Here is a 144,179-nt window from a genome sequence, read left to right as displayed (position 1 = left end):
TCCCCTTGAGCTCACGGGAGACATGTCGCATCTCCTCCTCCCCTATCAGCGCTCCTTTCCACGTCAACTGGTTTATGTCAACCAGTCATGTCCCCCATAGAGCTTCCTGCTCTTAACTGGTCCCCAGATACCTAGAGTATCATTCCTTTTTCCCTACCAGCTTCGCCGGCGGGTGTCTTGCACCACACCTGACCTTTCCACCTTTGCCCCCCACCCCCCCTCCATTCCCACCATACCTATTCCACCTGGGTCGTAACGTTTTCCTATCTCCTCAGATTGTAAGCTCCATGCCATTCTGCTCATGTCTCTCTCACTTTATCCACCACCTCTAGCTTTCCCATGACTCTCCGCCTTATGTCCTTTAATGTAAAGGGACTTAACTCCCCCCAGAAGCGAGGCAAACTCTATACATTCTTGCAGGCTCTCAAAGGAGACTTATTATTCCTTCAGGAAACTCACTTTGCCAAGCATCTGCATCCAGAACACAGGTCCAAGCGATTCCCTCTCACTTTCCATGCATGCGACTTTGCTCAGCAGAGGCGCGGGGTGGCTTTCCTCTTTGCGCGCCATCTCGTTTTCGAATTACAAGATACACATAGCGACAGGGAGGGTAGATTCCTCATCCTGATTGGTAACTTGAATAATCTACCCTGCACCTTGGTCAATATCTACGCCCCAGGACCAACATAAATTCTTTAAGGGCCTGGGAATCTTGTTATCTCGAGTCCGTAGGGGGGAACTGATAGTCGCAGGCGACTTTAATACGGTCCTCACTCCTTCCTTGGATAGGTCCACTGCCCAGACTGCCCTTCTCGACAGGAGAGACAGGATGAACTCTAAGGCCTTACAGGATTTCCTGAAACTTCATAATCTCTATGACTCGTGGCGTATTTCGGACCCCCTTGCCCGAGACTACTCTTACTATTCCCCTGTGCACAACACTTACTCCAGAATTGACATGATCCTGCTCAGCCATGATCTCACCCTTAAACTCCTTAATTCCCACATTCACCCAATCACATGTTCAGATCATGCCTCAATTTCCTCTGACCTTTCCTCGCTGGCTTTGTGTCCCTCCTCCTTTGCATGGAGGATTAATGAATCCCTGCTTCACTATAGTAACACAGTGACTCATCTCAACTCTCTTTTATCTGAATATTTTGAAACCAACGACTTCCCAGATATTGCACCCACAACCCTATGGAATGCCCATAAGGCTGTCATTAGAGGATATCTTTTGGCCCTGGCTTCCACTGCCAGAAAAGCGAGACTGGCTAAAACAATTCACCTCACTGCCTCTCTATAACAGTTAGAAGGGCAGCATAAGGCTAACCCAGACCCTAGTGTCCTCCAACAGATTATTAAAGTATGGGACGAGCTTAACCTCCTACTTTCACATCGAGTGGCCAATAGGCTAAAATGGTTAAATCAACGGTATTACGAAAAGGCAGACAAGGCCGACAAACTTTTGGCCACCCGACTTCGTACCAAAATTTCAGCCTGTATCCTCCTGGCCATTATAGACTCCTTGTGGTGCTGGTGTACGACCCAAAAATGATTCAGTCCTCTTTCCAAAAGTATCATCTAAAGCTATATAACCTCCCACAACCGTCTAACGCTGCTGCCCACCAGAAGCAAGAAGAGTGCATAGAGGAATTTTTGTCTAACACTCATCTCCCTAAATTATCCCATCAGGCAGCTACCTGTCTTAGTGAATGCATTACCTCAGTCGATGTTGAGCAGGTTGTTAAAGCATAGAAGGTTGGAAGGCGCCCGGACCTGATGGGTTCTCGGCGGCTTACTATAAGAAGTTTGCGGTCCAGTTGATCCCCCGTCTCTGCACCCTTTTTAATTCCATTCTTAAAGGTGCCCCTTGGCCCCGGGAGTCCCTGGAGGCCAGGATTACCCTGATCTATAAAGAAGAAAAAATTGCTCATAATTGCGCTAGCTGTCGCCCAATATCTCTTCTCAATAATGATGTTAAGCTTTACGCCAAGATTCTTGCCAACCGACTTAACGCTGCACTCCCCTCCATAATTCACTGCGATCAGGTGGGTTTTATCACCGGTAGGCAAGCCAGGGACAATACGAGGAGAGCAGTTGACCTTAGCCATTGTCACGGCTCAGAATAATTTGTGGATCCCCTGCCTCTATTTTAGATGGTATCAGTAGAGGAAGGTGGAGATAGAGCACGAAGGTATGTAAATGGTGGTAATCACAGAAGTAAGTTCATAAGCATCACAGATAACAATAACACAGGAGATGATGGTACTGTTGCAACGTAGTATATTAATTGATGATACAACAGGAATTAAAATATAAATATATATACATCTCAGCCACACGGCAGTTCATCAGATCCCAAGAATAATCACAGGTATACTTCACAGTTGGTAACCATTGGCAACAGCATAACGCAGAGATGATGAATAGAACACTTGGATCCAAAAGGCAACACACAGCAGATGAACGTGAATCACTGATACAGCTAAAGTCCAATTAGAATAGTATGAAGACCTTGGCTGATCCGGAATGATAATATGATTCAACTAGCAAGTGGTTATGGGTATCACTATAGTTCTTATCTAGCGGAACAGTAAATGTTATACGACATCCAATCACTTGGGTGTAGATAGAGACATGCAATGAGATGTTGCCTAGAAGTAACAGCGAGGTGAAGAGTATCTGAACCATGCGTGAAACTACAGGTCACAGGTGATCCGGTTCTCAGGTGCAAGGTGAGTTCACCACAATATGCAGCAGCTGAACAGGAGCACACAACTTGAACTGAAGAAATGGCTACAGGCTTGACAAACAGTTCATAGCAAAAAGTCCAGCAACAAGTAAACAGCAGATTAATAGTAAGCCGTGCCAGACATAGAACTACAGATGACAAACAACTTGATTGTAGTTCAATAGCGTAGTGCAGCAATATAGTCAGCCAGATAGAATTGTACTTGAGCCAATAGATATAAGCACAGGTGTAGTAGACAACTCACGAAACAGTTCAGTGTGCAAACGAACAGCAGAAAGTAACTTCGGCTTGTAGATGAACCGCAGAGAGGAATACAGCTGAGCCGATCAAGAGTAACGATAAAAGGTAATTTCGGCAGTAGGTAATATCCAGAAAACAGCCAATGAACAACGGAAAGTCCAGGTATACAGCCAGAACCCACTGCAGCGTAAGTAACACGAAGAACGGGCAATGAGTCCATTATCACAGGAGGTTAAAATAATACTCTAGAACCAATAAGCTTCAGGAGGAGGTCCCAGTCAAGGCAGCAAGGAACACCTGCGAAAAAGTAATGTCTCTGAAGCAAAAGCAAGCACACTCATAGTTCTTAAAAGGAAAGTCACAATGCCGGCACCTAGCTATGGGACCGGCGTGTGACAGCCATATTCTCAATACTAGGAAGACCCCCTCGATTATCTTGGCACTGGAAACCATAAAGGCCTTTGACAGGATTTCCTGGCAGTTCATGATTCATACATTGAAGCATTTTCGTCTGACTGGTGACTTCTGGTTGGAGTCCAAGCCTTATATTCTGTCCCATCTGCAAAGGTTATTATCAATGGCTCTCTTTCAGATTCTATATCGATTAGCAATAGCACATGGCATGGTTGCCCCCTTTCCCCCCTTATTTTTGCCCTTGTTATTGAACCCTTGGTGGCTACTATTCGAGCATCCCTGGATGTAAGAGGTGTGCAGACGGGGGACCTGGAGAGCAAGATTTCTCTTTTTGCCAACAACGTGCTTTTGACCCTGCAGCAACTGAGGATATCTCTGCCCAACCTATTTATTATCATGTCCCATTATGGGGATCTCTCCGGTTATAAAATTAACATTACTAAATCTGAGGCACTGCTCCTTAACCTCCCTCCCTGCTATTGCCTAGATATCACCTCCCAATTCCACTTTAGATGGCAAAAGAAAAAGATAAAGTATTTGGGGATTTATATTACCACTACCTACGAGTGCCTCTACCAGGAGAACTTTCCGGCTCTTTTCCTCAAACTTAGATCTGATATTGGAGGCCCCTAGTTATCTCATGGCTGGGCAGGATCATCGCCATTAAAATGTCTATTCTCCCTCCGTCACTTTACCCATTTCAAACACTTCCCGTTAGGGTCCCTATCTCTGAATTGAATAATATGCAGCGACATTTAGCTAAATTTGTTTGGTGAGGCAGGTCTCCCAGGGTCGACTAGCTCAGTTGAAGAAACCCACAAATTGCTGAGGTAGGGGATTTCCTGACCTGAAGGCCTATTACTGGGTGGCCCATCTCAGTTCTGTTGTCACCTCTTATGCTCCTCTGGCCTCCCATGCTTGGCAGATATAGAAGCGGCCTACCTAACTCTACCAGACCTCTCTAGTATGTGGGGCCTACCTAAGCAATCTAGGTTGGCACTGATCAAGCGATTCCCTTCCTTACTATTTGCCGCGCAGAACTGGGAGACCTGTAAAAGTTTTCTCTCCGTCCCCCCAACTTCTCTAAGTATCTTTCCCCTATGGCATAACCCTGCCTTTCCACCCGAGGGGTTCCTGACTTTCTCTCTAGCATGGATCGCCTCAGGAGTCCGATTTGCTGGCGACCTTCTGGACCGAGAAGGACTTATGACTTATGATGCTCTCTGCTCCAAATACCCCAAACTAAACCCGCCATTCTATCAATACCTACAAATTAGGTATTTTGTCCTCTCTCTCCTGTTTGGCGGTCCACCTCCACTGATTTCTCCCTTTGAGACCCTCTGTCTCTCCTCACCACTTCAAAAAGGCATGATCTCTTCAATCTATAACTTGCTTCTACACAAGATGTTGGCCCCTGGGAGTCAACACGAGAGGGAGTGGGAAAGAGACTTGGGTCCCCCCCCTGAGGAGGACTGCTCGGAGACCACCAGATCGAATGTAGCCTCTAGCTCCATCTCCACATTAATTAAGGAAAATGCATAAAAGATTTTCTATAGATGGTATCTTACGCCTGATAGACTAGCTAAAATATATCCAACTGCCTCCCCTGCCTGTTGGCAGGAATGCAGCCATAGAGATACCTTCTTTCACATCTGGTGGTCTTGTCCTGTCATCTCCTCCTTTTGGGATAAAGTAGCTACCCTCCTTTCCTCCCTTCTTCAATACCCTATTCAGAAGGATCCTTGGTCCTTTCTCCTCTGCTACCCTATACAAGATGCTGATGTCCACTCTGCAAAACTGGCATCGCATGTTTTGGCAGCCGCCAGGTGCTCGATAGCCAAATCCTGGAAAAGTGCGACACCCCCCCGCATCTCTTCTTTAAGGTCCTATGTTTGGTTTATTGCTAGCATAGAAAAAATCAACTTCCACCTACGAGATTTACCAAATCTGGGCCTCCTGGTTACATCAGTAGAGCCTCATACACTACCCCTCCTATAGATTGCCTCTTCCGTAAGAGATACTTCTGCTTATAATATCCCTGCAGGCAAAGTTATTTCCTATGACTTCAGAGATCCCCCTTGGTCTTGTCTCACTATGGCAGACGACCCCACCCCCCCCTCCCACCACTTCCACCCCTTCCCACCCATTACCCTTCTAATAACAGGAATATTGCTTGTGTCAATACAATTTTCCACTTATGTATTATCTTTTGCTATGCATAGCAATTACTAACATGCTTTTTTTTTTTTACTTACTTGTCATTCTCTGCATATGTCCTGTTACCCATGTGGATTTAATAAAATTTGAGTTATCAAATAAAAAAGTGTAGGAATTTTAGGTGTCATATTGTTAGCACTAATGTTTTTAACTATGTCGGGTTTTAAAAGTGTCACTTTTTTTGTTGTCTGTGTGCCATGTATGCCGTTTTTTTGTGTGTCGCGATTACTTACTAGAATAAAATACATATTGTCCACTTATTATTTGTCAGTATTTAATTTGTGTCTATTTTTTTGCTTTTGTTATTTTCGTGTCGGGATATGTTGTATCGGAACGTTCAGTGTCGGAAATATGACTATCATCGACCTACATAATCTCACTAATAACCTGTGGGTCACTTTAGATCAAATTACTGTACTGGAGCAATGATGTACTCACAAGATACACAACAAAAGATGTAGCAAAGTCTCCTTCAACTCTATGCACCAAACCTACAACGCTGGCAAGATACTGCTCCTATTGCAGTCAATCTTCTGATGCACTCTCCAACTTGCTTTACTGGTGCGGTTTGGAGGCTATTAGTTTTACAACACCATCAACATCTGATTCTGGCAACAATTAATCTGTGTAAGTTCAGATACAATTGCTCTCAGCTATTTCACACAAAATGAATACCACGCACTAGCATTGAACAACACTCGTTTCCCTGTTCTATTGTGTTCTATGGTCCCTAAAATGTTGACATCTATTTTGAGAGATTTCATGGAACCTTTGTTCTCCTGACATTTCCCAAAATGCATAGAGCTGTTATTTGCATTATCTGCTAGTCCCCTAACCCTTTCAGTGCTGAAGCAGAAGGCTGTGTGTCAGAGTAAGTAAAAATAACAATTCTGTTCTCACTGTCTGTGAAGGCAGCTTTTGGTATGTACTGAACTAGAAGTTGCTCAATCAATTTATAGGTTCACAGCAGGTGCTTGAAAGAGTGGGGTTATGCAGAAAGATAAAAAAAGAAAAACAAAAACAAATGCCCCAGCAACACTGCTGTGAACCAGTAAAAGAGCTGATATTCAACTTGTGCATAAAAATGAAGAATTATTTTTATCAATATCAGATTTGCCAAGTGCCACCGTGCTTCACAACGCTGTATAAAAGGAAAAACAGTACATACATAAAACAGGGACATACAAAGTAGACAAAATAAATGCAGACATGGAAACAAAGGGTATGGTGGGTCCTGCTCATTAGGGAGCTTACATTCTAAGTAGAAGAGGGCACAGCTGAAACAAGAGGGGAAAATGTGGTTCAGAGTGGAGATTGGGACAGTTTGTGAGGGTGTCTTAGTGTGAATAGTGTTATCGAGGATAAAATCACCTCTAAAAAAAGAGATGGGTATTTGAAAGAGCATCTAAAGATTTGAAGGCTGTGGAAAAGTCTGATTAAGTGTGACAGGGAATTCCATAAGTGGGGAGCAGCACAGAAGAAGTCTTGTAGACGGGAGGGAGAGGTGGCTACCAGAGACAAGAAAAGGTGCAGGTCAGAAATAGATCTAAGAGTGCAGGAGAGAGAGTATTTTTATATGAGATTTGAGATGTATGCAGTGGTAGTGTTGTTGAGGGCTTTGTAGGTAAGGGTAATTTGAATTTGATTCTGGAGTACAAAGGTAGCCAATGTAGGGATTTACAAAGTGGTGCTGCAGATGTAGAGTGGTGAGAGAGGAAGATCTTTCTTTTAGCAGCATTTAGGATGGATTGAAGTGTGGATATATAGGTGGCAGGAACTTCAGATAGCAGGAGGTTGCAGTAGTCAAGACAGAAGATGATGAGAGAATGAATAAGAGTTGGGCATGCAGTGGAAGAGAGGGACCTGAGAAGTTGGGAGGAAATAGGGTCGAGGGGACAGGTTGTAGGGTGAGATGATGAGATGAATGTAGAGATTTCATCTTCAGTTACTGGAGAGAATGAATTAAGGGTGGATTGGGGAGTGTAGGTGAAGGTGAGTAGAGTTGGTGAAGTGTGTGAAATTTGGCAACAGGAAAAATCTTGTCGAATGGTGTCGATTTTGTCTTTGAAGTAGGTGGATAAATCATTGGCTACAAGGGAGGAAGGAGGAGGAGGCTCAGGTGGGCAGAGAAGTGAGTTAAAGTTGGCAAACAGGCTACTTGGGTTAGGAGACTCGGTGGATATTAGAGATTTAAAGAATATTTGTTTAGCAATTGCAAGGGCAGTGCTGTAGGATAAACTTATAAATTTATAGTGGAGGAAATCAGGATAGAAATGAGATTTCCTCCAGTGGTGCTCTGCAGTGCGGGAGCAGTTTTGCAGGTAGCGGGTCAGTGTGGTGTGCCATGGTTGGGGTTTGGATTGTCGTAGACTGTATGTGATAGCTGGATCTGCATTGTCTAGGGCTGAAGTAAATTTTTTTTGTAGAAAGAGACAGCCTGATTAGGGCAGGACAATGCAGACATAGGAATTCTCAGTTACACACATTTGCAAACATATGGTAAGCCACTACCCTGTCAAGGTGCTTCTTCTTATAGGGTGGTCCTAACTCTAAACAAAACAAAAAACAATGAGAATCCCATATACTGGGTGTCAGGCGACGTCCCTTAGCATCCACCTGCTGCTTGTCCCACTGCTTCTAGTTGCAGAGCAATCAGACGCGATTCAGAACCCGGCGGTAATTAGCTACTAATACTCTCTATTTAAGGTGTTCTCTGGCATCCTTAGGGTGCCAGAGTATTTCATCCTTACCAGTGCTAAAGCATTCCAGTGTGGTAACCCTCATTGTCTTTGCTTCCTGATTTCGGCTATTCTTCTGACTATTCTTTGGATTCTCCCTGGCTTTATTACTCTTGTGGAACTTAACTTTTGGGCTTGTCCTGACACTCCCCTCGGATTCTGAATCAGTACTGTTTCTGCCAGCTTGGTTCTGATCCGGATTGCCTGACCACTCTTCATCTGCTTCACTGGTGGCTGTTCTGGAGAACCGCGACCTGCGCGTCCCTCGCAGCTAAATCAGAACTTCTTTGTGGGAGTCCTTGGTGAAGACGAGGGGCGCGTTAGACTCCATGCCTCCAGTTTCAGCAGTGCAAATACCAGCAGGTAGTCATCACCTTACACCAAGTGTGTCACTGGGTCATACATTCATGTGTTTTTAAATCGAGAGCTAACTTACCAAGAGAAACCCCAGGAGCTTCCAAATGGCACTACACAACCAGCACTTCCCATTAGATACTGATGCCAAACATGTCTCACAAACAATAACACTGAAATGAAAGTTTCTCAATCAATTTATAGATTCATAACAGGTGTTTGAAAGGTTGGGGTTATCCAGAAAGGATAAAAAAAACTTCCCCCAGGAACACTATTGTCAACCAGTTAAAGAGCTGCTATTGTACTTGTGCATAAAAATGCACAATTCTCAGTTACACATAATTGCAAATGCATGGTAAGTCACCCGCCCCATCAAGACGCTTCTGCTAATAGGGTGGTCCTAACTCTAAACAAAGTGATGAAAGTCCCTATGTCCGGGATCATACATTTATGTGTTCTTAAACTGAGAGCTAAGTTACCAAGAGGTACCACAGGAGCCTCCAAATGGCAATAGAGGATCAGCTACTGATACCAAACATGCCTCACAAGCTTTTGGCAAAAGGCAGATTCATCACCTTGTGTAGATCGTTGTCAATGCAAGAAATCAATCAGGTCAGAAAGACGATACATACTCCTAATATATATATTAGTTTTCTCTTAAGTCTGGTCTACCTTGCAAAATTGTAGGACACGTGGACATGCAGAAATACATCTGTAAGGGGTCTATTTATGCCCTCACGTTAATTACCATTTCTTATCGCAATTAATGTGGCAATTTATTCAAATTGATTAGCGTGTCAGATAGGAGCCTGTCCTGGCGAGTAATCTATAGTAAGGTGATCCCAATTACGATCACTTTGCTAACAGGTTCTTATGGCCTGGCTGAATTTGTGAATGGGGGGTGCACGAAACTGCCAGGGAGGAATTCGAAGATCCCTCCCCATAGGATATAATGGCTAACGCCATCTTCAGATAAAGGGGTTATCTGCCGCGATCCTCTATTAATGAATAGCCTGGAAACTTGAAAACTTGCCAATCCCCCGAACACTGCAGTTTGTGCTGGATTTAAACTCTTTAGAGATACATAAATAGGCCCCTAAATCTTGTGAAACTTCCTTAAATGTACTGGCAAGTGCAAAAAGGTAACATTTTACTTACTATGAACGTTTCCTATTGGTTTACATTTGTACAGTGGAGTAAATTATGTGTTTTGCTAGGATTTATTCACTTTACCATATAACTTTAATAAATACTCAAAATGCAAACATATAAATCAGCAAAACCAAGTGAAAGTAGAAAAACAGGAATACATTTCCCCAAAGTTAAACGTGAATATAATTAAACTGAACATATTGCACAGCATTATCTCGGAGACATTCACTCAGCGTATCTCGGCTACTATAGGCAATCAGAACCCTGGTGCATGCTGGGGATTGTAGTTTTTAGACTCACTTCTTCGCTATGGCTTTGTACAGTAAGGTAACATGCAGTCATAGTGCATGCCGATTCTTCATGGTTTCACAGTGCTCACAACCAGTGCAGCTAAGAGGAGTTCAGGGCCCCTATACAACAACCTCATGGGGTCCCCCTTATAGTTGAGAATGGAAAAAAATTTGCGCTGCCGCAGTGCTAGTTGTGTTCATACAATTGGGTGGCGTGGCTATGCATCATTGGGCATGACTACCATGTGAGAAGCGCTAGGCCACCCTCCTACAGAAAAAAAGCCTGCATTGTTGTGTATACCATTGAACAGTCACCAAAAATTAGGATTGGCCCACTAGAATCATAACATTTCACAGACTCTCCTGCTCTCTCCTACCTGTTCTGTCACTTTCACCACCTGTGGCTGCAGGTTTCTTTAGTTGCAGCTTGTCTGGGTCTTGTAATGTTGGGGGCCCTATTTGGGAAAAAAAATGGGTACATTTAGAAAATTACAACCAGTCCCGGCGTTAAATCAGTAGCACCCACGATTATTCAAATTTATTAAATAAACCTATTTTCCTCCCTTCAAATAGCCCAAGAAATAAATTAATAAATTTCAGAAATATACCTATTTCCTGCAACCATCACTGCCATTAAATAATTCATAGTCACATTTAATAAAGAGAACTCATTCTCCCCAAGCTTACACCCATATTCAATAACCCCCAAACCACCCCATTTTAAATTAATAGTCCCCACTAATAAATTGCCCCATCACCCCACAAAACAAAATTGCACCCATTAATTATCCACCACCTATCTCACACTACATTGCTACAAGCCCCCTGTGCCATCACACTCACATTACTGTGCCCCTTCATCACCTCGTTGTGTCCCCTTGTGATCATGCTGCGCACTCCATGCTGCTTCTCCCCCTTCACCTGGCCCCCCTTCATCACATTGTGCCATGCTGCTCCCCTTCTCCTTCATCACATTGTGCCATGCTGCTCCCCCTCTCCTTCATCACATTGTGCCTTGCTGCTCCCCCCTACTTCATCACACTGTGCCAGACTGATCCCCCCCTTCATTACTGTGAATATTGCTTGTGTCAATACAATTTTCCACTTATGTATTATCTTTTGCTATGCATAGCAATTACTAACATGCTTTGGGACAGTGCTTGTTCTTGTTTTTTTCTACTTACTTGTCATTCTCTGCATATGTCCTGCCACCCATGTGGATTTAAAACATTTTGAGTTATAAAAAAAAAAAAAGTGTAGGAATTTTAGGTGTCATATTGTTAGCAGTAATGTTTTTAACTATGTCGGGTTTTAAAAGTGTCACTTTTTTTGTTGTCTGTGTGCCATGTGTGCCGTTTTTTTGTGTGTCGCGATTACTTACTAGAATAAAATACATATTGTCCACTTATTATTTGTCAGTATTTAATTTGTGTCTAATTTTTTGCTTTTGTTATTTTCGTGTCGGGATATGTTGTAACGTTCAGTGTCGGAAATATGACTATCATCGACCTACATAATCTCACTAATAACCTGTGGGTCACTTTAGATCAAATCACTGTACTGGAGCAATGATGTACTCACAAGATACACAACAAAAGATGTAGCAAAGTCTCCTTCAACTCTATGGACCAAACCTACAACGCTGGCAAAGTAATGTTCCTATTGCAGTAATGGGTATCAATAGTCAATCTTCTGATGCACTCTCCAACTTGCTTTACTGGTGCGGTTTGGAGGCTATTAGTTTTACAACACATTCAACATCTGATTCTGGCAACAATTAATCTGAGTAAATTCAGACACAATTGCTCTCAGTTATTTTACACAAAATGAATACCACACACTAGCATTCAACAACACTCGTTTCTCTGTTCTATTGTGTTCTATGGTCCCTAAAATGTTGACATCTATTTGGAGAGATTTCATGGAACCTCTGTTCTCCTGACATTTCCCAAAATGCATATAGTTGTTATTTGTGTTATCTGCTAGTTCCCTAACCCTTTCAGTGCTGAAGCAGAAGGCTGTGTGTCAGAGTAAGTAAAAATAACAATTCTGTTCTCACTGTCTGTGAAGGCAGCTTTTGGTATGTACTGAACTAGAAGTTGCTCAATCAATTTATAGGTTCACAGCAGGTGCTTGAAAGAGTGGGGTTATGCAGAAAGGAACAAAAGAAAAACAAAGAAAAATCCCCAGGCAACACTGTTGTGAACCAGTAAAAGAGCTGATATTTAACTTGTGCATAAAAATGAAGAATTATTTTTATCATTATCAGATTTGCCAAGTGCCACCGTGCTTCACAACGCTGTATAAAAGGAAAAACAGTACATACATAAAACAGGGACATTCAAGGTAGACAAAATAAATGCAGACATGGAAACAAAGGGTATGGTGGGTCCTGCTCATTAGGGAGCTTACATTCTAAGTAGAAGAGGGCACAGCTGAAACAAGAGGAGCAAATGTGGTTCAGAGTGGAGATTGGGACAGTTGTGAGGGTGCATTAGTGTGAATAATATTATCAGGGATAAAGTCACCTCTAAAAAAGAGATGGGTTGTTGAAAGAGCATCTAAATATTTGAAGGCTGTGGGAAAGTCTGATTGAGCGTGGTAGGGAATTCCATAAGTGGGGAGCAATAAGGAGGAAGTCTTGTAGGTAGAAGGGAGAGGTGGTTACCAGAGACAAGCAAAGGTGCAGGTCAGGAGAGAGAGTATTTTGATATGAGATTTGAGTATGCAGGAGTAGTGTTGTTGAGGGCTTTGTAGGTAAGGGTAATTTGTATTTGATTCTGGAGGACACAGGGAGCCAATGTAGGGATTTACAAAGTGGTGCTGCAGATGTAGAGTGGTGAGAGAGGAAGATCTTTCTTTTAGCAGCATTTAGGATGGATTGAAGTGTGGATATATGGGTGGCAGGAATTTCAGATAGCAGGAGGTTGCAGTAGTCAAGACGGAAGATGATGAGAGAATGAATAAGAGTTGAGCATGCAGTGGAAGAGAGGGAGTTGAGAAGTTGGGAGGAAATAGGGTCGAGGGGACAGGTTGTAGGGTGAGATGATGAGATGAATGTAGAGATTTCGTCTTCAGTTACTGGAGAGCATGAATTAAGGGTGGATTGGGGAGTGTAGGTGAAGGTGAGTAGAGTTGGTGAAGTGTGTGGAATTTGGCAGGAGGATATATCTTGTCGAATGGTGTCGATTTTGTCTTTGAAGTAGGTTAGGCTAAATCATGGGCTACAAGGGAGGAAGGAGGAGGAGGTTCAGATTGGCAGAGAAGTGAGTTGAAGTTGGCAAACAGGCTAAGTGGGTTAGAAGACTCGGTGGATATTAGAGATTTAAAGAATATTTGTTTAGCAATTGCAAGGGCAGTGCTGTAAGATTAAAGGATAACTTTATAGTGGAGGAAATCAGGATAGGAAAGAGATTTCCTCCAGTGGCACTCTGCAGTGCGGGAGCACTTTTGCAGGTAGCGGGTCAGTGTGGTGTGCCATGGTTAGGGTTTGAATTGTCATAGACTGTATGTGATGGCTGGATCTGCATTGTCTAGGGCTGAAGTAAATGTTTTGTTGTAGAAAGAGGCAGCCTGATTAGAGCAGGACAATGCAGACATTGGATTTCTCAGTTACACACATTTGCAAACATATGGTAAGCCACTAACCCTGTCAAGGTGCTTCTTCTTATATTGTGGTCCTAACTCTAAACAAAACAAAAAGCAATGAGAATCCCTATATACTGGGTGTCAGGCGCCGTCCCTCCCCGTCCACCTGCTGCTTGTCCCACTGCTTCTGGTTGCAGAGCAACCAGACGCGATTCAGAACCCGGCGGTAATTAGCAACTAATACTCTCTATTTAAAGTGTTCTCTGGTATCCTTAGGGTGCCAGAGTATTTCGGCCCTACCAGTGCTCCAGCGTTCCAGTGTGCTAACCCTCATTGTCTTTGCTTCCTGATTTCGGCTATTCTCCTGACTATTCTTTGGATTCTCCCTGGCTTTATATCTCTCGTGGAACTTGACATTTGGGCTTGTCGTGACACCCTGCTCGGATTCTGAATCAGTACTGTTGCTGCCAGCTTGGTTCTGATCCGAATTGCCTGACCATTCTTCATCTGCTTCGCAGGTGGCTGTTCTGGAGAACCACGACCTGCGTGTCCCTCGCAGCTAAATCCAAACTTATTTGGGGGATTCCTTTGGGAAGATGAGGGGCGCGTTAGACTCCGCGCCTCCAATTTTAGCAGTGCAAATACCAGCAGGTAGCCATCACCTTACACCAAGTGTGACACTGGGTCATACATTCATGTGTTTTTAACTTGAGAGCTAACTTACCAAGAGAAACCCCAGGAGCTTCCAAATGGCAATACACAACCAGCACTTCCCATTAGATACTGATGCCAAACATGTATCACAAACAACACACAGATATGGAAGTTTCTCAATCAATCTATAGGTTCACAGCAGGTGTTTGAAAGGTTGGGATTATCCAGAAAGGTTAAAAAAATCTTCCCCCAGGAAAAATTCACCAGCAACACTGTTATGAACAAGTTAAAGAGCTGCTATTCTACTTGTGCATAAAAATGCACAATTCTCAGATACACATAATTTCAAATGCATGGTAAGCCACCCGCCACATCAAGATGCTTCTGCTAATAGGGTGGTCCTAACTCTAAACAAAGCAATGAAAATCCCTATGTCCGGGGTTATACATTCATGTGTTCTTAAACTGAGAGCTAATTTACCAAGAGGTACCACAGGAGCCTCCAAATGGCAATAGAGGATCAGCTACTGATACCAAACATGCCTCACAAGCTTTGGGCAAAAGGCAGATTCATCACCTTGTGTAGATCGCTGTCAATGCTAGAAATCAATCAGGTCAGAAAGATGACACATACTCCTTATATATACACATTAGATTTCTCTTAAGTCTGGTCTACCTTGCAACCTTTCAGAACACGTGTACATACAGAAATACAGCTATATGAGGTCTATGTATGACCTCATGTTAATTACCATTTCTTATCGCAATTAATGTGGCAATTTATTAAAATTGATTAGCGTGGCGAGTAATCAATAGTAAGGTGATCCCAATTGCGATCACTTTGCTAACAGGCTCTTATGGCCTGACTGAATTTGTGAAGGGGGGGGTGCACGAAGCCTGCCAGGGAGGAATTTGAGGATCCCTCCCCATAGGATATAATGGCTAACGCCATCTTCAGATAAAAAGGATATCTGCTGTGATCCTCTAATAATGAATAGTCTGGAAACTTGAAAACTTGGCAATCCCCGGAACACTGCAGTTTGTGCTGGATTTAAACGTCTTCAGAGATACATAAATAGGCCCCTAAATCTTGTGAAACTTCCTTAAATGTACTGGCAAGAGCAAAAGGGTAACATTATACTTACTACGAACGTTTCCTACTGATTTACATGTGTACAGTGGAGTAAACGATGTGTTTTGCTAGGATTTATTCACTTTACCATATAACTTTAATAAATACTCAAAATGCAAACATATAAATCTGCAAAACCAAGTGAAAGTAGAAAAACAGGAATACATTCCCCCAAAGTTAAACGTGAATATAATTAAACTGAACATATTGCACAGCATTATCTCGAAGACATTCAATCAGCATATCTCGGCTATTGTAGGCAATCAGAACCCTGGTGCATGCTGGGGATTGTAGTTTTTAGACTCATTTCCTGGCTATGGCTTCGTAGAGTAAGGTAACGTGCAGTCATAATGCATGCTGATTCTTCATGGTTTCACAGTGCTCACAACCAGGGCTGCCAAGAGGAATTCAGGGCTCCGGTACAACAACTTCATGGGGGCCCCCCTTATAGTTGAGAATGGAAAAAAATTTGCGCCGCCGCAGTGCTAGTGGGTGTGTTCATACAATTGGGTGGTGTGGCCATGCATCATTGGGCATGGCTACCAGGGGAGAAGCGCTAGGCCACCCTCCTACAGAAAAAAGACCTGCATTGTCGTGTATACCATTGAACAGTCACCAAAAATTGGGATTGGCCAACTAGAATCATAACATTTCACATACTTTCCTGCTCTCTCCTACCTGTTCTTGTCACTTTCACCACCTGTGGCTGCAGGTTTCTTTAGTTGCGGCTTGTCTGGATACTGGAATGATGGGGGCCCTATTTGGAAAAAAAATGGGTACATTTAGAAAATTACAACCAGCCCTGGTGTTAAATCAATAGCAACGATGATCAATAATTAGGCCTTCCTCCAGCCCCAACATTAAAATAATAGTATTCACATATAACAAATATATGCTATAGTATTTACATTTCAGAAATATACCAATTTCCCATAACCATCACTGCCATTAAATAATTCATAGTCACATTTAATAAAGAGACCTCATTCTCCCCAAGCTTACCCCCACATTCAATAGCCCCCAAACCACCCCATATTAAATTAATAGTCCCCACTATTAATTTGCCCCATCACCCCACAAACAAAATTGCACCCATTAATTAGCCACACCCTATCTCACACTACATTGCTACAAGCCCCCTGTGCCATCACACACACATTACTGTGCCCCTTCATCACTATGTTGTGCCCCCTTCATCACACTGTGCCATGCTGCTCCCCCCTCTCTTTCATCACTGTGCCATGCATCTCCTCCCGACTTCATCACACTGTGCCATCCTGCCCCCCTCCTTCATCAGTGTGCCATCCTGCCCCCCTCTCCATCACTGTGCCATGCTGCTTCCCCTCTTCATAACTGTGCCATGCTGCTCCCCCCCTTGATCACTGTGCCATGCTGCTCCCCCCCATTTATTACTGTGCCATCCTGCCCCCTCCTCTCCTTCATCACTGTGCCATACTTCCCCCCACTCCTTCATCACTGAGCCATGCTGCTCCCACCCTCTCCATCACTGTGCCATGCTGCCCCCCCCTCTCCTTCTTCAGTCGGTGCTTTTCTGCTGCCCCCTTTTTCCTCACTCTGTGCCCTTCTCCCCCCCTCTTTTCATCATACTGTGCCTCTCTCACCCCACTTTTTCCTCACACTGTGCTTTTCTACTTTCCTCCCTTTGCCTCCGTTCTTTTACATACCTTTGTATTAGCTTCTTCCATCTCTTTTCTTTTCTTTTCTTTTCTGTCTTCTCTCTTCTTGCTTCTGTCTGGGACCTCTCTGCGCCGCTCCTCACTGAATGTCGGGCGTGACTTGATGACGTCACGCTCGACATTCAGTGTGAACGGAGTAGGGAGGAGGGAAGAGGTACGCCAGTGCCGCAATCACGTGAGTGTATTTTCTTCAAATTTTTTTTAACTACCCTGCTCCCCCCACCAACGAAGGGGCGGAGCCCACCGTGCAATAAAAAAAGAAAAAGACAAAAAATTAGGTTTAAAAAATACAAAAAAAAAACCCGTGGGCAGTGAGTACCCGGGTCGGGCCCCCTGGAATATCCGTGCCCGGGTAATTAATAAATGCCGACCCCCCCTCTCGGCGGCCCTGCTCACACCAATTAGTTTATTGGTCATAAAGCATGCCCTGTAATGTTAGGTGTACAGACAGATGGTGGTACTGATATCAAGTCTGATTATTTATGTGTGGCCAGTCTGACATTTACATTACCGGTGTTCTGCTGAGTGATTCTATATTTTAGCCGCGATTTTTATAATAGGTAGAGGTAACCTGTTTTTCCGGCTCTTGTGTACAAGAGCAGCTTCTGTAAAAATGTAGGATATGCTGGGACCTGTAGTTCCCCAGCTCCTAGATAGTCGCAGATTGCATATATCTTGTTTGTATCATGCATACTGTATGTCTAGAAGCAAAATTGATACCAACTTCATAGACCTAAATTGACCAAATGGAGAAGGGTATTTTCTCTCAGGAAATCAATTACAAATTGGGTGGGAAAGTCATACACAGCACTAGACATTCAAGTGAACGTGACACAGTCATGCTAAATGGCTCCCTAGCATTTTTACTGTAACTACGGTAAAAATCTCCTAATTTTTCCACACACCTCTATGGAATGCGAGGAAATATCAGTGGAGATTTGTCGGAAAAAATACGCATCTCCAGTACGGCGCGGAGACACTTCGTGCAATCTCCCCCTTAAAATGATAATTAGTGTAAAACATGTTTTACATTATGGAGTTATACATGCTAGGAACACTAGGTTTTAGACACACCTTTCAGAAATGGCTGTCCGCCATATTGCTCCCACAAATCTGGGAGTCCGGGAGACTCCCAGATGTCAGGGAGCGATGTGGTGTATGATGGCGCAACATACATAAATATTAATAATAAAAGTAATGGGGCTCCATTAAATCACAGGCATCCAGGATAACGTTCTCACACCTTAATTTATATTTGTTATGTAGCTTATTGCAGCACTTACCAGCTGTCTCTGACATTCCTAGATTTTGCAGATTTGTCTGGTTCCTTTTTCTATTTTATTACCAGCTACCCAGCAAAAAAAATGTTTGTTTTGATTGGTGGATGAAGTTAAAGGGATTGCAAACCTTTGTAAACCCTCCTAGTTAGACACAACTGAAATTATGTATCGGAAAACCCTATAGTTACCAGATTGTACTTAACGGACAGCACCGAGGTTGAGAATAGAGGGAGAGATTCAATATTCCTTAACTTTTGGAACAAAGTTTTGTAAAGCTGGTGGATGGGGAAAAAAACACCTGTAATAGTTTAGATCTAAAACTCACTCACTGACCCAAATTAAAAGAGCAACTTTGTTAATACCAGTGAGACTGATGAAATTGCATGTGTTCTCTGATATTGGGAGAAATGTGTGCTATATTTTTAAAAATAATGCAATGTCTTACACAAATATGTGACACTACCCTCAGCAAACACCTCTAGAACAGTAATAAGGAGCACCAATCTGCTCAAATAATAAGACCTCTCAAATAAACAAATATGACAAAATAAATATGATTAAACGAAAAAAAAATGTTTATTATTGTCAGCCATATAATATAAAAACATCTATAACTAAGTTAAAACAAACATAACATGTCAGTTGGGAATACTGAAAATAATAATATTCATTGGAGAAATAGCCATAAAACCTACATGGGCAAATACAATGACGGTAGTTTGCATGGTAAAAGCAGCCTAGTGCTGTATGTTTTCTTTTTAAAACATGTAAGAAGATTATTATTATGGTTTATCTATATAGCACTATCATACTATGCAGTGCTGTACAGAGAACATTTATCATTCACATTTATCCCTGCCCCACTGGAGCTTACAGTCCATATTAGTCAGCAGCCAATAACCAGAGTACCCAGATGAAACCCATCAATTACAGAGAGAATTAGAGATGGGCGGGTCCGGTTCCCCGAGAACCGAACCCACCCGAACTTTGGGTATCCGAGTAGCGAGCTGAGCAGCTCGGTACTCTCCCGCCCGTTCCGAATCCAAATCGAGGCCGAACGTCATCGAGACGTCGTCGGATCTCGGGGCTCGGTTCTCGCGATACTTCAACTTTATAAATACACGCCTCCACAGCAATCCATCACCATTTGACAGAGGGAGAGAGCAGGGTGTAGTCACAGGCTGATTAGAGCAGGGACAGAGAATACAATATTGTTCTTGCAATTGCTCTAACCAAAATCGCTAGAGAAGAGAGGAGGATAGAGGTTTATTATTTTTTGTTAATATTTGGCACTCCCCAGTGCTTTTGGGGTGTCCCCCATAATTGTGCATAAATATTTCTGGCTGTCAAAAGTCATATCTGTCAGCAGTGTCTACTAAATAATTTTTAGCACTCCTCAGTGCTTTTGGGGTGTCCCACATAATTGTGCATAAATATTTCTGGCTGTCAAAAGTCATATCTGTCAGCAGTGTCTACCAAATAATATTTAGCACTCCTCAGTGCTTTTGGGGTGTCCCCCATAATTGTGCATAAATATTTCTGGCTGTCAAAAAGTCGTATCTGTCAGCAGTATCTACCAACTAATTTTTAGCACTCCTCAGTGCTTTTGGGGTGTCCCCCATAATTGTGCATAAATATTTCTGGCTGTCAAAAGTCATATCTGTCAGCAGTGTCTACTAAATATTTTTTAGCACTCCTCAGTGCTTTTGGGGTGTCCCCCATAATTGTGCATAAATATTTCTGGCTGTCAAAAGTCATATCTGTCAGCAGTATCTACCAACTAATTTTTAGCACTCCCCAGTGGTTTGCGCTCAGAATGGATTCAAAGCAGTCCACATATGATCAGAATGAGCAACCAGGTTCTGTCACCAGTCCTCATGTTAGTGTTCCCAGTACGTCAACTGGCCAAGGCGATGTCAAACAACAGAGTGTTTCCAAATTAGCGCAAAAAACAAAAACCAAAAAAAAATTTACTGTATTGAAGCGAAAAAGAAGTGTAAATGAGCAAAAGTCAAGTAACGATAAAAAAAAATTGCAAGCATGCCATCTACACACGTAGTGGCAAAGAGAGAATGAGGCCTTCACCTTTGGCTATTAGTGGCAGATCCCAAAAAGTTATTCAGTCTACAATTGGTGCACAACTACTGTTACGCGTCAAAGCCGAGCTGCAAGATAACAGTAAGGCATTAGAGGATAATATTTGCTCTGAATCAGAAATGACACCAATCCCTGTGGAGAGTCCATCCAACAGTGGGATGTCTAATCGTGACCATTCTGTTAGTGTACCCATAAAGAAGGGCCCTTTCAGCAGTTCTGCTGATGTGTGCCTGAACAGCCCGAGTGTAGCCGGTGATACACCAAGTGAGGATGACACTTTGTCTTTAGAAGAGGATGTGGGGGAGATTTGGGTATCCGACGATGAGGATGCGGTTGATTGTGTAAGTCCTGCAGCAGTGTGGCACCAGTGGGAGCAGTTCTGGCATGTGAGGTTCTGGCACCAATATGCACTTTCCAAACACAAGCAGGGATGACGCAGGTGGCAGACCACAACAGTTTGACATCTGGGCTGGTTTGAAGGATTTGTCAAAAAAAATGTGTGACCTTGACCATAATTCCAACCAATCCTACTATTAACATGCAAAGGATGGTGGAGGGCCTATCAGGGATTAAACTGTATTTTTCATAATTTTCACTAATAATGTTTGGGTGTAATATACACCCAAAGACGAGTGCTCAATTGCTAAGAGTCATTGATGGAGAGGAAGACAAGCAGGCTTGTCTGTAGAATTTGCAGGCAAATTGTGCTGCGTTATATAGGTAACACCCAAAGAGAAGAGCTCCATTGCTCCATTGCTAATTGTAACTGCTGAAATAGAAATAATAGGGCTGACAGTCTTGGTCTAAATTTGCAGTTACATTTTATTGTACCATAGCTCACTGCGAAACTGGAGAGGTGGCAGGGTTTAGTGATAATCTTCCTCCAACAATACTAATTCATCCCAATATCATAGAAGTCTGTGTAGTATGATGTAATTGCTGATAATGGCCTTCCAAAGGGAATGACTAGTTGATTTTACGGCAGAGCTGTCACGATTTTTGGGCCATTCTTTTACAGCACAGCAAATATCAAAATGTTTAGCGGACTCATCTGCATCACCACTGCGTGACTTGGGAAAGCAATTTCTTTTACAACAAGCAGTTGCCAGAGAAACTGAAGGAGAAAACGTCCCAACAAGATGTTGATAAGTCTGGGATCCTTGCAAAGAAAATTAAGTATTTAATCTACAATTAAAATATAGTTAGCACATTTACTTTGTTTTATTGCACACTATAATTTTATGTAGCACCTTTTCAAAATCTATTATTAAGGCAATCACTTGACTCAAGCTAACCGTGTCTGCACTTTCTTCAGAGGTAACTACTTTGCTGGACTAAAGTATATTCCCCTCAAATGCTAGTCTTCTTGCAGCTGCTGCATTCTCCTACATGCTGTTGCAGAAACCAGAAATTGACCCTAAATGTTTATGAACACAAACAGCATCTCCTGCGTGTCATTTTTCAAAAGTTCTGTAACACCAAGTTGATAGTGTGTGCAAAACAGGAAATGTGATGGAATTCAACCCCGCTGTAATGCTGGACCAATATTGGGGTCGTAATCAGAAATGACATATCCTCAGGAGACTCCAAGCAGGATTAGCCATCTTTCAATGACATCCCTTAGTTTTTGGAACAGTTTGTCAGCTGTATGCCTCTTAGTGAAGCTGCTGATACACAGAGTAACCTACTTCTCAAAAATGTGATGTACCTGGGTACATGCTGCTGCTGTCCATGCTGGGGAAGGCGAATGACCAACCCAGTGGGCTTTCACAGTCATATAATCTTTTGTTTGCCCAGTTACGCTTGTACACATATCTGTGGTTAAGTGTACAATGGGTAGCATACCATTTTGTCACCCAATAATGAAATTTTTAGGAACTTTCCGGTACAGGAGAGAATTAGCTTTTCTAGTAAAATGGTATAGTGATGACATTTGCTAACAGGGACATAACACCTCAATTAAATGTCTTAAACCAACTGTATTAATAGTGGACATTGGACGCATATCTAACACTAGCATAGTACCCAGGGTGTCTGTGATGTAGATGAGAGAAGGGAGGTAGATTATGCTGGAATGCTTGTTGTTATTTTTTTTTTAACCGAAGTTTCTGATTTTCCCAACAGTTTTCCAATAACTCGCTAAAAAATGACGAAACATGGATGAGGATCCCAGATGGTTAAGGTCCCTACCTCTACTGAGTGTGGCTTTAAAAATGCTACAAATGGATAGACAACTCTTGCCAGGATTCATGTAAAAATAATTCCACACTTAAGAGGTGGATTTTTGGTCTTATGCCCAGGCATGACAATGGCCTTTTTGTTATCACTGGCAAGAACTGCAACAATTTTTCTTTTCAAGTGTATGAAAATCATATTGTGACATAGGAGGTGTTCAAAATTGAATAAAAAATGACTGGAAATTAGTGTTACTGAGGTTAATAATAATGTAGCTACAAAATAATACCTAAATTATGTTATTTTAGCACCAATAAATGTAATTTTTATAACAAATTGCAAAACAAAACCAAACAAAACCAAAACCAAAACCAAAACCAAAACACGCAATGGCGGTTTTGCAAAAGCAAAACCAAAACACGACGGTAATCCAGATCCAAAACCGAATCCAAAACCAAAACACGGGGGTCATCTCTAGAGAGAATGCACAAACTCCACACAGACAGGGCCATGGTAGGAATCGAACACAACTCTATGATACTGCGATGCTAACCACTGTGCTGCCCATGATGCTTCTCTATCTTCCATTATTCTGTGCAGTAGATAAGAAGACCTTGTGTTGTTGTTTTCCCGGTGTCCTAAATAACACAAATTCTTCGGCATTGCCAGTGATATCACAGCAAGTGTAATAGTGTGGCAATGTTAAAACTGGTGGTGGCTATATCTGTATATGATGAAGGAAATATATATTTTAACTAGAGATGGGCGGACTCGGTTCCCCGAGAATCGAATCTTACCGAATTTAGCCTATCCGAGTACCAAGCCGAGCTCTCCCGCCCATTCGGAATCTAAATTAAAGCAAAACGTCATTGTGACGTATTCGTATTTCTGAGCTCGTTTCTTGCGAGATTTGAAAAGCATAAATACCAGCCTCCACAGCAATCCATCGCCATTTGCCAGAGGGAGAGAGCAGGGTTAGGTCACAGGCTGTATTAGTGCAGGGACAGAGCAATTAGTGTACACATAACTGTTTCTATCCTAATCTCTACAATTACAATATTAATAGCATTTGCAATTATTAGAGCAGTGGGCACTCCGGGCTAGATTTACTAACAGGCGTGTTTGTAAACCCGCCGACTTTTGGCGGCGGTTTAGCCATCGCCGGATTTACTAAGGCTAAACAGCCGGATTTACTATTACTATTTACATTCAAAAGACCAAAATGAAAGCGCTGCTTGTGAGCGGCGAGATTGTTCAAATAGTGTGCTGTTTCAGGTATTTGGTCAATCAGAACAGAAGGGAAAGGGCCATTTCATGTAGAAAGTTAGCTCCTTTGGGAGTGTATATGTAAAAAGGCCACAGTGTATTGTAATTTCAGTGTATTTTTTTTTTTTATTGTGTTTTCCCACCATGCAATGTATTGACTGATTTCCACATGTGGTTTTTTTTATTTTTAAATTGCAACAAATCCTCAAGAATACTGGTGTTTGTCCAAAATCAGAATGCACAATATGTCATTACATAGTTATCCCTTAATAGAGTGTAAAAGCAATTCTACATTTCAAAATAAAAAATGGGTTTCTGGCTTATGACTCCTCTGCTGCATCCTCAGACATATGCACAGCACAAATTCAATGAGTCACATACCCACTAGTAGAGGTGTGTTATAGCGAACCTTTGTACTCTTGTAAACTAGAGATGAGCGCACCCGGATTTCTGAAATCCGACCCCACCCGAACGTTGCCGATCCGAGTCGGATCCGAGACAGATCCAGGTATTGGCGCCAAATTCAAATCTGAAACTGAGGCTCTGACTCATAATCCAGGTTGTCGGATCTCGCGATACTCGGATCCTATAAATTCCCCGCTAGTCGCCGCCATCTTCACTCGGGCATTGATCAGGGTAGAGGGAGGGTGTGTTAGGTGGTCCTCTGTCCTGCTATATCTCGTTTTGTTCAGTTCTGTGCTGTGCTGTGCTGTCCTCAGTCCAGTGGTGCTGTGTCCTGTGCTCTGTCCTTCTGAGGTCAGTGGTGCTGCTGGGTCCTGTGCTGTGTCCTGTTCAGTCCAGTGGTGCTGTGTCCTGTGCTCTGTGCTTCTAAGGGCATAGTTATTTCCCCAATATTCCCAAGTGTTTAAAAAAATAAAAAAAAGTTTTTTTAAAAAATACAAAAAACTAATTTACATTTTTTTTAATTACAACAAAATTTGCACAACCAATCCTGCAGTATAAGCCTATTGGTACTGCAATATTACCAAGTTCACACATTCAGCAGTAAAAGTCCAGTGGTACTGCAATATTACAAAGTTCACACATTATGCAGTATCAGTCCAGTGGTGCTGTGTCCTGTGCTCTGTCCTGCTGAGTTCAGTAGTGCTGCTGGGTCCTGTGCTGTATCCTGTTCAGTCCAGTGGTGCTGTGTCCTGTGCTCTGTGCTTCTAAGGGCATAGTTATTTCCCCAATATTCCCAAGTGTTTAAAAAAATAAAAAAAAGTTTTTTTAAAAAATACAAAAAACTAATTTTTTTTTTTTTAATTACAACAAAATTTGCACAACGAATCCTGCAGTATAAGCCCAGTGGTACTGCTATTACAAAGTTCACTGATTCAGCAGTATAAGTCCAGCGCTACTCTCCTGTGCCGCATATAATTTTTAAAGGCTTTGCCGAGTGTGTGTGGCTTAGGGGTACGCTCTCTTGTGCTACATATAATGGAAAACCAAAATTTGGAGGATAAAGTAGGGAAAGATCAAGACCCACTTCCTCCTAATGCTGAAGCTGCTGCCACTAGTCATGACATAGACGATGAAATGCCATCAACGTCGTCTGGCAAGCCCGATGCCCAATCTCCTAGTACAGGGCATGTAAAATCCAAAAAGCCCAAGTTCTCAAAAAATAGCAAAAAGAGAAACTTAAAATCATCTGAGGAGAAACGTAAAGTTGGCAATATGCCATTTACGACACGTAGTGGCAAGGAACGGCTTAGGCCCTGGTCCGTGTTCATGACTAGTGGTCCAGCTTCACCCAAGGATCTAAGCCCTCCTCCTCCCCCCCCTACAAAAATTTTAAGAGAGTTATGCTGTCAGCAACAACAACAAAACAGCAAAGAACTCTGCCTTCTAAACAGATGACATCACAAATCCCCAAGGCGAGTCCAAGGGTGTTGCTGGTTGTGAACCCTGACCTTCCCATCACTGTACGGGAAGAGGTGACTCCATCCAGCATTTGCAGCACGCCCTCTGCATATGCTGGAAGGATCACCCACAGTCCAGTTACAGATTTGGCTAATGAAGGTGTGAATGTTGTACACCGGGAGGAGGATATTGATGTAGCTGGCGCTGAGGAGGATGTTGATGATTATGATGCAGACAGATACCAAATTGCCTTTCTCAATTTCTATTTATATTCTAGATTATATAACGGTTGAATAGTTTTCTGTTTTACTCCTAGTGGAGAGGGGATCTGATGCAGACAGATACCAAACTGCCTTTGTCCATTTCTTTGTATATTTGAATTTCTAGTTCTACAGTCTATGCAGGCTATTTTATTTATATTCAACTACAAGTGTAGGGCGGGGGGAGGGGGGGGGGGCATAGATAGCCACCAAAGTAACGTGGTCCATTTAATTTCACTTTCTTGCTCCTCAGTCTGTGCAGCCTGCTTTTTTTTATCTTCAAAGTATTTATATTTACAAGCCTTGCAATCTAAATTAACTAGAGGTAGTGACGTGGTAGAACTCCAAAAGGCAGTTTGGAAGCCCCTGTACAAACTGGCTCTATTTTTTAACTGAGTTGTCCCCCCTCCAGTGTGTACTCGGAAAGAGTTTTTAGTGCAGCGGGGAACCTGGTCAGTGAGCGGCGAAGGAGGTTGCTTCCTCACAACGTTGAAAAAATTATGTTTATAAAAATGAATAATCAATTCCTCAATGAAGTACAGCACTGCCCTCCAGACAGTACAGAGGGACCTGTGGGTGTGGAGTCCAGCGGGGACGAATTGATAATGTGTGAGGAGGAGGAAGTACACACTGTAGGGGGAGAGGAATCAGAGGTTGAGGATGAGGACGAAATCTTTCCTCAGTAGAGCCTGTTTAGTTTGTACAGGGAGAGATGAATTGTTTTATTGGTGTGGGGGCCCAAACAAACCAATCATTTCAGCCAAAGTTGTTTGGTAGGCCCTGTCGCTGAAATGATTGGTTTGTTAAAGTGTGCATGTCCTATTTCAACAACATAAGGGTGGGTGGGAGGGCCCAAGGACAATTCCATCTTGGAACTTTTTTTTTTGCATTATATGACCAATCAACAGTCATTTGCAATGTTCAAAAAGTAAAACCAAATTTAAACAAATTCAAGAAATTAAACCAAAAGTAAAATGCCCTGTCATAATTTAAAACAAGAGGGATTGACGTGCTCTAGAACTACTGTATTGTTGTTTATATTTTATGAACACTACACTTGAAAGCTTGAGCCTTTCAATGAATAAGTAACTCTTCATTGCACGAATATTTGCAACAGGGACAATTTTAGGGTTAAGAAAGTCAACAAATAACACTTCGACGCTGTCTGTCTTTATAAACACTACACTTGGAAGTTGGAGGAGGTATTGTGGCCCCGGCACCAAATTTACTACCGGGGCCACTCCACTGTGCAGTCCATATTTAGGTGTATCAGATATTAAACAACGGTGACAGTTGATACCCAATTTTTTAATTATATTGTTGGCGCTGTAAAAAATTGTGTTCCGGGCATACCACACTACGCAGTCCATACCCTTTTTTGGTGGAATTCTGACCCGTGGAGGGTTTTTTAATTATATTGTGGCCTCGGTACCAAATTGTGTACCGGGGCCACCACACTACGCAGTCAAGAAATATAGATGCGTATCATAGATAAAGTACATTCAGTGTTGTGGGGCAAATTGAAAAATATTCAAAATGTACTGTCATTATCAAAAACAAGAGGTTTTCACACGCTGAAACTCCAACATGTATATGATGGAGAGGATGGAGGAGCAGCCGTATGTGCAGTGTAATGCAGACCTGTTGAAGGTTTTTTATATATTTTATTGTGGTGGCCAGTGACCAGTCCTCTACGCAGTCCAGATACTATTTTTGGGTGTAATTCAGACCTGTTGAAGGTTTTCTATATATTTTTTATTGTGGTGCCCAGTGCCCACTACTCTACGCAGTCCAGATACTATTTTTGGGTGTAATGTAGACCTGTTGAAGGTTTTCTATATATTATATTGTGGTGGCCAGTGGCCAGTCCTCTACGCAGTCCAGATACTATTTTTGGGTGTAATTCAGACCTGTTGAAGGTTTTCTATATATTTTTTGTTGTGGTGCCCAGTGCCCACTACTCTACGCAGTCCAGATACTATTTTTGGGTGTAATGCAGACCTGTTGAAGGTTTTCTATATATTATATTGTGGTGGCCAGTGGCCAGTCCTCTACGCAGTCCAGATACTATTTTTGGGTGTAATTCAGACCTGTTGAAGGTTTTCTATATATTTTATTGTGGTGCCCAGTGCCCACTACTCTACGCAGTCCAGATACTATTTTTGGGTGTAATGCAGACCTGTTGAAGGTTTTCTATATATTTTTTATTGTGGTGCCCAGTGCCCACTACTCTACGCAGTAAATATACTATTTTTGGGTGTAATTCAGACCTGTTGAAGGTTTTCTATATATTATATTGTGGTGGCCAGTGGCCACTACTCTACGCAGTCCAGATACTATTTTTGGGTGTAATTCAGACCTGTTGAAGGTTTTCTATATATTTTTTATTGTGGTGCCCAGTGCCCACTACTCTACGCAGTCCAGATACTATTTTTGGGTGTAATGCAGACCTGTTGAAGGTTTTCTATATATTATATTGTGGTGGCCAGTGGCCAGTCCTCTACGCAGTCCAGATACTATTTTTGGGTGTAATGCAGACCTGTTAAAGGTTTTCTATATATTTTATTGTGGTGCCCAGTGCCCACTACTCTACGCAGTCCAGATACTATTTTTGGGTGTAATGCAGACCTGTTGAAGGTTTTCTATATATTATATTGTGGTGGCCAGTGGCCAGTCCTCTACGCAGTCCAGATACTATTTTTGGGTGTAATGCAGACCTGTTGAAGGTTTTCTATATATTTTTTATTGTGGTGCCCAGTGCCCACTACTCTACGCAGTCCAGATACTATTTTTGGGTGTAATGCAGACCTGTTGAAGGTTTTCTATATATTATATTGTGGTGGCCAGTGGCCAGTCCTCTACGCAGTCCAGATACTATTTTTGGGTGTAATGCAGACCTGTTAAAGGTTTTCTATATATTTTATTGTGGTGCCCAGTGCCCACTACTCTACGCAGTCCAGATACTATTTTTGGGTGTAATGCAGACCTGTTGAAGGTTTTCTATATATTATATTGTGGTGGCCAGTGGCCAGTCCTCTACGCAGTCCAGATACTATTTTTGGGTGTAATGCAGACCTGTTGAAGGTTTTCTATATATTTTTTATTGTGGTGCCCAGTGCCCACTACTCTATGCAGTCCAGATACTATTTTTGGGTGTAATGCAGACCTGTTGAAGGTTTTCTATATATTATATTGTGGTGGCCAGTGGCCAGTCCTCTACGTAGTCCAGATACTATTTTTGGGTGTAATTCAGACCTGTTGAAGGTTTTCTATATATTTTTTATTGTGGTGCCCAGTGCCCACTACTCTACGCAGTCCAGATACTATTTTTGGGTGTAATTCAGACCAGTTGATGGGTTTTTAATTATATTGTGGGTAACACTCCTCTACGCAGTCCAGAAAGATACCTCGTTGCAACGTTTTGTACTAAAAAAAAAAAAATATTGTGAGGTGTTAGGTGTTCAGACTAGCCTTTAAATTAGTGGAAATGATTGTTATTGAATGTTATTGAGGTTAATAATAGCGTAGGAGTCAAAATAAGCCCAAGAACTTGATTTTTACACTTTTTAGTTTTTTTTCAAAAAAAATCCGAATCCAAAACCTTAAATCCGAACCAAAACCTTTCGGTAGGTGTTTTGCGAAACAAATCCGAACCCAAAACATCGCAAAAATCCAGATCCAAAACACAAAACACGAGACCTCAAAAGTCGCCGGTGCACATCCCTATTGTAAACCAGGTTCAGGTTACTAGAATAATCTGGTGGGGTGGCTATGTATGCACCTGAAAAGGGGTCTGATATTATCCTGGCTGGCTGTTTGATACATAAGCTAGCATTACATCAACTTACCCCACTGATTATTGCAGTAGACAGTGAACAAGTAGGGGTCCGTGTCCCATTTGGTGATGTGCAGAGCACACAGGGGTGAAGGCACAATACAGACCGTCTCATTACAATCAGCTTTACTTTACATGAAAGTGCATACTATGAGAAACATGTATTGATCTAAAATGTGTTGGATGTGAGTGTTTTTTTATTTTTTAGCCCAAATGTTAACTTTTAAACAGAGGATAGTGTGTATTCCTCATGTAGTATATGTGAACGTCCCTAAAAAGTTACAGGCACATTGTCAATGTGTAAGTGAAATTAGTGCATTTTTCCCCAAACCAGTATACTCTTGTTTAATTTGATGTAAAGAAAGACTGAGAGCATTGAAATTAAACAGCATTTATTACAGTTTAGCACAATAAAGGTTAATTGCGAATGCATACATATGTATGAAAAAACAGTTGAAGAAAATACAAAAAACAAACACTAGCGCCGCCTTTTTGCAGGCACATCACCACCTCTGAAGCCACTCTCTCCTCTCCCTCGCCCACCCCTGGTGCGAGCACTCTCCTTGGAGGAGTACTCTGGGCTGATCTGCTAGGCGTACTAGCGGTACTGGTGGTGGCAGAAGAAAAAGGTGCCGGCAAGCGGGCAATAAGTTCCTGCTGTAGTTGGCCTGCCAGCCGGGTCACATTCGCATTCCCCTCGCGAACAGAGGAATGTAATGCCTCCACAGCCCCAGTCATTTGGGCCATTTGAACATTGGTTTGTTCCAAGGCATTAGACAGATGGTTGATTGCAGCAGGTATCTGGCTATTTGTGCGGTGTAACCGCCTCAAATGGCCCGCAATTTGGGACATGTGGCTTTCCAGAAATATTGTTTGCTGCTGCTGGAAAGCGCCAATAGATAGCGCCATTTCTCTGGCAGGGTCCATACTTGGAAGTGCAGGTTGCTGGTGTTCTGGTTGTTCAGCAGGGCCAGGTGAAACATCCTGGAGGCCAGACACAGGGGCATCCACTCTTTCCAGGGTGATGATGGTTTGATCATCTGGCCAGTGTCGGACTGGGGCATGAAGGGCACACCGGGGAATGCAACACTAGGGGCCCACCAAAGTGGGTGTGGTCAGCCATCATAGAGGCGGAACCAGACACTAGAAGGGGGAGTGGTCAGTCCATGAAAGACAGATAGCACATTAGTGTAGTAAGACTACAAGCCCCAGCATGCTTTGCCAATATATAGCAGCTTATTGCTGTAAGGATATGCTGGGACTTGTAGTTTCACAACACCTGGAGTACCACAAGTTAGCCAAGCCTGCACTAGACTCAGAACATTTGACAGACTGTCCTACCTGTTGTTGTCACTTTTACCACCTGTGGCTGCTGGTTTCTTTAGTTGCGGCTTGTCTGGATCCAGGAATGTTGAGGGCCCTATTTGGAAAAAATAATGGGTACATTTAGAAATGCCAACCATCTCTGCCATTAAATCAACAGCACCCACATTCAATTATAGACCCAAACCACCTCAGCATTAAAGGTCCCATCACCCCCTCCCTATAGTGTTCTCTGTGCAGCCCCCCCTCACTAGAGTTTAGTATAGTCAGCCCCCCTATAGTTTAGTATAGACAGGCAGCCCCCCTATGCCACATAGTAGTGCCCCCAAAACAATGCTATGCCACACGGTAGTGCCCAAAATGTTACGCCACGCAAGTGTCCCCGATTCATATTATTCCTGCAATAGTCCTCTCAATTCACACACATTTTATATATATATATATATATATAGAGAGAGAGAGAGAGAGAGAGAACAGATGTAATGGGAGACCCCATATACTTTTTACGATGAGCCCTACCTTAGTACTTTCTGGTAAAAATAAAAAGAAGGTGAAGAGGGTGATGCTGCCACTATTCCCAGGGGGTAGAGTATCCTGACAGTACTCAGAAAAATGAAAATTTACAGGGTTTTATGGGATGGGCGCAAATCAGGGGGGAAGTGGGACACACAAGGATACAAACATACACACCTATTTGGACTGTAATGTGTATCTAATACTGGGTGTGTGTAATGATGAACAAAGCTAAATTAATATCAAAACCAATACTAATAACATTGTAATCCAGTGTTATCAAGATAAAAAACTGTAATACATAAATGATTTTTTAGCACGAACAATATAAACAACTGGTTAAAGTATACTTACCCAAAAGTTGATTGATGCAGCCTCTCTGATCTTCTCCCTTCAGCGGCGCGGGAACATCAGCTGACAGGGTGAGTGGGCGGGTCACATGATCGCAGCTGCGATCGCATGTGAAAGGTGAAAGATGACTGGCTGTCAGTGACAGCCAGTCATCCGCAGCAGCGGGGACGCCGGAGAGGAATGCGAGCACCCTGGTGTGAACAACGGGCCTCCAGGTAAGCCCCGCCCACATCTAAAAGGGGGTGTGGCCGTAAGGTAGTCGGGCCTAGCGGTAATTTTACCGGTAGTCCTGTGGGCCAGTCCGACGCTGCATCTGGCTCAGGGGACATTTGCAGGGACTCCGGGTGAGGTGCCTGGTATGAAGAGGGCCCTGTGTATGAAAAATGACGGTAAGTATATAGGATATAATATGTTTGTATATTGCATTCTGAACACTGGATAGGAAAGAATAATCTTTTGCAACTACAGATTGTTTCACAATGTTTGCATTCCTGATTTCTTGTCCTATGCTACCTGCTTAAGGATGCACTTTTTATCTTTTGCATACACATTATCATTTGGACTATGTATGGCTGAGGGGGGTAAAAAAGCAAAGTATTTTTAACCTACAAATATGAGGTGTGCTTTGGGGTAAACTAATACTATTTTTGTACTCCCTCTGTGTAGTACACTCTGGGGTATTTTGACTAAACGGCGTGGTTGCAAAAGTGGAGATGTTGCCTGTAGCAACCAATCAGATTTTAGCCTTCATTTTGTTAAATGCAATAATAAAGTAAAGGTATATTCTGATTGGTTGCTATAGGCAACATCTTAGTTTAGTAAATGTAGCCATAAGTTCTCATTGCAAACCATAAACCAAAAAAAAACAAAAAAAAAAAACATTGCCACCAACATCTGCACAGGAAATCAATTAACTCCATTATTTCTCTCCTAAACATAAATCACGCACCTGCTTGCTCGTTTGTGCCCAAATCTCTCACTGAAGGTGGAGGTGTCGGCCTCGGACTTGGACTGAACTGCGGTCCTGGCGAATCTGGATGTATTAAAAAAAGCAGACAATGTATTTGCAGCAAAAAACAATTTCAAAATATACAGTTTGTTTCAAAAAATTTGTTTGCAAATAAAAAAACAGGTTTGAATAAAAAAAAAAAACCTTTACAAACTAATAGAGTAAAAAATACACTTGAAAAATAAAAAAAGTCACTTTTAAAAATAAAATAACATTTTAATTACTGTTAGGGTAAAAAAAACAAATAACTCACCACCTACTTGGCCAAGAGAGGGCAAATCCGTGTCTTGGACGTTTATCCCCTCCACAATCTCTGCCGGCATTATCTGGTGCAGCTCCTCCTCGTACGTTGTGTACTCAATACGAAGAGGGGGGCCACCACCCATGCGCCTGGTTGCCCTCTTTTCCTGGGCCATCTTCTCTTTCAGCCTCCTTTTTATATCGGAAAAGCACTTGCGGCAGTGCGCCACTCTCCTCTTTAGTGGGCCCATCGCATTAACCGCATCGCACACTCTAGCCCACAATTGGTGGCGCCGCCTTAGCGGAGTCCGGGCTGCAAGGTTCCCCAATATGACCTCATAGCAGGGAATGATATTGTGCACCAGCACACAATTTTCATCATGGGAGAATCTGACATTTCTCCCTGATTTAGTCTTCCTGCCCTGTCCTGTCTCCTCAAACTCTTCCTCTCCCTCCTCTGCCCCCTCAACCTCCATCTCCCTCTCCTCAGCCTCTGCTCCCCTCCTCTCTCTGGACATGTTCACAAATAAATGTGAACCACACAAAACACAGAAAGACTTACAAACACAAAGGACAAACTACAGACACACTCTCAACACAGTCACACACAAGTAACACAGACAAAGGACAAGTCAAATACAAAAAATACAAGACAGAAAATAAATGAGAAAATAAATGTACAAAACAGAAAAATACCACAGGACTACTCACACTTCAATCAGATATCGCTCCACCAATCCACCAAACTCCAACTCTCACCAACTGTCACCAAACCACAATCCTCCAAACTCCTCCCACAAAACTCCTCAAAACCCTATAAAAAAGAAAGTGTCAGGCCAGTGGTTTATATAGGGCTTGTGATGTCAAATCTCCTGACTTTGAAAATAGCCAATAGTAACAGGCCATGAGACAGGTGTATTTTTCAAAAAAACCGCCTTCACACGAAAGCGCCTTCATTTAAAGCAAAAGCGCCATGTTCTATTCAAATCCGCCGGCGGCTTTGAGCATTACATCCCGCCGTGACATCGCCGGCGTCTTCAAATTGAAGATGAAATGCGCCCATTAGTAAATCCGGCTGTTTGCAATGCAAACCCGCCGGAGCGCCACCGCGATGCATGGCGGCTTCATGCCTGATAGTAAATCTAGCCCTCCAAGTGCTTTTGGGGTGTCTCATATTCTGCAGTGTTTTACACTAAATTGTTCTGGCTGTCACAAAAAAATCATCTTTGTCAGCAATATCTATGTAATACATTAGTTTGCACTGCAATTCATTTGGGGTGTGCAATACTCCGCAGTGTTTTATAACTACTTTTCTGGCTGTCAAAAAAAGTAATCTTTGTCAGCAATATCTATGTAATACATTAGTTTGCACTGCAATTCATTTCGGTTGTGCAATACTCCGTAGTGTTTTATAACTACTTTTTTGGCTGTCAAAAAAAGTCATCTTTGTCAGCAATATCTATCTAATACATTATTTTGCACTGCAATTGATTTGGGCTCATTAAAATGGAGTCAAAGCAGTCCACATATGAGCAGAATCCGCAACCAGGTTCTGTCACCAGTCCTGATGGTAGTGTTCCCAGTACGTCACCTGGGAAAGGCGATGTAAAAGTACATAGTCTTTTTAAATCTGGGGAAAAAACATACACCAAAAAGAAATTTACCGTGTTGAAGCGAAAAAGAAGTGTAACTGAGGAAAAGTTAAAAGCCGATCAAAAAAAAAAAATTGCCAACATGCCATTCTACACACGCAGTGGCAAAGAAAGAATGAGGCCTTTCGTCTTTCTCTATTACTGGCAGATCCAAAAATGTTACCGAGCCTTCTTCTTGTACGGTCACTCGTCGTGACCAAGCAAGACCAAGTAATTTGCAGTCTAAAAGTGGTGCACAACTACTGTTACGCGTGAAAGCCGAGCTGCAAGAAAACAGTAAGGCATTAGAGGATAATGTATGCTCTGAATCAGAAATGACAACAATCCCTGTGGAGAGTCCATCCACCAGTGGTATGTCTAATCGTGAGCGTTCTGTTAGTGTACCCATAAAGAAGGGCCCTTTCAGCAGTTCTGCTGATGTGTGCCTGAACAGCCCGAGTGTAGCCGGTGATACACCAATTGAGGATGACACTTTGGAATTAGAAGAGGATGAGGGGGAGATTTGTGTAGGCGACGAGGGCGCTAATGAGGATGTTGATGAGAATGAGGTTGTTTATGTAAGTCCTGCACCAGTGGCAGCAGTTCTGGCACATGGCAAGAAAAAGGCCATTGTCATGCCTGGCTATAAAACAAAAAAATCCACTTCTTATGTGTGGAAATATTTCTACCCAAATCCAGACAACAATTGTATAGTCATTTGTAGTGTATGTCAAGCCACAGTCAGTCGAGGGAGGGACCTTAACCATCTTGGAACCTCGTCTATGTTACGCCATTTAATGAGAGTTCATGGCAAAGTGTTGGGAAAAGCTGAAAGTTCTTCCAAAAAAATTACAAGCACTCCATCATCAGCTAAGACCCTCCGGTCACCGACATCCCGACGGCTACAAAATACACCCACCACACCATCCTCATCAATATCCTCAGTGGCGCTCGGAGTTAGCCCTGCATCCCACTTATTAAGGCTGGATGACTCCTGCACTATAATTGATTCCTCTGAAGAAAGCGTTAATCCCACTGCTGCTGCTGCTGTTGCTGCTGCTGGGGGTGAATCGTCAGCCCAGAGGCAGGCCAAAAAAATGAGCAGTCCTACATTTCAGCAATTAACTGTGAAACAATCATTTGCTAGGGGAAGCAAATATGACAGCAGTTCACCCAGTCGCCAAGCGAATCACAGACGCCATGGCTGCCATGTTAGTGTTAAATTTGCGTCCAATATCCACAATAAACGCAGCTGGTTTTTCACAGTTAATTGAGGCTTTGTGTCCGCATTACAGAATTCCATTGCGACACCATTTTTCCCGTAAAGCTATTCCACAACTATACCAAAAAGTGTGTACAAATGTAGAGATTGCGCTGAAAAATGCCATTCTGCCCACTGTCCACTTAACCACAGATATGTGGACAAGAGGAAGTGGGCAAACCAAAGACTATATGACTTGAACAGCCCACTGGGTTGGTCATTCACCTTCACCAGCAGGAACAGAAGCAGCATTTACACCACTACATAACATTTGTCACAGGCAGGCCACTCTTTGTATCACCGGCTTCACTAACAGGCATACAGCTGACAATTTGTTACGCAAACTAAGAGATGTGATTGATACATGGCTTATACCATTTGGACTCTCCCCAGGATATGTCATTTTTGATAACGCCAACAATATAGTGCGAGCATTACAGCTGGGTGATTTCCAGCACATTCCCTGTTTTGCTCACAATATCAACTTGGTGGTGCAGAGCTTCCTACGAAATAACTGTGAGGTGCAGGAGATTCTTTCGGTGGCCCGTAAAATTTCAGGGCATTTCAGGCATTCTGCCGCAGCATGTAGGAGATTGCAGCAGCTCCAAGAGCAGTTTAACTTGTCCTGCCACCAACTTAAGCAAGAGATGGTAACTAGGTGGAATTCCACCCTGTACATGTTTCAGAGGATGGAGGAACAGCGCAAAGCCATCCAAGCGTATTGCACAAGCCATGACATTGGGAAAGGAGGGGGATGTATTTCAGTCTTGCACAGTGGGGAATCCTTTCAGTGCTGTGCAAGGTGCTGAACACATTTGAAGTTGTGACGTGTGAAGTGAGTGCAGACTCTACTAGTTTGAGCCAAGTCATTCCTTTAATTAGACTATTGGAAAAGCAGCTTAAGAAACTGAAGGAGGAGATGAAAGCGAGCAATTCAGCAAAGTATGTTGGCCTTGTCGCTCAAGTACTTAATTCGCTTCACAATGATCCTAGAGTTATTAAGATCTTGAACTCGGATCAGTACGTTTTGGCCACTGTGCTTGATCCAAGGTTTAAGACCTACATTGAGTCTTTACTTGTAAATGAGCGAGATGTGAACTTTTGTAAGGAGCTATTGCTCAGCAAGTTGGCCGCTGAACTGGGCCTCGGCTTGACTACCTGTCCTCCTTCACTTTCTCAAGCTGCTGCTGCTGGTAAAAAATTAAATTTTCCAAATAGAAGCAGGGAAGACGCAGGGGGCAGACCAGAACAATTTAACATCTGGGCTGGATTGAAGGATTTTTCAAAAAAATTTGTCACCTTGCCCATAACTCCATCAAGTACGAGTATAAACATGCAAAGGATGGTGGAGGATTATTTTCAAGAGATAATTGATATGGAAATGTCAGACAGTCCCTTTCCTTACTGGGAGGAAAAGCAGGCCATTTGGAAACCCATGTACAAACTTGCTTTGCAATACCTAAGCTGCCCACCCTCCAGTGTGTACTCTGAACGAGTGTTCAGCACAGCAGGGAACTTAGTGATCGCCATAGAAGGTTACTTCCCAAAAATGTGGAGAAAATGATGTTTATAAAAATGAACTACATGTTCCACAAGGAAGGCCTTCACCATCAAAGACATCTAAGCACTGACTGTTCTCTAATGGCAGATTCAAGCGGCGATGAATTAATAGTCTGTGATGATGACGTACACACTGATGAGGGTGAGGATGAAGCTCCAGATGATGATGATAACATCTTTTTAAAAATTTCTATTTAAGTCTAGGGTGTAATCTACCCCCAAAGAGGAAAGGGACTTGGGGCATTTCCATATCACGTACCGTCTTGAAAGGCTGCTGTTTGGAAATTTCTCATTATGGGTAGGGTGTCATACACAGACTGACCCCAAACTGCCTTTGTCCATTTCAATTAATATTGTACAGTCTATAACGGCTGATTTTTTTTTGTATTTTCTACAAGTGGCCTATAGAGACAGAAACCAACCTGCCTTTGTCCATTTCTTTACATATTTAACTATAAGTGTAGGGTGTAATATACACCCAAAGACGATGGCTGCATTGCCAATATGCATAGATGGAGAGGAAGACAATCTCGTTTGTGTGTAGAATTAATGAAGGCCTACCTACCAGGAATTAAACTGTTTTTTTGATAATTTATTAGCTTTACAATTACATTACTTATCCAAGAAACAGGTGGAGCACTAAATTTGGTTATTTTAGGCCCAAAAACATTGATTTTCCAACAAAATAGCAAAACAAAACCAAACAAAACCAAAAACAAAACTAAAACACGCAATGGTGGTTTTGCAAAACCAAAACCAAAACCAAAACACGACGGGTCAGTGAGCATCTTTAATTTTAACATAATTTACTAATATATCTGCATCTGGAAGTGAGAGTAAAACAGAACAATGTGTTTTATCTTTGTTCTTCCTATATAAAAACCAACATTTTGAGGTATAGGAATCAGCTTTGGAAAATAACACATTCTCATGTTCTCATACAGCTAAGGAGCAATGATTCACACACACAGATGCAATATATGAGATAAATCCTGCAGCTATTTTTCCTTTAAATACTTCATGCAGAGAACACTCCATTGGTAGAGGTATAATCCTGCAGGGACTTTATTATATCTGGTTTTACAACACCCCCAAGTGGCAATAAACAGAATTATAAGATAGGAGCAAACTATGTTGTTCCTAAAATAATTTGATGTGTGCACTTATGTAGAGCTGTAATACCCGTTTCATCTGGGACATATTTGCTGCTGATCTTAGGACTGACTTGCTGACTTAATTAACCTGACAACATGCATTCATTCATCCATCTTTACCAATCTGGCATGGATATCTGATTTCGCAGCCAAACTTGATTCCCTCTGTGCTGCCCTATCTATACCAGTCACATGGCCTTTTATGGCTATACCTCTCCTTGCTGTGTCCTGATTTACCTGTATGTCACCACTCCTGTTAGTATCATAAAGGAAATGCCTGAGATCACGAATTGGAGTATATAAAAGAATATGTATAAGAGGCAAGTCTTATAAGCAACTATTGTCCTTGTTACTCTATTTTCTATGTGCAGCACAGTGGCTTAGTGGTTAGCACTTCTTAGTGGCGACTTTTGAGGTCTCGTGTTTTGTGTTTTGGATCCGGATTTTCGTTATTTTTGGGGTTCGGATTTGTCTCGCAAAACACTTGACGAAAGGTCTCGGTTCGGATTTAAGGTTTTGGATTCGGATTTTTTTTGGAAAAAACATAAAAAGTTTAAAAATCAAGTTTTTGGGCTTATTTTCACTCCTATGCTATTAGTAACCTCAATAACATTCAATAACAAGCATTTCCACTAATTTACAGTGTATTCTGAACACCTCACAATATAGTTATTAGTCCAAAACGTTGCAACGAGGTATCTTTCTGGACTGCGTAGAGGAGTGGGTCACCACAATATATATTAAAAACCCTGAACTTTTATGATTCGCACCAATAAATGTACCTGGACTGCGTAGAGGAGTGGGTCACCACAATATATATTAAAAACCCTGAACTTTTATGAATCGCACCAATAAATGTACCTGGACTGCGTAGAGGAGTGGGTCACCATAATATATATTAAAAACCCTGAACTTTTATGAATCGCACCAATAAATGTACCTGGACTGCGTAGAGGAGTGGGTCACCACAATATATATTAAAAACCCTGAACTTTTATGAATCGCACCAATAAATGTACCTGGACTGCGTAGAGGAGTGGGTCACCACAATATATATTAAAAACCCTGAACTTTTATGATTCGCACCAATAAATGTATCTGGACTGCGTAGAGGAGTGGGTCACCACAATATATATTAAAAACCCTGAACTTTTATGATTCGCACCAATAAATGTATCTGGACTGCGTAGAGGAGTGGGTCACCACAATATATATAATAAGAAAACCATCAACTTGTATGATTCGCACCAATAAATGTACCTGGACTGCGTAGAGGAGTGGGTCACCACAATATATATTAAAAACCCTGAACTTTTATGATTCGCACCAATAAATGTACCTGGACTGCGTAGAGGAGTGGGTCACCACAATATATATTAAAAACCCTGAACTTGTATGATTCGCACCAATAAATGTACCTGGACTGCGTAGAGGAGTGGGTCACCACAATATATATTAAAAACCCTGAACTTGTATGATTCGCACCAATAAATGTACCTGGACTGTGTAGAGGAGTGGGCACTGGGCACCACAATAAAATATATAAAAAACCTTCAACAGGTCTGCATTACACTACACATACGGCTGCTCCTCCATCCTCTCCATCATATACATGTTGGAGTTTTAGCGTGTGACAACCTCTTGTTTTTGATAATGTCAGTGCATTTTGAATATTTTTCAATTTGCCCCACACCACTGAATGTACTTTATCTATGATACGCATCTATCTATCTTGACTGCGTAGTGTGGTGGCCCCGGTACACAATTTGGTACCGAGGCCACAATATAATTAAAAAACCCTCCACGTGTCAGAATTCCACCAAAAAAGGGTATGGACTGCGTAGTGGGGTGGCCCCGGTACCCATTTTGATACCGGGGCCACAATAAAATAAATACACCCTCAACTGGTCTGAATTCCACCAAACAAGTATCTGGACTGCGTAGTGGGGTGGCCCCGGTACCCAATTTGATACCGGGGCCACAATAAAATAAATACACCCTCAACTGGTCTGAATTCCACCAAACAAGTATCTGGACTGCGTAGTGGGGTGGCCCCGGTACCCAATTTGATACCGGGGCCACATTACCTCCTCCAATTTCCAAGTGTAGTGTTTATAACATCTTAACACTACACTAATTCTAGCACGTCAAAACCTCTTGTTTTAAATAATGACAGGGCATTTAACTTTTGATTTAATTTATTGAATTTGTTGGCATTTTCTTTTACTTTTTGAACATGGCAAACGACTGTTGAATGGTCACATAATGGCAAAAAAAAAGTTGCAAGATGGAATTGTCCTTGGGCCCTCCCACCCACCCTTATGTTGTTGAAATAGGACATGCACACTTTAACAAACCAATCATTTCAGCGACAGGGCCTACCAAACAACTGTGGCTGAAATGATTGGTTTGTTTGGGCCCCCACACCAATAAAACAATTCATCTCTCCCTGTACAAACTAAACAGGCTCTACTGAGGAAAGATGTCGTCCTCATCCTCAACCTCTGATTCCTCTCCCCCTACAGTGTGTACTTCCTCCTCCTCACACATTATCAATTCGTCCCCGCTGGACTCCACAACCACAGTCCCTCTGTACTGTCTGGAGGGCAGTGCTGTACTTCATTGAGGAATTGATTATTCATTTTTATAAACATCATTTTTTCAACGTTGTGAGGAAGCAACCTCCTTCGCCGCTCACTGACCAGGTTCCCCGCTGCACTAAAAACTCTTTCCGAGTACACACTGGAGGTGGGACAACTCAGTTAAAAAATAGAGCCAGTTTGTACAGGGGCTTCCAAACTGCCTTTTGGAGTTCTACCACGTCACTACCTCTAGTTAATTTAGATTGCAAGGCTTGTAAATATAAATACTTTGAAGATAAAAAAAAGCAGGCTGCACAGACTGAGGAGCAAGAAAGTGAAATTAAATGGACCACGTTACTTTGGTGGCTATCTATGCCCCCCCCCCCCTCCCCCCGCCCTACACTTGTAGTTGAATATAAATAAAGCAGCCTGCATAGACTGTAGAACTAGAAATTCAAATATACAAAGAAATGGACAAAGGCAGTTTGGTATCTGTCTGCATCAGATCCCCTCTCCACTAGGAGTAAAACAGAAAACTTTTCAGCCGTTATATAATCTAGAATATAAATAGAAATTGAGAAAGGCAATTTGGTATCTGTCTGCATCATAATCATCAACATCCTCCTCAGCGCCAGCTACATCAATATCCTCCTCCCAGTGTACAACATTCACACCTTCATTAGCCAAATCTGTAACTGGACTGTGGGTGATCCTTCCAGCATATGCAGAGGGCGTGCTGCAAATGCTGGATGGAGTCACCTCTTCCCGTACAGTGATGGGAAGGTCAGGGTTCACAACCAACAACACCCTTGGACTCACCTTCGGGATTTGTGATGTCATCTGTTTAGAAGGCAGAGTTCTTTGCTGTTTTGTTGTGGTTGCTGACAGCATAACTCTCTTAAATTTTTTGTAGGGGGGAGGAGGGCTTAGATCCTTGGGTGAAGCTGGACCACTAGTCATGAACACGGGCCAGGGCCTAAGCCGTTCCTTGCCACTATGTGTCGTAATTGGCATATTGCCAACTTTACGTTTCTCCTCAGATGATTTTAAGTTTCTCTTTTTGCTGTTTTTTGAGAACTTGGGCTTTTTGGATTTTACATGCCCTGTACTAGGAGATTGGGCATAGTGCTTGCCAGACGACGTTGATGGCATTTCATCGTCTATGTCATGACTAGTGGCAGCAGCTTCAGCATTAGGAGGAAGTGGGTCTTGATCTTTCCCTACTTTATCCTCCAAATTTTTTGTCTCCATTATATGTAGCACAAGATACTGCAGAATGTGTGAACTTGGTAATATTGCAGTACCAATGGACTTATACTGCTGGATTGGTTTTGCAAATTTGGTTATAATTATATATTTATTTATTTTTTACTTTTTTTTTATTTTTTAAAAACTTGGGAATAATGGGGAAATAACTATGCCCTTAGAAGCACAGAGCACAGGACACAGCACCACTGGACTGAACAGGACACGGCACAGGACCCAGCAGCACTACGGAACTCAGCAGGACAGAGCACAGGACACAGCACCAATGGACTGATACTGCAGAATGTGTGAACTTTGTAATATTGCAGTACCAATGGACTTATACTGCTGGATTGGTTTTGCAAATTTGGTTATAATTATATTTTTTTTTTTTAATTTTTAATTTTTTATTTTTTTTTTACTTTTTTTTTATTTTTTAAAAACTTGGGAATAATGGGGAAATAACTATGCCCTTAGAAGCACAGAGCACAGGACACAGCACCACTGGACTGAACAGGACATGGCACAGGACTCAGCAGCACTACGGAACTCAGCAGGACAGAGCACAGGACACAGCACCACTGGACTGATACTGCAGAATGTGTGAACTTTGTAATATTGCAGTACCACTGGACTTTTACTGCTGAATGTGTGAACTTGGTAATATTGCAGTACCAATGGGCTTATACTGCAGGATTGGTTGTGCAAATTTTGTGGTAATTAAAAAAAAATTAAATTAGTTTTTGGTATTTTTTTAAATAACTTTTTTTTATTTTTTTAAACACAGGGGAATATTGGGGAAATAACTATGCCCTTAGACGCACAGAGCACAGGACACAGCACCACTGGACTGAACAGGACACAGCACAGGACCCAGCAGCACCACTGACCTCAGAAGGACAGAGCACAGCACACAGCACCACTGGACTGATACTGCAGAACACAGCACAGCACAGCACAGAACTAAACAGCACAGCACAGAACTAAACAGCACAGCACGAGATCTACCAGGACAGAGGACCACCTAACACACCCTCCCTCTACCCTGATCAATGCCCGAGTGAAGATGGCGGCGACTAGCGGGGAATTTATAGGATCCGAGTATCGCGAGATCCGACAACGGGATTATGAGTCAGAGCCTCAGTTTCAGATTTGAATTTGGCGCCAATACCCGGATCTGTCTCGGATCCGACTCGGATCGGCAACGTTCGGGTGGGCTCGGATTTCAGAAATCCGAGTGCGCTCATCCCTAATGTGTATATATTTTAATATATGTACACACACACCTAAAAAAGAAAGATATATCTATATATAATCATATGCACACATTCATAACCACCTGTTTTATGTTTATTCATTCATCTATATAAAAAATATAACTAAAATGGGTATATTTTAGATAAAGAGAAATGAGTATACATAAAACAGTGGTGATTGAGGATGTGTGCATATAAAATATATACATATATTTAATTTACATTGAAAAAAGCTTTTGGCTGCATGATATACACACACCCAAATCCTATGTTATTATTGTCAAGGTGGGGTTCATCTACACATTGGTTTGTATGTATACAGTCAATAGACAGCTGTGTGTACATTGTAAAATAAATTTTGTATACAAACAACACAAATGTACAGTAACAATAACCATGGGCAATGATAATATATGATTTTCGTTTGAGAATATATTTTAGACATGAGATATGTGTGTGTGTGTGTGTGTGTGTGTGTGTGTGTACATGTGTGTGACTGGTAAAATATATATAAGTATGAATATAGTCAAACAAAAAACACTTACCAACTTGGCTGGCAGCTGTGTCAGGACGTCCTTTTGAGCTTTTCTTAGATGGCCGCTTGGAAGTTGGCTCTACAATTAAATTTAACAGTGTTAAAATTAAAATTAAAATTATTTAAAAAAATAATAAAAATTAAAAATAATTAATTAACACATCATCATAGATATAAACATATATACATACCTTCATATAAATATGTTGAAGGTTTCTCTGTGTCCACAGCACCTTCCATACCTTCCACGAGTACAGGATCCAGGATCTCAGACAGCCTCACTTCCCAGGGTTTCATGCTGATATTTGGTGGTTTCCCACCACCAGTTCCTTTTGCATGCCTCTTGGACGCCGCCATCTTCTTCTTTACAATCCACTTGCAGTCCCGGAAACGTTTCCTGCAATGCTCAACAGATTTTGGAACTTGCCCACAAGAAGTCACCGTGTCAGAGATCTGACGCCAGATCTGGTTCCTCTGCTGATGACTTGTGACATGTGCCCGTTTACCATAAAGTACATCATAGTTAGTCAGTCACTATTGTGTCCACCAGGATGTTGTTTTGCTGCTCAGAGAAACGAGGTGCTCTGGTGATGTTACTACCACCTTCCTCAGGATCATCACCATCATCATCTTCTTCAGCCACTGTAGATTGCTGCGAGGGTCTGGTAGCCACTTTTTCAAGGAATCTCTGTCTTCTTCTTTCTTGTGCTCGATCTCTTTCTTCTGTTTCATGCTGCCACTCTTCTCCACTGCTGATGTCTTCTTCATCCAGGTGTACCTGTTCAGAAAGATTTTCCCTATGCTCCCTAGACATACTGATATATATATATATATATATATATATATATATATATATATATATATATATATATATGTATGCTATGTAGCTGCTGTGTAGCTGAAATAAATAAAACTAATGCTAGGAGCTAAAAAGTAACTAAACTTTTATTTAATTGTGATTATTGCACACTTTTTCTGTATGCAGTATATTGATGTCTGCTATTAAATAAAATATGTGTGGTGTTGTGTAGTGTTTGATGTAGTGTGTGGTGTTAGTACTGTGTAAAAATATAACTTACTATAATGTAATGCAAAATAAAATGTAATGCAAAATAAAATGTAATGCAATGTATGTAAATAATGTGAAAATAATGAATAAATGTATATAAAGATGCAAAAAGAACAATCCAGAATCTCACAAAACCAGAGGGTCTCAGGATTCAGCCACCAGCATCGAAATCTCTGCAAAATGGCACTTTGCAAAACAAAGTTGTTGTTTTTTATAGAAATGTGGGCGGGAAATCGCGAACGGCGGGAAAGGGTAAAAAAAAAAAAAGAACTTCGTACAAGTCGGATATTACGCGATAAGGGGCTGGGTTAGGTATTACAATTGAATACCGTAATTTCCGGGAAGTTGATTTTTTGCGATGTCCGCGGTTCCGCTTATTCGCGATATATTACGCAAATAAGCGGACAATTGAATACCCTCCTATGAGTCTGAACCTTATTTATTATATTCCTTCTATGCTCCCTAAAGCGTGCTTTCAAGGGTCTAGTTGTCCTGCCCACATATTGTAACTTACAGTTACATTCTAGTACATACACAACATAAGTGGTGTCACAATTTATAAGACCTTTTATTGTGAACTCAACTCCTGAATGATTGGATTTAATGAGCCTTGATTTATTAACAACATGTTTTCATGTGAGGCATACTCTCCCATTATAGCGATAACACCCCTCCAGTTTCTTGAAAAGCCATGTTCCTTCCTGTGTCTTTTTTTCAGATCTTAGTAGACTGGGGGCCAGAATTCTTTTTAAGTCCAGATTTCTCTTAAAGATTACTATAGGTGGGCAGCACGGTGTCTAAGTAGTTAGCACTTCTGCCTTACAGCACTGGGGTCATGAGCTCAATTCCCGACCATGGCCTTATCTGTGAGGAGTTAGTATGTTCTCCCCGTGTCTGCGTGGGTTTCCTCCGGGTGCTCCGGTTTCCTCCCACACTCCAAAAACATACTGGTAGTTTAATTGGCTGCTAACAAATTGACCCTAGTCTGTGTGTGACTCTGTGTGTGTTTGTTTGTGTGTGTGTGTTAGGGAATTTAGACTGTAAGCCCCAATGGGGCAGTGACTGATGTGAGTGAGTTCTATGTACAGCACTGCAGAGTTAGTGGCGCTATATAAATAAATAGTAATAATAATAATAATAATAATATATGTTTGTCTTCCAGATAATTGCCCAATATATTATCCTGTTTAAAATCCCAAAATTGGATTTAATAATATTCTTTATCTGTCTCGACTTAAAATTAAACTTGGAGATGTCATACCTTCAGTAGATTTCTTCTTAGCACTCTTGATTGGGTTTAAAAAGGGACTTCCTATTTAACGATTGGGCATATAACTCAGCCTCTATTAATAGTGGATTTGGATAACCCCTTTTATTAAATTTACTCAACATTTCCTTTGTTTGATTTATAAAATCTACATCATTAGAACAGTTCCTCCTTAATCTCCCTATTTGACTCTTGGGGATATTTTTAATCCATGGGCTATAGTGCCCACTTCTATAATGTAGATAATTACATACATCCACTGGGTTGTTATAGTTAGTCGTAACTATTTTATCATCATAAACAGAGAGGATAAAATCCAGGAAATTCACCCTGTGTTGATCAAATGTATGAGCAAATTTAAGATTAAATGTATTCAAATTCAAGAAAGAAACAAATTCAATTTCCAATTCAACTCCCCTATTCCAAATAATAAAAAGGTCATCAATATAACACCCATAGAGGACCAGGTTCACACCGAAGGGACCAATCCATATATACTCCTCTTCAAATGCCCCTATATATAAATTTGCAAAACTCTGTGCAAACCTGGTCCCCATAGCAGTCCCAAGAATATGTAAATAAAGATTCCCTTCAAGTAAAAAATAATTGTGAAATAAAATAAATTAAATTGCTTCCAAGACAAAATCACATCTCCCGTCTAAAATGTCAACATTTGTCTCAACATAAGATCTAATGGCTCTTTGGCCTCCTTCATGGGTAATAGTCGTATATAAAGCCTGCACATCCAATCTAAGGAAGCCATAACCTTCCTTCCATTCCACTGAGTCTAGTAATCTCAAAATATGGACTGTATCCTTGATATATGATTTCAGGTGGGAGATGTGTCCCTGTAAATAATAATCAACAAAAGAAGGCAGATTAGAAGTCAAGGAACACACACCTGAAATGATAGGTCGTCCAGGAGGTGCAACTACAGATTTGTGGATTTTTACAAATATTAACAAATATGTTAATAAATGTGTGTTTTTACAAGAACCAATCCTTTATTTTAATTTAAACATGAGAATTATCTTCCTCTCCATTATTAAATACATTTGATATTTGTATTGTAATGTCCACAGCGCAGTCCTTTTGTATAGTGTTTTTACTTTGCTGTGATTGCAATAGACCCTGGACGAGCTGCAGTGGAATTAATTTCTGATATGGTATAATTATGACTCCCTTTAGTATTTATTAAGTACTTATTTATTTCAGTTTCTTTCTACTTGTAAGTGCCAGATTTTCCCTTTTGGGAGTTGTCTGTGAGAGGAGTGTCTTCTATGAAAGCTTGATTGTGTCCTTTGAGAGACTTGCATAAAGGGCAAAATGGCCTCATGAAAAATGAGCTGAGAGGCTGGCGCCATATCTGACTGGTGAAGCTCAGCGAGCTTATATGGATCTGGAGGAGGACCAGGCCTCTGATTAGTCGCGTCTAAAGTCTGAGATATTGGCTCGTATTGGGGTTTCCGGCCAGGCCGAGTCCTGTGCTATCACGAATGGCGCTATGATAAAGATAAACCATCAGAGAGCAATTGACTGAGCTTTCCAAAATTCTAAAGAAATGGCTGCAGCCTGAGGTGAATTCGCTTTCTCAAATTATTGAAGTTCTGGCGATAGATCAATGCATCCGGGGGCTGAACCGCCATCTGCAAAGGTGAGTAGGCCCATTGTACAACAACATGTAAACATGGCTCAGGGACGACAGAAGAAAAGTTATGACAAAAGTGCTGTTGTTCGATCTTTCAAGCCTGGGGACAAGATTCTAGTCCTGGTTCCTTCCCAGGAAAGCAAACTTTTCACCCATTGGCAGGGTCCATGTAAAGTTCTAGAGGCTGTTGGTCCTGTCAATTACAGGGTCCGCCAGTTAGGTAGGAGAAGGGAGGAGCAAATATATCATGTTAATCTCCTTAAACCTTGGCATGATGAGGAAACCTCTCCTTGGGTAGTGAGTACTGCCATTGAAATGTCTGAAGTGCCCATAGGCAGTTTTATCTATTAAGCAGAGACAACAGACTGAAGAAATGATTTGCCAGAACAGGGATGTCTTCTCTTCCCTTCCTGGGTGCACTACCTTAATCAAACATGACATTGTCACTCCACCAGGAGTCATTGTAAAACAGAAGCTGTATCGCATTCCCGAGGCCAGATGGGTGGACGTGAGAAAGGAGATTGAGAAGATGCTCTAGCTAGAAGTGATTGAAGAGTCCACTAGTGAGTGGAATAGTTCCATTGTGCTTGTCCTGAAGCCCAATGAGACAGTTAGGTTCTGTAATGACTTTAGGTGCCTAAACAGCATATCCCAGTTTGATGCCTATCTGATGCCATGTGTGGATGAACTGGTAAAATATCTTGCTGGTAGTAACTATCTGACTACTCTAGATCTCACAAAGGGTTATTGGCAAGCCAAATACTGCATTTTTCACCCTGATGGTCTCTTTTAATATAAAGTCCTACCATTTGGAATGCATGGGGCCCCTGCCACTTTCAAAGGGCCATGAATAAATTGCTACGACCTCACACAGTGTCACTCACCGGACTGTGAGTGCTTCTTCCCGGACATTTAGGAACCGTGGCCGCCCTCCATCCTGAGGGTCTGCGCATGCGCAGCCCTTTCTAATCCTTCAGTGTATGTTCCTTTAACTTAATTGGCAGATCAGGCAACACTCCCTATATTAAGCACCTGTGGTCAACACCACGTTGCCTGATCTTGGAGTCTCATTCCCCATGAGTCTCTGAAGGTGTTCCTGTGTTTCCTCGTGTATTCAGCGCTGCTGATTCCTGTGGTTTCCAAACCACTTCTACCTCTGTGGTTTCCTAACCACTTCTACTACTGTGGTTCCCATACCACTTCTACCATCCTGTGTATCATCGTGACTGTTAGCTGATTCCTATCCGCTGCCTCCGTGCACTACAGTCTTCAAAGCCACTTCAACTCTACCATATATCATTGTGACTGTTAGCTGATTCCTATCCGCTGCCTCCGTGCACTACAGTCTTCTATCCACATCCACTCACCTGTGCATCATCGTGACTGTTAGCTGATTCCTATCCGCTGCCTCCGGGCACTACAGTCTTCAACCTGCAACTCGTCTGTGTTTCATCGTGACTGTTTGGCTGATTCCTATCCGCTGCCTCCGTGCACTACAGTCTTCTATCCACATCCACTCACCTGTGCATCATCGTGACTGTTAGCTGATTCCTATCCGCTGCCTCCGTGCACTACAGTCTTCAACCTGCAACTCGTCTGTGTTTCATCGTGACTGTTTGGCTGATTCCTATCCGCTGCCTCTGTGCGCTTCAGTCTTCAGCTCATCTCATCTCTCCCGTGTTTCCTGGAGACTGCTGCTACTATTGCTATCCGCTACTCTCCGTGATCAACAGTTCCAGGTCAACTCTGCTCTCCCGTGTCCCATCGCTATTGCACCTGCTGGTTGCTATTGGCTACCTCCGTGTGTCCGCAGAGTCCTGCTGCTGCTGCTGTCAGCTCTACTCGTCCATCTACTGCTGATCCGCTCTCCACGCCTTCCTGTGTTCCCGCTGGTCTCTACCCGCCTGTCAGCATTGGATCCGTGTCTCATCATTTACCCCTCTGCTAGACCATCACCATTCTCCTGGGTCCTCCAAGAGTCCAGTTCCACGCTCTACTGATTCCTGTGGATTCGTGTCCCTGTTGGTCTACTTACCTGTGCGCTGCACCTACTAGACCTCCGCTTCATCTATCCAGGGACTTCTCATCCTGCCGGCCTCCTGCCGCTCAGGTATCTCTGCACTCCTGTCTGACTGCCTGCTTCTGAACCACGGTATGCATACTTCTCATTGACTGTGCTGGTGTATTGCATATCTTGCTGGACTGTGTTGGTTCTCCTCTGGAGTTTACTATCCGCTGAGTCTATTGCCATCATTGACTGTGTTATCTTGTGCCGGATTACTTCAAGAGACTTTCTATATTTGCAGTGCTGTTCAGTCATTTATATATATATTGTGCATATTACTGTGAATCGTGTTTAAGGTGCCCGTGTATATCCTGTGTTGCAGTCTCTCCCCGTGCACCTCCTCACATATATGTTCAGTGGTACAACTTGCTAGAGGCAGACCACTGATTCCTGTTTCCTGTATCACCTGTTCCAGTATCCTCTCACATAGCAGTGGTACAACTTGCTATCGCAGACCACTGACTCCCCGGATACCTCCACTTGGATTCCATTCCTTCACTCAGACAGCGGTACAACTTGCTATCCGCAGACCGCTGACTCTCATCACTTCCTCGTTTCTGTTGGACATTCCTCCTCACTATAGCAGTGGTACAACTTGCTACCGCAGACCACTGACTACCTTCACGTGTCCTTGTCCATACAGTTCCTCGTGTATTATTACCTCCATATTACCAGTGCTGCTAGTCATAGACTTTCCTGAGCATCTCATCATCTGCTATTTCCTGTTCCGTGATCACCCTGCTACCAGAGTACCATTTTACCACCTACATTGCTCTGGTAAGCCTACCACCTGGTGATCCCTGGGTAAAGACTCCTAGTGCCCGTGACAGTAAGATCAGGCCATGACAGACCCAGATACGGAACCTACCGCCAAAGAGATGCTGCAGCATCTGGTCAGCCGTGTGGAGCAACAGGATGCTCGCCAACAGCTGTTACTTCAATGTTACCAATCGTTAACCTCCCAAGGAACATCTGGACAGACTGTTACAGCTAATATTGAAGCTCCTGTGCTTTCCTCTGTTTCCCCAGTGCCATCCCAGGTGTCTACAGCTTCCACGCTTCACCTGCCTACTCCGTCAAAGTACGATGGAGACCCCAAAACTTGTAGGGGTTTCCTTAACCAATGTTCAGTCCATTTTGAGCTCCAACCTCAAAATTTTTCTACCCATCGTTCCAGAGTGGCCTATCTTATCTCTTTGTTTTCTGGACAAGCCCTGGCTTGGGCCTCCCCTCTGTGGGAAAGAAACGACCCAATACTACAAGATAGTGCCAAATTCATTTCTACATTCCGAAGTGTGTTCGATGAACCAGGTCGTGTGACCTCCGCTGCTTCCAGCATCCTCCGTTTGCGACAAGGATCTCATACAGTAGGCCAGTACGTCATTCAATTTAGGATCTTAGCCTCTGAACTTCAGTGGAACACTGAAGCACTAGTTGCCGCCTTCTGGCAGGGGCTCTCCGATAAAATTAAAGATGCACTGACTACCCAAGAGCTCCCTTCGTCACTAGAAGATTTGATCTCTCTTTGCCATCGTGTAGATATGAGATTTCGTGAAAGAGAAGCTGAGAAAACAACTTCTGTTAAAGCACGTCTTCGTTCAACCCCTCAATTTCGTCCAGTTTCACCCTCTGTGATTCCCATGGAGATAGGACGTTCCAAATTATCTTCAGAAGAGAGGAAACGAAGAGTAAAGAATAGACTCTGTATCTATTGTGCTGATTCCACACATATGCTCAGCTCTTGCCCTAAGAGATCGGGAAATGCCAGGCCCTAACTAGTTCTGGAGAGGTGAAGTTAGGGTCCCTGGAGTCCTCTCCATCTTCTATGAAATCTAAAGTCTGCGCTTTTGATGTTACGATTTCCTTTGCTACCAAAGCCTTTGAGTCACAGGCATTGATTGATTCCGGAGCAGCAGGAAATTTCATTTCCAAATCATTAGTGAATCAATGGTCTCTACCAGTGATTACGTTAAAAACACCCATTACTGTGACGGCTATAGATGGATCACGTCTCATCAACGGTCTCATCACCCAGAGTACGTCTCCAGTAACACTTCAGATTGGTGTTCTGCACCATGAAGAAATATCGTTTTTAATCCTTCCAGTTACGACAAGTCCGATTGTCTTAGGCCTTCCATGGCTTCAGTGTCACTCTCCCCAGATTGACTGGCGCACTCCTCAAGTTACGTCTTGGGGGTCTGAATGTTACCATCGTTGCCTTTCCCAAGTTATTCCTCTTAAAGTACAGCAATCTTCCATCTCATCTTCCTCACCGGGACTCCCTCCTCAGTATGCTTCATTTGCCGATGTGTTTGATAAAGCTCAGTCTGAACGTCTTCCTCCTCATCGTTCTTGGGATTGTCCGATCGACCTTCTACCTGGCAAGACTCCTCCCAGGGGTCGGGTCTATCCACTTTCGTTACCTGAAACTCAAGCCACATCTGAGTACATACAGGAGAATCTCCAGCGTGGGTTTATTCGACCTTCCACCTCTCCCGCTGGAGCTGGGTTCTTCTTCGTCAAAAAGAAGGATGGATCACTACGCCCTTGCATAGATTTTCGTGGACTCAACGCCATTACTATCAAGAATCGGTATCCCATTCCGCTGATCACTGAGCTATTCGATCGCATCAAGGGAGCTCGGATCTTTACTAAGTTGGATCTTCGTGGTGCCTACAATTTAATTAGAATCCGTTCCGGTGACGAATGGAAGACAGCGTTCAACACCAGAGACGGGCATTACGAATATCTGGTAATGCCTTTCGGGCTGTGTAATGCCCCCGCTGTTTTCCAAGGCTTCATCAATGAGATCTTTCGGGACTTATTATATGTATGTGTCGTTGTCTACCTGGACGACATATTGATCTTTTCACAGGACCTGCCTTCTCATCACCAACATGTGGCAGAAGTCCTCTCCAGGCTACGGAAAAATTCATTGTTCTGTAAATTAGAAAAATGTTCATTCGAGTTGCCCCAGATTCCATTCTTGGGGTATATAGTTTCCGGAGTTGGCCTGAAGATGGATCCAGACAAGGTGAATGCTGTACTACATTGGCCCCAGCCAACTACTCTTCGTGCTATCCAGCGTTTTTTAGGTTTTGCCAATTACTATAGACGCTTCATTCAAGACTTTTCATCCATTGCATCTCCTATTATGGCCCTGACTCGGAAAGGGGCTAATACTAAGCAATGGTCATCTGAGGCTCTCCAAGCCTTTCAAATTCTCAAAGAGTCCTTCTCTTCTGCTCCCATTCTTCGACAGCCTGATGTGACACTCCCCTTCTTCCTAGAAGTAGATGCCTCTAATGTGGGCTTGGGAGCCATTCTCTCCCAACACTCGGAGCAGCAAAAATTCCATCCTTGTGCCTTTTATTCTCGGGGTCTTCTGCCCGCAGAGAAGAATTATACAATCGGGGACAAGGAGTTGCTGGCTATCAAAGCTGCATTAGAGGAATGGAGATACTTATTGGAAGGAGCTCGCCATCCGGTGACGATCTTCACGGATCATAAGAACTTGTCATATCTTCAGTCTGCCCAATGCTTGAACCCTCGTCAAGCAAGATGGTCTCTTTTCTTTTCCCGTTTTGAATTAATTATAACCTTCAAACCAGCTGCTAAGAACAAAAAAGCTGACGCTTTATCTAGAGCTTTTGTGACGTCCTCTGATGTAGAAGAGGTTTCCAACCATACTATTCTAGACCCCAAATGTATCTCACTGGCTGCTTCATCCACCAAAATGCTACCATTTGGGAAGACCCTCGTGCCTCCTACTCTAAGGAGGAAAATCCTTTCGTGGTTCCATGCCTCTCGTTTTTCTGGACACGCTGGTGAACACAAGACCTTTGAGATTCTCTCTCGAAGTTACTGGTGGCCTTCAATGAGGAGAGACGTCAAAGAGTTTATTGCTTCCTGTGAGTCATGTTCTCAGTTCAAATCCTCCCGCAGAACTCCAGCAGGGTTGCTGCGACCACTACCCATTCCGTCCAAACCTTGGACCCATATTAGTATGGATTTCGTTACTGATTTACCACCTAGTAAGAATCATAATACTATTTGGGTGGTGGTAGACAGATTTTCGAAGATGGCTCATTTCGTCCCTCTGTCTGGTTTGCCTTCCTCGTCTACTCTGGCTGAACATTTCATTAAAGAAATCTTCCGTATCCATGGATGTCCGTCTGAGATTGTGTCAGATAGAGGAGTACAATTCGTTTCCAGATTCTGGCGGGCCCTTTGTAAAACTTTGGGCATACGATTAGCACTCTCATCTTCTTACCATCCGCAATCTAACGGACAAACTGAACGAGTCAATCAAGATCTTGAGACTTTTATAAGGATGTTCTCATCAGCCAATCAAGACAACTGGGTAGAATTGCTTCCTTGGGCTGAATTCGCCCATAACAACATGTACCATGAGTCATCATCCAAAACTCCATTCTTTGTGGTCTACGGTCACCATCCGTCTTTTCCGGAATTTCCTGCCCTCCCGCCCACCCAAGTTCCTGCTGTGGAGACTGCTTGTCAGACCTTCAAAAATATCTGGTCTCAGGTCAAAACCTGTTTAAAGAAGACATCTAACAAATATAAGTCTTTCGCAGATAAGAAGAGGCGGGCTATTCCACCACTAAAAATTGGAGATCGTGTCTGGTTATCTACCAAAAATATTCGTTTGAAGGTTCCATCTATGAAATTCGCCCCTCGTTTTATTGGTCCATATAGGATCATTCAAGTAATCAATCCAGTATGTGTTAAACTTCTTCTTCCTAAGAATCTTCGGATTTCCAATGCCTTCCATTTGTCTTTGCTCAAACCTCTCATCATCAACCGTTTCTCGACTCCTCCCTCAGCTCCGCAGCCAGTTCAAGTTCATCAGGAGAAGGATTTCGAGATTACTGAGGTATTGGATGCAAAAATTTCGCGAGGAGTTCTCCGTTTCCTCGTTCATTGGAAGGGCTTTGGTCCTGAGGAGCGCTCATGGATCAAAGCTGAAGATCTTAATGCTCCTGCCCTTTTGAAGAAGTTTTATTCCAAAAATCCGGACAAGCCCGGTTCCAGGCGTTCTGTGCCCACCTTTAAAAGCGGGGGTACTGTCACTCACCGGACTGTGAGTGCTTCTTCCCGGACATTTAGGAACCGTGGCCGTCCTCCATCCTGAGGGTCTGCGCATGCGCAGCCCTTTCTAATCCTTCAGTGTATGTTCCTTTAACTTAATTGGCAGATCAGGCAACACTCCCTATATTAAGCACCTGTGGTCAACACCACGTTGCCTGATCTTGGAGTCTCATTCCCCATGAGTCTCTGAAGGTGTTCCTGTGTTTCCTCGTGTATTCAGCGCTGCTGATTCCTGTGGTTTCCAAACCACTTCTACCTCTGTGGTTTCCTAACCACTTTTACTACTGTGGTTCCCATACCACTTCTACCATCCTGTGTATCATCGTGACTGTTAGCTGATTCCTATCCGCTGCCTCCGTGCACTACAGTCTTCAAAGCCACTTCAACTCTACCATATATCATTGTGACTGTTAGCTGATTCCTATCCGCTGCCTCCGTGCACTACAGTCTTCTATCCACATCCACTCACCTGTGCATCATCGTGACTGTTAGCTGATTCCTATCCGCTGCCTCCGGGCACTACAGTCTTCAACCTGCAACTCGTCTGTGTTTCATCGTGACTATTTGGCTGATTCCTATCCGCTGCCTCCGTGCACTACAGTCTTCTATCCACATCCACTCACCTGTGCATCATCGTGACTGTTAGCTGATTCCTATCCGCTGCCTCCGTGCACTACAGTCTTCAACCTGCAACTCGTCTGTGTTTCATCGTGACTGTTTGGCTGATTCCTATCCGCTGCCTCTGTGCGCTTCAGTCTTCAGCTCATCTCATCTCTCCCGTGTTTCCTCGAGACTGCTGCTACTATTGCTATCCGCTACTCTCCGTGATCAACAGTTCCAGGTCAACTCTGCTCTCCCGTGTCCCATCGCTATTGCACCTGCTGGTTGCTATTGGCTACCTCCGTGTGTCCGCAGAGTCCTGCTGCTGCTGCTGTCAGCTCTACTCGTCCATCTACTGCTGATCCGCTCTCCACGCCTTCCTGTGTTCCCGCTGGTCTCTACCCGCCTGTCAGCATTGGATCCGTGTCTCATCATTTACCCCTCTGCTAGACCATCACCATTCTCCTGGGTCCTCCAAGAGTCCAGTTCCACGCTCTACTGATTCCTGTGGATTCGTGTCCCTGTTGGTCTACTTACCTGTGCGCTGCACCTACTAGACCTCCGCTTCATCTATCCAGGGACTTCTCATCCTGCCGGCCTCCTGGCGCTCAGGTATCTCTGCACTCCTGTCTGACTGCCTGCTTCTGAACCACGGTATGCATACTTCTCATTGACTGTGCTGGTGTATTGCATATCTTGCTGGACTGTGTTGGTTCTCCTCTGGAGTTTACTATCCGCTGAGTCTATTGCCATCATTGACTGTGTTATCTTGTGCCGGATTACTTCAAGAGACTTTCTATATTTGCAGTGCTGTTCAGTCATTTATATATATATTGTGCATATTACTGTGGATCGTGTTTAAGGTGCCCGTGTATATCCTGTGTTGCAGTCTCTCCCCGTGCACCTCCTCACATATATGTTCAGTGGTACAACTTGCTAGAGGCAGACCACTGATTCCTGTTTCCTGTATCACCTGTTCCAGTATCCTCTCACATAGCAGTGGTACAACTTGCTATCGCAGACCACTGACTCCCCGGATACCTCCACTTGGATTCCATTCCTTCACTCAGACAGCGGTACAATTTGCTATCCGCAGACCGCTGACTCTCATCACTTCCTCGTTTCTGTTGGACATTCCTCCTCACTATAGCAGTGGTACAACTTGCTACCGCAGACCACTGACTACCTTCACGTGTCCTTGTCCATACAGTTCCTCGTGTATTATTACCTCCATATTACCAGTGCTGCTAGTCATAGACTTTCCTGAGCATCTCATCATCTGCTATTTCCTGTTCCGTGATCACCCTGCTACCAGAGTACCATATTACCACCTACATTGCTCTGGTAAGCCTACCACCTGGTGATCCCTGGGTAAAGACTCCTAGTGCCCGTGACACACAGCTTATGCAGCCACTTATTTAGACGATATAGGGATTTATACCCCAGACTGGGTATCACATCTAGCCAAAGTCGAGGCGGTTCATTAAGGTCTGCAGGTCTAACAGCTAACCCAGAGAAATGTGCCACAGCCATGAGAAAAGCCAAGTATTTGGGGTACGTTGTTGGGCGAAGGCGTGTAAAATCCCAACTAGACAAAGTGAAGGCAGTCAAAAATTGGACAATAACCGAAAAGAAATCGCAGTTAAGAACCTTCCTAGGCTTAGTAGGTTATTACAGACGGTTTATAAGCCACTTCACCACTAGAGCTGCTCCACTTACGGACATGTTAAAATAAAGTTGTCCGAATAAACCAGGGGTAGGCAACCTGCGGCTCTCCAGGTGTTGTGAAACTACAGGTCCCAGCATGCTTTGCCAGTAGATAACCAGCAGATAGGTGGCAAGGCATGCTGGGATATGTAGTTTCACAAAACCTGGGGGTAAATGTATGATGCTTCGATTTTTTCAACTCGCCAGAAATCAGCGACTTTGCATTGAAAATTTAAAGCGGCGATGGCTTCTAAAGGCAAGTTTGCCTGAAAAAATGGAAGCATCATAGATTTACCCTCTGGAGATCCGCAGGTTGCCTACCCCTGGGATAGACTAACCTGGTCTGGCTCTGCAGAAGCCGCCTGGTCAGATCTTCGCTTAGCTCTTTCTTCCTGCCCACTTTTACATATATATATATATATATATACAAAAAAAAACTATAATTTGTCAAATTCGAATACTGCTTAGCAACCAAAAAATATTATCATAACCAAATAGAAATAAATTTGTGCCTTTTAAAAATTACTTTACAGATTTAAACTTTCCTTTACTTCTCAAGATTTTATTTACAGTATTACTCTTTTTCTTTTTATCTTTTTATCTTTTTTTTTCTGGTATTGCCCCATACATATTTCTTATAATCAAACTGAGAAATTTCAATTAGAGATGCTCACTGACCCCCGTGTTTTGGTTTTGGTTTTGGTTTTGGATCTGTATTACCGTCGTGTTTTGGTTTTGGTTTTGCAAAACCACCATTGCGTGTTTTGGTTTTGGTTTTGGTTTTGTTTGGTTTTGTTTTGCTATTTTGTTGGAAAATGAATATTTTTGTGCATAAAATAACCAAATTTAGTGCTCCACCTGTTTCTTGGATAAGTAATGTAATTGTAAAGCTAATAAATTATCAAAAAAACAGTTTAATTCCTGGTAGGTAGGCCTTCATTAATTCTACACACAAACAAGATTGTCTTCCTCTCCATCTATGCATATTGGCAATGAAGCCATCGTCTTTGGATGTATATTACACCCTACACTTATAGTTAAATATATAAAGAAATGGACAAAGACAGTTTTGTTTCTGTCTCTATAGGCCCCCCTTAACTTGTCGAAAATACCCAAAAATTCAGTCGTTATAGACTGTACAATATTAATTGAAATGGAGAAAGCCAGTTTGGTTTCTGTCTCTATAGGCTCCCCTCCACTTGTATAAAATACCAAACAATTCAGCCGTTATAGACTGTATAATATTAATAGAAATGGACAAAGCCATTTTGGGGTCAGTCTGTGTATGACACCCTACCCTTAAGGATAAATTGCCCAAACAGCAGCCTTTCAAGACGGTACGTGATATGGAAATGCCCCAAGTCCCTTTCCTCTTTGGGGGTAGATTGCACCCTAGACTTAAATAGAGTCCACATATCTGTGGTTAAGTGGACAGTGGGCAGAATGGCATTTTTCAGCGCAATCTCTAAATTTTTACACACTTTTTGGTATAGTTGTGGATTAGCTTTACGGGAAAAATGGTGTCGCGATGGAATTCTGTAACGAGGACACAAAACCTCAATTAACTGTGAAAAACCAGCTGTGTTTATTGTGGATATTGGACGCAGATCTAACACTAGCATGGCAGCCATGGCGTCTGTGATTCGCTTGGCGACTGGGTGACTGCTGTCATATTTGCTTCCCCTAGCAAATGAATGTTTCACAGTTAATTGTTGAAATGTAGGACTGCTCTTTTTCTGGGCCTTCCTCTGGGCTGACGATTCACCCCCAGCAGCAGCAACAGCAGCAGCAGTGGGACTAACGCTTTCTTCAGAGGAATCAATAATAGTGCAGGAGTCATCCAGCCTTAATAAGTGGGATGCAGGGTTAACTCTGAGCGCTACTGAGTATATTGATGAGGATGGTGTGGTGGTGTATTTTGTAGCCGTCGGGATGTCAGTGACCGAAGGGTCCTAGCTGATGATGGAGTGCTTGTAATTTTTTTGGAAGAACTTTCAGCTTTTCCCAACACTTTGTCATGAACTCTCGTCAAATGGCGTAACATAGACGAGGTTCCAAGATGGTTAAGGTCCCTCCCTCGACTGACTGTGGCTTGACATACACTACAAATGGCTATACAGTTGTTGTCTGGATTGGGGTAGAAATAATTACGCACATAAGAAGTGGATTTTTTAGTTTTATGGCCTGGCATGACAATGCCCTTTTTCTTGTCACGTGCCAGAACTGCTGCCACTGGTGCAGGACTTACACAAACAACCTCATCCACATCCTCATTAGCGCCCTCGTCGCCTACACAAATCTCCCCCTCATCCTCTTCTATTTCCATAGTGGCATTCTCAATTTGTGTATCACCGGCTACACTCGGGCTGTTCAGGCACACATCAGCAGAACTGCTGAAAGGGTCACTCTTTCTGTGTACACTAACAGAATGCTCACGATTAGATATCCCACTGTTGGATGGACTCTCCACAGGCATTGGTGTCATTTGTGATTCAGAGCAAACATTATCCTCTAATCCCTTACTGTTATCTTGCAGCTCGGCTTTGATGCGTAACAGTAGTTGTCCACCAATTGTAGGCTCCGTAACTTTTTTGGATCTGCTACTAATAGAGAAAGGTGAAGGCCTCATTCTTTTTTTGCCACTGCGTGTGTAGAATGGCATGTTGGCAAAAAAAATGTTATCAGCACTTAACTTTTCCTCAGTTACACTTCTTTTTCGCTTCAACACAGTAAAAAAATTTTTGGTGTGTGTTTTTTGGACTGATTTTAAAACACTGTGTAGTTTGACATCGCCTTGCCCAGATGACGTACTGGGAACACTACTATCAGGACTGGTGACAGAACCTGGTTGCTCATTCTGCTCATATGTGGACTGCTTTGAATCCATTCTGAGCCCAAAGCACTTGTAGTGCTACAAATTGTTTTAGATACTGCTGACAAATATGACTTTTGACAGCCAGAAATATTAATGCAAAAGAATGGGGGACACCCAAAAAGCACTTGGGAGTGCTAAAAATTATTTTTTAAATCTGCTGACAGATAGTACTTTGGACAGCCAGAAATATTAATGCAAAACAATGGGGGACACCCAAAAAGCACTTGGGAGTGCTAAAAATTATTTTTTAAATCTGCTGACAGATAGTACTTTGGACAGCCAGAAATATTAAAGCAAAACAATGGGGGACACCCAAAAAGCACTTGGGAGTGCTAAAAATTATTTTTTAAATCTGCTGACAGATAGTACTTTGGACAGCCAGAAATATTAATGCAAAACAATGGGGGACACCCAAAAAGCACTTGGGAGTGCTAAAAATTATTTTTTAAATCTGCTGACAGATAGTACTTTGGACAGCCAGAAATATTAATGCAAAACAATGGGGGACACCCAAAAAGCACTTGGGAGTGCTAAAAATTATTTTTTAAATCTGCTGACTGATGGTACTTTGGACAGCCAGAAATATTAATGGAAAACAATGGGGGACACCCAAAAAGCACTTGGGAGTGCTAAAAAAATTTTTTAAACCTGCTGACAGATGGTACTTTGGACAGCCAGAAATATTAATGCAAAACAATGGGGGACACCCAAAAAGCACTTGGGAGTGCTAAAAAATATTTTTTAAACCCGCTGACAGATAGTACTTTGGACAGCCAGAAATATTAATGCAAAACAATGGGGGACACCCAAAAAACACTTGGGAGTGCTAAAAATTATTTTTTAAACCTGCTGACAGATAGTACTTTGGACAGCCAGAAATATTAATGCAAAACAATGGGGGACACCCAAAAAGCACTTGGGAGTGCTAAAAATTATTTTTTAAATCTGCTGACAGATGGTATTTGGACAGCCAGAAATATTAATGGAAAACAATGGGGGACACCTAAAAAACACTTGGGAGTGCTAAAAAATATTTTTTAAACCCACTGACAGATAGTACTTTGGACAGCCAGAAATATTAATGCAAAACAATGGGGGACACCCAAAAAGCACTTGGGAGTGCTAAAAATTATTTTTTAAATCTGCTGACAGATGGTACTTTGGACAGCCAAAAATATTAATGGAAAACAATGGGGGACACCCAAAAAACACTTGGGAGTGCTAAAAAATATGTTTTAAACCTGCTGACAGATAGTACTTTGGACAGCCAGAAATATTAATGCAAAACAATGGGGGACACCCAAAAAGCACTTGGGAGTGCTAAAAATTATTTTTTAAATCTGCTGACAGATAGTACTTTGGATAGCCAGAAATATTAATGGAAAACAATGGGGGACACCCAAAAAGCACTTGGAGTGCCAAATATTGAAAAAAAAAGAAAAAGACTCCTCTATCCTCATCTCTTCTCTATCGATTGTTATCACAATTGGAATCAGAATTGTATTGTCTGTCCCTGCTCTAATCAGCCTGTGACTATACCCCTCTCCCCCCAGCCACCAACTTCTTCTCTCCTTCCGCCCTACCTCGGGAGAGGAAGTCCACTCTCTCATTTCTTCTTCCCCCCCTTCTACCTGCCCCCAGGACCATATCCCTTCTCACCTTCTTCGCTTCCTCTCCGCCGGCACCTGCTCCCACCTCGCTCACCTCTTTAACCTGTCCCTCTCCACCGGCATCTTCCCCTCTGCCTTTAAACATGCTCTCATCTCACCCATTCTCAAGAAACCCAACCTTGACCCCACCTCACTCTCTAATTACCGCCCCATTTCCCTTCTCCACTTTGCCTCCAAAATACTCTAGAGACTTGTCTGCAACCGTCTCTCCACCTACCTCTCTGAACACTCCCTCCTTGACCCTCTCCAATCAGGCTTCCGCCCCCTCCATTCCACTGAAACTGCCCTGGCTCAAGTTACGAATGATCTCCTCTCGGCTAAAGCCATGGGCCACTACTCCCTCCTGATTCTCCTCGACCTCTCAGCGGCCTTTGACACCGTTGACCACCCCCTCCTGCTTCACACCCTCCAGTCCATTGGCCTCTCCGGTACTGTCCTCTCCTGGTTCAACTCTTACCTTGCTGACCGTTCCTTCTCAGTTTCCAACTCTGAGTCTCTCTCCCCCTCTTCCTCCCTTCTAGTCGGGGTCCCTCAGGGCTCTGTCCTTGGACCCTTACTATTCTCACTATACACCTCTTCTCTGGGTGCACTCATCAGCTCCTTCGGCCTCAAGTACCACCTTTATGCTGATGACACCCAACTCTACCTTTCTTCTCCTGATCTCTCTCCCTCCCTTCTCTCCAGGGTATCCGCATGCCTCTCTGCCATCTCCTCCTGGATGTCCTCTAGATTTCTTAAACTCAATCTTGCTAAAACTGAACTCATTGTCTTTCCTCCCTCTCGTACCTCCTTCCCCTCTGACCTCTCTATCACTGTTGACAACTCCTCTATCTCCCCTGTTCCCCAACTCCGCTGCCTAGGTGTCATCCTCGACTCCTCTCACTCCTTTGCCCCTCACATTCACTCTCTCGCCAAATCCTGCCGTTTCCAGCTTCGCAACATTGCCCTCATTCGGCCCTTCCTCTCCCAGGATGCCACCAAATCTCTCGTCCACTCTCTGATTATCTCCCGCTTGGACTACTGCAACCTTCTCCTTATCGGCCTCCCCCTCTCTCATCTCGCTCCTCTTAGATCTGTACTTAACGCTGCTGCTAGGCTTATTTTCCTCTCTCGCCATTCCACCTCTGTCTCCCCACTCTACCAAGCACTTCACTGGCTCCCCTTCCCCTACAGAATCCTTTTCAAGCTCCTCGCTCTCACTTACAAGGCCCTCGCCAACTCCACTGCTCCCTACATCTCTAACCTTATCTCTATTCACACTCCCTCCTGCCCTCTGCGATCGTCCAACGATTGTCGCCTCTCTTCCCCCCTGATTACCTCCTCTCACGCACGTATTCAAGACTTCTCCCGCGCCGCTCCCCTCCATTGGAACAAGCTCCCCCGCTCCATCAGAACTTCCCCTAATCTGTCCTCTTTCAAACGAACATTAAAAACCCACCTTTTCCTAAAAGCCTTCCAGTCTCATGCCTAAACTCCCACTGGTCGGCTTCCTCTCTTTCTCATACCTTCTTCCCCTTCTGTCTCCGTCTCATCCATGTGCCTGTCTGTCTTCCCCTCCCTTTAGATTGTACGCTACTTTGAGCAGGGCTCTCCTACCTCCTGCTTCCATCACTTTTAACTGCGCTCTCCAGCTACTCAGTTCACCTCCTCTCCAACCCTCTGCCCTCTGTCTCCTCTCTTCTCTCCGCTCCCCTCAGTGACTCTTTACCTGTCATCCGTGCCCACCCTCTTGGGCCATAGTTACCTGCCTGTACTCACTTTTCCCCTCCCTCTCTTTCTTGCTGCGACTGAGCCCCCAGAGTTATAGTGCTTACTGTTACTTGTACTGTGCTGTTTCACCTTGTACTGTGCCATTGTTTGTCCTTGTACGGCGCTAAGAATACTTTGTGGCGCCCTATAAATAAAAATTAATAATAATAATAATAATACCCTGCTCTCTCCCTCTGTCAAATGGTGATGGATTGCTGTGGAGGCAGGTATTTATAATTTTCAAGTAACACGAGAACCGAGCCCCGAGATCCGACGACGTCACAATGACGTTCGGCCTCGATTTGGATTCCGAGCGGGCAGGAGAGTACCGATCCTGCTCGGCTCGGTACTCGGAAACTCAAAGTTTGGGTGGGCTCGGTTCTCGGAGAACCGAGCCCACCTATCTCTAATTTCAATACTAAAAATAATTATTTATTTAGAAATTACTGCTGCTGTTCTAGCAGTACTTTTACCAATAACATACACATAAATGTTTTCACATTCTGATGAAAATCAATCAGATCAGTTAACTTTACATTAAATCCCATAAACTAGCTGAATTTGTACATTTTTTTATGTGTTTCCTTATGAATTCTATTTCCTATGCCTCAATATAACAATTATATTATTACTCACAACCTCAAAAGAGAGTTTCCCTGTGTTCACCAAAATTCTTTTCCCAGATGAGGCTGCACCTGTACTACCCACAATTCACCAAAACCAGATGACCTCTTCCTCTTTACAGCCAAAAATAGCTACCGAATTCTGTAATTTATAAGATGAGAAATGAGGAACTCTTTACTTTATCCTTAACGAACGTTCTTGAGAGTCCTTTTTAAATGAAGTGTGAATTCACTTTTTTTCTTTCTTCCTCTGCTGCATAGGGAAACCTGTTTTTTATTGTTCTTGGTCCCTTTAAGGAAACTAGGTTTTAGGGCAATCTTTCCACTTCTCCAAAGAGCCCTGTTACTTCTTGTACCCACCACTGCATCTCCTGGTCAAAGCTCAAAATATATGTTGGAACACTGGTCTTAATAATCACCTCCAACATAGTGACTGGACAGCACAAAGGTATTGATCAAAAGTTCTATATAAATACACTTGTGTCTATTTATGCGCCTAACTCCCGACAACTTCCGTTCCTCAGGAAGCTCTGTCAGGCTGTCTACAAAGTTAAACGGGGAATGGTGTTATGTATGGGAGATTATAATGTTGCCCCGGATTTAAAGTTGAATCGTTCCTCAAATCCCTCCAAGCAATCTAAGTTTTCTCTTAACGCTGCTTCTTTAGCTTTTACCCAAATGTTAGCGGAATATGAATTATATGATGTTTGGCGTGTATTGCACCCGGGGGAAAAGGACTATACGTTCTTCTCCCATGTCCATAACTCATATTTAAGAATCGATTTTGTATTAACTGACAAATGGTCCTTCCAACGTATAAAGAAAGTCGAGATGTTACCTATCACCTGGTTGGACCATGCCCCTCTGGATTGGCATCTGGAGACCATTGCTAGAGACTGGCCCTTGAGGCCCTGGAGACTAGCAGAGCATATATTAACCAGTACTGAAGGTAATCAAGTTATGAGGGTAGCTCTGGATTCTTATTTGGAGACCAACAAACCTGAGGACACCTCAGTATATGTCCATTGGTGTGCCCTTAAGGCAGTAATGAGAGGGGCGGCAATTCAGGCAGCAGCAATAATTAGGAAAACACAGTCCGAAGTGCTTTCCTCGTATGAGTCACAGCTGGCACCGTTAGAGACTATTCATAAACGTACCCCTCAGAATACTAAAGTTAAAGCTGACCTAGTAACTCTCCGTAGGAAAATTAACGAAATCTCTATGTTACAAATTAACAACGCAATAGCTAAGCTTAACCAGAAATTTTACTCTCTAGGTAACAGAGCTAGTAAGCTGCTTGCTCGTAAACTATGTGGGAAGAATTCTATTAACAGAATTAAATCTATATGCAGTGCACAGGGTACCCATATATCTAACCCTCTTTCTATAGCAAACAGATTCGCTTCTTATTATGAAAGTTTATACAATCTAAAGTCAGATACAACTTTGACCCAACCCTCCCCAGAGGCTATTAATTATTTTCTTGCCTCTATTTTGCTTCCTGTTTTGCCTCCCGAAGATGCCGAGGCTTTATGTTCGGACTGGACAGAGGACGAAGTCCACGCCGCTATAAAATCCATGAAGCGTGGGAAGGCCCCAGGCCCTGATGGGTTCACGCAAGATTTCTATTCCTCTTTCCGGTCTGAACTGTCCCCAGTGCTCACTAATCTATTTAATTTGGCCACTAATGACACGTTCTTACTGGCGGAAATGTTAGAGGCACAGATAATCACTATTCCAAAACCAGGGAAAGACCCCACACAATGTCCTAATTACCGGCCCATAGCGCTCCTTAACTTAGATCTAAAAAATTTTGCCAAGCTGATTGCTAACCGCTTAAACCCTATTCTCCCACAATTAATCCATATGGATCAGGGAGGTTTCATTCCAGGTAGACAGGCTCCAGACAATACGAGGAGAGTTCTGAACATTATAGAGACACACTCAGCTGGCTCTGTGCCCCTCTTGTTGCTTTCCTTGGATGCTGAAAAAGCATTCGATAGAATCCACTGGAAATATATGATGGCGGTTCTTACAAAATTTGGGTTCCTTTCTGCAAGCCATAGCTACCTTATATACTTCTCCTTCTGCTAGAGTCTTTAGTAATGGGTTCCTCTCCTCTGCCTTTCAGATTAGCAATGGTACCAGACAAGGCTGTCCATTATCCCCCCTGATTTTTGTCCTTGCCATGGAACCCCTGGCGGCTAAAGTTAGAATGGATCAAAATGTGGTGGGGACGGTCATTGGTTCTCAACAGCATAAAATTTGTTTGTTTGCTGACAAAATCCTTTTGTTTGTTTCAAACCCTGAGTCTTCCCTACCCACCCTATCCCGCATTTTAGAAGAGTACTCAGCGGTATCTTATTATAAGATTAAAAATACCAAATCGGAAGCTTTGGGGGTGGCCCTCACTCAAGATGCCTTGAAACTCCTTAAGTCTACATATACATTTCATTGGTGTTCTCTCTCCATAACTTACTTAGGCATATGTATACCATCTGACCCCAACCTGACTATCCAACTTAATTACCAACCACTGTTAGGCTTGTTTGATAAACTCACAAAATCCTGGATTAACTTTGAGGTTTCCTGGGTGGGGAGAGTAGCAGCCGTAAAGATGATGCTCCTTCCAAAGATACTATACCTATTCCGTTGTATTCCTTACCTAGTGCCTATGTGTTTGCTTAAAAAATTCTACTCTATTGCATTTAAATTTATCTGGAGCAATAGACGCCCCAAACTATCAAGAGATAAGATGTTTAAAGCTAAAGTAAAAGGTGGATTAGCTGCCCCTAAGCTAGAAACATATCAGTTTGCAGCTATCCTAGACCAGCTTAGGGATTGGCATGCCCCTCCTTAGCTAAGGAAGCCATGGGTTAACATTGAGCAACATAGTTTCCTCCCATTCCCATTACTAGACCTGCTATGGTTAGACAAGCCAAGTAGACCGAGTCCTTCCCAAACCCTGAGAAGTGTCAGAGACTCTCTTTCTGTCTGCGACAAGATGTTGATTCTCCTGCCAGATTTTCATCTCCCCTCCTCTAGCCTTTCTACAATTGCACTGTCCCAACTGATTCCAGATCTGCGCCTTGGCTTTTGGGACAGGCAGGGGGCTAGCCGGCTGCGGGACCTTATGGAGGGAGGTTCACTTCTCTCTTTTTCCCAAATTCAAGAGAGATATGATGTCCCAGTCTGTGACTTTTACAAGTACCTCCAAATTAGACATTGGGTACATTCGCATCCCTCATTCCCTTTGGTCTTAAAACCGGCTCCCCCTGGTATAATGTCGTCTCTCTCTCCCACTTCTCATGCGGGAGGCATCTCGGTTTGGTACCGACTCTTGATGGTTCCTGTGGACAGCAGAGATCTCTCGGTGCAGGGGATTTGGGAGAAAGAACTAAATTTAGATATTTCACCAGAGGTCTGGTCAAAAATCAATCAGAATATATACAAAATGTCAAAGTGTATTAATCATTCAGAAATGCTTATTAAAATGATTCACAGGGTGTATCTCACGCCAGACAAACTGCATAAAATCTGGCCGTCAGAAACTAAGTACTGTTGGAGAAATTGTGGGGAAGTTGGTACGCTTATACACATTTTTTGTAACTGCCCTAAGCTACAACCTGTTTGGGTTGAAATTTTCCATATAATCACTCAGGTCACTAAGGATGATTTATCCCCATGTCCGGCTATGGCACTTTTACACCTATATCCCCCTCATCTTCAGCGTCATAATCACTATGCGGCTGGGCACATACTCATATCAGCCAGAGCCGCAATAGCTCAAAGCTGGAAATCCCCCTTGATTCCATCTCTTACCAAAATCATCAGCAAAGTACAACACAGCTATGAGATGGAAACCATAGGCTTTAACTTTTCCTCAAGAGTTTCCTCGCCCCCGGTTAAATGGTTCACATGGTACGAATTCTTTTCAAAATATAGACCTGTGTCTGCCACCTAAATCTTCCATGCTGTATACCCCTCTGGAGGGTAGATGTCCCGCTCTCAAAATGTGCCTTTACGGTTGATTGGGGTCAATATGGCCATATTATTTTACTAAAAACTTAATAAAAACCTTTTGAGTAAAAGTTCTATATAAAGACATGGTTTCAATCCTTCTGAACAAGTTGTTACTTCTGCTGAAGCACAGAAGGATTATTAGGGATATTCAGTGTTTTATCATTGCCAAACTGAAAAATAAGAATTTTTGAGTTTGATCCGTTCATGTACATTGATGATATGAGATTCTTGCAGGACTGTGTGCATATGCAGTGTACCGGATAGGGAAGAATATATCAGTGATTAAGGATGATTGGAAACTTTAAGAGGACATGCTACTAAGTGTAACTATATTTTGCTAAACCGTATTTTGCTTTCTTCAAAACTCAAAACATGAACTGTCTAATAACGACGGTCTGATTATATGAAAGTGTTTGCGTGACTGGATTTACATTTGGATCCTCATAGTGAGTTTGACACAACTACAATCATATATAATTATCAGAACGGCTAATTTGTTCTGTTTATGTTGTCTGGAATGAGAGCAGAATGGATTCAACACTGAATTACTGAACCCCATCTAATCAATGAATACAACATTTTTTTATATTCTGACAAGCTGTATAAGGGCTGTCTTCTGAGTCCAGGATTTATATATTGCCATTTAAATTGTTGGTTTATGGTGTATGGTTTTTATATATGGAGATCTAATAATGAATGTCTATATGTTTTAGAAATTCGCAGACACAGGTTTTTTTTACAATGTTTAATATTAAATTAATGAGCACTGTTTGGTATTGTATAAGTGACTGGTAATACAGTTTGGAATGTTATGTTGTGAGAGCTGGTTATTTAGAAAAAGGAGACAACATGAGAAATAGATATACTACAAAGTCCAGAAATATAACAAACAGCACTCATTTTCTGCTTTCAAACTCATTTTGCACACATTTCACCAAGTTGTGTCTAATGTATATTCTAATGTGTAATCCACGCATTACTACAATCTCAACCTTTTATCACATGATGCTGCCATTCTGATCTCAGCCAGCAGCATTTAAAATTTATGGGTGTAGCCAGGGGTGGATTGGGAACTTAAAGTGGCCCTGGAAAAAATTCTTGAAGTGGCCTCATGTGGGTGGCACCAAATCAGCTGTAGGTGGGGCCAACACAAAAGTAGGCGGGACTTTTCCTGGTAAGGTCTATGACCAATCCATCCCTGCCTGGCAGTGTCTTCTGTCTCTCAGTTTGAGCCTTAAATGATCAAACTGTCTTGCTTTGTAGCTCCACCCTGGTTATATAGTTGTATAGAGAGGAGAAACACCAATTGTGCAGTTAATGTTTGATAGGCAAAAATATATGTATATATATAAAAAATTCAATGGTCAACATTAACTCTGCGTAAAGCTTCCTGCTTATGGTAATGGAAGTATTTGTCTCTGACAGTGGGGGTTATGTACTAACAAAGCACAAAAATGATGGAAGTCCCAGTCTGAGATTTTTTTTTTTGGTGATGTTATAATCCTCTTTAATATATATTTATTTAACACAGAAAAAAAAAATACAGTGAGTACCTAGGACTGTCCTTGGAAGTTAGGGACATTTAGCATATGTGACTAATACTAATAGACTCAATATTAATAATAATAATAATAATAATAATAATAAAAGTAGTCATTATCCCATAAAAAGGATAATGTCTGAAAATTTAGGTGGACAGAGAAGACACACTATCCTTAATTTGAATGGACAGTACCAACTTTCAAAGGTTTGCTCTTGGAAATGTCCCTACTTTTTATATCAACCAACTACACAATAAAATGCCCTTTCCAGCATGTTAGCTGCAATTCTTACCATATACTGGTCAAATTCAGTATAAATGAAATGACGAACATTGCAGTGATAGACATCGTACAGGACATACTAGGCTGCATTGACCCAACAGCAAAGAGTCTTCTATATTTTAAATATGTCGGCAAATATGAATAGAATAAGCATTAGAAGTGGAAATAGTGCGTGATGAATGTACGATATTAGCGTTACTTGAATGTGTTTTATTTTAGCTATGCGGTGTCAAACAAGTTTTTTGTGATGCTAGTTTACAAACTTACCTGTGCCGGCGCCGCTTAGCTCCGTGATGCAGTGGACATAACCTGTGTGGAGCTGAAGTGTCGTGAGAGCCTCTGCAGCCCCCTCTCTGTGATAGGCAGCCTCCATATTCGCTGCCAGGACAGCATCACTGCCGTCAGCCTCTTCAGGACAAAAACAAATGAGAAGCGGATTCCCCCCTCCCGATCCCTCTACCACCCAACCACCATCCCCCGCGCGGCCGAGTGACAAATTAAAAAAAAAAGTACTAAAAGAAAAAAAAAAAAGACATGAGACAGTATCCAGACGGCCTCATTAGGCCATCGGCCTCCCGGAAAAATTCCCTGTAAGGCCTATGGTCAATCCGCCACTGGGTGTAGCTTTGACATTGTGCATTAATTTGAAGGATATTATTAATCTAAGACCAACAATAATTTAATTAGTGCAGAGTAAATAATCACTAGTGTATGCATATATGGTGTATTAAAAATTACATCATCCATTTATGCAATGGTGTGGGGGTTACGCACACCAAACACCATTATTGGTAATGTTCTGTGTGAGGTTATGGGGTACTTTGTATCACTCGGACTGACACCAGATATAAATCCAACAAGATTCTTGACAGTCAGGAATATCAACAGAACACACCAGTATAAAATACAATCACCAAGTGGTTAACAGAGTCTGACAAATGACAAGTCACAGTTCCCAAAATAAATGAGTGGCAAAAAAAGTTCCAAGAATGCACAAATTCAACATTCTATATTGCCATGTTTTTACCGGTCATCCACCTTGCATGATGTAAACATAACGAGTCTAATAACCCATATACTTTGGGAACTGATTGACACATTAAAAGAACTTGAAGTCTTTCATTATAGTGTAATTTAAGTGTCAATTTACCCTACTGTGTTCACAAAATTCAATTGTATCTTTGGCTTTTATTAAAGACAATTCATTGAAATGAAGGCTAACTAGCTGCATGGCTTACGAAAGATGTTCAGCTCATGGCACCAAATGTCAATATCTGTCCACACAACATTAGCGGATTTGTCTCAAAGGTGAGTCATTGCTATCCCTGCCAACTGCACAGTTTGTAATACTAATCCATCATCTAACAGTTCAGCATTTGGGTGGGTGCAGCTCCATAGCAGAAGTGGCAAAATAATATAGCCAATGGTGCCAACTATACCTGAGATCTGAATTTCCTGCTCTGAAATTATCATCTTAAGGATAACCCCATTTATCCACACACCAGAAGAACTCCTCCCATTCGGCAACTGCCTGTAGTTCATACTTACCAACCTTCTAAAGTTGGCTTCCGGGAGCCTGCCGGGGGAGGTGGGCGTGATGGGGGCGGGGCTCCAAAACTCGCATCATTTTGGACCCGCTCCCGTGACGTAATGTTTGCGTCATTTTACAGCAGGGGACGGGGCCAAAAGCCGCGATTCCCGGTGAATCACGGCATTTTGGACCTAATTCTGCCCACTTCACTTGGAAGTGGGCAGAATGCGGGAGGTTACCACACTCTTCCGGGAGTCCGTGAGACACACGCGAAATGCGGGAGTCTCCCGGACATTCTGGGAGAATTGGCAATTATGCTGTAGTTATAAATCAATATCAATGCACAAGGAGCAATTAGAGGTTTTTTGAGCCCCTGGAATTTTATTAAATAATGTGACATGCAGCATGTTCAAAGAATAATGAATCCATCAAGGGGAAATATGAACATTTCATTTAGGATTGATATGAACTATATTTGATTGAAAAAAAGCTCTACTTGACAACTTGTTATCACAATACAGCAGAATATTGCCAGCTGATCAAAAACTATCTACTCCCTAAATACCTAATGCATACAATCACAGTAGACATATTTATGTTTAGTAACATCTCAGCAATAACCCTGATGTGATTATGTCAAACTTAAGGAATAGAATCAAGTATTAGAAATAAAACCAGAAGACAATTGTAATTATTTTATTCAGGCTTTCTGACTTGCACACTACTTTACTTTTTTTTGTTTTTTTTTGTTGTTAACTATAGAAGCTCTCACAATATAATTCATTTTAAAGCAAAGCAATAAAGACATACATTTTAATTTACACCCAAGTTAACACTGAATAAACTTTGAACAATGTTGCAAATATGTTCCTACATAGCCATATCCCAACACAGGGTCCTCAGTGCAGAACAGGGCACATGAGAAGCGAATAGCAAGTTCAGACACAACCAGTAGATCCACCGCCACTATTAATGTTAGATAGATACACTGTTCTCAATCATTTTTGGATCCAAGTAGGAATAATGCAAATGCAAAGGCATACAATTATTATTACGGTCATTAATGAACTTGGAAATTTCTGTCAACTTGTTCTGGAAATCCTTTATGAATTTCTGCGGAACCTCCTCTGTAAAACGCACATTAGGGTAATCCCCTAAACGTCTCTGGAGAGCAATGAGAAATCTAGTTAATAGAAGTTATTTTAGTTTAAAATTTAGCCGTCATTTCATTATGTATTGGCTGGATCCATTCATCAATACATTACAGAGCAGAGCTGCATGTACATGAATGGACAACTCTATACACCATGGTCTGTGCAGTAATTCTGTTACATATTCCCCAGAATAGAAATACAAAAGATCTGCTTATTGCTTTTATGTCCGTACAGGGTCCTAGTACTCACCCGGTCTCTTGGCTCCTTACTAAGCAGCCACACTGTGGTCATTCCAGTAGTGGTAGTGTTTACTTCTGGCAATGCATCCAGGATACTCTGGGGTGTGCTGACCCCTTTAGCTGTGGGAGGGGGGGTTTTCATGGATGTGGGACCATTGGGCATCCAGGAATAGAAGTCAAACTGCAATAGAAGCATTGATCATCTGAAACATGTTTATATGCATGAATAATGTACCCAGAATGCGTAATTCTCTTGTCAATATTTTCTTCATTATACACAGGATATTTACATATTGGCATAATACATTACAAAGGAAGATCTATTTCTAGTGTGTAAATGTAATATATTATCTGTGAAACTAAATATATTTTCCACACTAGTCAGTAAATATTGTCACATGACACGCACATGTGGTTTCTTTGCAGAATATCAAATATAGGCTTACAACATGCATGTATCAGTTGTCAGTTAAATGTCTAATGTGTCAACCAGGCATATAGCAAATGTAAAAGGGTTGAGACAAATTTGACATGAGGTTGTGCAGCACATACTGCAGTTAATATTGTGTTAACAGTTTTCAATGATTCCTGTAGGTGATCTTATTCATAACGCTTGACGTGTAGCCTCAAATCCTCCAAATTAAGGATAGGGCAGGAAAAACTAACATTGCATAGCATAGTAAGTATATAACTTTGTATGTCACTCACCTGACCACTGTTGACAGCTGCATGCTGAGCTGAACAAGTGAAGATAACCATGGTCAAGAACTTGATCAGAGAAGACTTGGTCTCCAAAGATGATGGCATTCCTATCAGAGGGAATGGTCTATTAACAGACTAGAGCTCACCAACACTCTGCAGGATGATCTAAATTGTGATTTGATGCAACAAGGTATCTTGGAACATTCTAATGTGTGTAACATAATCACCATATATAGGGAATTTCTAGATCAGGATGTCATCTTAGTGTTGCTAGAGTCAAGCTATATAGTTCCTGTTATTCAACTTGTTTCCAAGTATTTTAGAAGGCCAGGAAAGCTTTACCATTAACAGATCACTCTGGACCAGATTCATTAAGAGACGCATACTGAGCTCAATGTGCGTGTTTTAAAACGCATGTAAATTGGGTATACGTATGCCTGAATACAACAAGGAGTGTATCTGAAGATAGTGTGGCAATGGATACGGGTGTAGGTCTGCTCTGTTCTACTAGACGAGACACTGCGGGATACGTCCAATACAAATGCGCAATATAAACTCACAAAAGAATGCACAGAAAAAAAGCAAAAAATACTATTCAATTAATGTCACCTGTTCATAATATAGGCATAAATGATAAACTATTTAAATAAGCATTTAATTATTTTTTTCCATGAAATACATTTACTAGGATCTTCTTAATGTCTACTGTACATAAGATACATTTTTACAGTTGCTGCTGTTTGTAAACACATTCCTTGGCATACACACATGTAGTCATCACTAGTAATCGGGAGACCTGTAGCTGGAGCAAGAGATACGGCTGTAAAACAAGTATCTGAGAAAAGCCAAGAGGCTGTAGTAAGTGCCCTTTTCCCTCAAATGAATTGAACGTAGCTACATTCTGTAGCATATTGTCCAGTTCTGGGCATGCACAGAGTAATTGTGTTTGATAACCACAAAACCGCGGTTCACATGCCTCAGTGAGTAAGACACCTATAGCTAAAGCTAGCCATACACAAGCTGATCCCTGCTACTTGGTCTGAATGCCAGGAACAATGTCCAAAGTTACTGGATATATAGGTAATGGCAAAACTGTGACCTTGTAGTACAGACAAGAGATGATCATACACAAGCTGATAGTCATGTTCTGGTTATGATTTTGGGTTTGGATCTGGATTAACTTGGTGTTTTGATTTTGGTTTTGGCAAAAACGCCCTCGTGTGTTTTGGTTTTGGTTTTGGATCTGTATTTGTTAGAACAATTCCTAAAATATGGTAAAATCACGTAATTTTGCTCTTTTTTTGTTCCTACATTATTATTAACCTCAATAACACTAATTTCAAATCATTTGCAGTCAATTTTGACAACCTCACAGGTCAAAATATTATTTTCATACTCTTTCAAACAAAGAATGCAACGACCTGGCTGGATGCTAAGTGACAGAGCAATGACTCAAACACACAGCAGTTCCTAGCACATTTAGGAAACATTGCCCCACAGCAGTGTCAGTAAAGAAAAGTGGTGCAATTAGCAATGAAGCTCTCCTCTTGTGTGTTACCTATATAACTGTTAGACAGTCGCGGCGGCCGTGGGCACCGCCGCGGCACTCATTACCTTCTTCCGACGTCCCGGCCGTCGCCATGACGACCGGGGCGTCACTTCCGGATCCTGGCCGACCGTTGCCTTGCTGCGTCCCGGCAACGGAGGAAGCCGGGCGCGCATGCACAGAAGGTAGTATGTTGTATTAAACTTCCTGTGGCTTGATTTAACAAGCCTGTGGGCTGATTAATGCCTGATACATTAATCAGGCAGGGGGCTGTGTGTGATTCAGAGCTAGGCTCTGATTGGTGGCCACTAGTATTTAAGGCAGTGAGGTCTGCAGCCTCACTGCCGGTTATAGTTCTTTATCCAGTCTGCTAGCCTGCTCCCTGCTTGTTCCTGTCTATTGGACCCTGTTACTGCTTACCCGTGTATGACCTTTGGCTTGAATACTTACCTCCCTGTCTGCTTGTGACCTCTGACCTCAGCTTGTTCCTTGATACTGTTGTCTGCTGCCGGCCTCTGCTTGGACTCCACTCCGCTGGCCTGGGTTCTCCCTAGCCGGTGCACACTTCACGACCCTCTGCCAGTCTGCAGCCCAGTCTGTCCCCACCTTCAGGGGCTCCAGTGAATACCTGACTGGTAGAGCAGACTCCGGGTTGTGTTGTGCCGGCTAGCGGGGTTCCTAACAATAACACAGTACAATGTGACTGCAGATTTACACCAAGCCTGCCAGCCCCAGTATTTGTATTTCAGCAATGACAATTAGCAATGCAGCAATGGAGCTCTCCTCTTTGTGTGTTACCATTATAACACTGTACATTATGGGACTGCATATTTAGAAGCAATGGAGCAATGGAGCTCTCCTGAATGTCACTGTAGACTTTGAAGAACACTGCTACCCCCTCCTCTTTCTATTCTACCTATGTTGCTGCCCAACTGCTCTACAGACTGTGCTACCCCTTCTGTGTCCCTCTGTGAAATGGCGCTAGATTGCCGTGGAGGGCAGGACTTATAGAATCCAAAACCCGCGAGGTCCAAGATCCAACAACATAACAATGAAGTTTTGCCTCGTTTTCAATTCCGAAAAAGCACGAAACTACCGAGCCGGCTCGGTATTCGGATCTGCTAAGTTCGGGTATGTTCGGTTCTCGGGGAACCGAGCCTGAGCATCTCTACTTCAAACCAGTTTTAATAGTATCTGTGAAAAAACATATTGAGTTATATATTCTCTGTATTACTGGGTGCTCCTTCAGTAGTATAAATATATTAAATATCACCTTTTAAATTTATATTTTATGGGTATATAATAAGTTAAATTTGAATTTAGAATTTGTTGGTAATTTATTCTGTTGACTAGAACCATAATGTAAATGTTGACACTGCACCACATGATATTAGTATCCCAGGAGTTCCCCATACAAATAGTTGTTCTTCTTCCCTTTACCATACTAGACAAATTATTATTATCATCATTATCCTTATCACACCACAAAGGGTCCGCAGCGCCATACATAGTATATAAGAGAAAACAGAATACAGCATACAGGGAAGTACAAAAAACAGAGCAAAGTACAATTAAATTGACGACCCGGCTGAGGACAGGTAGACTGGGCAGAGAGGAATGAGTGAATAAAGAATGCTTGGGAACCAGAAAGGGGAAGGAAAAAAGGTACAAAGTGAACAAAAGCAGGATGGGTGTAACTAACAGGACCAGAGCCAGCAATGGAGTGGAGGAAGGAGGAGGAATCAGAGGCTGGAACCCAGAGGTTGAGGAATGAAGCTGGGATGTGGGAAGCAACAGGAAGGTGGCAGGAAGAGCACAGAAGTTATAGAGGGCCCTGCTCATGGGAGCTTACAATCTAGAGAAAGGGACAGACTAACAGGAAACACCAGGGGTTGATTTGAGGTAAGGGGACTAGAAATCTGAATGGAGAGTAGAAAGGGGGACTAGAGCAGTGAGGGACTAAAAATCTTAAGAGAGAGCAGAATAAGGGCTGGTGAAATGAGGAGGGCAGGAAGAAAGAGTGTGACATGTAAAAGGGTAAGTGATGAAGGATAAAGAAAGAGGGTTGAGTAGGGGAGGGGAGAGGTTGGATGGAGAAATGGTAGGCGATCCTGATCAGGTGGGTTTTGAAGGATCATTTGAAGGTTTGCAGAATAGGCAATAGCCTGATTGAACAAGTGAGGCTGTTCCATAGAAGGGGGCAGTACAGGAGAAGTCTTGAGTGCAGGAGTGAGACGAGGTCACCAGATGGGAGGTGAAGCAGTGGTCGTTGGCTGACCATAGAGAGCGGGAGGGAGTATGAATGGAGATGTGGTCGGAGAGGTAAGGAGCTGTGGAATTAGAGATTGCCTTGAAGAGGGAAAGGTGCTTGAAGAGGATTCTATAGCAGAGGGGGAGCCAGTGGAGTGCTTGACAGAGAAGTGTAGATGTAGCTTATCAAGATTTTAGTAAGGCATTTGACACTGTCCCACATCGCAGATTGTTAAATAAACTTGAAAGCTTGGGATTGGATTCAAAGATGGTGGAATGGATAAGATCTTAGTTGCAGGATAGAAAACAGAGAGTTATAGTAAATTGAGTACATTCACAGGAGAGAAAGGTTACTAGTGGAGTACCCCAAGGATCTGTACTTGGACCAGTGCTTTTTAATATATTTATAGGAGACATTGCAAATGGTATTGAAGGGAAAGTATGCCTTTTTGCAGATGACACAAAGATATGCAACAGGGTACACACACACCAGGAGGGGTAAAACAAGTGATTGATGATCTAGGTAGACTAGAGGAATGGTCAAGAGAGTGGCAATTACAGTTTGATGCCAAAAAATGCAAAACCATGCACTTGGGTCTCAAAAACCAAAAGGCTAAATATAGTATTAATGGTACTATAATGAGAAATACTGAGGAGGAAAGGGATCTAGGAGTCACTATTTCAGGAGACTTAAAGGCAGGGAAACAATGCAAAAAAGCAATGAGGGAGGCAAGTTAGATGCTTGGTTGCATAGGGAGAGGAATCAGTAACAGAAATAAAGAAGTAATGCCACTGTATAGGTCATAGGTAAGGCCTTATCTAGAATACTGTGTTTAATTCTGGATCTGCGGATAGATGTGCTGGGAACTTCAGAGAACAGGTAGCAATAATCTGCAGAGAGTTACCACAGGATACTGGAGTAGACACAGTGGCTGAGATGATCTGTGGATATATGTGCTGGGGGCTTCAGAGAACAGGAACATCAACACAGGTAAATGCAACAGATGATCTGGCAAAGGTTGCTTGGGACAGGCAGGCTTATATAGGTCAGAGGCAGGTGTTTAAGCTTCCAGCAATAACGAGGCAGGTAAGAGCAGTCTAAGTACCACAGTGGCCTCTTTGGTGGACAGTGGTACTACAGGCAGGATACAAATATATACAAAGGTCCAACATAGTTCCTGGCAGACAGAAGTTGCAGGATGCAGATCGTGACAGTACCCCCCCTTTAAGGGCGTATTACAGATGCCCAAATTACCAGGAATGGTCAAAAATGTCTGAGTCATAGTCCAGAATTGGGCATGTAGAATAGAAGTCTTCGTGCAAGGACAGAAAGGGTATAGAAACCAAGCCACAAGAGAGTTGAGACCCAGAAGAACCTTTCTTCTTCTTTGCTTTCTTTTTCTTAGTCATTTTAGGGACACAGGGTTGTTAAAATTGAATAGAACATAAAGGTAAATCCAAGGCTTGGGCAACTGGAGACAGATTGCACAGAAGACATGCAGGGAGTGCGACCGACAGGTGCCGGAGCAAATTCCTTGATCACTGCTTCGAAAAAAGCTGCAAATCAGAAAGAATGGGATCTCTGGTCTCAATAAAGGGGCTTGCCCATTCCAGAGCTTTTCCTGTAAAGTTGGATAACAGGTAAAACACTTGCTTTCAATGGGTATATCGGAGGTCAGGTACTGATGGAAAATAAGACATACAAAATTTTATAAGAGCATTAAATTTCTGAATATCCCTATTGAAAATATGTGGTCGTAAGTCTGGAACAGAAAATGAATTTGGTTTACCACGAGACTTGGTCAGCTCGGGTTGAACATACGTGTCTGGGGACTCAGCAGGACACCCTTGACAGAAGACAGCCCGGACGACTTGACAGGACCCTCTCTGGTGAGGACTTGAGGGACAGGACCCTCTCTGGAGAGGACTAGAGGGCCAGGACTCTCTCTGGAGCAGGCTGTAAGGGCAACGCCTCCTCTGGAGCAGGATGTAAGGGCAGCGCCCCCTCTGGAACGGACTGCAAGGGCAGCGCCCCCTCTGGAAGGGACTGCAAGGACAGCTCCCTCTTGGAAGCAGACAATGTCTGGAATGGAGACAGAAGCTGAAGACTTGGGATCAGACACAGTTGCAGGGCACTCAGGACCGGGCACAGTGGCAGGAGACTCATAGCTAGAGGCAGTGGATGGCACCTCAGAGCTGGAGGCAGTGGATGGCACCTCAGAGCTGGAGGCAGTGGATGGCACCTCGGACCTGGAACAGGCTGAAGTGTAGAAACGGGAGGCGCTGTGTAAACAGATCCGTAATGAGGAGGAGAGTAAACTGTAGACAGTTCTGTAGAAGGTTGTGGTCTACGGAGTGGACAGTCTTGTAGAAAATGTACATCACTGGCACAGTAAAGACATAGTTTATTGGTTCTTCTGCGCCATCATTCCTCCTACAAATATATACAGAGGTCCAACATAGTTCCTGGCAGACAGGAGTTGCAGGATGCAGATTGTGCATGGCCTACAGCACAAAACTTACTCGGAAAGACTAAATCAACTTAATATGTATAGTTTGGAGCAGAGCAGGTAAAAGGGGGACATGATAGAAACTTTCAAATATAGCAAGCAAGGTACAGGAGGGAAACAATCTTCAAAGGAAGAGAAGTACTAGAACACAAAGACATGCACTGAAACTGGAGGGAAGTAGGTTCAGAGGAAATTTGAGGAAAAACTACTTCACAGAAAGGGTAGTGGATAAGTGGAATAAGCTCCCATCAGAGGTGAGGCTAATAGAACATTTTAAACATGCTTGGGATAGACATAAGAATATCCTTATAAAGAATAAGGGATCAAATAGGGTGTAAGGTTACCATAGGTTAATAAAACAATGAGCAGACTAGATGGGCCAAGCGGTTCTTATCTGCCATCATATTCTATGTTTCTAAGGAGGCATGGTATGTGGAAAGGAGACAAGGGGAGAGAAATGGAGTGGGGAGGAAAGAAAGAGTAAAGAGGAGACTAAGTGAGAGAGACAGGGATGAAGGGTATGGGAGTGCTAGGTGAGGGAGCTTCAGGCCGCATGGACAAAGTAGAGAAAAGGAACGGTGCAGGGGGAAGAAGAGGGAGGCAGCGAGTGAGACAGTGGACTAAAATCAGCTACAACTGGTGGGATTCTGAGCAGACCAACAGAAAAAAGAGGTATACGATTAGAGTATCTAATAGAGTAGAGAGATTATGATGCAGCATACAGTAAATTATCGTGCAACAGTGGATATGATACCAGAAGCAGCATACAATGACAATGGGTATAAAACCAGGTACAGCTTATAGAAGCTTCTTGTACAACGATGGGTACTATACCAGCGATGCAAATAGTCCATGAGAAAATGGCTGGAGGATGACCAAAACCCCAAAGTTGGAGGTGAGAGGTTAGTCCATGAGGCGAGATGAAGTTCATGAGGAGTAGGTCTATAATGAGCAAGCAAGTCCATGAGGGGTAGGTCTATAAGAGTGAGGCCAAGGATGGCTGGAGTTCAAGAGGTCCAGGAGAAAGGAGCAATGGGAAAGGGGTAATCCAAGGGCATCAGGTGAGGACAAAGTCTTGATAGGATGAGGAAGGCTCAGGAGACAGGACGAAAGAGAGGGCCGAAAGATGGAGTGGAGGAACTAGTGTCAGATGAAGCCAGGAGGATTGAGGTTGCAAAGCGATGGCAGCAGGAGGAGGCCAGAGAAGGATGGCATCAGGCAAAGAAAAAAGCCTGGAGAAAGGAAGGGGCCGAAGATTGGCGTCAGGAGTGGTCTGCTATGCAGTATAGGAAGTGCCTACTATGCTGAACTGGGGCAGCAGGGAACGCTGTACGCCTTGTGAGCAACAGGACTGAAGCAGTTGATACACCAAGCGAAGACAAGTTGGCGTCTGGAGCTTGCAGCCACGGCCTCGAGCAGAGGAAGTGGGCCGGGTTGAGGACCAGAGACTGGCACCTGGAGGATGGGCAGACAGGCTGGTGTCCTCAGATTGGGAAGATGCTTTGCACCGGAGGAGAGGCGGAGTGCCAGAGGACAGGTGGGACAGTGCAACACCGGAGAACAGGCGCAAGGCAATGTAGGTGTTAGGAACCCCTCCAGCCAGCACAACACAACCCGGAATCTACTCTGCCAATCAGGTGTTCACTGGAGCCCCTGGTGGTGGGGACAGACTGGGCTGCAGACTAACAGAGGGTCATGAAGTGTGTATCGGCTGGGGAGAACCCAGGCAAGCGGAGTGAGGTCCACGCAGAGGTCAAGGGCTGGCAGCAGGTAGCAATTCCAGTTAACAAGCTGGGGTCAGGGGTCACAAGCAGACAGAAGAAACGTTAAACAGGCCAGAGGTCAGGGTCACAGGATACACAAGCGAAGTCCAAATCCAAGCCAAGGGTCATACACGGGAAATCAGAAGAAGTTCAATAGACAGGAACAGGAACAAAGCAGGTCAGCAGACTGGAGAGCAGAAGCTATAACCGGCAATGAGGCAGCAGGCCTCATTGCCTTAAATACTGTCAGTAGCCAATCAGAGCCTGGCTCTGACAATACACAGCCCCCTTAAATAATTACACTAATGTATTAATCAGCCCACAGGCTGGTAGCGCTGGTGTGCGCACGCGCCCGACATAGGTTCATTGCCGGGACGCGGCGCTAGATAGATAGCGACGGCCGGGACGCAGGTGAGTGAGTCGCAGTGGCTGGGCAACAGGTGGGACAGTGCAAACACCGGAGAACAGGCAGAGGGGTCGAGGGACCCCGACATCTAGGTTTTCTTGGGAATCTTCTGAAGAACTCCTTCAACTGTTTGGGGGCATGGAGTTGTCTCCGCGGAACCCAAGACCGCTCTTCTAACCCGCGGTTCCTCCACTGCACCAGGAAGATCACCTGCCCTTGCACTTTTTTAGAATCCAGGATCCTTTGAACCACGTATCTTAGTGGTTTGCTTGAATTTCCCCTAGGCACACTTGACGACTGAGTTTGGCTAGGATATAGTACCGGTTTCAACAACGAACAATGAAATGTGTTGGGGATTCTCAAGGAGCCCGGAATTTTTAGCCTAAATGCAACAGAATTAACCTGCTTGATGATGGAAAACGGCCCGATGAACTTAGGGCCCAACTTCTTGAAAGGCTGTCTAAGCCTGATATTTTTTGTAGACAACCAAACTTTCTTGCCCACTTTGAGGGAGCAGATGGTACGATGGCAGTCCGAATTTTTTTTTGCCACAAATGAGGCTTGTCTCAATGATGACTGGATCTTTCTTCAGATAGCTCTGAGATCCCTGGCAGTGGAGTGTACCTCCTGGATACCAACGGACTTGAGTGACTATAAAGAGTTAGACCTGGGGTGAAAACCATAATTGCAAATAAACTGAGAGGTTTTGGTAGATGAGTGACAGGAATTATTATAGGCGAATTACGCCCAGGGTAACAAGGAGAAACAGTAGTCATGGAACTCTGATGTGTAGCAACGTAAAAACTTCTCCAAGGACTGGTTAACCCTTTCGGTTTGACCATTTTTACTGAGAGTGATATGCGGATGACAAACTGACCTTGATTCCGAGAAGGGTACAGAAGGATTTCCAGAATTGTGCTATGAACTGAGACCCCCGATCAGAGACGATGTCAGTAGGAAATCCATGGAGCCAGAAAGTGTTTTGAAAAAATAAGACGGCCAAATCTCGACCAGTAGGAAGTCTGGTTAACGGAATGAAATGTGACATTTTACTAAACCGGTCTACCACGACCCAAATGGTATTGTGTCCTGTAGAGAATGGCAGATCCACTATAAAGTCCATGGACAAGTGTGTCCATGGTTTTGCAGGAATGGCCAAAGGAACCAACTGACCTACCGGACGAGTCCTGGGAATTTTGTTTCTGGCAGAAACCTCACAAGACAGGACGTGATCCTTGATGTCAGCAGACAAAGATGGCCACCATACAGTACGGGAAAGAATTTCCAAGGTTTTGAAGACTCCAGGATGCCCAGCAGTCTGATTATTGTGTGCTTCAGCAAGGACTGCCTTCCTTAGATGAACTGGGACAAACAAGCATCCTACTGGAGTATTATCAGGAGCCAATTTCTGAAACCTTTGTAGGGTACAGCTTAGGTCTTGGGTTAACCCAGCATGGATCATAGACATGGGAACAATAGGCTCTGGACTAGTAACTGGAGCATGATGTGCCAGGAAACTTCTGGACAGGACGTCTGCTCGGACATTTTTAGAACCAGGACGGTAGGTGATTATAAAGTTAAACCGAGTGAAGAACAGTGACCAACGGGCCTGTCTGGGGTTCAGTCGTTTGGCTGACTGTATATACTGCAGATTCTTATGATCCGTGATAACGGAGATCTGGTGTGCAGCGCCTACCAACCAATGTCGCCATTCATCAAAGGCCCGTTTAATTGCCAACAGCTCTCGGTTTCCCACATCATAGTTGGTTTCCGCTGAAGAGAACTGACGGGAAAAATAGGCACATGGATGTAAGCGGTGAGTATGGGGATCTTTTTGTGACAAGATGGCCCCAGCACCGACGTCAGAGGCATTTACTTCAAGAATAAATCGTACCTTAGGATCCGGGTGTCTAAGGACCTGAGCAGACACAAAAGCTTTCTTCAGGGTTTCAAATGCAGTTATTGCCCGTGGTGACCAATCAGCTGGATCACTTCCGTTGCGAGTCAAGATGACGATAGGAGCCACGATATTAGCAAAGCCGCCAATAAATCTCCTGTAATAATTGGCGAATCCCAGGAATCTCTGGACCGCCTTGAGGTTATTCGGTTGTACCCAATCCAGGATTGCTTGGACCTTGGTTGGGTCCATGGAGAAACCTTCTGAGGAGATTATATAACCTAGGAAGGATACCTTTTGGACCTCGAACTCGCATTTCTCGAGTTTAGCGTAGAGATTCTGTTCCCGCAATTTCTGTAAGACTTGTCTGACATGAACCTGGTGTACTGACAACGATTCTGAATATATGAGGATGTCCTCCAAGTAAACAACAACGAAGTATCCCAGAAACTCACGTAACACCTCATTAATCAAATCCTGGAATACTGCAGGGGCATTACTAAGGCCAAACGGCATGACCAGATATTTGTAGTGGCCCGAGAGCGTGTTGAATGCCGTCTTCCACTCATCACCTGCTTTAATACATAAGAGGTTATAGGCACCACGAAGATTAATTTTTGTGAAGATAGTTGCCCCTCTTAGTTGGTCAAAAAGTACGGAGATGAGAGGAAGGGGATAGGTGTTCTTAACCGTAATGAGATTCAGCCCTCGGTAGTCGATACAGGGTCTGAGTCCACCGTCATTCTTGGATACAAAGAAGCACCCTGCTCCTACTGGGGACTTGGATGGCCTGATGAAGCCTTTCTCCAGGTTTTCGTCAATGTATTCCTGCATAGATTTGGTCTCTGGACCGGAGAGAGAGTACAAGCGTCCCTTGGGTAATTTAGAAACCGGAATGAGCTCGATGGCACAGTCGAATTCCCGGTGTGGTAGTAGAGTGTCAGCAGCCTTTTTGGAGAAAACATCCCAGAACCCATAATACTGTTAAGGAAGCTGCTCCGGAATAGGCTGAATCACACGCAAAGGTAGTGTCAAGCAAGACTGTGTACAATAAGAGCTCCACTGGACAATTTCTCCTTTTACCCAATCCATGACAGGGTTATGGCGGGATAGCCAGGGGTGGCCCAGAATCAAAGGAACTGACAGACATTCGATAAGGAAGAAGACTATGGATTCCGAGTGGAGAGCTCCAATGTTCAATTGTAGTAGCAGGGTCTCCCAGGTAATGTTGCCGCCTGGCAATGGACTACCATCTAAGCCACATACCGTAATGGCAGATTTGAGTTTAATCCGCAGAATTCCAGCAGAGCGGGCAAACTCGATGTCAAGGAAGTTGCCTGCAGCTCCACTGTCAATGAAGGCCGACAGGTTCACCAAACCGGCACTAGACGTGAGTTGTGCAGGAATTAACACAGCATTTTTTGAGGAAACAATTTGCAGACCTAGGTGAACCTTCCCCTTGTTCCCTAGGCATGCTCTTTTCCTGGCTTATTAGGGCAGGAACGGGAGAAGTGGCCCTTAGTGCCACAATAAAGACATAGGCCTTGTGATCGCCTCCTGTCTCTTTCCTCAGGGGATAGACGATATGCTCCTAGTTGCATAGGCTCCTCGTCATCCATGACAACAGGAATCAAGGCATATGGAAGAGAAGATGCCTCCTTCTCAGACTTACGTTCCTTAATTCTTCTGTCAATTTTAATGGCGAGGTGCATCAGGTCCTCCAATGAGGTAGGAGTCGGGTATTGCACCAAAGAGTCTTTAATCTGTTCCGACAAGCCTAGACGGAACTGACTACATAAGGCGGGGTCATTCCATCCACTATCAGGTGACCATCTACAAAATTCAGCGCAGTATTCCTCTGCCGACCGTCGGCCTTGTTTCAAGGCCCGTAGATTAGCTTCAGCGGAGGCCATACGGTCTGGGTCATCATATAGTAGACCTAATGCCTCGAAGAAAGCATCTACTGACTGCATGGCAGGGCTGGTCTGCGGAAAAGAAAAAGGCCCAGGACTGTGAGTCAACCTGTAGAAGGGAAATGATAATCCCGACTCTTTGCTGCTCCAAACTGGAGAAGCGGGGTCTCAACCGAAAATAGAGCTTGCAGCTCTCCCTGAAATTCCGGAACAGGGATCTATTTCCGGAGAACCGGTCTGGTAAATTCATTATGGGTTCACAGGTGGAATCTGGAGTGGATTGCAAGGTTTTTGCAAGTTCCTCCTGAACGGACAAACGCTCAGCCAATCCCTGGATCATCTGGTACAAGGACTCAACATGGCCTGCTAAGGCTTGCGCCGGAGACGGTGTGGATCCGCTTCCATCCATCACAACCTCGTCTCAGTGTGTAGGCCGGTTATAATGTTAGGAACCCCTCCAGCCAGCACAACACAACCCGGAATCTACTCTGCCAATCAGGTGTTCACTGGAGCCCCTGGTGGTGGGGACAGACTGGGCTGCAGACTGACAGAGGGTCGTGAAGTGTGTACCGGCTGGGGAGAACCCAGGCAAGCAGAGTGAGGTCCACGCAGAGGTCAAGGGCCGGCAGCAGGTAGCAATTCCAGTTAACAAGCCGGGGTCAGGGGTCACAAGCAGACAGAAGAAACGGTAAACAAGCCAGAGGTCAGGGTCACAGGATACACAAGCAAAGTCCAAATCCAAGCCAAGGGTCATACACGGGAAAATCAGAAGAAGTTCAATAGACAGGAACAGGAACAGGAACAAAGCAGGTCAGCAGACTGGAGAGCAGAAGCTATAACCGGCAATGAGGCAGCTACTGTCAGTAGCCAATCAGAGCCTGGCTCTGACAATACACAGCCCCCTTGAATAATTACACTAATGTATTAATCAGCCCACAGGCTGGTAGCGCTGGTGTGCGCACGCGCCCGACATAGGTTCATTGCCAGGACGCGGCGCTAGATAGAAAACCTCCGACCGTTGCCTTGGCCGGAAGTGACATCCCGGTCGTCATAGCGACGGCCGGGACGCAGGTGAGTGAGTCGCAGCGGCTGGGCACTGCCACGGCTCATAACAGTAGGCAGCCAGAGTCAGCGATTCAAGGAACAGACTGGGTCAGTGCCGTGGTCATCAGTAGACTCATTTGGTGTTGTTGCAGAACACCCAGTGGGAAGTTCCTATGTATAGGTGGTAAGAGGTGTGGAGAGAGCAGAACTGCAGGCTACTCCAAATTTGTACCCTGGCAGAGAGCCCATGCGGCGCGTCGTACAGCTAAGAAGCAGGAAGTAAGCATTTGTAAATTGAGTGAGAGGCTAGCATAAGAGCTTTGGGAAAGGACATGAGGTTGGAAGGATATCAGTCGGGCTGACCAGTGTGCTTTGCACGTCAGTTTAACAAAATATAGAAGAAAGTTCTTAATTCTTACCTGAAGACTTATATGACAAGAAACCTTCTTTAAAGATCTCTGCTACCCAAGCCTGAAGTTCAGGGTCTGCACTGACCACTGCATCACTCTCATAGTAGTAATGAATTATGTTGGACACAAAGCTGTGTGGACAAATCAAGAAATATTGAGGTAGAAATAATTGATTTTCAAGTATGTAGAGTATACATGGGCAATAAAGGGGTCTGGGATTATAGATGTCGGGAACACCCATTATAAGACATGTTGAGAAATTGCCATGTGTTGGTTGCTTTATAGCACATTTATGCTGTATAAAAACTTATATATAAATCATTTTGAGGATATTTAATGAAGTCATCTCCCTCTGGTTGGGTACTCGGAACAGGCCAATGTTCTGCAGATCTACTTGCATCTCTTATACCTCTCCACAGCCAGCCAGATCTTCATCCCATCATCCCTGTACAGGTAATTGGGAATGGACTCCATTCCTCTTGTCTGGATGTCATCAGGGAGACAGAGGCTGCTGTAAGTGACCCCATCCATTGCTCTTTTCAGCAGTATTGCAATACCCCCATTTCCAGTGGCCACAGCCTGGAGAAAAGTGGACTAAGTGTTAAATATTTTCTCTGCAACAACGCATTTTGTAATTTCCTGACAATCTTTGATACACTGCTGTACTGTAAATGCTGATATTATAGGACCAAGTCAAAATAAAGCACTAAACAGATTAAAGCTGGCAATGGAATGGAGTCTGTGTGTACCTTTGTAAAGGAAGGGTCTCACCTGGTCAAAGAGGCCATCAGGCCCAATGAGCTGAATTCTGGCAAGGACGTTGATTTCCAGGGTGAAGCGAATATGTGGAGTAATTAGCTGGGGGGAAAGAAAGAAATACTGCTTTTAGACACATCTATTCTAGACCTTAATAAGATACATTTTAAATGCGGAAAATATAAAACCATTAAAATCTGCTTTAATTACTAATTTGTGCTTTAGAATCAGCAGCTCAAAAATGATAAGAAATAGAGAAAGTGAAAACAAGTCAGAAATAGTCCTGCATTAGTGTTCTTTACAGCTCTGACATTGGAATGGCTGATGTCAAAATATTTAATCAAGTCTTAGACAAGTGGTTATGGTAGTTTGAGAAAGATGTGATCATTGCAACATTTCATTTTGTCCCATCAGAAAGCACAATGACTAAGCTATCACTTAAAATTAGAACAATGTCATCTGATGCTTTGTATGCCATAAAATGGTCTTCTTCTACAACATTACAACCAAATCAAACTGAAGCCTACAATATTAAAATATAAATACAGATCCTATGCTGTCAGGCAGCGGATGATATTTGTATTCTGCTCTTCCAGATTAAACATTTTAATTCTCCATATGAACCACCACAATAACATGGAAAATGTAAAGATCTGGGAAAGAAAATTAGCATTTTTTTAGGAATACTACATGACTACATATGTCTTGATGGTAAATAAATAATTAGCATTCACATATGTTCCCAACATTAAGTCACAGTGAAGGTCTTCATGTGGTTGGTCCTGTAGCTCATTTATTGAAACACTGCAGTGAGATAAACTCTCTCCAGGATAATGGTTTAAACAGGTTTCACCTTGTGCACTGGATGGCCCATTGGAAGTTGCCTGGTAGTTGCAATGTTAAAGACCTCAGCAAAGAGATGAGTGCGGAGAAGGTGAGTGTCCACTTCATGCACTTGGAATTCAGAATTGCGCACCCAGATCTTGGCCAGTAACCAGTCAGATTCAGAGTCATTGGGAAGGAAAATTGGAGTGTTCTCTCCTGGGGTTTGAGTTAACTGTAATAGAAACAGATCTGTCACTCTACATCACCATTTAGAACCACACATTTATCCTTTACCATGTGGTTTAGAAGCAACCAGTGCATCTTCACTGTGTGTACAGCTATGCTAAAAACTGAATAAGCCCTTTTGCGTTTAAACATAAGGCAGCTGAATGTATTAAACTGCTAGGAGATCTTAGTTGTGAAAAATAACATTTATCCAAATAATGCTGAATATATGATGTTTCTCTGCACATTTCTAAATGAGCCCATTACTATTTGGTCTACAGGAGGAGGGAAACAATGAATGAATATATGCTCAAGTAAACATTGTTCTAATTTGAGAGCAGGGTCTTCTGATTTGGGGTTCAAGACAGATCCAGAACGTGTATAATCTGTAGGTCAGGCTACCAACTGTGGTCTGAATCTGTTGTTTTTTTTGTAATCTGATTATCAGCTATGTAATGCATTCTGTTGTAAACCACCTCTTTTGGGGACCTATAAATTGGCCCCACTCAATGAGGCAACCCACTGTATCTATGCTAAACTTAACCTCAATTTGGTATGTACCTGCTGAACAGAAATCAAATTTTAGCCCCTCAATACATTTCATTTTCTCATGTTCAAGGACATACAGTAGTTTACCACATTGTTTTTACAGTTATCAACATAATGACAAACTAAGCCTTTAGTATGCTTTAAAGGAGACATATGACGTGCAGAACTCATTTGGAACAACTAGTGCCCTAAAGTTTGTGTCCATACCACTAATCATGTTCCGATTACTGGATTAGTGATCCACCGGACTGGGGAAAGCTGGAACCATGAAAGGTCATGTTATCTATTGGCATGTATATAGATTATTATATTGGACACTAGATTAGATATTTCAAAAAGAACATAATTCTGACAAAATGTTGAATGAAATAGTCTTTACCATTTACAATAAATAAATATTAGAAAACTGAAACTTGCCTGAATGGCTATTGGGACAAGTTGATCTTGAGGATTTTTCCACAGTAGACACATAGGGGCAGCTATGTATTGTTGCTTTTTATTTATGGACTTGTTGGCTGGGATCCCTTGAAGAATCTTGTAATCTGCCAGAAAAATGTTGCCATTCTGCAAGACATACAAGTGAGCCAGTTTACCGAAAGATATCTGGGTCAGTTTGCATTAACTATGCACTAAAGGAATAAATGGGAGAGACAGGTTTCATATTCATTTGCTTGCCATACAACACCCCACCTCTAGTTCGTTGTGAAGTTTGAACTTCCCCAGAGATGCAGCTATCATATCATCACCAACTGGAAAGTTTTCAGGGATTTTGAAGCATTTTTTGATTAGCGTAGGGTTAATTCCATTCAGATACTGGCTACCAAAGAACTGATCCTCTTTCCATATCTCAGACACCACATCTAGGGAGAAAAGACATGGAGCCTGATTCGGTAAGGAAAGTAAAGCAAAAAAAATGAGTAACTTTGAACCTTGGCAAAACTATGCTGCAATGCAAGAGGTGCAAATTAGTTTGATATTTTGCACATAAGGAAAATACTGGCTGTTTTTTCGAGTAGCACACAAATACATGATAGCTTTGTTTTTACACTGACATTTAAAGTTGACTAGTACACCTTACCCAAATTATAAATCTGTCCCCACAATTTAAATTTACCTCCCCTCCATTGCAACATGCTTTTGCCAAGGTGCAAAGTTACTACTTTTTTTGCCTTCGTTTCCTTAATGAATCAGGCCCATAATGTCCAGAAACATTATACAATTATGTGAGTGGTGGGCTACCTGGATTTTTGCTGTTAACAATACAGATTATTTCACAAGATTGCAAACAATATGGGGATAAGAGTCTAATGTTATAAGATGAGAAACTTTCAATGATGATGACTCAAAAGTAAGCGAACAAACCTTCATTAACAAGTCAGTTGTTCCTAGTCTTAGTAGTGTATGGTTACCAATCCAATGTCAAAGTAAATATGTATTTTGCCAACATTACATGTCCTACAGATTAATTTTATTTTAGTCATTACAGGAAAGTAGTTTGGAGTTTAAGACCTTTGTATGCTGACATATAAGGAAATCTGTTTTCATGCAGAAATAGATGCCAGTTATCAGAGCAGGTTGATGGCATAAACTCAAAGCGTAACATAAAAAAGCTCATTTTGCATGAGATGTTTATTTGGTAATATTCTGCTGTATAGAAGGTGTCCTGTAAAGAGACAATATAAACATACCTGAATTATATGACCTTTGGAGGCAAGACACCGCTTTAATATCTGCTAGATCAGACCATGAATCCTGATTGCGTGTGAATCCTTTCAACTTCATTTCAAGTCCTCTGTGAGAGTAAGTAGGATAAAGGTGTCAAACAACCATATGCACAGTACTGACAACTGCCTGGACTAAGTCTATTACTCCAACATCTAATAGCTAAGTTGAAATGGAAGTAACCAAGTCAATGCTCAGGATGGGGTAGTAAGTTCAAATAAGAAGATAGAGATGACTGCTGTCATTTTATTTTGTGGGGGTCAAGAAGTCAATTCAGTTCAAGTCTTCCTTTCCTGAATGCAAAGATAAAACATTAGGATACCTCGGCCGGCCAAGAAGGACTTCTTCATATTCAGGTTCATCATCATTTATTTGTAAAGCACCACAAAACTCTGCAGCACCAGACTGCCAGAATTACAAATCCTATAAAATACAATTGCACATAAATCTAGAGGGAGTGGGCAATGCTGACAGAATTGGAGCTAGAGTGGACAAAAGCAGCAGTATCAGTTGGGGATATGATAGCCTGTAATGTAGAGGGGAGTTTTGCGAGAGCATTTGAAAGATTGAAAGTTGTGTGTGTGGGGGGGAGGGGGTAGGGATTTCTATAAGTGAGGAGCAGCACGAGAGAAATCTTGGAGGTGACAGTGAGAGATGGTTGCCAGAGAGGAGGGGAGGTATAGATCAGAGGCAGATCAAAGAGGCCGAGTGGTAGTATATCTCATGATTAGATCACAGGTATATGAGGGGAGGAGTTGGTGAAGTCTGAGGATGAATGTGAGTAGCTTGAATTGAATCCTGAAGGAAAGAAGGAAGTGGGAAGCCAGTGTAGGATTTAGCAGAGTGTTGAAGTAGATGTGGCGTGACAAGAGAGGAATACCAGTCTCACCTCAGCATTTATGATGGACTGTAGAGGGGAAAGACAGATAAAAGGGGGTTGCAGTAGTCAAGGCGGGAGATAATGAGATATTGGATAAGGATTTGGCATCATCCTGAGTGAGAAAGAGGCATGTTCTGGGAATGAGTAGAAGGCAGGAGTTGAACAGGAGATAACAGTGTGGCAAAGGCAGTGAAGGGTGTCAGGGAGAAGAAAGAAGAAAACTCAAGGAAGATGAGTAGTGAGAAATGACAATTTGCCACTCTAGTGAGAACAGTCTTGGTGGCGTGTAGAAGAAGGAAGCTTGATTGCAAAGGGTTTGAGAAGAGAGTGAGCAGAGAGGAAGTGTATCATCTGGTTATACTCAAGACACTTACGTAGTTTGGAAGCAAAGAGTAGGAGAGAAATGGGGTGGTAGCTAGAGAGAATTAGAATCAAGAGATGGATTCTTAAGGATAAGAGAGATGAGCACATGTTTAAAAATGGAAGGCAAAACACCAGTGGAGATGAATATGTAGAAGAAGTGAGCTAGATGCTGGTAAGTATTTTGGGCACTGTGTGGAGGAGTTGGAAGGGAACAGGATCGAGAGGGAAGAGGAATGTGAAGACATTGTCTTCAATAGTAGGAAAGAAATAACTGAGGGTGAGTAGGTGAGTGGAGGAGAAGTTGGGTATAGGGTGAGAGATTTGGTGAGAGAAGATTTCTTAACGAAAGGTGTCGATCATCTTTAGTAGGTGGCAAAGACATGAGCAGTGAGGGAAGAAGTAGAGGGTGGTGGTGAGGGTGGACAGAGTAGGTCAACTTGGTGGATAGCAGGTATCTAAAGTAAGTTTTCTTGGTGAGTAAGAAGAAAAGAAACATTTATAGTGGAGCAAGTCTACATTGGAGTGAGATCTTCTTTATTCACTCTTGTATGGAAGCACTTTTGCAGGTGGCTGGTCTGTTTGGCGTGTCAGAGTTGGGGTTTGGATTGGTTGCTTTGAATGTTGCGTTGCGGAATGATACTGCAGCATTAAGGCAGAACAGTAGAAATAGAAGTGAGAAATGGTTCAAGTGAGGCTTAGAAAAGGATCAGGTCAAGGCCTGATTTAGGTATTGCTGTTTGAGCATGGATTTGGGTGACGGTAAGGGTGGAGAAGGCAAGATGAGGTAGAAGGATATGAGGGTGCGGTCAAAGAGCGGGAAGGCAAAGTTTGAGAAACGACAGGAGAGACAACCAAGTCCATTGAGTGCACATCATGATCATCATCATCAACATTTATTTATATAGCGCCAGCAAATTCTGTAGCGCTTAACAAACATTAATAAAACAATACTGGGTAATACATACAGACAGAGAGGTAAGAGGGCCCTGCTTACCATCTATGGGACAATGGGTGTTTGAAACACAAGGGCATATGTAACATCATATTGCATATTGGACCAGCTAGAATTCAAAAGTAAAAAGTATTGAGAGGGCTTTGTGATCAGTCACACAGCAATGTTGGTCATAGGGTTGTTTTCTTGTGTTAGCTGTGTAGAGGGTGGTAATAGGGTAACCTAGGGAGATTAAGATGCTGGTTGAGAAATATCATAAGCTTTTCTGAAGAGGTGGGTTTTCAGAGAACGCTCGAAGGTTTGAAGCCTACAGGAAAATCTTACTGTGCAAGGGAGGGAATTCCACAAAGTGGGTGCAGCCAGAAAAAAGTCCTGTAACCGGGAATGGAAGAAAGTGATGAGAGTGAAAGGGAGGCGTAGATGGGAGATATTTTAAGGAGTGAGGAGATGTATGTTGGTGCAATTTTGTAGAGGGCCTTGTATGTTAATAGAAGAATTTTATATTGAATTCATTGAAAAACAGGCAAACAATGTAGAGACTGACCGAGAGTGGCTCAGCAGAGGAAGAATGGTTTGCAAGGAAAATCAATCTAGCCGCTGCGTGCAAAATAAATTGTAGGGGTGCAAGTCTGACTTTGGGAAGACCAGTAAGGAGGGAATTGCAATAGTCGATGCGGGAAATGATGAGTGCATGAATTAAGGTTTTTGCAGTGTCTTCTGCGAGATATGTGCGTATTCTGGAAATGTTCTTTAGATGTATGTAACATGCTTTAGATATAGAGTCGATGTGGGGAATAAACGATAGTTGTGAATCAAGGATTACACCTAGCCAGCGAGCTTGCGGGGTAGGATTTATGGTCATGTTATCAACAGAAATAGATGTCAGGCAGGAAGCTTATGTTTTTGGGTGAGAATATTATTAGTTCAGTTTTTGAAATATTGAGTTTCAGTTGGCGAGAAGACATCCAAGATGAAATGGCAAAAAGACAGTCAGTAACGTGAGACAACACAGATCGTGAGAGATCAGGAGAGGATAGATAGATTTGTGTATCATCCGCATAGAGATGATATTGAAATCCAAAGGAGCTTATTAGTTTTCCAAGAGAAGTGGTGTAGATAGAGAATAGCAGAGGTCCTAGAACTGAGCCTTGTGGCACTCAAACTAATAAAGAAAGCGGAGCAGAGGTGGATCCAGAAAAATTAACACTGAAAGAGCAATTACATAGGTAGGATGAGAACCAGGATAGGACAGCATTTGTATAAAGAGAGAGTGGTCAACAGTGCCAAATGCAGTGGAGAGATCTAGGAGAATTAGAAGAGAGTAATGGTGGATGGGAGATTAGGTCCACTTCCTAGAAATCACAGGAGGAAATGAACGTGAGTGGTTTAGAGGTGACAGCAGGGTCAGGCTGGCCCGCCGGGGGACCGGTCTATCCCCCGGTAGGCTCTGACCCTGATCGCTCCCCTCTTCGTTGGTGGGGGAGCGAGTAACTGAAGACAAAAAAAACCTTGCATGTCTGCGGCGCCGGCTCCGTGCGCACTGAATGCCGGGCGTGACGTCATCACGCCTGACATTCAGTGAGGAGCGCCGCAGACAGAAGACAGAAGACAGAAGAGAAGAAAGAATCAGATAGAAAAGGTAAGTGAGAGAATGGAAGAAAGAAGAGAGCATGAAGGGGGAGCATGAAGAGGGAGCATGATGGCAGAGCATGAAGGGGGAGGATGAATGGGAGCATGAAGGCAGAGTATGATGGCAGAGTGGAGGGAGAGCATGATGGCAGAGAGGAGGGAGAGCATGATGGCAGAGTGGAGGGAGAGCATGAAGGCAGAGTGAAGGGGGAGCATGATGGCAGAGCATGAAGGCAGAATGAAGGGGGAGCATGAAGGCAGAGCATGAAGGCAGAGTGGAGGGGGAGCATGATGGCAGAGTGAAGGGGGAGCATGATGGCAGAGCATGAAGAGGGAGCATGAAGGGGGAGCATGAAGGGGGAGCATGATGGCGGAGCATGAAGGGGGAGCATGAAGGGGGAGCATGAAGGGGGAGCATGAAGGCAGAGTGAAGGGGGAGCATGATGGCAGAGTGAAGGGGGAGCATGATGGCAGAGTGGAGGGGGAGCATGAAGGCAGAGTGGAGGGAGAGCATGAAGGCAGAGTGAAGGGGGAGCATGATGGCAGAGCATGAAGGCAGAATGAAGGGGGAGCATGAAGGCAGAGCATGAAGGCAGAGTGGAGGGGGAGCATGATGGCAGAGTGAAGGGGGAGCATGATGGCAGAGCATGAAGAGGGAGCATGAAGGGGGAGCATGAAGGGGGAGCATGAAGGCAGAGTATGATGGCAGAGTGGAGGGGAAGCATGATGGCAGAGTATGAAGGCAGAATGAAGGGGGAGCATGAAGGCAGAGCATGAAGGCAGAGTGGAGGGGGAGCATGATAGCAGAGTGAAGGGGGAGCATGATGGCAGAGCATGAAGGGGGAGCATGAAGGGGGATCATGAAGGCAGAGTATGATGGCAGAGTGGAGGGGGAGCATGAAGGCAGAGCATGAAGGCAGAGTGGAGGGGGAGCATGATGGCAGAGCATGAAGGGGGAGCATGATGGCAGAGCATGAAGGCAGAGTGGAGGGGGAGCATGAAGGCAGAGTGAAGGGGGAGCATGATGGCAGAGCATGAAGGCAGAGTGAAGGGGGAGCATGATGGCAGAGTATGAAGGCAGAATGAAGGGGGAGCATGAAGGCAGAGCATGAAGGCAGAGTGGAGGGGGAGCATGATGGCAGAGTGGAGGGGGAGCATGATGGCAGAGTGAAGGGGGAGCATGATGGCAGAGCATGAAGGGGGAGCATGAAGGGGGAGCATGAAGGCAGAGTATGATGCAGAGTGGAGGGGGAGCATGAAGGCAGAGCATGAAGGCAGAGTGGAGGGGGAGCATGATGGCAGAGCATGAAGGGGGAGCATGATGGCAGAGCATGAGGGCAAAGTGGAGGGGGAGCATGAAGGCAGAGTGAAGGGGGAGCATGATGGCAGAGTGGAGGGGGAGCATGATGGCAGAGTGGAGGGGGAGCATGATGGCAGAGTGGAGGATGATGGCAGAGTGAAGGGGGAGCATGGTGGCAGAGTGAAGGGGGAGCATGAAGGCAGAGTGAAGGGGTAGCATGATGGCAGAGTGAAGGGGGAGCATGATGGCAGAGTGAAGGGGGAGCATGGTGGCAGAGTGAAGGGGGAGCATGAAGGCAGAGTGGAGGGGGAGCATGATGGCAGAGTGGAGGATGATGGCAGAGTGAAGGGGGAGCATGGTGGCAGAGTGAAGGGGGAGCATGAAGGCAGAGTGAAGGGGTAGCATGATGGCAGAGTGAAGGGGGAGCATGATGGCAGAGTGAAGGGGGAGCATGATGGCAGAGTGAAGGGGGAGCATGATGGCAGAGTGAAGGTGGAGCATGATGGCAGAGTGGAGGGGGAGCATGAAGGCAGAGTGGAGGGGGAGCATGAAGGCAGAGTGGAGGGGGAGCATGAAGGGGGAGCATGATGGCAGAGTGAAGGGGGAGCATGATGGCAGAGTGAAGGGGGAGCATGATGGCAGAGTGAAGGGGGAGCATGATGGCAGAGTGAAGGGGGAGCATGAAGGCAGAGTGAAGGGGGAGCATGAAGGCAGAGTGAAGGGGGAGCATGAAGGCAGAGTGAAGGGGGAGCATGATGGCAGATTGGAGGGGGAGCATGATGGCAGAGTGGAGGGGGAGCATGAAGGCAGAGTGAAGGCGGAGCATGAAGGCAGAGTGGAGGGGGAGCATGAAGGCAGAGTGGAGGGGGAGCATGAAGGCAGAGTGGAGGGGAAGCATGAAGGCAGAGTGAAGGGGGAGCATGAAGGCAGAGTGGAGGGGGAGCATGAAGGCAGAGTGGAGGGGGAGCATGAAGGCAGAGTGGAGGGGGAGCATGAAGGCAGAGTGAAGGGGGAGCATGAACGCAGAGTGAAGGGGGAGCATGAAGGCAGAGTGAAGGGGAAGCATGAAGGCAGAGTGAAGGGGGAGCATGAAGGCAGAGTGAAGGGGGAGCATGAAGGCAGAGTGAAGGGGGAGCATGAAGGCAGAGTGAAGCGGGAGCATGAAGGCAGAGTGAAGGGGGAGCATGAAGGCAGAGTGAAGGGGGAGCATGAAGGCAGAGTGAAGGGGGAGCATGATGGCAGAGTGAAGGGGGAGTGGAGGGGGAGTGGAGGGGGAGCATGAAGGCAGAGTGGAGGGGGAGCATGAAGGCAGAGTGGAGGGGGAGCATGAAGGCAGAGTGAAGGGGGAGCATGAACGCAGAGTGAAGGGGGAGCATGAAGGCAGAGTGAAGGGGAAGCATGAAGGCAGAGTGAAGGGGGAGCATGAAGGCAGAGTGAAGGGGGAGCATGAAGGCAGAGTGAAGGGGGAGCATGAAGGCAGAGTGAAGCGGGAGCATGAAGGCAGAGTGAAGGGGGAGCATGAAGGCAGAGTGAAGGGGGAGCATGAAGGCAGAGTGAAGGGGGAGCATGAAGGCAGAGTGAAGGGGGAGCATGATGGCAGAGTGAAGGGGGAGTGGAGGGGGAGTGGAGGGGGAGCATGATGGCAGAGTGGAGGTGGAGCATGATGGCAGAGTGGAGGGGGAGCATGATGGCAGAGTGGAGGGGGAGCATGATGGCAGAGTGAAGGGGAAGCATGAAGGCAGAGTTAAGGGGGGCCAGGAGAAGGGGGGAACAAAAGCAGCATGACACAGGGGGATGAAGGGGGGGCAAAAACAGCATGGAGGGCGCAGTGTGATCATGAGGAGGCCCAGCATGGTGATTAAGGGGCACAGTAATGTGTGTGTGATGGCACATCGGGCTTGTGGCAATGTAATGTGTGTGTGGTAGGTGGTAGCTAAATTAGGGGTGCTACTTTCTTTGTAGGGTGAAGGTGGGACAATTTAATTTAAGATGGGGTGGTTTGGGGGCTTTTAATTAAATGTGAATATGAATTATTTAATGGCAGTGACGGTTGCGGGAAATATGTATATTTATTATACGTATTATACATAAATGCGATTTATTGCAGGGGCTGTCTGGAGGGAGGGAAATAGGTTTATTAAATGGGAATACTATAACTTTAATGTTGGGGCTGGAGGAAGGCCTAAGTATTAATTGTTGGTCCTATTGATTTAATGCCAGGGCTGATTGGAATTTTTCCCGCCACCCTATCTTTAAATCTCTGTAGATTTCTATTAGTCCTCCTGATGCTACCTATATCTGTGACCATTTCAAACTGGTCAAGAAAAAAAATGATTCATGGGTGCAGAAAGAGAGGAAAAAAAAGTTTTTGGCATTTAATTCCCCGAACCCCACTAAGGGACAGATGCAGGTAAGTTAAATTGCAGCTGGTAATGGGACTACTGCTTTACTCCACACTCCCTCTGGTGGGCCCCTAGCATTGCAGTTCCCCGGTGGGCCCTTCCTGCCCCAGTCCAACACTGGGTGACAGTGCCAGTAGGGTTGTTCATATGGATGTTGGAATACCCTAGAATAAAATTGGGTAGGTCAGAGGAAATTAAGTAAGAAAGCCTGGTGACAATGTTGTCAAGGAATTCAGAAAGAGGACGATCTATAATAGCACCATAGAGGTGTAGTTGGGAAAAAAGGTCACAAACAGCAAGAAAAATAAAAGCACATACATTTTTAAGAAGCATTGTTTGCAAACAATTCAATAAGGAGTGTCCAGGCAGTACACAAACCAGATGCATAAGATGGAGGTTAACCGGAACAGTAGAGTGTTAGAGGTTCCAGTATTTCCAGGTAGAGTGTTGTCCTCCTCTTTACCTCATGTTTATCTCCTATATTTCTCAATTATGCTGCATAAATATGAATGCAAACTTGTAATAAACACACACTAAAACATTAGCTAAGCTGTCAACACAGACTGCAGCCAATACAGAGTGAATATGTAAGGGTGATGGGGACATGTGTGTGTTAGGGAATTTAGACTGTAAGCTCCATCGGGGCAGGGACTGATGTTAATGATAAAAGTATTCTCTGTACAGCACTGCATAATTGGTGATGCTATAAAAATAAAGGGTGATGGACTAAAATAAACCCCCTTTAACCTCACACTACAAAGGCCATCAATAAAATCTTTAAACAGTGGGGCGTAGCTTGTGAGCTGAAGATGGTGAACATTTTCACGAACTCTGACCAGCACTAATTAAATCAACAACCATCAAGGAGTACTTGCTTCCTACATTACAAGATCCCTGAGGCTCAGGTGACTGGAAAGATAGTGACTCCAAGTAGTGCCCATACATTACAGCGTTAGAGTCGTGCTGAGGCCTGTTCATCCTATCCCCATCACAAGGACCTGAGCGGTATTCAATACCCGTGCATTCTACTACAACACAGGCTGGAGTTATTCCTAACTACTCGCCTGACCCAATTGATTCCAGGAGCGGAAGCGGGAGTTGGTCTTAACACCTTGACCTCAGGGCATAGAAGCGCTCCTTGAGTGCAATTTGCCCACTATAGCTCTGCTCAGGCTTAACATAAGTGGTACCACACAGAGGTCCCTGCACCTTCCCAGCATAAAGTCACGGTAGCGGCTAAATCCCCTTCGGGTTAGGTACCCTGGCACGTCAATATGACGTCACAGGGTCATGTGATTGCAGCGGTCACATGGTACAAAGTATTAGGCGGGCTGCTGAAAGGCTGTATTATCCGTGCAGGAGCGCCATCGTTTCTTTTGGATCTTGGCTGCTATCGTGTACAAAAAGGTAAGTAGAAGGGAAGCTAGTGTGTGTGAGTGTGTGGTGGATGCAGGGCTGGCACAGGGGGCATGTGTGGTGGAAGCTGGGCTGGCACAGGGGGCATGTGTATTGGAAGCAGGGCTGGCACAGGGGGCATGTGTGGTGGAAGCAGGGCTGGCACAGGGAGCATGTGTGGTGGAAGCTGGGCTGGCACAGGGGGCATGTGTGGTGGAAGCTGGGCTGGCACAGGGGGCATGTGTGGTGGAAGCTGGGCTGGCACAGGGGGCATGTGTGGTGGATGCAGGGCTGGCACAGGGGGCATGTGTGGTGGAAGCAGGGCTGGCACAGGGGGCATGTGTGGTGGAAGCAGGGCTGGCACAGGGGGCATGTGTGGTGGATGCAGGGCTGGCACAGGGGGCATGTGTGGTGGAAGCTGTTTGACATAGGGGTCACATGGTAGTGTGTGTGTGTGTGTGTGTGTGTGTCTCTCTCTCTTGGCATAGGGGGGCATGTGTGATGGAAGCTGCAGGGCACAGAGGGGGGGGGCATGTGTGAGTAAAGCATGTGGGCAGAAGGGGCATGTGAGGGAGAAGCCTCTTCCCCACACAGCCCCTCCTCAACCAACAATACCCTGACAACACTCACCATCTTTTATCTGCTATTCCCCATGACATGTGCTCATTCTCTTTTCCCTCACAGGCCCGCTGCCCACAATCGTGTCTCACTGCCGCCCACCAGCTTTTCCCTCACAGGCCCCGCTGCCTCAATCCTGACACCTCTTACTTCAGAATGAAACGAGGTACTTTTTATTTGAAAGAGGAGTAGAGCCTTACCAGCAAGTGAGATAATAATACAGAGACCGTTATTGCCATAGATGTTGTGACTAGATGCAGTAATGTTTAATAAACAAAACCACATTTTACTCAGATGATATTTTCATTACAGGCCATGAGTATAATTGCTTTTGTCACAACACTGTACATAAAAGACTTTTCTCAATTCTCTCACAAAAATAACAATACATCCAGTTTTCTACACACTTTTTTGGGTGGCATACTTCAGCTTTCTCACTTATCCATAACTTTTAAATTTGGCTATTTTTCAGGCATTCATTGCGGGACACCAGGAACCATTGGAGGATACGGTAGGGACCAGGCGAAAGGGCAATATAAGACATTCTGGAAGTTCACTGACACTACTCCTGCTGTATACCACTCTTCTGTTAGGCCTTTAGTTTAGAATTTTATTACTGGGGTGGTCTCCAAAGTCTACAACTTTAATGTCACAGCTTGGATGATTGTCTAACGCTCTGAGCGTAAGAATGGAGGTAACGAGGTGGTGTTTACTTTAATGCCCCCACTCACAATGCTGGATTCCTCCACAGGACCCGGCCAAAGTCGGTACTGGGGTTCACAGGCAGTCTAAGAAGACTCTTGAGTCACTTGCGTTTTCTGTGGGTGTCCTGTTTGGGCCGTAGCTCGACAATATTATTAGTTGGGTGACAGGAGGAAAAAGTGATTTTCTTCCTGTTAATGTACCAAAAGCTAAGGTGCCCAGGTTTCTCTCCTGTTTTTTCCTCTTGTCTGCTAGGTGCCCAGTCGCCAAGTCTGCTGATAAGAAATTAGCATGATGGTGTTCTGCCCACCCATGATCGCTAATGTTTGAGCCTGTCTACTCCTCTTCAGGGTTAAACATAAATTGAAGGCCTATAGCAGTGGTTCCCAAACTTTTGCAGTTCGCGACACCCTTAGAGTCTCCAAATTTTTTCAAGGCACCCCTCCAAAATAATTATTGAGCAGTCCTGTTTTAGAAGTAGTTGGGTCAAAAAATTGTAATAAGTATTTAGGTCAGGACAGAAATACTTATTTAGTTGTATGCAAAAATGCCCCCTCTGCATCCAGACACTCTGCCCTCAGGCACTCTGCCCCCTCTGCATCCAGACACACTGCCCCCTCTGCATCCAGACACACTGCCCCCTCTGCATCCAGACACACTGCCCCCTCTGCCCTCTGTCACGATGCCCCCTCTGTCACGATGCCCCCTCTGCCCTCTGTCACGATGCCCCCTCTGCCCTCTGTCACGATGCCTCCTCTGCCCTCTGTCACGATGCCCCCCCATCTCTGCCCTCTGTCACTATGCCCCCCCTCCTCTGCCCTCTGTCACGATGCCCCCCCTCCTCTGCCCTCTGTCACGATGCCCCCCCTCTTCTGCCCTCTGTCACGATGCCCCCCCTCCTCTGCCCTCTGTCACGATGTCCCCCCTCCTCTGCCCTCTGTCCCCCTCCACTGCCCCTCTCACGCTGTGTCCCCCTCCACTGCCCCTCTCACGCTGTGTCCCCCTCCACTGCCCCTCTCACGCTGTGTCCCCCTCCACTGCCCCGCTGTGCCCCTCCTCTGCCCAGCTGTTGCACTCCTCTGCCCGCTGTCACACTCCTCTGTCCTGTTGTGCCCCGCTGTCACCCTCTTCTGTCCGCTGTTACCCTCCTCTGCCCTGTTGTGCCCCGCTGTCACCCTCCTCTGCCCTGTTGTGCCCCGCTGTCTGCCCCACTGTCCTGCTGTGCCCCGCTGTCACGCTCCCTCTCACTCCTCTGCCGCGCGCCAGCCATAGAATAAAAAGAAAGAACACAGAAACTTACCAATCTGTCGGACGCCGGGACCCAGCAGACTCTTCTCTCTCACGCAGCAGCTTGTTACTGACGTCGATATTCAGTGACAGCTGCGGGAGAGAGGAGTCTGCTGGGTCCCGGCGCCCGACAGATTGGTAAGTTTCTGTGTTCTTTCTTTTTTTCAATGCTTGGCCCGCGGCACCCCAGTGACAGCGCCGCGGCTCACAGTTTGGGAACTGCCGGCCTATAGGGAGAGTAGTATAGAGGGGGTAGAGCTACGGTGAACTTCTAGGATGTCTTAAAGTGTCTGTGAAACATTGGGGTATAGTGTAGGGACCAGTCATGCAGTGTCTCCCAGGGGACTATATATAAAAATCCTATTATTTATTCTGTGTTTTATTTCCCTGATTACTCTTTCAGAAATAAAACATTTTTTCTTATACTACAAAGCAATTTTTGTTACATACTGTCCAGACTACTGTAATGATATCTTTGTCTCCTACAATCCATTCAAATAGTCGCTGCAGAAATAACCTCTATACTCTCCGTCATTAATTACTGTTGTCTTACTGAAATCATCTAGTCACTACAAAAGTATTTAGTGCTGTCCTATCCATTTCCACTTATATCTATTATCACAATCTCTGTACATACCAACCCTCTGCTTACGCTGACGCTTTTTTTATTTGCTTCTCCCAGGTTACCTCCGCTCTCAGGACTATGACCCTTCTTGAATGCTGCCCGTGGAAATGTTCAACAGAATATCTCTGTCAAGTATCGTCTCTAACTGCAGGATCCTGCTGAAAACTCATTTGTTTAAGGAAGAGTTCAAATAGTGCTTGTGACTCCCAGAGGGTAAAAGGACACGTTCTGGAGCGGACTGTTATGGGATTCCCATTTTAAAGTATCCGTCCATCATCATCATCATCATCATCATCATCAGTTATTTATATAGCGCCAACATATTCCGTAGCGCTTTACAATTGGGGACAAACGTAATAAACTAATAAACAAACTGGGTAAAACAGACAAAGAGGTGAGAAGGCCCTGCTCGCAAGCTTACAATCTATGGGACAATGGGAGATTGACACATGAGGTTAAGTATACATTTTGCATCTTGGCCCAGCCAGACTGCAAAGGTAGGGTGACTCATAAGCTAAATGATCCTGTCACACAATAATGTTGGTCCGGGGGTAGTTGTCTTGTGTGAAATTGTGTAACAGGCTAAAGGTAGTGAGGTTAAGATGGTGGTTGAGGAATATTATACGCTTGTCTGAATAGGTAGGTTTTCAGAGAACGCTTGAAAGTTTGTAGAACAGAGGAGAGTCTTATTGTGCGAGGGAGAGAGTTCCATAGAGTGGGTGCAGCCCGAAAAAAGTCCTGTAACCGGGAATGGGAGGATGTAATGAGGGTGGATGAGAGACGCAGATCTTTTGCAGAACGGAGTTGCCGAGTTGGGAGATATTTTGAGACAAGAGAGGAGATGTATGTTGGTGCAGCCTTGTTGATGGCCTTGTAGGTTAGTAAAAGTATTTTATATTGGATTCGGTAGAAGACAGGCAGCCAGTGTAGAGACATACAGAGTGATTCAACAGAGGAATAGCTATTTGCAAGAAAAATCAGTCTTGCCGAAGCATGCAAAATAGATTTTAGGGGTTTGAGTCTGTTTTTGGGAAGACCAGTAAGGAGGGAATTGCAATAGTCAATGCGGGAGATGATTAGTGCATAAATTAAGGTTTTAGCAGTGTCTTGTGTGAGATATGTGCGGATTCTGGAAATGTTCTTTAGATGTATGTAACATGATTTAGATATAGAGTCAATGTGGGGAACAAAGGATAGGCGTGAATCAAGGATTACACCTAGGCAGCGAGCTTGTGGGGTGGGATTTATGGTCATGTTATCAACAGAGATAGAAATGTCAGGTATGCTCTTGTTGGCGGGTGGGAATATTATTAACTCTGTTTTAGAAAGATTAAGTTTGAGTTGACGAGAGGGCATCCAAGATGAAATGGCAGAAAGACAGTCAGTTACACGGGACAACACAGATGTCGAGATATCAGGAGAGGATAGATAGATTTGGGTATCATCCGCATAGAGATGATACTGAAAGCCAAAGGAACTTATTAGATTTCCAAGAGAAGCGGTATAGATAGAGAACAGCAGAGGACCTAGCACCGAGCCTTGTGGTACTCCAACTGATAGGGGAAGCGGAGCAGATGTGGCTCCAGAGAAATTAACAGTGAAAGAGCGATTAGAGAGGTAAGATGAGAACCAGGATAGAACTGTGTCTTGAAGACCTAGGGATTGCAGCGTTTGTATGAGAAGAGAGTGGTCAACTGTGTCAAATGCAGCCGAGAGATCAAGGAGAATTAGGAGAGAGTAATGGCGTTCAGTCTTAGCAGTGATCAGATCATTAACAACCTTGGTCAGCGCAGTCTCTGTGGAGTGTTGAGAACGAAAGCCTGACTGAAGAGGATCCAACAGGTTGTTTGCGGAAAGAAAGCGTGTGAGGCGAGTGTAGGCAAGTCTCTCTAGAAGCTTGGAGGGGCAAGGGAGCTGAGAGATGGGACGGTAATTTGAGAGAGAGTTTGGGTCGGAGTTTTGTTTTTTTAGAATAGGAGTAATCACTGCATGCTTGTATAGTGATGGAAAGATGCCAGTAGAGAGTGAGAGATTACAGATTTGAGTTAGAGGTGAAATGAGCACAGAAGACAGGGATCTACCAATTTGCGAGGGAATAGGATCAAGAGGACAGGAGGTAGAGTAGGAAGATAAGAAGAGCGTAGAAATTTCCTCTTCATTTGTGGGGTCAAATGAAGAGAGGGTGTCAGAGGGTAGTGGGAAGGAAATGAGCTGATGGCTTGTTGAGGAAGAGGATACCATTTCTAGTCTGATCTTATCAATCTTGTCCTTGAAGTAGGTAGCAAGATCCTGAGCACTGATAGTAGATGATAGCGATATTAACGAAGGAGAAAGCAAGAAACCTAATAGAGACAGTTTATTATTTTATTTCTACTCTCGAACTTCATGTTATTATCCACCTGATAATGCCTGATGAAATTACCGCGAAGAGTGATAGTTATGTTGTAGCTTGTTACGATGAGGACCAGCAAGTGGGATATATTACCTGATATTGTAAATGGACGTTATCAGACATTTGTGTGTGCTGTTACATATTACAGACAGCTGAACGTTGTAATATACTGTATATTTGAATACTTAGTAAGAAGTACATAATGTGATGTAAACAAAACATACTGAAAGCAGCTTTTTTTGTATATTTCAGAGGTAAGGTTGTAGTAAACTAGTTATTTATTTCACCATTAAAATGACTACATCTTTATTGTTGCTTTGGTTGCTTAACTTTCTCAAAAACATCTCAATGTTTAGTATATCAAGTCTGTACTTTACCTGTAATTGCTATGCCGACCAAGGTTCTCCCCCAGCAATGGAGGACCCAGGAGGGGGTGACTGATCCAGGCAGCCGGCCGGACCAGCACACTCATGGGGGTAAATTTATTAACCTGCGGCTTTGTAAGAGTGGAGATGTTGTCTATAGCAACCAATCATTTTCTAGCTGTCATTATGTAGAATGCACTAAATAAATGATAACTAGAATCTGATTGGTTGCTATAGACATCATTTATTTAGTGCATTCTACAAAATAACAGCTAGAAAATGATTGGTTGCTATAGGCAACATCTCCACTTTATCAAACCTGCAGTTTAGTAAATATACCCCATTGTCTTGCACTGTTTGTGATCTAATTATTTCAATAACCTATTTAGTGCTGATACCATGCGCCTCTCTGTGAAAATGGTGCACAATAATTCATAATGTACAGTAACTTACACACGTAGGAACACTGGCCACAACTTGGACATACACACTGCTGTATATGTAGCACATTTTCTTTTGTTTACAAGCCACCAGACCTGGAAGATAAGTTTTGACCCAAACCCCTCTACCCCTTTATGTTAGATATTTTTTACATGTCTATATGTGACCCGTGTGGAAGAGACCTTCACGCTTTCCTCGTGTGTCCTACAAGCATGTCAAAATATTAGATAAATGCATAAAGTATACCTGCTGAACCAAGGATTGTAAAACAAATAATATACTATCTATTCTCTTAATTATCTTTTTGAAAAAAAGTAATGACATAATTTACCAATATATTATGAGAACCATCTTCCACATATTAGGATTTTTTTATTGAATGCCTACATTACTTTTAGCCTGACAATTATTACATTATTATTGTTATATTCAAAAATGTCCAAATTTTTTTTAAAAAGATGCATCTAGCACGAAGTCTATTACACCACATCTGATTATAAGAAGGGTCCCCGCATAATAAACTTCATTTTCCACCTACAGCAGCAAGAAGTAACTTGTAATGCAATTTGCAACTGATCCATCGTAATCACACAGGTGTTTAATTGTACAGTGTGCCACTAACTACATCTTTATTCAGTCCAGGTAATTTTAAGTTAGGTGTGTGTCTGAATCTAAATTTGACGTGCACAAATGTAGTGCACTCTAATTTTCAGTGCACGCTGTACCCGCCACAATAAGTGCTGAGAGACAAAAGCTGTGGCATTGAAAGAAAGGCAATTATGCAAATAATCTTAAGAATAAAGATCCTGTTTTATTAATTACTAGCTGAAGTACCTGCCATTGCCTGGGTTTAAATCTTCAAGCTATTAAGTTATCAATGAGTTGGATGTAACTGTCAACCTTTTCAAAATAATTAGAAGCTTAGCAGGTCTTCCAACACACCCATTAGGTGGCTGCCCAGTGTGATTTTTGTTTTTAGATTAAATGTCATTGAAATCCATCTAGTGGAAGGACCAGGACAGGCTCGCCAGGTCAAAGTTCTGCCCAGCGTACACCAACGGGAGGTTCTACTGGGACCCTAATCTCACTAAAACCTGGACAGGATTCAACTGGACCATCTCGCGTTGGTTTGATCCCAATCGGTGCAGGGGTGTCTGAATGCATAACTGGACAGACAAGCAGACCAATGATTTATATATATAAGATTTTACTGTGATAGGGCATCCTCAGAATGATTCCTCCTCTTGTCTGCCTTACTTGCATTGATCAACATTCTGCGCTCTTGTTATAATTGCCATACCTACTCCCAGTGCCCTTCTTGAGTATGGTTCCAGTAGGTTTAGGATAGGGAAGAGGTATCCTAGTACATGGACTGGAGCCAATGACTGGGGAGTCACCAGACCCATTGTGCTAAATAATGCCACATAAGTACCCCTTGAGTAAAATATACACCATGGGTATATCCAAGTACTTATTTAACTAAAAATGTTAACACTAAAATCTGAACATTTCTTGGAGGGGAGGGGGGGGGGGGCACGGGATCGTGTAATTTAAGTACCGCCCTTAACTATACATTTATGCATCCGTGTTAATATGACCCAGGTGGCAAAGCCTACATTACGCAGCTTGCTGTGACTCACGTCATGGAGGACCCCATCCTGACCACTTCCCTGGGAAGTGGCAGGATGCGGGAAAACCAACTAGGTACTGCGGGATATCTATGCAGAATTAGGGAGTCTCCCGGACAATACGGGAGAGTGGGCAAGTATGATTAAAACATAACCTAAATTATCCACTACAAAGCATACAAGTATAATAGTCAATTTCTGTAAGCAAATCTACATGCTCCAGACTGATTAATTATTCCCCAGAGCAGGGCCATCTTAACAACATTACGGGCCCCCGGGAAAAGCAGTGCATCGGGGGCCCTATATATAATATATATATATATATATATATATAAATAAATGTATATATATATATATATATATATATATATATATATATAATATATAGGGGCCTCGATGCACTGCTTTTTTTAAATGTACTCGCTCAGTGACCCTTGAAGTTTTTCTTTTGCAGGATTTTTTTTTTTGCAGGATTATTTATTTTATTAAGAGACTTGCCTATGGGGCCCCCTTGCCCCTGGGGCCCCCGGGCACCTGCCCATGGTGCCCAATGGAAAAGATGGCCCTGCCCCAGAGAATACTAAGTAACACCATAGAAATGAACTGAAAACTATAATTTTCTGCTGATGAAAACAAGTTCTGTGAATAGAGAGGGAGAGGGGTTCTTCATATATATCTAATGCATGCTACTGTGCATTAAGGTTCTACCATAAAATAATAATTGCAAATAACTTTTCTTATGGGCTAATATCTACACATTATCCTTTACTTTGAGATGACCTTTCAGTTTGCATTTCTTGCTGTTGCTTCCAATTTATGACCCTGTATCTTCAGTTTCTCTATTTCTCACTCTAAAATGATCTTGTTTGTAGATATCTACAGATCAATATGGATTATTTATGAATAACCACAAGAGAAATTAACTCTTAAAAGGTTGGCCCAATAAGTACATTTTATCTTTAAAAAATAAATGGCTAAATAAATATTATTATTTTTTTAGGTGACCTGGAAACAAATTCAAGACAAAATGCACATATTATACTATCCATTTTCTTGTTATTTAGTACTGATACTACCATCACCAAAAACAACCTCAGTAATATAAGATAGTATAAGTGTGGCTAAGAGCTGGCTAAATCCTATTTCCCATACAGTCATTGTACCAGGTACCTACACTGAAGGGGATTTAGACACTTCACTGTGAGCTGGCTAAATCCCCTTCAAATTCATGACCTGGCCAGCAGGGGACCAAAAAGGTACCTTCAGTGAAGGGGATTTAGCTGGCTCACACTGAGTGTGCTATTTCCCATGCAGTGTATGTACCAGGTACCTTCGGTGAAGGGGATTTAGCTGGCTCACACTGAGCTGGCTAAATCCCCTTTGAGTTCATGACCCGGCCAGCAGGGGGCCAAAAGGTACCTTCGGTGAAAGGGATTTAGCTGGCTCACACTGAGTGTGCTATTTCCCATGCAGTGTAGGTACCGGGTACCTACACTGAAGGGGATTTAGTCGCAACCATAAAGTCACGAGCATACAGCGATGGATCTAATCTGCCACTCTCTAGCCAATCGCTGAGACTGCGTCCTACCTGGTACTGACACGGAAGCTTATACCAGTGTTGACTGACCTGTGACACTCCAGATGTTGTGGAACTACAAGTCCCAGCATGCCCTTCCAGCAATAAGCTGCTATATATTGGCAAAGCATGCTGGGACTTGTAGTTTCACAACACCTGGAGTGTCACAGGTTAGCCAACACTGGCTTATACCATCAGGAGGTCGCCTCTCTGGACTCCTGTGGTATAGACGCTGCAAACTGCTCCCAACAAGATATCTTCACCTTAGCCAAACCCACCATTCCAGATTCCTGCCAAGAGGACCCACTATCTTAAGAACACTGAGATTTTCTCCCTCGACTTGCTCTGGGTATGTGTGTTAGATAATGATAAGAATTAGACAACGGGTGCCACCCCACTCTCCATTGGTACCGTTTTCCTCTATTTGCGGCAGAAGACCCAGGGAGCAACTAAGTGCACAAGATTTCTATGACTGCCCTCCCCTGTTCCCATCCATTACTCACCTACCGAAATCTGATCTTAGAGTCCTAAGGCATCGTATCTGGAAGTCTGCTGCTGGATCCTGGCGACTTATCACAAGTGCTGTCAGAACGGAAGTCCCAGTGAGGTGGCTGTGACTGCCCTTCTTTGACATCCGCTATCTTAGATGTGCTGGAGGAGCCTACTCCCTCTGCTACCTTAAAGCCTTGGCAACAAGGTGAGTAAAGGCCTGGTGACTGCCCATCACATTTTTCCTTTTTCACCTGCTGGGGACAACTTTACTCCACTCGTACAGATTGTCATCACATTTCACCCTCCTGATGGGTTATAAAAAGTAAAGTCTCCACCTGTCATCTAGTGGCTGCCCTGGATACTACATTTTGTCTCAATAATATTATGTGCCACTGGCTCTTTGGTGCTTACACTGCCCTCCAGTGGTCATCCTCCAGCTTCTAGCAAAGTGTACTAATTTCAAAGGAGCATTATACTATTATCTTCAATGTAGCCCTTGCCACTGACATTTTTTGAATCTCTCTGAGGAGCAGTGTCAAACAAATTTCCTATGTATGTACCTAACTTTCAGTGTTCTGGAGGAATTCCGTTACCAGCAACTCCCTTTCTCCATAGGTAAGGATAAAAAGTCTTCTCATAAGATGGAATCTACCAGAGGTACAGAACCCCCATCTCAAACTAATATGCGTCAATTCCACAAGAATTCTCCCATCAACAATTCAGCCTGCTCTTATGGGACCTCACTTCCTCATTCTCTGTCAGGGAACAATCCTCCCTTAGACTTTTCTGAAATGTCCTCTCAATTGGGAGATTAGCTCTGGAGCAAAAACTGCAGCAAACTGTATCAGTTGCTTCTAACATCCATGCTGACCTTTCTTCTTTCCTTACTTACCTGAAAGAGGAGAGAGACTTTTCATCGGCTTGCATTAATAACCTCCAGGAGTCTGTATTGTGTCAAACCACGGAGCAGGCTAGAATAGATGATCTTGACAACATAGGCAGGCGCAATAATCCTGGAATACGGGGAATCTCGTAGGATCCCAACACCAAAATGTATTTGACAGGGCACATAGAGTTCTTCACCCCAGGGGCCCTAATTCTGAACGACCAAGAGATGTCATATATAGACTTCATTACCATTCTGAAAAAGAAGATATTCTATATAAAGTGAGGGCCTTGGATGAGTTTGACTTTGACGGTAACAAGATTCAGGTGTTCCAGGATCTCTCCTGGCATACTCTGCAACAACGGAGAAATCTAAAGCCACTCACAGAAGAGCTAAACATCAAATACTGTTGGGGCTTCCCACTCAGTTTACCAGCCTCATGCAATGGCAAACAAGTTCTTCTAAAGGATCCTTCTGATATTGATCAGCTCTGCTCCACTTTGGATCTTCCGAAACCCAATCTTCAGAATTGGCAAGAGTGTTCTACTCGTTTCATGCCTCCTCTTCTTCTGCAATGGGAGAGGGGGTGGAAAGTGCAGAATCCAAACAAAAGATGCAAGGCCCTGTCACGTGGGAACCCAATAGACAACACCTGACTTTGCTTATTTGTTGCTCTTATATTCTCTATATAACCTTAGGCTACCATTCCTAAGCTCCCCTGAACAGAACTCGATTTTTGCCTAGTTCCGTTTATTGCAGCTGGTATTCATTTTCAGTATCCTAATAATTTGTTTTATTGTTATTATGTTACACTGCATCATTTGGCACATGTTGTATGACTCAAATTTCTTGTAGACTCCTGAGCTGTTTGTTTAGTATATCCAGTTACCGGCTGTAGGTGGTCTACTACAAATGTTCTTTTAAACAGCTTTTCTCACCACTTACGCTAATTAGTGTTTAATCGTGAGGTTGGATCAATGCTGTTGAATATGGATCATTAGGTTGAGAGTGGTCTTACTTGTGACTATGTGCTGATTCCTGCAATATCCCCCTCCTGGGACCCAATTAGTCACATTCCATGCCGAGCGGTATTGATTCTTAACCTACTAGTCTTTTTGACTTATGGGTCGGGGAGTTGCTATAAACATTTGTTTGTAGTATTTTACTATATTACTACCTTCATTACCTCCAGTTCCCAGGGTATTTTGTACTCAGCCTACAGCTTATCCTCTATTACTATTCAGTCTTGTTATTGGTTATATGAACCACAGGTTCTTTTAGCACCATTCAAGTAGTGGAAGTTGTTGCCACTGTACCCCTGTTGGCAAAACTGCCAATTTGTTCCTACCTAGCCATTGGAAGAGCTATTCCGCCCATGGTGTTTAAGTGCAGTGTTCTTCTGCTATGTTACTGTTTGGAATTTATATGTTTTGTTTCCATTGATTCTGTTTCCCCCTTATCCTTCTCTTCCCTCTTTTTGAATCCTTAGTATGCGCCTGCTTTTAAAAATATTTAATATATCATGTTGACCAGGGTAAAACCTCAGTTGTCGCAATCAATATAGTAGACTCTTTCAAGCTCTGCTCGATCTATGCTAAAGGTTTTAATGTTCTTGATAAAAAGGTCTCAGGCCATACATGCCTTCTACACAGATAAACTTGATGTGGCTTTTATACAGTAGACATTTAAAGCTAGGAGAGGCTCCTTTATTACGCAGCAAACCCTATCCACATGCTTTCTATGGTAATAACCCCATTTGAAAACATAAGGGTGTAGACATTTAGTTCTCTAAGCTCCTACCAATAATTGATGCAACACCACTCCTTGGGGAGGGATATTCTTATTAAATTCCTAATCAGTGCAGCTTTCTTGTCAGAGACTATGGAGATGTTGGAAACTAATGTAGAGGGCATTGTGTTCTAGGGTGGTGACCAAAACTGGGCAATGGAACCTCTAGTCAACATCTCTGTTGGTGCCCCGAGACATCCTCTAATACTGCATTGATAGGTAAGCCGTATCTTGCACGACTTCCAATTGGCCAACTCATGGCGCCTCCTGCATCCATCCAACCAAGACTACACCTTCTTCTCCTTTCCCACTCTGCTTACTATAGAATAGATTATGTGTTAGTCAGTCATAGACACATTTGGTAAAGGATGCGAGCATAAGTTAAATGACATGGTCAGATAATGCAATCGTCTACTTCATATTGTCCCTTAGACACAGCCGTTCTAAGCAGAGAACACGGAGACTGAACAAATTACTACTCCAGGACCGCTATTGTAAATCTCAAGTGGAGTCTGCCATTGACATATTGCACTTACTGAGAAACAAGATGTCTCCAAAATAGTTGCCTGGGAGGCCCAAAAATGTGTCCTTTGGGGTAAACTTATCCATTTGGGTTTCTACATTAAAAAGCAAAAGGACATCCTTTAAGGGGACCTTTTGTTAAAGATCTTGAGGCTCTTGAGTCTCGTCATAAATCTGGCTGGGGAAATGCTCATGGAAGCAGATCCGCCATTAATAAACTTTTAAATGATAGGATAAAGTTGGCTTTGAAGACATATAAAAACTAATATTACCAGTGGTGGAATAAACAATAGACGTCTGCTGGTTAGAGCCCTATGTGCCCAAATAGCAGTCTCCTTCATTCATACCATAAAGGACCATGAAGGCAGAGAATGGCAATAGCAAAAGCCTTCCACTCACATTACACAAAACTTTATCCCTGGGGAACCCTCACTAGCTGATATTAGATTTAAAAAAGCAGAAATAGCAGATAATCTTCAGAAATTTTGGGGAAATTGCAATATCGAATGTAGAGAAAACTTATATGAACCTTTCACCATCAGAATTGGAATTGTCAATTTCATCCACTCCCTCAGGTAAAGGTTCGGGCCGGCGGCATGGCTTCTCCATAACATATTATAAATCCTTTGGGTGAAAGTTGAACCCCCTACACCTCAGGGTCCTTAATGATATATAGGCCGAGGTAGACTTCTCTCAGCAGTCTCAGTGCTCCAGCTACAGGCCTGTTTCCTTGTTGAATGTTGACTTGAAATGGTTTGCCAAAATTATTGCAAACTGCCTTAAGCTCCTTTTACTATCATTGATTCATAGCGTTAGGTTATTTTTGTGCCAGGCTTTTGTGAGGTTCTGAACAACACCAGCAAGATTATCGTCTTTATATACTCCACTGGCAAATCAACCACTTCCAGCCTAAATCTTTCAACGAATGCTGAAATGGTGTTCTACGTGATAGATTGGTTGCTTCTTTCAGGTATGCGTGTACACTTGGGTTTGGGTCCTACCTGTATGCATAGAGTCCTTTCTGTATATAATAATCCCACAGCTAGAATTAAAGTCAACGGCTCCCTCTAAGATCCCTTTCACATTCGTAATGGGACTAGGCAGGGTTGCCCATTTTCCCCCTTGGTTTTTGTCTTGTGCATGGAGGTCCTAGCTATCACAAAAAGAAGCAACCCTGATATCTCGGGTGTCAGGTAGGAGGGACGAACCACAAACTGGCCCTCTTTGCAGATGAGATGATTTGTTGGCTATTATTACTAGTCCTATAAACTTCCTCTCAAACCTAATGTTAGAATTGAAAACATTTATCTGCCTATCTAACTTCAAAATTAATTACTCCAAATCAGTAACTTTGAACCTTTACATTCCTCCTTTTACAGTGGCAGGCATTCAACATTCCCTCCCCTGGCACCCTACATATATGAAATACCTGGCGATGCTAATTACTAAAAACCATCTGTATCTTTTCAGAGTGAACTCTGTCCCTCTGCTTTCTAAATTACACACAGAACTCCGCAAATGGTGGTCCCGTGGCTTCAAGTGCTTTACCTCCTCCAGACACTTCTTATTAGCATTCCACCTAAATACTTTATGGATCTAGAGTCCCTTTTTTTTCCGTTATGTTTCAATAAATATACATTGAACATTAATATTAGACTGGTAGCGCCAATGCCCGATTATATATATATATATTTATATATATATATATATATATATATATATATTTATATATATAGACATATATGGTCAAAATTGGTGTTATGTTATCAATGTTTATTTTTTATGTTAGTTTTAATGTGCGGTATCATTGCTAGTTTTAATTAGAGATGGGCGGGTCCGGTTCTCCGAGAACCGAACCCATCCGAACTTTGGGTATCCGAGTACCAAGCTGAGCAGCTCGGTACTCTCCCGCCCATTCCGAATCCAAATCGAGGCCGAACGTCATTGTGACGTCGTCGGATCTCGGGGCTCGGTTCTCGCGATACTTCAACTTTATAAATACACGCCTCCACAGCAATCCATCGCCATTTGACAGAGGGAGAGAGCAGGGTGTAGTCATAGGCTAATTAGAGCAGGGACAGAGAATACAATATTGTTCTTGCAATTGCTCTAACCAAAATCGCTAGTGCAGAGAGGAGGATAGAGGTTTATTATTTTTTCTTCATATTTGGCACTCCCCAGCGCTTTTGGGGTGTCCCACATAATTGTGCATAAATATTTCTGGCTGTCAAAAGTCATATCTGTCAGCAGTATCTACTAAATAATTTTTAGCACTCCTCAGTGCTTTTGGGGTGTCCTCCCTAATTGTGCATTAATATTTCTGGCTGTCAAAAGTCATATCTGTCAGCAGTATCTACTATATAATTTTTAGCACTCCTCAGTGCTTTTGGGGTGTCCTCCCTAATTGTGCATTAATATTTCTGGCTGTCAAAAGTCATTTCTGTCAGCAGTATCTACTAAATAATTTTTAGCACACCTCAGTGCTTTTGGGGTGTCCTCCCTAATTGTGCATTAATATTTCTGGCTGTCAAAAGTCATATCTGTCAGCAGTATCTACTAAATAATTTTTAGCACTCCTCAGTGCTTTTGGGGGGGGGACATTGAAGCCTTCTCAGATATCCTAACCAGACATAGGGTGGATTTCATCTCCCTCTCTTTTCTACATATTCGGCAATAATGCTCACCAGATTATTAGCATGGACACAGTCTTCTGACTCCAAGTGATGGGTATCACTTTTGGGCCAAGAGCTGGGCATCCCTGTTGGTATCTTTCTGTGGCTCACCAGACTTATACATTCATCACATCTCAAGATTGGTCCAATGCTCCACTGCTCGACTAAACTAAGGAACTTGGAGTGCGTCTCCGCCCTTTGCTCTCCCTTGATGCCCCTGCCACAAATTCCGAAATTCCCCCCGGGAATGTTCCCTGAAACGTTTGCTTCCTGGTCAGATCAGGGGGTGCTCAGGAACAGCCAGTTATTAGAAGGTGTGAAGGTCTTGTCACGGAATGTTTCAAGCTGAAGGTCACCTGCAGGTATTAGCGCTGCTACACAGGGAGGCGCAGAGTCTAACACACCACTGGTCTTCACCAGGGACCCCCACAAGGGAGTTTGGGTTTCGCCGCAAGTGGCGTGCAGGTTGTGGCTCTCCCAGGAAGCTACCAGCGAGGTGAGTGGTGAACAATTGTAGTCATACAGGCAGGAGTCATAACCGTGCGGACAAGCAAAGTACCAGGGAGTACAAAAAGCGAAGTTAGAAGGCCAGTAGTCAAAACCAGGAAATCCGAAACAGACCAGAGGGGAATCCAATGCAAATCAACCAGCAATGAGAAGGGCCTTGACATTTTATGAGACTATGTGCTATGATTTCCAGATACCATAAACACATCAGTCCTGATTTATCAAGGCACGTATCTGTCGACATTGAGTGTATCACACACAAAATCACGCCGTGAATGCAGGCTTTTTCTTGCGGCAGTGCACGCAAAGGACACTTACTACAGTGTCTGTGTTCGGTGAGTAACTTGAGCGGGGAAGGGGCATGTTGCCATAGCCAATTTACAGTAGGGACGTGCCAAACTCAAGAGCACACAGCCAAGGCCATATCCAGCTCTACAGCCATGGAAATAACTTGTTTTTCTGTCGTTTCTCTTGCACCAGCTCTGGGGCTATTGTAAGTACAACCGGTCGGGTGCAGTCCTACCCACCAGCTCTATACTGTGTAAAATTAAAGATTTTTTAAAAAAATGCATGGGTTCCCCCCCTCTTAATGATATTAACCATTGTACTGCCAGCCTAGTGCTGGTAATCATATAATTTGGGGGGAAAAACCGACTTCACAAAAACCAGCACTAGGCAAGCAAGCCGGGGCTGGTGGCACTATAGCAGAGGAACCCACAGACCCCCTGCCATAATGACAAACTACCCCCAGGCTGTTCAGCAGGGGGCTGAAAGCACTAGTGCACTTCCCACACTTGAGATCTGTGTCTTGATGAATTTGGACAAACGGAAAACCCAAATGCATGCGCATAATACGGAGCGCAGGTTGCGCTCAGGATGCGTGCCTTAATGAATCAGGCCCACCATCTCTATTATCTATGAATTGCTAATGGGAAACTTTTATGACTCCCATGCGATATATATCAAATTTGAGACAGAATTAGATGGACCATATCTGGTCAGAGTCTGACCTAAGATTTTTCAAGCCTCTCCGTATTGGAGACACAGTTCAAAGTCCTCTCTAGACGGTATAGATGCATGGCCGGATTAAGGGGGGCGGCACAGGGGGCACGTGCCCCGGCCCCCCCTCTCTCCAAAGGGCCGCCCGCATAACCTCACCTGTTGATAGCAGCCGCGGTGCTGCTGACAGAGAGTGGATGCATGCATCAGTGGGGACCCCGCCGGCCGCCTCATCTGACAGCTGTCAGTTGTTGTCTGACAGCTGTCAGATGCGGCAGCCGGCGGGGTCCCCACTGATGCATGCATCCACTCTCTGTCAGCAGCACCGCGGCTGCTGGACCATCTAAAATGGCCGAAATTGAGCTGCTGCGCATGTGCAGCAGCTCACCCTTCACACGAAGGAGAGAAGGTGAGTCCCTATAGAACAAAAAGAAAATCATATATAAATAAATATGCCATTCACTATGAAGGGTCTTCTTAAATAAGTATATACATATGATTATTTATTTTATGTATATACATATTTATATTATTGAACCATAACTGATAAAATAAATAATCATATGTATATACATATTTAAGAAGACCCTTCATAGCTTGATTATTACTTGACTATTTTATTAAATATGTAGCCACCTACAGCAGTAAGAGTGTGTATGTGTGTATATATATATATATATATATATATATATATATTCAGGCTACATTTGACATATTTAATCAAGCAATAAAGTAATAATCCTACTATGAAGGGTCTTCTTCAATATGTATATACATATGATTATTTATTTTATCCGTTATGTTTCAATAAATATACATTGAACATTAATATTAGACTGGTAGCGCCAATGCCCGATTATATATATATATATTTATATATATATATATATATATATATATATATATATATATATATATATATATTTATATATATAGACATATATGGTCAAAATTGGTGTTATGTTATCAATGTTTATTTTTTATGTTAGTTTTAATGTGCGGTATCATTGCTAGTTTTAATTAGAGATGGGCGGGTCCGGTTCTCCGAGAACCGAACCCATCCGAACTTTGGGTATCCGAGTACCGAGCTGAGCAGCTCGGTACTCTCCCGCCCATTCCGAATCCAAATCGAGGCCGAACGTCATTGTGACGTCGTCGGATCTCGGGGCTCGGTTCTCGCGATACTTCAACTTTATAAATACACGCCTCCACAGCAATCCATCGCCATTTGACAGAGGGAGAGAGCAGGGTGTAGTCATAGGCTAATTAGAGCAGGGACAGAGAATACAATATTGTTCTTGCAATTGCTCTAACCAAAATCGCTAGTGCAGAGAGGAGGATAGAGGTTTATTATTTTTTCTTCATATTTGGCACTCCCCAGCGCTTTTGGGGTGTCCCACATAATTGTGCATAAATATTTCTGGCTGTCAAAAGTCATATCTGTCAGCAGTATCTACTAAATAATTTTTAGCACTCCTCAGTGCTTTTGGGGTGTCCTCCCTAATTGTGCATTAATATTTCTGGCTGTCAAAAGTCATATCTGTCAGCAGTATCTACTATATAATTTTTAGCACTCCTCAGTGCTTTTGGGGTGTCCTCCCTAATTGTGCATTAATATTTCTGGCTGTCAAAAGTCATTTCTGTCAGCAGTATCTACTAAATAATTTTTAGCACACCTCAGTGCTTTTGGGGTGTCCTCCCTAATTGTGCATTAATATTTCTGGCTGTCAAAAGTCATATCTGTCAGCAGTATCTACTAAATAATTTTTAGCACTCCTCAGTGCTTTTGGGGTGTCCTCCCTAATTGTGCATTAATATTTCTGGCTGTCAAAAGTCATATCTGTCAGCAGTATCTACTAAATAATTTTTAGCACTCCTCAGTGCTTTTGGGGTGTCCTCCCTAATTGTGCATTAATATTTCTGGCTGTCAAAAGTCATATCTGTCAGCAGTATCTACTAAATAATTTTTAGCACTCCTCAGTGCTTTTGGGGTGTCCTCCCTAATTGTGCATTAATATTTCTGGCTGTCAAAAGTCATTTCTGTCAGCAGTATCTACTAAATAATTTTTAGCACACCTCAGTGCTTTTGGGGTGTCCTCCCTAATTGTGCATTAATATTTCTGGCTGTCAAAAGTCATATCTGTCAGCAGTATCTACTAAATAATTTTTAGCACTCCTCAGTGCTTTTGGGGTGTCCTCCCTAATTGTGCATTAATATTTCTGGCTGTCAAAAGTCATATCTGTCAGCAGTATCTACTAAATAATTTTTAGCACTCCTCAGTGCTTTTGGGGTGTCCTCCCTAATTGTGCATTAATATTTCTGGCTGTCAAAAGTCATATCTGTCAGCAGTATCTACTAAATAATTTTTAGCACTCCTCAGTGCTTTTGGGGTGTCCTCCCTAATTGTGCATTAATATTTCTGGCTGTCAAAAGTCATATCTGTCAGCAGTATCTACCAAATAATTTTTAGCACTCCCCAGTGGTTTGCGCTCAGAATGGATTCAAAGCAGTCCACATATGATCTGAATGAGCAACCAGGTTCTGTCACCAGTCCTGATGTTAGTGTTCCCAGTACGTCATCTGGCCAAGGTGATGTCAAACAACAGAGTGTTTCCAAATTAGTGCAAAAAACAAAAACCAAAAAAATTTTTACTGTATTGCAGCGAAAAAGAAGTGTAACTGAGCAAAAGTTAAGTGACGATAAAAAAAAAATTGCAAGCATGCCATTCTACACACGCAGTGGCAAAGAGAGAATGAGGCCTTCACCTTTGGCTATTAGTGGCAGATCCCAAAAAGTTACCCAGCCTACAATTGGTGCACAACTACTGTTACGCGTCAAAGCCGAGCTGCAAGATAACAGTGAAGCATTACAGGAGAATATTTGCTCTGATTCACAAATGACAACAATCCCTGTGGAGAGTCCATCCAACAGTGGGATGTCTAATAGTGAGCATTCTGCTGATGTGTGCCTTAATAGCCCGAGTGTAGCCGGTGATACACAAATTGAGGATGCCACTTTGGAATTAGAAGAGGAGGAGGGGGAGATTTGTGTAGGCGACGAGGGCGCTAATGATGATGTTGATGATTATGATGCAGACAGATACCAAATTGCCTTTCTCAATTTCTATTTATATTCTAGATTATATAACGGCTGAATAGTTTTCTATTTTACTCCTAGTGGAGAGAGGATCTGATGCAGACAGATACCAAACTGCTTTTGTCCATTTCAATTTATATTGTACAGTATATAACGGCTGAATTTATTAGTATTTTATACAAGTGGAGGGGGGCCTAGAGAGACAGAAACCAAACTGGCTTTCTCCATGTCAATTAATATTGTACAGTCTATAACGGCTGGATTTTTTGGTATTTTATACAAGTGGAGGGGGGCCTAGAGAGACAGAAACCAAACTGGCTTTCTCCATGTCAATTAATATTGTACAGTCTATAATGGCTGAATTTTTAGTTTTTTTAAAAAAGTGGAGGGGGGCCTATAGAGACAGAAAGCAAACTGTCTTTTTCCATTTCTTTACATATTTAACTATAAGTGTAGGGTGTAATATACATCCAAAGACGATGGCTGCATTGCCAATATGCATAGATGGAGAGGAAGACAATCTGTTTTGTGTGTAGAATAAATGAAGGCCTACCAACGAAGAATTAAACTGTTTTTTTGGATGATTTATTACCTCAACAATTAGATTACTTGTCTCTAAAACAGTTGGAGCACTAAATTGGGTTAATTTAGGCCCAAAAACATGGATTTTCCAAAAAAATAGCAAAACAAAACCAAACAAAACCAAAACCAAAACCAAAACACGCAATGGCGGTTTTGCAAAACCAAAACCAAAACCAAAACACGACGGTAATCCAGATCCAAAACCGAATCCAAAACCAAAACACGGGGGTCAGTGACCATCTCTAGTTTTAATGTGCATTATCAATGGTATTTTTAAAGTACGATATCAATGCTAGTTTTAGCGTGCAGTATCAGTGCTAGTTTTAGCTTGCAGTATCAGTTCTAGTTTTAGCTTGCGGTATTATTGCTAGTTTTAGTGTACGTTATCAATGCTATTTTTAATGGGCAGTTTCAATGCTAGTTTTAATGTGTGGTGTCAATACCCATTTTAATGTGGGCCTTTGATGATTGTTTTAATGTATAGTATTTTAGTTTGTGAAACAAATGATTTGTCTTATGCAGACAACCTAGGCGAGCCCTCTGGGAGAGCTGTAAGTGTCATACTGTGGGCTGTAGGTGATGTAATGCAGGATGTGTCAATGCCTATAGCCTTATACCCAATGGCGTTATTTTACATGCGTTTTATACAAAGGTGCTTGTACAATTTACAAGTACCTGTACTAATATTAATATATATATCACGCCCGGCATTCAGTGAGCAGCGGCAAGGAGAGAGGATGCTGGGTCCCAGGCACCGCCGAATTGGTAAGAAGAAAGAAGAAAAGACAGAAGAAATAGAAGAAAGAAGGTCAAGTATGGTAAGTAAAGAAACGGAGGGGAATGGTGATAGGAAACGGGAATGGTGATAGGAATAAACAATAGAGGGGCAAAAGAATGAAGGAGGGGGCAGAGTGAGGATGCAGAGGGGCACAGAGTGTGTGGATGCAGAGGGACACAGAGTGTGTGGAGATGATGCAGGGGCACAGAGTGTGGTGATGCATGGGCACAGAGTGTGTGGAGATGATGCAGGGGCACAGAGTGTGGCGATGCAGGGGCACAGAGTGTGTGGATGATGATGCAGGGGCACAGAGTGTGTGTATGATGATGCAGGGGCACAGAGTGTGGCGATGCATGGGCACAGAGTGTGTGGAGATGATGCAGGGGCACAGAGTGTGGCGATGCTGGGGCACAGAGTGTGTGGATGATGATGCAGGGGCACAGAGTGTGTGTATGATGATGCAGGGGCACAGAGTGTGTGGATGCAGGGGTCACAGAGTTTGTGGATGATGATGCAGGGGCACAGAGTGTGTGGATGATGATGCAGGGGCACACAGTGTATGGATGCAGAGGGTCACAGAGTGTGTGGAGATGATGCAGGGGCACAGAGTGTGTGGATGATGATGCAGGGGCACAGAGTGTGTGGATGCAGGGGGCACAGAGTTTGTGGATGATGATGCAGGGGCACAGAGTGTGTGGATGAAGAGGGGCACAGAGTGTGTGGATGATTATGCAGGGGCACACAGTGTATGGATGCAGAGGGTCACAGAGTGTGTGGAGATGATGCAGGGGCACAGAGTGTGTGGATGACTCTAAGGGTGCCGCAAAAGTTTGGGAACCTCAGCCTTAATTTTAGATCTTAGGGGCCCCCCTGTCTTAAGTGCCCTGGGCCCCCCGAAACCTTAATCCAGCTCTGTATAGATGTCCCTCTCAACTGTCAAAGATGCATCCGGGAATCTCTGGTACAGGTGCGTCTCAGGAGCCGGGACACTTTTACACATTTGGTGGAACAGTCCTAGACTTACTTCTTCAAGCTTAAGGAGCTCTCTGCAAAAGTTTAAGCCTGCTCTGTTCCCCCTGGCACAAGTTCTGGTTTCTGAACCTCATGAGTATAACAATCTCTCAGTATAAGAAATCGCTTCTTATACATCTAAATAATGCTGCCAAAGCTGTAATACCTATTCATTGGAGTTCCACTATTCTCCCTTCCATGATGGAGTGGATAGTGAAAATTCATTTTTACATGGCTTTGGACGACCTCTCTATGTCCAGTTCAGACCGATTCTCAGCAATCTGCTTAGATGGATAGAATTTAAAGATTGCTCTGAGTTCCGGGCCCTGATAGAGGAGTAGGACATTCTAGACTCCTGTGTGTATCTGATTTGGCTACAGTTTTGTTGCCTGACAGGCCTTGGGCAGTCTCTACCAACTACACCAGGGGGTAAATGTATGAACATGCGGGTTCTTCAACACCCGCGTGTTCAGCGTGGTCGGCGATTAAATTTCAAGCGGTGCTGCATTGTAAAGGGAAACTTCCCTTTACAATGCAGCACCGCTTGAAATTTAATCGCCGAACACGCTGAAGACGCGGGTGTTGAAGAACCCGCATGTTCATACATTTATCCCCATATGTTTTCACTTTTTTTATACAGTCATGGCCAAAAGTTTTGAGAATAACACAAATATTATTTTTCACAAAGTCTGCTGCCTCAGTTTTTATGATGGCAAATTGCATACACTCCAGAATGTCATGAAGAGTAATCAGATGAATTGCAATTAATTTTAAAGTCCCTCTTTGCCATGACAATGAACTTTATCCCAAAAAAAACATTTCCACTGCATTTCAGTCCTGCCACAAAAGGACCAGCTGACATCAGGTCACTGATTCTCTCGTTAACACAGGTGAGAGTGTTGACGGGGACAAGGCTGGACATCACTCTGTCATGCTGATTGAGTTAAAATAACAGACTGGAAGCTTTAAAATGAGGGTGGTGCTTGAAATCATTGTTCTTCCTCTGTTAACCATGGTTACCTGCAAGAAAACACGCGCAGTCATCATTGCTTTGCACAAGAAGGGCTTTACAGGCAAGGGTATTGCTGCTGGTAAGATTGCACCTAAATCAACCATTTATCGGATCATCAAGAACTTCAATGAGAGAGGTTCAATAGTTGTGAAGAAGGCTTCAGGGCACCCAAGAACGTCCAGCAAGCGCCAGGACCGTCTTCTAAAGTTGATTCAGCAGCAGGATCGGGGCACTACAAGTGCAGAGCTTGTTAAGGAATGGCAACAGGCAGGTGTGAGTGCATCTGCATGCACAGTGAGGGGAAGACTTTTGGAGGATGGCCTGGTACATCGGGGACAGACTGATATTCTGCAAAAGGTACAGGGATTGGGCTTCGGAGGACTGGAATGAAGTAATTTTCTCTGATGAATCCCCTTTCAGATTGTTTGGGACATCTGGAAAAACGCTTGTCCGGAGAAGGAAAGGTGAGCGCTACCATCAGTCCTGTGTCATGCCAACAGTAAAGCATCCTGAGACCATTCATGTGTGGGGTTGCTTCTCAACCAAGGAAGTGGGCTCACTCACAATTATGCCTAAGACTGCAGCCATGAATAAAGTGGTAAATGGTACCAAAACATCCTCCAAGACCAATTTCTCCCAACCATCCAAGTACAGTTTGGTGACGAACAATGCGTTTTCTAGCATGATGGAGCACCTTGCCATAAGGCAAAAGTGATAACTAAGTGGCTCGGGGATCAAAACATCAAAAATGTTTGTCCTTGGCCAGGAAACTCCCTAGACCTTAATCCCATTGGGAATTTATGGTCAATCCTCAAGAGGCGGGTGGACAAGCAAAAACCTACAAATTCTGACAAACTACAAGCATTGATTAGGCAACAATGGGCGGCCATCAGTAAGTACGTGGCCCAGAAGTTGATTGACAGAATGCCAGGGCGAATTGCAGAGGTCTTCAAAATGAAGGGTCAACACTGCAAATATTGACTCTTTGCATAAACTCTATGTAATTGTCAATAAAAGATTTTGACACTTATGAAATGCAGGTAATTTTACTTCAGTATAACATAGCAACGTCTGACAAAAAGGTCTAAAACACTGGAGTAGCAAGCTTTGTGAAAACCAATACTTGTGTCATTTTCAAAATTTTTGGCCATGACTGCACATATTGCTCTTCTGGCATATACTTCTGAGGGTCACCCCTCCTCCCTCTGCCTTTTTTTGTCTCTTTCTCCCCTTTTTTCTCCCATTTCCCCATTGCTCACCTATAAAGCAAATGTTAGAATTATGCTTTTATTTTATCCTCACCAGTGATTATAATGTTTGTATACATACATTTTTGTATCCTTGTCTATTCTTCAATAAAGACAGAACAAACAAAAAAAAACCTTAAATAAACAATTAAATCACAGTCTAAATAACTGGTGCAGAGATGGTTTAGAATAATTACCATTAATATATGTATTTATGATTGCATTTATAGACTCTTGCTTTAGTGGATCTTCAGGAACAAAGTTATATTAAGCACAGCTTACTATACACAGCTATTATCACTAAACTTGTACACGGTATATTTGTAATTATATTGAGCTTAGCAAACAGATTTAAAAACGCACATATGTATAGGAGATTCTCAAAATAAAGAGGGATATGTTGAATCTTGGAAGTAAACTAGGTAATTTCCTTGGAACAGGCTGTTAGAAGTAATGTAACACCAGGTAGAAATTAAATTCTTCATCTTAACCTGTTTCCATAAATACCATGCAATAGTCTAGAACCACCTGATGTTTTCTAAGCTAAATAGTCAATAGCTCAGGGTAAATACATATAGATGTGCTGCAACATATTCACAGAATTGAAAGTAGAGATCTAGAGATAAAAGTATCCTTCCTATCACAAAAAAGTGGAAGATAAAGCGATCATGCAATAAGTCAGTTATGCACATTCTGATTTATGTAGGGATCAATAAATCCTGTCACTATCTCAACTAGCACTAACATGAATGCTGTCCATTAGAAGTATACTTTCTTCATGAGTGTTTGTAATGTTAAAGCCCAAGATTCTATCTTGTACTGTTTCTGCATTTGTGAACTGATCAGCAGACTTTGAAAGCTCAGTTATATGTCTGCACACAAGAGATATGCAGATAGATTAGAATCTTGATACACCCCAATTAACCCCTACAAAGGTGGAAGCTAACTGATAAATAGTAATGAGTCAGGTTTGGGATTCAGGGGTTGTTAAAGTAATATGACTGTGCTGTAGTCTTCGCAGACTAGATACATACCTGGTTACCAGGGTGTAGCTAAAGCTGCTCCATTTTAGAAAGCTGTACTGGTCATTACAGGGCAGATCCTGAAGCTTTTCTACATCAATGCAGTGAGGGGCACCTTCTGCGTAACATTTCCACCTGCAGGTCAAAAAGTAAGTATATGCTATAGAATATATTCATATAAGCCAATCTTACATCAACAATGCATGTATTGATTCACAGACCTTATATATTCTCTTTTTTTTCTAAATATAAATATATTTTAAGAGTCATAAATAGAGCTAATCTAGAATCTTTGTCCATAAAGCAATTGGTCATTATCGCTCTTCTGCATAAATCTGCATATCGGGCAGTGACACTCAGCCATGCCACACACTCTGCCGTAGACAATATTGAGAGAGTAGTGGGATATAGAATTTTATATACAGAGCTGAGCACCCTGTATCTATATGCTTTCTACTGTATCTTACAAATATTCCATTAACAACATTCGAAGGTGAAGGAACAAAAGGGTAAAAATTATCTGTGGTCAACAAAAATAATATAAAATTTTCATTTGCATGAAATCAAGGAGTATCAGTGGCTCCAGGAATAGAATACTTTTTTTATCAGTAGTAGTACCAGGAGGAACAATTCATGTAGGAAATGATAATGACACAATCGGGACCATTTATGTAATCTGGTGCACTAAGAAAATGTGCTGTAGTTTATAGCAGCCAATCATGTATTTGCTTTAATTTTCTAAACTACAGTAGATAAATGACACAATATGATTAAGCAATATGAGCTACATTACATTTTTCTTGTCCCAAATGTGTCTATGCTAAAGAGAGTTTTACTTTCACGTGAATCTCCTCTCTTACTGAAGACAGGACATTTTTGGAAAGGCTGCAAGTGTGCAAAACATCACTTCATGTACATTGGTCACTCACTTGTGGGTTTCTCTTTCCTTCTCCAGTTCTACTTTCCGTTGTTGCTGGAGAACAGGAGGAGTTTTACTAGATAATATAATGCCTGAAACAGAGAAGCGTTAATAGTATAACCTCCAACAACCACCAGTACAGTTTTCATTGTAATTAACTAATTGGGACATGTTACCCGGAGATTAAAGATTGTTATTAAGGCTTCACATAGCTAAACTGTGTCAATCAGTAGCAGATGGTCCCCACATGGAAACCTTCACACCTATAGTGTAACATGTACTCCTGTTCTGCCCAGCCATTCTACATAGAACCAGTCTTCTCAGCTCTGTAATATCTAGTCCTGTGCACTAACATTCAGGTGGAGAGACTTATATTAAGGATTTTATGATGCATTTAGTGCTAAAGTATAAGTTGGGCTAAGAGTTCCTATCTGTATCCAAGTCCCGCAATAAATCCCAACTCACCCTTCCCCTCTGGGATCTCCACAGTAGTAAGGTCAGGGATCCACCGATAGAAAGGGAACTGGTAGAGTTGACCATTGGGACAGGTCACGTTAACATACTGGCAGTACCAAGCATCCATACATAAGTTTTTGTAGCGCTCTTTGAACAGCCGAACCAGCAGGAGCTCTCCCAGATCTTTCTCAATGTTAACATCAAAGTCAGTCACCTGGAAAAGCAGAGTAGAGTCTGAGAAACTTGCATGGAATAAGCCCAGAATTCCACTAGGGTAGACCATGAATTCCCAATTGGACGTGTAGAAGTGATCTTTTTAGCCAATAGAGTTCAGAGACTTTGTGGAAATATATATAACAATAATAATGGCATTTTTCTAGAAAATTGCATATTTTTCAGACTACTTTGTTTATATTGGAACAGCAGTGGGAACAGACACTAGCAATGTTGAAGCTGCTCAGCAATATGAAAACACACACACTGTAGGAACTGGTTAAATATTCAGTATATTCACATTAACTTTTCAAGGAGATTGCCACTATCAAGTTGTTTCTTTAAAGGCTATTAAGTCAAAACATGCACATTTACAATATGGTACATGATAGTTTTAGTTTAAAAGATGTAGCAATGCCTAGGCCCTTCTAGTTCATTCTAGCACCACCTACCCTAAAAAGGAGACAGACCAGATGGACCTGGGGAAACTGGGAGGAAACAAATAAGGAGTCGAGAGCAAAACAAAGAGAAATATAAGGTAAAGGGATGATTAACCTTAGCCAGACCACACTGAGCGCCCCACAAACAAAGTTACTCAGTTAAGATCTTATGTTTGCCCCAAGTACAACTATGAATAACTTCAATACCTATATTGATATACATAAATTCATTCAAAACTCACTCTTTAAAAAATTTTTATGCAAGACTGTCTAACTAAGAATGCCAGCACAACCACTGACAATCAAAGTATGTAATTATATATATACATACAATTTTTAAAAAGAACTCTACCTTCTACCCCTACCATCTAAAAGGCCCTTTCATTGAGACATTTCAAAAATGTGTAGAAGAGGATTTAGATGAACTCCAACTGTCAACCAAGACCAATACATACAGGTACAAACATAATCTTACTAAGGCAGAAACTACTGCATTGAAAGAACTGAAAAAAACCAAAGATATAACCATTAAGCCCATAGATAAAGGGGGAGGGATCACCATCTTGAACAGAACAGACTACGAGCGAGAGGTCACCTGCCAAGTGGGAGATACTACCACGTATGAATTACTAAAAGGCAACCCTACGCCAACTTATAAAACAGAGATGGCTGAACTATTGGATAGAGCCCAACTAAAGGGAATCCTTAACAAACAGGAATTTGAATGTCTATCTACCATACATCGAAAAGATAACGGTGATCTACTGTCTTCCAAAAATCCATGAGATTGGAGAATCCCCCGGGGAGATCCGTTGTGTCGGGAATAAGCTCCCTCACTTGAAACCTATCAGAATATGTAGATCAATTTCTACAACCCCTTGTTAGAACACAAAAAATCTTATTAAAGGATACCACAGATGTTCTGAGGGTTTTGGAAAACCTTACATGGGACACTAGCTACACACTGGTAACATGCGATGTGACTTCACTATATATAGTGGTCGACAATTAAGCCGGATGCACGCATGTCAAAAAGATTCTCACCTCTCAGGCTAACTCACCTGAGGGCCAAACAGAATTTATAGTAGAGATGATTAAGTTTGTACTTAAACATAATTATTTCTGGTATAACAGAAAATTCTATAAGGTCCTGTGGTACCGCCAGTAAATTTGCTCCCAGTTACATAAATCTGTTCATGTCATATTGGGAGGATAATTATATCTGGAACAACAACCCCTATGAGAAAGGTTTACTAATTTGGTGAAGATACATAGACAAAATGCTATGTATCTGGAAAGGCACGCAGTCTGACCTGACTGCATTCTTATGATACATTAATGACAATATCCTCAATCTGGCATTCACACCCTATACTAGCAAAAGAAAAGTGAAGTTCTTAGATTTAGAGATATTTACGGAAGACAATACAGTAAAAACTAAAACTAAAACCTACATCAAAAAAGTAGACTGTAATACGTACATACCAGCCTCCAGTAACCACAATAGTACTTTGCTTAAAAATATCCCTAAGAGGCAATTAGGACGGTCAGAAGAAATTGCACTGACCTAACCTTGTTTTGAGGAACAGGCAAAATCACTCAATGAGAAATTTTTATAAAGAAATTATGACCACAAATTGGTGTATGCTGCCTATCAGGACGTATTAGAGGTAGACAAAACAAGGAGACCCTTCTAAGATCTAACAAAAAGGGAGAGATAAAAGAGAACAATCAACCTAGACTCATATCTAAAGGAAAGCAAAGAATCAACTTATTCCTAGTTTCCTATCTCCCGCCAGGAAATCCTAATTTGCACCCCTTGCATTGTAACATGGTTTTGTCCAGGAGACTGAAATAAGAAGTTTCTCAAGTTAAGATTCTTAATGAATCAGGCCCCAGGTCTTATCGAGAATACACAGTCTCTACTGGAAGGCACATATGCCACCCCCTGCTTGCTGAAGGGGAGGTAAGAAACAGTTTGGAAGATCTTTCCTCTTGCCCTGCACAAACAGTAAGTTCTATTGATTGACTTTTATTGACATTTATTTTGGAATTTTGTTATCTACCTCGTGCATATATATTTGCATTTGAGAGTTACAACATGGATCTTCCTTGGATTGGAACCAAGGTCTACTTTATAAACGATTACATATTGATACAAGGCACAGGGAACAGTACAATCATTATATGACTCCACATGATTAAATATTCTCTGATTGCTGTATTACTTGAACTCTTTTTAACTCTCTGTGCTACAGTTAAAATACTATTTAGTACTATTACAGAGAAGCCATATGATTTTATTGTACACATTGTATGATTTCAATCTGTTTTCTGGCCAGGACTAGATGTTTTTGCTCTTTACTTCTTGAGTTTGATCCACATATTAAATTTATCTACATTCTTCAATAGTTTGATCTTACACATGGGAATTTTATTTGAGATATTTACCACTTAGCGCCTTGAAGACTTTCTCTGCCATACCCTCTGGAGTAATATTTGCTAGTTTATCAAACCTTAAACCATGCAAAAAATGGATGATTCTGAATATTTTAGGGATATTTTAGTATCCTGGTAGTTTAACAAAAGCTTAAAGCAGGAAATATCTCCTGCATTAGGCTAAGTATTGCATTAGGCTAAGTATTGCATTGAACTAAGTATCGCAGAACCATAATTTTCTATGGGGACTGCGTTCCGGGCTAGTTTATTTTGACCCCGATGGCTAAGATGGCATTAGCAATTCTATGCAATGGGGAGAGCATTGCAGTAGGGGAAACTTTGGATCCCTCTCCCACAGGCTTTGTTCTTCCCCTCCATTATCTAAAGAAACTGAGCCCTAAAGTCGCGCATGTGTAGTAAAGAATCAGAGTCAGAACCCGGAGCTGTTAGTGAGAAGGAGTCATCTCCAGGACAGCTTCTTATCAGAAGCCGTGTACCGGCACGACTATTTGATAAAAAGTTCCGGTGCTGTTTTGTATTGTTGCAGTAAGGAATAATAATCAACAGGGGTAAAATGTGAGGAATAATAAATAGGTCTCTTAGTACTGTCTGTCCCAGACATATTGTTGTTTTACTTCAAATAAGATGATTCTCTAATTGTAAACTATCTCTGATTTCTGATCCTTGAAAATGTAAATTGGAGTTTGAATCTATAGAAAACTAAAGAACAACAACAAGAACCTTACATGCACTATTTGCTGGATCCTTTGGCTGTAATGTTTCCATGTCTACTGCTCTCTCCTATTACCGCTAATACTATTTCAAGCAGGCCAAACTTGTGTCAGTGCCCTCTGTGAATTTTACCTTTGCCTATTTAAGAGGCCGAGCAGTAAACAAAAAGAGAGTCAATGGTCAGTGTTCTTTTGTTTGTCTGTTCTTCTTTAATTCTATTTATTTGTAGTGTAACATTATTCCCATATTGTGACTCATAAGATACTCACTGCTCCAGGTCTGAAGTTATACCACTTTTGGGACAGTTTATGTTTAGCACTTTCACCTTGGACCCCCACAAGAACAATGGAAACTTGATCACAGGTCCCAGCACACAAGTCAGTGCCTGTAGAAATTGTCAGCTTGTAGATCCCCATGTCTGAGCCAGTGACCTTGTGAGAGCTGCAATGAAAGATACTAGAATAGCATGAGTGTTTCAGACTCGCATACACATTGTATACCATATACAATAAGACCAAACTAATAATAATAATAATAATAATAATAATAGTAATAACAACAACAAAAATAGGACTGATACATGAGAATGGGTCTATGTCAGTGTTAAGAAGCCAAAACATTTTTTAAACTGCTGGTGTGAATCATTGCAAAGCACCACGAGTGGTCATCATCATTGAAAGGTCTCACTTTTATCTTCATCCCTGTAACATTATAGCCCGTGTCCGTATCAAGATATCTCTGATCATCCTATAGAGTCCTTTCACTCCTTCAGTGATCCTAACAGTCCAGACTTTGTCTCTGTCTCTGCAAATGCAACCTAAAATCTCAGCCTTGTGGTGTAATCAGCTGTGCATTGACTTTTAGACTTGGTTTGGCTGTTCTATATAATAGTTTTTTACTTTTTCTTGCCACCTTGTTCTCTTCCTTCACCACGTACAAAGTATTAGAATTTCCATCAAACTTTTCAATCTCTTGTTAACCTTACGCGTTTTATTAATTTTCTTATTTATTCTCTATGGATTCTCTTGGTGTCCTTTAAACATTGCTACCATAAGCTATACCACAATCTAATGATTTACAAAGCCAAAACCTGAACTCTCTCTATTCTCAGTGTAAGAATCAATTAAATCCATACTCACGTAATAAGGGTGTCTTCTGTTGCTCTCCAACGTCTCCTCTGTTAATGGAGAAAGTCCTGTGATCCAGCTACTTGCACCTCTGGCACCTCTGCACAGTTATCTGCACCCCTGAGGTACAAGTTCTTCTAAACTTCCTACCGTATTGTATATCGCTATTGTACCCTTTCCCTTGTTCAGGCTGCTTGAGGCCAAGGGATGGAAATGCAAGACTGAAAAAAAATGTAACTAACTGGCTATTACCAATATGTAAATATTTATTTTATTTTAAGGAGTAATATCTGTTTCAAATAGAAACGTTTCTAGAGATTATAAAATACTAATAAAAGTTATACCATAAAAGAAAAAAATAATGTATAGTAGATACAGCACATGTGAGAGAGTCTGTATGAATCAGTGCATCTGTGGGTCCTTTTTATGTCCTAGTGTCAGTGAAGACCACTCCCTTTTTATATCTCAGTTACCAATTGGATCACATTACGCTTCAATGTTGGCACTCATTATAACATACAAAACCTAATACAGGTATATTTCAGATACATATACAGAGACAAAAATACATTGGGCTTAAAATACATATATAATAACAAATCATATAACATGAAACATATATTGAGTGTAATACAATGTAAATTAATAGCACCTAAGTACAGTGTCGGACTGGGACATGAAGGGCCCACCGGGGGAAATGCAGCGGTAGGGGCCCACTACAATGGGGTGTGGCCAACTGTAAGAGGGGTTGTGGTCAGTCATTAAAGGGGATGGGGTCAGGCCATGGAGGACAACGTATAGCACCTTAGTATGGTCCATAAAGAAAAAGAGGACATTTGCAGTGAGGAGCCGCGAAGGAAAAGACAGAAGAGAAGAAAGAAGTCAATAGGAAAGTAAGTGAAGGGGAGCAAATGCAGCATGGAGGGCACTGTGTGAAACAGGGGAGACAGGGAAAGGGGAGGGATGAATTGAATACAATCAATCATCATCATCAGCTATTTGTGTGCTGTCCATTCTTTGTGGTTAGTGTTCTCTCCCCTCATAGTGTACACAGAAAACAAATGCTATACTACAGTACTAGAGATCAACCATTCATCATATGAAAACCACAATATAAGGGTATAGACTAAAAATTAATATATCCATGAAGCACTATGGAGACCACAAAATTATTAGCATAAAAATATATGCACATTTAAAATATTACATAAATCTAATTACACTCTAGACACTGGCAAATAAAAACAGGACTCTAAAAAATGATCTACCCACAAAATGTACACTCAATAATAATCCAATGCCACTACAAAGGACAAAAGCAAAACATTAATATTAAAGCATATAGCAGATGCAATCCTATAAGGACCTAACTGTCTGAATGTGTTTTATTCTGATTAAGATATGCTTCTATAGGGAATAGAGTCCCACAATTGATTGAAAACAAATAAACATGGAACATGATATAAACAGTGAATTTGGTTACTAGTTTATTAGGAATCCATTCATTGGTCAGCTGCAATAGGATCCTTTTATAGAGGCACTGAAGACATATATTGCAATGAAGCCATTCTAATTTATCTCCCTCCCTCCGAGGTCACACAGTGGAGAGCTCTAGAGAAGTTTGCACGATTTATTACTTACTGATTACACGGACTCACACTGCAGTTAGGATGGCAACTTTATGACTACAGGACGCCTGCAACTACAGCAGAAGGAGTAATCTGAGATCTGTGTCACTGTGAAGCATTTCTGCCTCTCTCTGTCTCAGGAGCAGGAAGTGTTCTCACGTGCTGGCTGTAGGCAGGGATTAGTTTGACAGTCTCCGTTTCATATGTAGACTGACCGCAACTCGGTAATTCTCTGCTCTGCCTCACCAACAAAGAGGGCGGGGTTATCAGGCAACAGGGCCTCCCGGGGGATACCCCGGCTCCCCGGCAGGCCAGTCCGACACTGCCTAAGTACATTTTATGCTGTCAGTAATCATATCTGTTAGGTGTGTGACATTACAGGAGCAACTGTTATCATTCCTTGTCAGTACACATTTAGTCAGTTAACCAGTAAAACCCCTGTTAGGAAGCTCTTGAGTCAGTAAAGTTATATAACTTGCTATAAGCACCATAACCCATATCATATACAGTAGGTGTTTAGGTACGCAGGCTATGTTATGTCAACTTGTTTATTTTTAACAATGCAGTGGCTGAAACAAAAACATATTTTTATTTTCCACTCTTTATTAGAGCAACTAGCTATTTAAATGTAGGGATGAGCGCACTCGGATTTATGAAATCCGAGCCCACCCGAACGTTGCGGATCCGAGTCGGATCCGAGACAGATCCGGGTATTGGCGCCAAATTCAAATGTGAAACTGAGGCTCTGACTCATAATCCCGTTGTCGGATCTCGCGATACTCGGATCCTATAAATTCCCCGCTAGTCGCCGCCATCTTCACTCGGGCATTGATCAGGGTAGAGGGAGGGTGTGTTACGTGGTCCTCTGTCCTGGTAGATCTCGTGCTGTGCTGTTTAGTTCTGTGCTGTGCTGTTTAGTTCTGTGCTGTGCTGTGCTGTGCTGTGCTGTGCTGTGCTGTGTTCTGCAGTATCAGTCCAGTGGTGCTGTGTGCTGTGCTCTGTCCTTCTGAGGTCAGTGGTGCTGCTGGGTCCTGTGCTGTGTCCTGTTCAGTCCAGTGGTGCTGTGTCCTGTGCTCTGTGCTTCTAAGGGCATAGTTATTTCCCCAATATTCCCCTGTGTTTAAAAAAATAAAAAAAACTACTTTAATTTTTTTTAATTACCACAAAATTTGCACAACCAATCCTGCAGTATAAGCCCATTGGTACTGCAATATTACCAAGTTCACACATTCAGCAGTAAAAGTCCAGTGGTACTGCAATATTACAAAGTTTACACATTCTGCAGTATCAGTCCAGTGGTGCTGTGTCCTGTGCTCTGTCCTGCTGAGTTCCGTAGTGCTGCTGGGTCCTGTGCCGTGTCCTGTTCAGTCCAGTGGTGCTGTGTCCTGTGCTCTGTGCTTCTAAGGGCATAGTTATTTCCCCACTATTCCCAAGTTTTTTAAAAATAAAAAAAAAAGTAAAAAAAAAAAAAAAATTAAAAAAAAAAAATATATATAATAATTATAACCAAATTTGCAAAACCAATCCAGCAGTATAAGTCCATTGGTACTGCAATATTACCAAGTTCACACATTCTGCAGTATCTTGTGCTACATATAATGGAGACCAAAAATTTGGAGGATAAAGTAGGGAAAGATCAAGACCCACTTCCTCCTAATGCTGAAGCTGCTGCCACTAGTCATGACATAGACGATGAAATGCCATCAACGTCGTCTGGCAAGCACGATGCCCAATCTCCTAGTACAGGGCATGTAAAATCCAAAAAGCCCAAGTTCTCAAAAAACAGCAAAAAAAGAAACTTAAAATCATCTGAGGAGAAACGTAAAGTTGGCAATATGCCAATTACGACACGGAGTGGCAAGGAACGGCTTAGGCCCTGTCCCGTGTTCATGACTAGTGGTCCAGCTTCACCCAAGGATCTAAGCCCTCCTCCCCCCCCCACAAAAAATTTAAGAGAGTTATGCTGTCAGCAACAACAACAAAACAGCAAAGAACTCTGCCTTCTAAACAGATGACATCACAAATCCCCAAGGCGAGTCCAAGGGTGTTGTTGGTTGTGAACCCTGACCTTCCCATCACTGTACGGGAAGAGGTGACTCCATCCAGCATTTGCAGCACGCCCTCTGCATATGCTGGAAGGATCACCCACAGTCCAGTTACAGATTTGGCTAATGAAGGTGTGAATGTTGTACACTGGGAGGAGGATATTGATGTAGCTGGCGCTGAGGAGGATGTTGATGATTATGATGCAGACAGATACCAAATTGCATTTCTCAATTTCTATTTATATTCTAGATTATATAACGGCTGAAAAGTTTTCTGTTTTACTCCTAGTGGAGAGGGGATCTGATGCAGACAGATACCAAACTGCCTTTGTCCATTTCTTTGTATATTTGAATTGCTAGTTCTACAGTCTATGCAGGCTGCTTTATTTATATTCAACTACAAGTGTAGGGCGGGGGGGGCATAGATAGCCACCAAAGTAACGTGGTCCATTTAATTTCACTTTCTAGCTCCACAGTCTGTGCAGCCTGCTTTTTTTTATCTTCAAAGTATTTATATTTACAAGCCTTGCAATCTAAATTAACTAGAGGTAGTGACGTGGTAGAACTCCAAAAGGCAGTTTGGAAGCCCCTGTACAAACTGGCTCTATTTTACCTGAGTTGTCCCCCCTCCAGTGTGTACTCGGAAAGAGTTTTTAGTGCAGCGGGGAACCTGGTCAGTGAGCGGCGAAGGAGGTTGCTTCCTCACAACGTTGAAAAAATGATGTTTATAAAAATGAATAATCAATTCCTCAATGAAGTACAGCACTGCCCTCCAGATACTACAGAGGGACCTGTGGTTGTGGAGTCCAGCGGGGACGAATTGATAATGTGTGATGAGGAGGAAGTACACACTGTAGGGGGAGAGGAATCAGAGGTTGAGGATGAGGACGACATCTTGCCTCAGTAGAGCCTGTTTAGTCTGTACAGGGAGAGATGAATAGCTTTTTTGGTGTGGGGGCCCAAACAAACCAATCATTTCAGCCAAAGTTGTTTGGTAGGCCCTGTCGCTGAAATGATTGGTTTGTTAAAGTGTGCATGTCCTATTTCAACAACATAAGGGTGGGTGTGAGGGCCCAAGGACAATTCCATCTTGGAACTTTTTTTTTTGCATTATATGACCAATCAACAGTCGTTTGCCATGTTCAAAAAGTAAAACCAAATTTAAAAAAATTCAAGAAATTAAACCAAAAGTAAAATGCCGTGTCATAATTTAAAACAAGAGGTATTGACGTGCTCTAAAACTACTGTATTGTTGTTTATATTTTATAAACACTACACTTGAAAGCTTGAGTCTTTCAATAAAAAAGTAACTGTCCATTGCACGAATATTTGCAACAGGGACAATTTTAGGGTTAAGAAAGTCAACTAATAACACTTCGACGCTGTCTGTCTTTATAAACACTACACTTGGAAGTTGGAGGAGGTATTGTGGCCCCGGCACCAAATTTACTACCGGGGCCACTCCACTGTGCAGTCCATATTTAGGTGTATCAGATATTAAACAACGGTGACAGTTGATGCCCAATTTTTTAATTATATTGTGGCCTCGGTACCAAATTGTGTACCGGGGCCACCACACTACGCAGTCCAGATACTTGTTTGGTGGAATTCAGACCAGTTGAGGGTTTTATTATTATATTGTGGGGACCACTCTATCTATACCACACTACAACTCTATACCACTCTATTTAATACTTTAATTCTATTTAATACTTTAACTCTATTTCATACTTTAATTCTATTTAATACTTTAATTCTATTTCATACTTTAATTCTATTTAATACTTTAATTCTATTACTAATTACCATAAAGAGGAACTGCCGCTTCTATTTAATACTTTAATTCTATTAGTAGTTACCATAAAGAGGAACAAAATAAACCAATTTTACCAAAAGTATAATATGACTTAGACTTACAAACACTACACTTGAAAGATGGTGCCTTTAAATGAAAAAGTCAGTCTTCATTGCACGACTATGTGCAACAGGGACAGTTTTTTGGTTTACAAAGTCAACCAATAACACTTGGACCCTGTCTGTCTTTAACATACTTGATGGGATCTCAATGACGAATTGTCTGTACCATGTTTGGAGGAGGTATTGTGGCCCCGGTATCAAATTGGGTACCGGGGCCACCCCACTACGCAGTCCAGATACTTGTTTGGTGGAATTCTGACACGTGGAGGGTTTTTTAATTATATTGTGGCCTCGGTACCAAATTGTGTACCGGGGCCACCACACTACGCAGTCAAGATAGATAGATGCGTATCATAGATAAAGTACATTCAGTGGTGTGGGGCAAATTGAAAAATATTCAAAATGCACTGACATTATCAAAAACAAGAGGTTGTCACACGCTAAAACTCCAACATGTATATGATGGAGAGGATGGAGGAGCAGCCGTATGCGTAGTGTAATGCAGACCTGTTGAAGGTTTTTTATATATTTTATTGTGGTGCCCAGTGCCCACTCCTCTAGGCAGTCCAGGTACATTTATTGGTGCGATTCATAAAAGTTCAGGGTTTTTAATATATTGTGGTGACCCACTCCTCTACGCAGTCCAGGTACATTTATTGGTGCGATTCATAAAAGTTCAGGGTTTTTAATATATTGTGGTGACCCACTCCTCTACGCAGTCCAGGTACATTTATTGGTGCGAATCAAACAAGTTGATGGTTTTCTTATTATATATATTGTGGTGACCCACTCCTCTACGCAGTCCAGGTACATTTATTGGTGCGAATCATAAAAGTTCAGGGTTTTTAATATATTGTGGTGACCCACTCCTCTACGCAGTCCAGGTACATTTATTGGTGCGAATCAAACAAGTTGATGGTTTTCTTATTATATATATTGTGGTGACCCACTCCTTTACGCAGTCCAGGTACATTTATTGGTGCGATTCATAAAAGTTCAGGGTTTTTAATATATATTGTGGTGACCCACTCCTCTACGCAGTCCAGGTACATTTATTGGTGCGATTCATAAAAGTTCAGGGTTTTTAATATATATTGTGGTGACCCACTCCTCTACGCAGTCCAGGTACATTTATTGGTGCGAATCATAAAAGTTCAGGGTTTTTAATATATTGTGGTGACCCACTCCTCTACGCAGTCCAGGTACATTTATTGGTGCGAATCAAACAAGTTGATGGTTTTCTTATTATATATCTTGTGGTGACCCACTCCTCTACGCAGTCCAGGTACATTTATTGGTGCGAATCATAAAAGTTCAGGGTTTTTAATATATATTGTGGTGACCCACTCCTCTACGCAGTCCAGGTACATTTATTGGTGCGATTCTTAAAAGTTCAGGGTTTTTAATATATTGTGGTGACCCACTCCTCTACGCAGTCCAGGTACATTTATTGGTGCGATTCATAAAAGTTCAGGGTTTTTAACATATTGTGGTGACCCACTCCTCTACGCAGTCCAGGTACATTTATTGGTGCGAATCAAACAAGTTGATGGTTTTCTTATTATATATATTGTGGTGACCCACTCCTCTACGCAGTCCAGGTACATTTATTGGTGCGATTCATAAAAGTTCAGGGTTTTTAATATATTGTGGTGACCCACTCCTCTACGCAGTCCAGGTACATTTATTGGTGCGAATCAAACAAGTTGATGGTTTTCTTATTATATATATTGTGGTGACCCACTCCTCTACGCAGTCCAGGTACATTTATTGGTGCGATTCATAAAAGTTCAGGGTTTTTAATATATATTGTGGTGACCCACTCCTCTACGCAGTCCAGGTACATTTATTGGTGCGAATCATAAAAGTTCAGGGTTTTTAATATATATTGTGGTGACCCACTCCTCTACGAAGTCCAGGTACATTTATTGGTGCGAATCATAAAAGTTCAGGGTTTTTAATATATATTGTGGTGACCCACTCCTCTACGCAGTCCAGAAAGATACCTTGTTGCAACGTTTTGGACTAATAACTATATTGTGAGGTGTTCAGAATACACTGTAAATTAGTGGAAATGCTTGTTATTGAATGTTATTGAGGTTAATAATAGCCTAGGAGTGAAAATAAGCCCAAAAACTTGATTTTTAAACTTTTTATGTTTTTTTCAAAAAAAATCCGAATCCAAAACCTTAAATCCGAACCGAGACCTTTCGTCAAGTGTTTTGCGAGACAAATCCGAACCCCAAAAATAACGAAAATCCGGATCCAAAACACAAAACACGAGACCTCAAAAGTCGCCGGTGCACATCCCTATTTAAATGTATAAATAAAATAACCAGGCAATGCAATGGCATCTCAAATGGTGTATTCTTTCTAACACACTAACTGGTTCAAAAAATGTCAGTCTGTCCATTCCCTCTAATTAAAGCCCTTTTTGTATTAGAAAGTCACAATGTCTTATTGTATTGACTGTCGGTTACTTAATATAAAAGTACCCCACTCAACCTTAAAAAAAATGTGCCAAACTTCCCTTAAGCCACATTAGTGGTTATATAGATTTGAGCAAACGCATGAATTTATACACTGCCTACGGCGATATTAGATGTTCAGATAAGAATGAAAAGTTTTAGTCTGTATCATCCCCTCTATCAAATAGTGACACAGAGCATTCTGTATTTAGTGACATGTTTGTAGACCTTGAGAAAAAAGGTGGGGATTCAATTAGCCGCGATTTGTAATTTGGTTATTATTGGGGAGGGGGTATAGATTTAGAATAGTTTTGTTTCTCACATTAATTCTAATAATTACAATTTAAAGTACACTCATAGGGCCTGAGTCTTTATTGTACGCATCTCTGTTTTTAGTGCATGTCTCACGCAAAACTCGACTGCGCATGCTCACTTGACCGTCAACAAACGCAAGTCTGCCACCTATGTACACGCAAAGGAGACTTAATACGGTCTATGATTTCGGGTCGTGAACAGGGAGATGAAGGGGCATGGTGCCATAGTCAATGGACAATGAGGGTCTTCTCATGCACTAACATCCAAGTCGGGTTCGGGCGAAGGTAGCTAGAGTTGTATTTACCAGCATGAAGTATGCACCTGCCAGGGCTCTAGTGTAAATCCCCGTGGCCAGCCTCCAACATACACAGCTGCACACCCCCTCATGTTATGCAATCACTACCTGTGCTCCCTACACCTGCATACACTACTCTCATTAAACAGCACTATATAAAGACCCATTGAAGCATGCTCTGTATGCTGCAGTTTTGTATGCATCTGCTCTTACTTGCATTCTATTGTGTACAATTCTCGAAGAACTGCATTCTATTGTTACGAGGCGTGGCGGTACTCACAGCCGCCGCGGCTCACTTCTGGCTCTCCCTGGCGTCCCGGCCGTCACCTTGACGACCGGGACATCATTTCCTCTTCCTGCCCGGCCGTCACCAAGGCAACGGCCGGACGTCTCTACTATAGCGCTGCGCCCCGGCGGTAGGCGGGCACATGCGCATGACAGGCAGCCTGTGGGCTGATTTAAGTAGTGGGCTGATATTACAGGCATTAGCCTGCATATGTGTATTTCAGGGACAAGCCCTGATTGGCCCTGCTCTGTATTAGTAATTAGCCTGCAGCAGTATATCCAACTACTGATTGGTCTGTACTGGTACTTAAGGCAATGAGGTTTGCTGCCTTATTGCCGGTTATATATATAGATCTCTAAATCGCTCTGTCATTTTACAAGTGCCTCAAATAAACTATACACTTATAATACTACTGTGTTCAGTACAACATTAACCTTTGGCCTTTTTTCAGTTAATATACTATTTCTGAACTCTACAGAGCTTGCAAAATGTAATGAAGTACACTCATAATTTCATCATATTGATGTGATGTTATCTCCTTTTTTGGCAGGCGACGGGGAGTTGATGTTGTTGCCACATTCCAAGACACACCCAACCCAAGTTCTTTTGAAACAAATTAGAAAACAAGAAGTAAAAATATAATAAAACCTAAATAGAATTATTAAATTATTTAAATTGTTAAAAAAAAAATTATTAAGTTATTTTGAAAATAAAACAGAAAGCGTGTGTGTGTGTGTGTGTGTGTGTGTGTGTGTGTGTGTGTGTATGTGTGTGTTTGATTTGTGCTTTAAAAATGGTTATTAAGGTTTTTGAGGTTAAAAATGCTGGGCTTCAACCCCCCACAAGCTGCACCCAGCTACAGTACATGCTGATAGCACTAGGACTCTCCCAACACTCTTCCACCTGGGTTTTGGGTGTGGGGGTGTCAATGATGTAATTACACATATATAAATACTAGGTGTAGCGTACTAACCTTTCTGCAACCCCCACAGTACCAAGCCAATCTGCAGAATAACAGACCATACAATACCACATGTGAAAACCTTGGGGGCCTGACTCTTGGATGCTGACTTTTGGATCCTGTAACAAGGAAGCACTTCAAAAGCATACCTTCTATGGGGACCTAATGATTGAGGGCAATGACCCAATAAAGGTGTTCTCAAAGGTCAATACGACATCACTACAAAAATGTTCATCAGGCGGCTAAAGAGCGATGGGGGAACAGACCGGGCACAGTCTCTCAATCATAGGGCAAACCTCATATCAGTGCCAGGCCTAGTGCCATCGTTTGGCAATTGCAGTAACAACAAGCACCTGAATACACATGGCCGCCAGGGCAATGGGCATGCTGACGCTTTGGGATTCACATGTGCCAGCATGCTCTGTTCACCT

General features: G+C 42.8%; 1 protein-coding gene and 1 long non-coding RNA gene across 2 annotated transcripts; one reads left to right on the top strand and one right to left on the bottom strand.

The window, feature by feature from the left end:
* Positions 1 to 73,106: 73,106 nt before the first annotated feature.
* Positions 73,107 to 134,126, bottom strand: LOC142140862 (hydroperoxide isomerase ALOXE3-like). Its single transcript, XM_075198823.1, has 15 exons — positions 133,846 to 134,126; positions 132,976 to 133,147; positions 128,892 to 129,096; positions 128,437 to 128,518; positions 127,520 to 127,642; positions 92,303 to 92,406; positions 91,305 to 91,474; positions 91,032 to 91,178; positions 89,869 to 90,072; positions 89,031 to 89,117; positions 88,669 to 88,838; positions 88,269 to 88,390; positions 74,527 to 74,627; positions 73,829 to 73,999; positions 73,107 to 73,589 (listed from the first exon to the last, which is right to left on the bottom strand). The coding sequence occupies exons 2-15, from the start codon at positions 133,120 to 133,122 to the stop codon at positions 73,401 to 73,403; spliced, it is 2,022 nt and encodes a 673-aa protein (XP_075054924.1). The 5' UTR covers positions 133,123 to 133,147; positions 133,846 to 134,126; the 3' UTR covers positions 73,107 to 73,400.
* LOC142140863 (uncharacterized) lies at positions 101,161 to 104,759 on the top strand. The gene is made up of 3 exons (XR_012688576.1): positions 101,161 to 101,269; positions 101,942 to 102,041; positions 104,547 to 104,759. It is a non-coding gene; the product is annotated as an uncharacterized LOC142140863 (long non-coding RNA).
* Positions 134,127 to 144,179: the final 10,053 nt, after the last annotated feature.

Source organism: Mixophyes fleayi, chromosome 2 (assembly GCF_038048845.1).
Source record: "Mixophyes fleayi isolate aMixFle1 chromosome 2, aMixFle1.hap1, whole genome shotgun sequence".
Classification (NCBI taxonomy): domain Eukaryota; kingdom Metazoa; phylum Chordata; class Amphibia; order Anura; family Limnodynastidae; genus Mixophyes; species Mixophyes fleayi.
Note: the sequence above shows the minus strand (reverse complement) of the source record. Positions and strands in the feature narration are given on the sequence as shown.

Bases quoted from the DNA above. Each gene is read 5' to 3' on its own strand.
- LOC142140862 (XM_075198823.1), bottom strand. From the start codon at position 133,122: ATGGGGATCTACAAGCTGACAATTTCTACAGGCACTGACTTGTGTGCT. The intron at 91,475-92,302 runs GTATGTTTATAT...TTTTCTCCCTAG, and splicing joins CCAAAGGTCATATAATTCAG to ATGTGGTGTCTGAGATATGG. The intron at 88,839-89,030 runs GTGAGACCCTTC...ACTTTTCTCCAG, and splicing joins CTGATGGCCTCTTTGACCAG to GCTGTGGCCACTGGAAATGG.